The sequence below is a fragment of the Trichosurus vulpecula genome, chromosome 5 (assembly GCF_011100635.1).
Source record: "Trichosurus vulpecula isolate mTriVul1 chromosome 5, mTriVul1.pri, whole genome shotgun sequence".
Lineage (NCBI taxonomy): Eukaryota > Metazoa > Chordata > Mammalia > Diprotodontia > Phalangeridae > Trichosurus > Trichosurus vulpecula.
Window position 1 is genome coordinate 43722050 of NC_050577.1, and position 144179 is coordinate 43866228.

Genomic DNA, 144179 nt, shown 5'->3' on the forward strand with positions numbered 1-144179 from the left:
CTTTGGAAACTGTGGCATTTCCTGACTCACTGCTCTGCAACATCAATAGAAGACTATTGGTATTAAAAAGATGGGCCACTGTTTCAGGGAAAAGCATGGGGTTATTGCTATAATAGCACAATTCCCCAACTTTCCTCCTGTTCAGTTTTGATCCCAGATCAGTCCATTTGCAGCATCTGTCCAAGATAAATGTATTGCATCTATAGATATTTGAAAATCAATAATACTTTATATGTATGGGACAAACTATTCAGTTTCCATTAAAATGTGTTTGCTTATTTGTGGTTTTGTAGACTACTTGAAATAACATAAATTACACAATGGAATGTAAGCTCCTTGAAGGAAAGCATTGTTTCATTTTTATCTTTGTATTCCCAAGTCCTAGCATAGTGTCTAATGAATAGTAGATGCTTAATAAGTAAGGAAGGAAGGAAGGAGGGAGGGAAGAAAGGAAAGAAAGAAGAGAGGAAGGAAGGAAAGAAGGAAGGAAGGGAGGAAGGAAGGAAGAAAGGAAAGAGGGAGGGAGGGAGGAAGGAAGGAAGGAAAGAAGACCACAACTGCCTGGAATTTGCTGAGCACAGAGTGGGAATCACTGCTCTAGTTCAACTGTGACTCAAAGAGATTAATTAACTCACCCAAGGACATGCAGGTAACAGGTAATAGCTTGGCATATAAAACCAGGTGCAGTGATTTCAAACCCTCACCTCTTTCCTGGGTGCCACCCAGGAAATGCTCAAGATGATGGTGGTGACATTAACACTGTAATCAAATGGTACCAGAGGGTGACACAGTAGAAATTTCATTTTCATATAAAGTCCCAATGCCACTTTCTTCCAACTATAGTAAACATTAACAAGAATGTTTGGTTTCTCAGTGCAATTTGCTGACCTCATAATGGGAAGCATCACGACAAGCCATTATTATTAAGCTACAGGGAGCACTGTTAAAATAATAACCTCAGGAAACCAAACTCTCAAAAATGTGCTTTTGAAAGAAGTACCTTAAAACTCAACAAAATCTGTCTTGCTCAGAAATGCAAGGTACTGAGTCAAGTTCCAATCTCACTGTTGAATATCTGGTGTGAATAAATTGATTGAAAAATACCTTATAAAAATACCTTATGGAGCTGAACACTCAGCTACAGCCATTTAGTCATCATGGTGGGGAAGTGATCATGGGTTCGCCAAGGTTATGCCCATGGACCATAAGCTTTGGCAACTTTGAGAAATCTGGAAGAGCTTCTAGGACAGCCCCAGTGCCAGACTGTCATCTGAGGATCTTCCTAGTGGAGTTCAAGAGATGTGTCCCCAGGACTGGCTGCAATGTGATGAATTTTTTCAGCCACAGCAGCTCTTAAAGACAGTTTCCTGAGAATGTCCAAAGGGAAAAGAAAGAGAGTGAGAGATCGAGAGAGAGAGAGAGAGAGAGAGAGAGAGAGAGAGGGAGAGAGAGAGGAAGGAAGGAAGGAAGGAAGGAAGGAAGGAAGGAAGGAAGGAAGGAAGGAAGGAATATAAAAGAAAAGAAGCTAAGAAAAGATAATATCCAGAGTAAAGCAGCCATGTTAGTGAAGGACCTTGAATCCTTGTCATAATGGCCTCTGAAGTGGCTGTCTCCTGTGCCTGGAATGCCCTCCTTCCTCCTCATCCCCTCAGAGAACCTCTCACTTCAAGATGTAGCCAAGCACTACAATCTATAAGAAAGATTTCCCAATCCACCCTCCACAGCAACTGCTCTCCTCCTTCCTAAATACCTTATATTCAACCACCTTTTGTTCACACACACACACACACACACACACACACACACACACTTACAAGGCCAATTCTAGCCTTAGCCAACACTCCTGGAAGATGTCTTTTTGACCATATAGAAGTCTAAGATGAGATATAACAGAATAGCATCGTAGAACATACATAAAATCTAGCCAGGTGTAATCCAGGATAGTTTCTTAAAACTGGAGGAGACAGGGGCAGCTAGGTGGCACAGTGAGTAGAGAACTGGCCCTGGAGTCAGGAGGACCTGAGTTCAAATCTGGCCTCAGACACTTGACACACTTACTAGCTGTGTGACCTTGGGCAAGTCACTTAACCCCAATTGCCCTGCCTTCCCCCTGGAGTCAGGAGGACCTGAGTTCAAATCTGGCCTCAGACACTTGACACACTTACTAGCTGTGTGACCTTGGGCAAGTCACTTAACCCCAATTGCCCTGCCTTCCCCCCTCCAATAAACAAAAAAACAAGAACAAAAAAAATTAGATAATTACTCTTAAAAAAAACTGGAGGAGACATCCATAATTTTAGAATAGGAATTATAGAGTTGTCCCTAAGATTTTTGGATTAAAACTTAATTGTTATTTCTATTTCTGCAGTGTTTTCTTTCCAAGCTAAGGCATTGTCAGCAATTGGCTATATTATTTCTTTCTCAGTTCTACTCATCAAATGTTTCTTGAGTGCTTTCTACATGCTCAGTACTGAAGAGAAAAGGGAAACACACACAATATTGTTCAGAAGTTACCCACATTCCCTTTATCATTTTGCCAGGAGAATGCAATCTCTTATGGGCTCTACCAACCTATAAGGTTTGAGTATTGGTCCAGGAATGGAGAGTATGTTGTCCCAGGTTTTGAGAAGCTTATCCATAGTTTGCCTGTAGGTCATAGCAACTCTCTAAGACCACACTACGTCACTGAGGGATTCTGTTCTGTGGTAGAAGAGGTAAAATGCTAGATTTGGGACCAAAGGACCTTAGCCCAAGTCCTGGTTCTCCATATGGACCAAAATATTCATGGAAGCACTCATTGTGGTGTCAAAGAACTAGAAATAAAGTAGATGATCCACCAATGAAGAAGGGCTAGACAAAATTGTGGGGCACTAATGTAATGGAATATTAAGAAATAACACATGATGAATTCAGAAAAAACATGAGAAGATTTGTGTGAACTGATACAGAATGAAATAAGCAGAACCAGAAAAATAATATACACAATGACTACAATAATGACAAACATTAATCAAATGACAATATAAAGAACAACAGGTACAATATAAACATAGTAAAATTTAATGCATGTGATTATAATGACCAAGTATGGACCTGGAAAAGAGTTAGAAAAATGTATCTCCACCTCATCAGAAAAGATGGGGAGCTTTGGGTGAGTAATACTGTCAGAAATTACTAACAAGGTGGTTTGCTTTGATTTACTTTATCTTTTTTTAATCTGTATTATGTGGGATGGCTTGTTAGGTAGAAAAGGGGGAAAGTAGATATTCTTTTGGGAATAATGGTGATGGAAAAATAAATTCCCAAATCAACTATAAAGGACATATGAAGAAAGATGCTATCTGCATCCAGAGAAAGAACCAATAAATAGAAGTATGTATAGAATAATTTTATATGTATATATATATATATATACATATTTGTGTCTAATGGTAGTCATCTCTAGGGTAGGATGGGAGGAAAGAAAAAAATTTACATAATAATTTTGTTGTATATTTGAAAGGAATAGCAAGTTGTGCATAGTAGATTTGCAGTTTCATTTGCAATCATCGTTTTTATTGTACTATGATATGAAAATGCTTGTTTTATTCCATAAATTTAAAATAAAATTTAAAAAGACAATGTGAGGGGAAAGCAATGTTATCAATAAAAACAAGATCATAAATTTTATTTAAAATCCTAACTTCCCTAAGAGTAGAGACAATGTTGTACCATCTTTGTATCCTATAGTTGTATGTAGCACAGCGCACTATTCATACTTTGATACTTTAATATATGGGTGGTTTCATTGATGCAGGCATTCTCTTTGCCAATGCAAATCACAACCTATCCGTGCCTACCCATCATACAGTGTGATTCTTGTGATGCCCTCCCACTAACTCTTCATGGGGGGTTCACCTCATATGCTGAAGCCTTGCCTCATGTCTCTCGGCATTGTATGTTGGCCAATGTAGTATATGGGAAACTGTTGCTTCAAGAACTCAGGTCATCTTTAGGCCATAAGAAAAACATCAGGGAAGGAGAGTCCCTGCCATTATGGCATGAAGGTGAGCCTGTGTTCTTGAAGGCTTTGCCAGTGGAACTTAACTCTGGCAGGTTTTACCAAACTGGAAAAGCTTCAATTTGGGTCACAGCAACAGACTTTCAGAGGACCAACCGAAGTTGCTGTTGGGTATGGCACCCCATGACCGTCTTCCTGTCTCCAGGTCCAAATATGGCACGGTAGACCTGGAGACAGGAAGACCTTGGTTCAAATACTCTCCCTCCACCCCCCCGCCCAATACACACATGTAATAGTAGTGTGACACTGTGAACCTCGGTTTCCTCATCTGTAGAATGAGGGCATTGAATTAGATGATCGCCATAGACCCCAGCTCTAGATCTATGTTACTGTGGTCCTAGGATGAATTGAACTCACCATGATTGCTCAGGGGAGGAAACAGATTAATTCTGTATGCATTGACACCAGTATTATTTCCTTGATGAATTCAGGCTAAGTGAAAACAGCTTGGTCAATAACAGGCACCCTCTGGGCCTGAATGGAGGCTCTCTGCTGTACTTACAGGGAATTTTGTTGACACTTCCTCAGTCCCTCTTAACAAATAAGAAACATCTAGGCATTACTCTTGTTCATGTTATTAATATTAATAATTATAAGAATTCACACTTATACTGTGCTTTACAGTTTTCAAAGCATAACAGCCAAGAAGCTGTTTCACTTGAGTTGTTCATTATTAATCTTCCCCAACCTGCTCTCCAGCTGTCTCCCTCCTCTCCCTCCTTCTCAATCTTTTTCTTGTATTCTTGCTGGCTAATCAGCACCTGGAGTTAATAACCTGCGCTTCATTGGTTCTTCATTAATCACCTCTTCCAGGCTATTGGGGAGAGAGTTATTTTGTTCTCATTCCAATATTCTAGCTTGTCCTCTGCCAGCAATTCCAACTGGGCTATGGTTTCTAGGTACATTTTTAGAAGCATTTCCTTCAGAACACTGTGACTTTTTTTAAACAAATTTGTCATTCCAGTAAATAGATAAATTCTAGAACTTGTGACTACGATGGTGAGGATTGGCCAGTTGGCCTTGTTACTGGCAAAGACTTACACACAGACATACATGTATCTATATGCGCATATATGTATACACACATATGTATCTATATTTATATATATATATGTGTATATATATATACTATATATGTATAAATATATGTATATGTGTTTATTTTTTTAAGTCTCTCATGCTTAGTTTTCTCCATGGGATGCAAAATGACAACCAAGGGAGTTTTCTGTCCTTCCCCCACCCCCAAATTGTAACATGCTAAGGAGCAGTCCAGGAATTCGCCAGTAGACCTTTCTTACCACCTGGGCTGTCCAACATCAAAGCAAACACAAAAATAAGGAGATGCCCGCAGGATCAGGACCTAGAGGAAATCAGGCCAACCAGGAAAGGAACTGTGTACTGGACAAAAGATAAATCTTCATAAAAATTCAAAGTCAAACTCAGGGTGCTGAGTTCTTCAGATCTGACTTGCTGATATTCTCAGCTACCTTCTTCCCATAATTGCAGAAGTGTGAGAAAGAAGAGAGAAAAATTTTGAAAGCTGTCAACAAATTTTAGTAAGGCATGAGCTAATTTTTCAAAAAGATTCTCTCTAAGTCTGTTTATATTGTTTCCATACCCAAGATACTGATATTCTTGCAAGATTTTCATTAAACTTTGGCTAGACTTAGGGCCAGTCTTAGATATAAATATCTTCCCTCCCCATGCCCATCCCACTTTCTGTCCCTGTTGCATACCACTGACAGAATAATTCTCTTAAATATCCCCTTTATCATCCCCTTGATCAGAAGTTCCCTAAGTCCTATAAAAGTGGTCCTCCCTGAGATCTTTTCAGGGGGTTTGTGAGATCAAAACTGATACAGATTGATACATAATTTTTATATAATATAAAGATGTTTTAATTTCTGATACAGTAAATACCAACAGACATAACCCATAAAGAAGGTCTCTGGGATCCTCAATAATTTTTAAGAGTGTAAAATAGTCCTGAGAGTATAAAGTTGGAGAAAACCTAAATTCCTTATTCTGGTATACTACCTCCTCTGAACTACTTCCCCTACTTGTATTTGCTCTCTCAGGACATCCTCCCTCAAAGGACAGTTGCTACCTAGTTCAAGGGCTTATCTATCTTAAAACTCAAGCTCATGAGCTCCCAGCAGCAAATTTCCCATGAACAATCAGCCAGTGAACACAGTTACTTCTTAGCAAAAGCATTTACTAAAATGGCATAATTAAGAATAGCAGATATAAAACCTTCCTTCCATAAACCTGGGGCACACTCTTCCACAAATATACACATTGTCCACAGGAAGAGTGGACTCAAACTTAGAGCTTGATAGTAGTGAGGTACACATGTAGGATGTATGTATGACAAGAATTACTCATGACCCCTGGTACTGCAAGAGCTCAAAGTCCTTTTTCTCTTTGTAGAATCCTCACAACCTTCCTCTTTGGTATAGCATCCCTTCTGGGTAGGCTGTCCAGCTCACCTTCTGGGGTCTGTTTCTCCCCACAATTAACTCTTGATTATCAGAGCTAGTTCCTCAAAGCTGCTTCCTACCTCCAGTGACTGTCTTTATCCTTATCTGCCTAGAATGCCTCTATATCCTTGGATGAGTTTCTGCTTCAATAACATGGCCAATCTGTGGGCAAGGTGGAGGTAGAGAGAAAACTCTTGCTGATTTTCAGTTAAGACCCAATGGTCTTCCACAACTATTGCCAGATCTTGAACTCAAACTCCTGAAATCCGTTTAGCTATTTAAAGCCTCCAAAGGCAGGCCTGGCTTGCTCGTTCAGCCATTCACAATGTGCCCTTCTTGACCTAATCAAAGATGATAACACCTCATAAAGGGTTCATAGGGTAGAAATAGATCTTGTGGATACATTAAAACCTCATCACCTGTGATTCTATTCTATGAGTACATCAACTGAGCAGGAGCATGGGACTCATATCCTCTTTCCCTTATATTGGCATTCAGCGTCACTCAAAATGGAACTTATCCTTGCTCTCTAAACCAAATTTCTGGTCATTACCATTTTTCAAGGCACCTAGATTCAAAATCTCAGAATCATAACTGGCTCTTCCCTTTCCTTCATACCTCACTTCCAAATCAGTTGCCATTTCTTTTCAATTCTACCACAAGTTACTGCCTCAAACATTGAAAAGAACCAAAGACAGAGCCCTATGGCCCTTGACTGATGACCATTCCAGTCTGCCAGTTTTGTATTTCCCACCATGTTTGAGGTCAGTTATTCAGCCAGTTCTGAGTTCACTTAACTATACTATCAGTCTCTATATTTTCACCTTAAACCCAAAGATATTGTAAAAGTTGTTTTTTTCAAATGCTTTGCTTAAATCCAAAGGTTTTATGTCTAAGGCATCCATCTAACCAAGAAAAGAAACAATAGATAAGGCCCTGTAGCCTATAGCACTTACTGTCTGTACATTTTGGCATATCAGTGAATTCTACTTAATATCATATTGTACACTGTATCGGTGTCATTCTTTAATTGCTTCAAGGTTTGCCTCAACAGCAATACTTGAAGCTCTTTGAGAGCAAGGACCAATTCTTAAACTTCTTCTGTGTCTAATAAGGTGTCAAAAGCACAATAATCAATAGTGATACATCGATTTGATTCATGTTGCCCTAATTTGATTCCCTAGGTTAATTGCTGGACTTGTGCATCTTTACTGGGTCAGCCAGAAGGTGTGGTGGATGGGACCTGGTGTTTCTTGAGTCTAAGACAGCTTTAGAGGAATGGGGGATAATGGTTGTAAGAAAGTGTTGGAAAGTCTTGTGGATGTGAGCATTTTAGCCTCTGAGTGGGTTGGATGGCATTATGGAATAGGGGGGAAAGCGCTAGATTAGGAGCAGGATTTTTTTTTGGAGGGGGGAAGACAGGGCAATTGGGGTTAAGTGACTTGTCCAAGGTCACACAGCTAGTGTGTCAAGTGTCTGAGGCTGGATTTGAGCTCATGTTCTCCTGACTCCAGCGTCAGTGCTTTACTCACTGAGTCACCTAGCTGCCCCCCAGGAGTAGGAATTTTTTTTTTTAAATGAAGCTTCATAGTTTAAAAAGTAAGCATAACTGAGAACTAGTAGTATAGCAGATAGCTTTAAAATGGACAATCATAAGCATGATCCAGGGGTCCAGGAGTCTCTGAATTATATCTCCCAGGAGCACGTGAGTCAGCAAGTGAAAACATGACCCCAGCACAGACTCTGATACAATGTGGTGTGTTTTCAGTGCCCAGAGTTTAAGAAACTGGATGGAGGTTTCAGAGTAGAATGTTGTGATGAGTTTACCTGCTGATTCCTACACAAACTTCTGGGAGATATAGTAGGGAGAAGTTCAGACCCCTTTATATAAGCAAGGAAGTGATGAATTGAAAGTCAGGTGATTTTAAAGATGACTACTAGTAGGAGCTATTCAAAAACAGAATGGGCTATTTCAGAAGGTAGTGGGTTCTCCCTCACCAGAGTTGTTTAGGAAGATATCGGATGACCACCTCCTGAGCATATCTTAGAAGGGATTTGAAGGGTGTGCTGGAATAGAAAGGCTCTGAGATTCTGAGACATTCTGATTCTAAAGCATGAGTAGCCATTAGTCAACAAGTACTAGCTTCCAAAAAATGTTCAATTTGCCCCTAGAAGTTGTGTCAATAAATATATTAAGGGAAGTATAGAGGGAGGGAGGGAGGAAGGAAGGAAAGGAGGGAAGGAAGGAAGGAGGGAGGGAAGGAAGGAAGGAAGGAGGAAGGAAGGAAGGAAGGAAGGAAAGAAGGAAGAAAGGAAGGAAAGAAGGAAGGAAGGAAGGAAGGAAGGAAGAAAGGAAGGAAAACTTTAGGCAATTAAACATTGTAGGATTCTCTTTTAGAGACTAAGAAAAACTATGGAAGTTTTTTATTGTAATTAGACTGTAAGCTAATGAGGGCAGAGATAGTCTTTTACTTCCTTTCGTAACCCCAGTGCCTGGCACATAGTAGATATTTAAGAAGTATTGGCTGATTGGTTGATTGATGGTACACTTAAAATGCACAGTCTCCCAACGCCTGTTATCTATACAGTCCAGAGGAAATCTATGCCTTAGGTCTATCTATGTCCTTCTATTGGAACAGAAAGTCAAGGACTGGAAGAATGCAACATATTCTTGGGGACTTCTCATGTCCCATGCCAGATGATGGGAATTGTTTCTCTGGGACTCAGACTTCTATAAAAGACTCTCATGAGATCTTGATCTGCCTTCCCATGAGGCCACCACGTGAACACATTTGATATTTGGAAAGGAGCCCTGGAACGGTAAGTACCAGCCTTCTTCCAAGCCTCATTTAGTTTATCTATTTAAATGAGTCCTTCAGCTTTTCTGACAAGACTTTGGAATAATGCTAATGCCAGAGTGAAGACCGCAAGAGAAGCCATTGAAAATTCACCCTGGAAGAGAAGATAATAAGTAGCAAAGTCAATATTTTCCCAATGTCTCTTCCTTATCTGTCAGGATTAATCTTTGGTGACAGAGCAATTAAATTGGACCGAACAAGTGGAGATCATGCATATGAAGCAGACTTCTCTAATTAGAATTGGAAAAAGTGAAAAGGGAAAGAGAAATCCTGACTAGGCAGACTGGTTTCTGGGCTACAAAGGTGAGAGAGAATCTGATCTTCTTGGCCCTAAGTTACTCTCTCTTTCTAAATTAAATATCTGCATCAAATCTCTCAGGCCAATAAAACACTATTAACTTCTCATTCCTTTTTCAAAGCTCTCACTTAAGAGGCTGAGCCATTACTTCTTTCTAGGTCCTATTAGTACAAGTAACAAACACCCCCGTCCCCACCCCCACTCCCACCCCCACCAGTGGTCCCACATCTTGGAATTCACACTATTCAAATTTATAATTAGGTAAAATGAAACCGCCTGATGGAAATATGCATTGTGAATTCACATAATGCAATCACTTCAGGCGATTCATTATTCACACTAATTGTGACCTAGCTGTATTTTCTCTAGAAATAAATCTCTTTGGGGTTAGAGTCTAATAATACTACTATTCATGGGTAACTATGTGATATAATTCAAGGGCCCCTAGAAATATTCCCTCACCCCAAAATATTTTGCCATACTACCTGAAATTCCACCATTAAATCTGAAGTACTTAAAACAAAGGAATTCAGTGCTGAACTTAAAAGATGCAAACAGTCCTAGGAGGCTGTTATCAATCATTTATACATTAGTGTGAATTAGTTTATAAGATGAGACAGAGATCAAGTCATTCGGGTAGTATAAGCTCCTTGAAGGCAGAGGCTATATCATTATTGGTTTTGTATTCATGATGTTGGGAAAAGTTGAAGGCAAAAGGAGAAGAGTACAGCAGAGGATAAGATGTATTGATAGTGTCAATGATAGAGCAAAACAGAGAGGAATAATTTTGACACATGGGATGCTGTGCAAAAAAAAAAAAGGAGTTATGGAGAATGAAGTCACTGTATAAGTAGGAGTGAGAAGAGCTCTGAGAAGCAGGAAAGCAAAAAATAAATTTACCCATTGTTAGCCTGGACTTTGGTCCTCCTGTTGCCATGACCACCATAACTTCCACAAGACCAAATGCAAAGGTCTGGAGGCTCCATGACAGTCCTGCTTGAGGTAAGCTTGCAGAAACAGATCAACAAGCTGGTCCAGAAAGTTTGACCCCATCTTCCATCTTGTCCTTATTCCAGAAAACTCATTGCTTTTAACTCAGCCACTCATCAAATTCCAGAATTGTTGGCTTGGATTCTCTTGGGATCCAAGTTATAAATCAGGCACAGTGTTTTTGCTATCATAGCTTATAAGAATTTCCTTTCAATTTCATTGGTCATGATAAGTGAGAAGTGTGGGAGTATGTCTGAGAGGGACAATTAGTAATGAAATTGTGAAATGTTTGTTTGTTCCTAAATGAGAGTGTCTCAAGTGGATGGACATTCTTTCCAAACAGGGCTGGACAGGAGAGGAACTTTCACATGTATCCTATAGTCTCCCAAGGCTTCCAAACCACTATAAAGCTCTGCTGGTTTTTTGAAAAGCTTGGTGTTATTTTGGGGGGGGGTTCATCAGGGAGCTGGTGGGAGGGGGCTTGGCAGGGCATGAACTGAACAAGGTACTATTGTGTTTAAGCATGATTAAATCATAGTTTTAGAATCACAGTACTGGAGCACAGGGTAGATTATTGTCACTCCCTTAGGGGCCTGATGGGATTGGAGTTAGGAAGGGAGGTCAAAGGGGCCAATAGGAAGAGGGGGGCATCTATCTAACAAAGTGGGGTAGATAAGTTGACCTCCTGTCCCTCTGACCCTTTCTTAGGCATGTCTATTTAAAATCAAAAGGGACATTAGCATCCTTAGAGGTTGGTCTATGTTTTACAGATGAGGAAGTCAAGATCCATTGAGTTGAAATGGCCTGCCCAAAGCTACACATGTACAAAGAAGCAGAGACAGAATTTGAACCCAGATATTCTCACTCCAAGTCCAACACTCTCCCTCTCCCCAGCCTAAACCAAGCATCAGCAAAGTATTTCAGAATTGTTTTATTGATTTTGTTGGAGTCTATTAAAAGCTGCATTGGCTTGGAAATTCATTCAGGGAACTCTTCTATCATTAGAGTGCTAATCATGGCTCTCTCATCATGAATGGTCAATGGCCAGCTCTTTTGGAAGGATTTGCTCCTGAATAACTGAGGGATTGGAGCCTGTGGGCTAAGTATCTCTCCTGCTGGGAGCTTGTTAAAAAGGAGAGAAACCGGCAATGGACTCTCTCATTAATAGCCCAGCAGGTGAAAACACATCCAGGAATTACTTGGCTTGTTTATTTTGGGGTGTTCTGAAGACTGCTGGAGGTGACAATTGCAAAATACTTCTTTCCAAACTTTCTTCCCCCATTAAACATATGGGCTTTTTTCAGCCACTGCTCATTTTCAGCACTTTATATCCTTTTTCTTGGCTGTTTCTAACCTGGAAGGAGGTAGTTTTAAAAAAATAAAATATTCATATCAGAAGGAAAAAAAACCAAGCCAGGAAGATGGAAATGTTAGAACCAGAAAGAGCTACTTATGGCCTGTGTAACCTTGGGCTAACCATGCTACCTCTCTGGGCCTCAGTTTCCTTATCTGTAAAATGACAATAATACCAATAGTACCTCCCTTACAGGGCTGTTTCAAGCCTCAAATGAAATCATATATACAAAGGGTTTTGCAAACATTAAAGGACAATCTAATGTCACTTATTGTTTAATGTTCCTTCCAACTCTCTCTCTAAGCTCTGATAATCCCATGGAAACACAGAAGTTCGTATTGAACCCTTCTAAATGTCGGTGTGTTTTATCTTATGGGATAAATGTGTTCCTGAAAAGCTATGTATTAATTGAAATTTCATAAATCAAATATTATTCTAAATGTATGATAAGAATTTGCTATTTAAGGGAATCCTATTGTGAATTCTTTTTTTTTTAAGCAAGGAATCCTTTTGTAAAACTGATAATCATCTCCCTTAATTTACCTTTTTTTCTTTTACAAATTCCGATTTTCATGTCACATTGGCTTTAAGCTAAGGAACAGCCTTAAATTTGTTCAAGCTGCCCCATGAAACTGATTCTGCAGAAGTCAAAAAGAAAGTAAATCATTGTTCTGGATATTTCCTTGTTCCAATTCAATTTGATAAGCAATTACTAAGGACCTACTACACAAAAGGCATGATGTTCTGTGTTCAGGATATAGTTCTGACCAGAATCAGAAAATCAAAAGTCTATTGCTGAGTTTCTAGCCCAAATTACACTGCAGACTACATACTTAAATTACTTACCCTGAACTATGCTTCCCCATTCAACCTAAGTTCTGTAGCCCTGAGTGGCTCAAGGGGAAGGGACCAGTACCACTGAGAAAAAACAAGATGCGTGCTGAAAGAAAAGTTGATTTTCTGAGTTTATAGGTATTAGGAAAGGAGGGCTTTGGGTAGAAAAAACTTTGCAAGCCAGTAAAAATGAGTCAGAAGTAGGACTGTCAATCTGCCAGTAACAATCTACAGGGTAAAATAAAATAGACTACACTCATTTCTGACAATTAAAAGAAAGGGATTTGCCCACTTTCTGGAAATGTGATACTATCAGAACATTAGCCATCTTTTTAAAATTAAATTTTAATTAACATCTTTTTCTATCATTTTCATTTCTGAATATATCCCTCCAATATCCTTTACACAGTGAGCCATCACTTGTAAATACTTCTTTAAAAAAATAAAAAAGAAGAAAAGAGTTCAGCAAAGCTAAGCAATTCATCTAACAAGTCTGACCTAGAACTCATTGAAGATATTGAGGCAAAGGAGCCAGGACCCAAAATTCAGGCAGCAGAGGAGCAGACTAACCACTGTGAGAGTGGGAAACCATAGCTTGGATATGTATAGGAGAATATGACAGGAGAAAAAAAGCCAGGGTTGTGAGGAAGGAAGCAACATCTTGAGGACGAGGAGGAGGAGAAGGAGGAGGAGGAGGAGGAGGAGGGGGAGGAGAGGGAGGAGAGGAGGAGTAGGAGCAGGAGGAGGAGCAGGAGGAGGAGGAGGAGGAGGAACTGATTTCACTTGACACAATATTTATTGAATGCCATTAGGGAGATGGTTAGTGTGGTGAGAGGCAGTGTGGCAGAGGGGACAGGGAGGCAGCCTCAGAGCCAGGAATCCCTGCATCGGTCCTACCTTTGACATGTCCTGGCTGTGGGACCCTAGTGAGATGTTTAACCTACAAGTGCTTTAGCCAACTCTCTAAGACCATAATTTGCAGAGAAGATGCCAACCCATTTTGATAGAGGGAGTTTCCTCACCTGGGAGTTCCTCATAACAATGAAATCATAGATCCAGTCGCTATCCATAAGGGAAGAAAAACAAAATTCAAAAGAGTAAGGCATGACTTTGGACCAGCAAAATTAGAGAAGGCTTTCTTGAGGAAGTGACAATGAAGCTGGGCCCCGAAGGATGGATAGATTTTCGATAGATGGTGATAGAAGCTAGAGGTTTCCAGGCTGGGTGAATGTGAATGTCAGGAGCGAAGACAAAGGCAAGAAACTTCAGAGTGTATTTGGGAATGGAAAATAACAACAACCACAATAATAATAAAATAACAATGACAGAAATAGTACTTACCCTTTGTTAAGTACTTTACAAAAATTATCTTAGTTCATTATCACGACAACCCTGCGAGGTAGGTGTATTATTATCCCCATTTTACAGATAAAGAAACTGAGGTAGACCAAAATGACTTCTCCAGGGTCTCACAGCTATTAAGTGTCTAAGGTTGGGCTGGAACTCAAGTCTTCCTGACTACAGGGTCCAGTGCTCTAGCCATTGTATCACCTAGATGGAAGGAACCTTAGGGGTCACCCCGCTATGCGTATATGTTATCCCTTGCAGTGGAATATAGTAAGCTCACTGAGGGCAAGGTCTTTTTCATCTTTGTCTTTGTACTTCTAGCTCCTAACATGGTGCTGGAAAAGGGGAATGGGGGAGTGGAAAGAGTGAGGTCCGAATGAGGGTAAAGAGCAGGTTCAGTAGTGGGGTGGGCGTGAAGGCTTAAGAAGGTCCTAGAGAGTGAGGAACTTGGAGTTTCAGATTTGAAGGGCGGGAAATGATTCTGAAGAAAGATAAAGACCAAGACGCAGCCATGGCGGTAGATGGCTATGATGTAGAAAGAAGATAAAAGCGGAGAACATTCAGGCCTAGGAGACCAGGCTGCTTGACTCAGGTTGCCATCCCTCTTGTTGCTGATCAGTTTGACTCTTCGTGACCCATTGGGGGTTTTCTTGGCAAAGATACTGGAGTGGTTTCTCATTTCCTTCTTCAGCCCGTTTCACAGACGAGGAAACTGAGGCAAACAGGGTGAAGTGACTTGCCCAGGGTCTCACAGCTAGTGTATTAGGCTGGATTTGAACTCAGGAAGACAAGTCTTCCTGACTCCAAGCCTGGCTTCAACCTACTGTGCTATCTAGCTGCCTGACTTAGGAGAACTGCTCATCTCATTCCCAAGACAACTCCAAACAAGAAGCACACCTGACAGGTAGGGAAGGTACTGGACTGGGAACAAAGAGACCTATATTTTTATCTGCTTCTACATGGATTTAGATGCTTTCTCATCTATAAAATGAAGGGATTCTAAGAATACGGAATTAGAGCCTGAAAGGACCTTAGAAGATGATGTTTTCTAGCTCCAAAATTCTAGGCCATTATTAACAGGGCACTCACGTTGAGATTCCCTTCCTACAAAAGGGAGATCTAACACCTGGAATTTCTCTAAAAGAAATGAAAGGTCAGCCCCTTGAGGGTAGAGACTGTGTCTTTATATCTCAACCCCTTAACGCAGTTCCTGGTATGTAGTAAGTGCTTAATAAATGTTTTTTTGACTGATTGACACGGGACACATTCCTTTTCATAAATAGTGTGCTATTGTGGCAAGACCACTGAATGAAGAGTTAGGAGACCTTGTTTCTCATATTGGTTCTTTTGTGTGACCTTGGGGAAATCATTTGCCTCTTCTGCATTGGTCTCATCTATCTAATCCTTTTTAATAAACTAAGTGCTGCCATGGATAGAGCACTGGGCCTGAGTCGGAAAGACTCATGTCCCTAAGTTCAAATTTGGCCTCAGACACTTGCTAGCTGGGTGACCCTGGGCAATTCATTTAACCCTGTTTGCCTCGGTTTCCTCATCTGTAAAATGAGCTGGAGAAGGAAACATCAAACCACTCCAGTATCTTTGCCAAGAAAATCCCAAATGGGGTCATGGAGAGTCAGACATGACCGAAATGACCGAACGACAACAAATAAAGGAGCTAGGCTAAGGAATGTTCCTCGCTTCACTTTCAGGCCTGTTCTAGGGGGGATTCATTTGAGGAGTGTGGACTGGACATATGGCTGCTGGAGCCCCTTCCATTTTCAAAACTGTACTTCTGTGAGTGCTTGGATTCCTTCTACCTCTGAGTCTGAACCCCATCAGGGAGGAGAGCAGGGTAGCCTCCTCTTTTGGTTACTTTCAGCCCAGCTCCCATCCTCTTTAATAAAAACAAAGGGTTAGGACTTTAATGGTCTGTGGTTCTAAGATTCTTTCCATCTATCTGGGGAAGCAAATACTTGGTAGCTTGGTGATAGCTGCATTGCTTACCTAGGCCCTAAAGGAACTGGGTAAAATTGAAGGATCGTCTTTGAGTCCAGCAAGCACCAACTTGAAATGCCTATGGATCATATCCGAGGACTACACAGTCATCGGTGATGTATAGGCTCTCACTCGGCATTTGCCCTGCAGATAAGTGACTGAAATAGAGACTATTGTGCAAGTCTGAAAAAGAAAAAAAGGAAACTTCCCCTTATCTTCATTTCTTCTGTGTTTGTATTGCATTTTTAAAAATGAGCCTTGGAAATTAATCCTTACAGAACTGACATTATATGAGGCACAATGTAGAGATGGGAGGGAGTACAGTTTGGGTTCCCAGACTTTTCTGTGGCCTCAGAGAAGAGACTGTTTCTCTCTATCACTTCTCTGAATCACACTGGACCAAAGTAAACCCAGTGATCCTGCCATTTATAGGAAGGTGATTTATTTGGCAGGGGGATGGGGGATTACTCATCTCAAGACTGAAATGTATGCCAGGGTGGTTAACTGCTCAGGCAAAACTTAGTGGAAATCAGCCACTGAACTAAGTCATTCCTGAAGAGGAGACCAAGACATCTCAACCAGAGGAGAGCAGCTTTGATTGTCTACCAAAAAAAAAATTTTAAATCATAAAGAATTATGGATGAAGTCATCTGCTCCAAACAAAAACATTATTAAGTATTTCCACCATTCCTGTCCCCTCCACACACACACCTTCTGCCTTCCTACAGACAATGATATATATTTGAAATGACACAGGATAATTCATATCCTTGAAGAAACTCCAAGAGAATAACTTGCTTAATCACCTGGAAAACAATTCAGTAGAGGGACTGTCTACCAATATATGAGGGCCCGAAGTGATTTGGATGAATGCTTTATCCTGATCCTGCTCAAATGAGATAAAGGACAGATGTACCAGACTAGCAGCTCCCCCAAGAACAGAGGATTTGGGGACATTGATGGTGTGTCAAAGTGTATTGGTTTGGTAAGTTCACTGTGCACCACTCTTGGTGGAAGCTGGGTATATGTAGCTGGAATATAAACTTCTTGAGGGCGGAGACCATTTTAGCTCTGTCTTTATATCCCCAGCATCTAAAACAATTCCTGGCACATAGTAGGTGCTTAATAAATGCTTGGTGGTCAATTAGTTGATTGATGTACTCTCTGAGTCAAGCCACCAGCTGTTCCCCTCTGAGCTCAGTCAGAGGCTCAATGGTAGTTTGCTTTTACTGCTTCTTCAACCTTTTTGTCCCGTTACCTTCCCAACTTTCAGAATCTCTGTCCCCTGAAGCACCCAAGGGTCCTCACATGCCCTATGACTGCTCCACCTATAGCGCTGCATATTGTCAGCATCTTCTTTCCAACCTGAGGTCTTTTTCAAGCTGCCTCTTGTAACATCAATTAAGTTGAGTGTCTTTGATTGAGTCTTACTAGGTGCTAAACCCCAGGCCCAAACTCCTATCTACTAGGTGCTAAGCCTATGTGGGCGTAAAGCCCTCAGGGTCCTAAGGGGAGTTGGTAAGACCAGAGCCAATAGTAGGAGCCTGAGCTCTGGTCGCTCAGATGATGTTTGGTGATGGCTAAAGAGTGTATAAAAAAAGAGAACAGAGCTATTTCCTGGGAGCTCTCACTCTTGGAGGTATGTTAATGTGGAGACTCTGGGCAGCTGTAGTTAAGAGCCCTCCAGCTTGTAAACCCAGATGTTGGGACTTTGTTAAACCCTGGTAACTATGCATTGAGATTTGAATCAGACAAGGTCTGTCTGTTGATGTTTGTAATATGTTTGTATTTTGCTCTGAAGTTCAGGGTGCTGGCTTTTCCCCCTGAACTAAGTGAATGGTATTTGTATCCTGGATTGAAATAAGATTGTTAACCCCTTAACGTTACTTTCCTTAGTAAAGCAGATCAAAGAATCCACGTTGGCAGCTTTCTGTGTGCTGGTTGTTGGTGGGTCTTACACCCCTACAGCAGCTGTTCCCCTCTGAGCTCAGTCAGAGGCTCAGTGGTGGTTTGCTTTACTGCTTCATCAGCCTTCTTGTCCTGTCACCTGCCCCACTTTCAGAATCTGTCCCCCGAAGCACCCAAGGGTCCTCACGTGCCCTATGATTGCTCTCCCTAAAGGGTTGCATATTGTCAGTGTCTTCCTTCCAACCTGAGGTCTTTTTCTAGCTGCCTCTGTCTCCCTTTCACATCCTGCCTCATGCACCGAAATTGCCTTGTTTTATAAAAATATATCTTGTATGTACATATCTGTGTATGCATTGTGACGATGCCTTCTTGAGGGCAAGGTTGGCTTTATTTTTGTCTTTGTGTGCCCAGTGGCTGGCACAGGGCCTGGCATATAATAGGTACTGAAATGCTTATTTGACATGTTCTTCCCACACCCATCCAACTTCCCCTCCCACTCGCCATCCTTCAGAGCCCTGCTTTCTACTAATGCAACAATGTGTGGAAATGTGTCACCCTGCCCCGCAACACCATTTCTGTGTCCTGATGGTAGATCATATCTCAACCTAGAGGAGTGTCCCAAATGACTGATGTTTCAGGCATAGTGGCTAGGCCAGTGAGGCAGAGTAGCTTAGTAAAAACCACACTGGACTTGGAGTAGTTGCAAAACTTGGGTTCGAGATTTAGCTTTTCTATTTGTTGGTTTTGCGACCATGAGAAAGTTATTTTTCCCCTCTGGGCCTTGGCTTTCTCATCTTTGAAATGAGAATGTTGAACTAAATGGTCTATAAGGCCCTTTCTGGTCCTATAGTGTAGTGTTGTTTCTAGGCAACTAGACTTTTGGGGGTCCCTCAAATCACAACATTTAGGTCTTGGGTAGTGGCAGGCATGCTTGGGGCAACAGGGTTTAGTGGGAAGCTTATTGGTTTTGGAACTGAGTACCTGGGTTCATGTAACAGCTCTTTCATTTATTATCTATATGACCTTGAAAAAGTTGTTTAACTCTCTGGGCCTCTGTTCTCTATTTAGAATATATTTATGGACAACCCTCTCCGTTTAGATTCTCATGGAGATTGCCCAAGAGCCTGATCAGGCCCAAGAATAGAAATTCAGGAATAGCAGTATGCCCCAAATCACCAGACTCGCTTCCAGCCCAGCTCCCACATCCATCTTGGAGAGGAGAAATCATCATGGAGAAGGGGCCAGCCTTTTTCATCACCACCATTAACAACTGTTGACCAACTATCACCAATGGGCAGATGAATGCAGGACCCCTGGGAGCAGAAGCACTACCCAGCTACAGATCTTGTTTCCATTTCAGGCCTTAGAGCCATCATTTTGGAGAAGCAGCTCTTGTGGAGATGGCACCAGCCATGCCAATTAACTGCCAACTAACTGCCATTCACAGGGAAGTATGCCAGCCTAGCTGAAGCAACAGGGGATCCTGAAGGACACACAGGAGACAAAATGAGCAAGGCAAGTTGAACCACCACCACCACCTTGATCATCATCTCCCCTCAGACCCTGATAGAGGCAGTCCAGGGCCCTGAACTCAAGGGCCTTGGGAATACCAGGCCTTCCATTCTAGTGGCCTCAGACATCATCATGGATGCAATCTCACTGGAGATGCAACCTGGCAGCTGCTCCTGCAGGTGATACAGCCACTTCTATTGGAGACCCAGAAGAAAAAGTTCTTATCATCAAAGTCCTTGGCACTGTCAAATGGTTCAACATCAGAAACAGATCAGATTTTATCAGCAGAAGTGACATTAATTGATAGGCATTACCATCTGCTTTGCCTCTATACCCCGAGGACCATGGGACCTTTCTATCTGACTTGTAGCTGAAAATCTCCAAACGTGTTTGTCTTCCTCATTTGAATGCGAGCTACTTGAAGGCAGGGACTGTCTGACTTTTCTGTCTGTATCTCCAGAGCTCTTCACATAAAAAGTGCATAATAAATCTTTATTAATTTATTCATAAATAAAGGTGTTGGACTAGACTGGTCCAGGGATCTCTTCTACTTCTTTCTTGTGTTTCACAGACACTCCAAGGCTTATAGGAGGCTCAGAAAGGGGGAGAAAATATTATTAAAATTTTAAAACACTACCTTAGATGCAATTGTGCTATGAGAGTAGGCTGGGAAAACTATCCTATAAGAGCAAATAAAACATAAGATGATAGTAAGTAGGTTTCATGGCCTTTGGGAATGAATAGGAACGGGTCTATTGAATCACCACATATACTGTCCCTGACCTTCTGTTCTGAACTTTAGTTTGGGAAAAATGTGAGCGAACTTACTGGACTTTGATTGTCTCTTCTATTTATTCATACAGCAAAAGTCATCTAGTCCAACTCCCTTTTCTACTGGAAAGATAATTGAGGCCCACAAGACTGAAGTTACCTGCCCATGGCTCCAGAGAGAAAAGTGGTCAAATCGAGATCCAAAGCCGAGTTGTCTAATGGCAGACCCGGGATTTTTCCCATTGTTCCACTCGTAAGGCTTTGGAGAAATTAAATGTAATTGTTCATTAGGAAAAGGCTGGGATCCCTGCTCTGAAGCACTAGAAATGGGGACTATTCCTTGCCCAGGCTAGCCATATCGCACACTAACAGATGCGGAGATGGCTACTCCCTATGCTAACGATTAAGGCTACAAGAGCACACAATTCTGCTCATCTATCAGAGAGTTAGAGCTGGAAGGGAGAACATCTAATCCAACCCTTTTATTTTATGTGAATGAATAAGCATTTATCAAGTGCTTACTATATACTATTTGGAGGCAACTAGATGGCTCGGTACACAGAGCACTGGGCCTGGAGTCAGGAAGACCTGAATTCAAATCCAGTTGCAGACACTTACTAGCTGTGGGACCCTGGGCACATCCATTAAACCGGTTTGTCTCAGTTTCCTCATCTGTAAAATGAGCTGGAGAAGGAAATGGCAAACCCCTCCAGTATCTTTGCCAAGAAAACCCCACAGACAGCATTGGTGTGCTATAATCCATGAGGTTATTAAGAATCAGACATGACTCCAACAACCACACACACTAAGCCCTTAGGATAGAAATACAAGCAAACAAGATAAGGACCTTACCTTCTAATGCGGAAAGATGACACATAAAAGAGAGCTCAGAAGCGAGGGTGATGGGGAGGGAGGAGAGAAGGAAGGCCCGAATGCCAGTGGCATGGTGGGGAATGCCTGGGAAATAGTACGGTGGCCTCATTCCAGGAAAGATGACAAAGACAGAGGGCTCAGGGAGCAATGACTCACTCAGGGTCACACAGGGAGTCAGCAGCTGTTCCTGTCATTTCAAATCCATCTTCCTCTCCACTGTACTTTTCTACCTTCAAAATACAGGGTGTCCCAGATGTCTTAGTACAGTTTTAGGTTATGATAGCTTAACACTATTATAAAAAAGAGAAAACTAAAAACAAACTTTCTCCATAGAATATATATTATCTACCTACATATCTATCTCTGTTATATACAGAGAGAGGGAGGGAGGGGGAAAGAGATAGAGAAAGAGAGAGAGAGAGAGAGAGAGAGAGAGAGAGAGAGAGAGAGAGAGAGAGAATAAAGATTGATTTTAGATAGATAATATAGAGAGAAATACAGGGTGTCCCAGATGTCTTAGTGCAGCTTTAGGTTATGATAGCTTAAAACTATTATAAAAAAGAGAAAACTAAAAACAAACTTTCTCCACAGAATATATATTATCTACCTACCTATCTATCTCTGTTATATACAGAGAGAGGGAGGGAGGGGGAAAGAGATTGAGAGAGAGAGAGAGAGAGAGAATAAAGATTGATTTTAGATAGATAATATAGAGAGAAATACAGGGTGTCCCAAAAGCTTTTATATATACATATATGTATACATACGTACATACATGTATATACATATGCGTGTATACACATACATGTATGTATGTGTACATAAAACAAAAGGTTTTGGGACAGAGGTTGACAGAGAAGAGGACTATTTTGGTATTTATTTATAAAACCTCTTTGAAACATAAGACCCTTGGAGCTTTTGATCAGGCTCCCTGGTACAGGTATGTCTCATATGTTATTGTCTCCAACCAACATCATCAGATCATAGATCAGAAGCTGGAAGGGATCTTAGAGGTCATCCAGTCCCACCCCCTATTTTGTAGATAATAATAATAATAGCTAATAGTTATATAACATTTACTATGTACTAAGTGCTTTCCAAAAATTATCTTTTTTCATTATTACAACATCCCTGAGAGGTAAGTGCTTTTATCATCCCCATTTTATAGATAAGGAAACTGAGGCAGACAGAAGTTAAGTGACTTGCCCAGGGTCACACAGCTAATAAGTTTCTGAGGCCAGATTTGAACTCAAGTCTTCCAGACTCTAAGCCTGGGGCCTGGAGCAGCAGTGGGGGTGGAAGTAATCTGGCAGAAATTGGGCATAGACCAACATCTCATACCTGTACTAATACAAGCTCAAAATGGATATGTGATTTAGTCATAAAAGGTGATCTCGTAAGCAAATTAGGGGAGCGTGGAAGAAATTGCCTGTCAGATCTATGGATATGGGAAGAATTCATAGTCAAACAAGAGATGGAAAGGCTTATAGGAGGCAAAATGAGTAATTTTGCCACAGTAAATTAAAAAGGTTTTGCAGAAACAAAAGCAATGCAGCCAAAATTAGAAGAAAAACAGGAAATGGAGGGAGGCCCATTTTACAGTAAGTTTGTCTAATAAAGATTTCATTTCTAAGATATACATGGAACTGAGCAAAATTCATAAGAATAAGGGCCATTCTCTAATTGATAAATGGTCAAAGGATATGAACAGACAGTTTTCAGAGGAAGAAATCAAAGCTATCCATAGTCATATAAAAATGCTCTCAATCGCTAATAATTAGAGAAATACAAATTAAAACAACTCTGAGGTACCACCTCATACTCATCAGATTGTCTAAGATGAAAAAAAGGAACAAGATTGTGTTGGTAAGCAAAATGGGCTTTTAGCACTCAGTTCAACCAAGTGCCCTTGAAGAGTTTGGCTTTTGTTTCCTTTGATTAATTCAGTGTATTTCATTGAGTCTTACTAGGTGCTAAGCCCCAGGCCCAAACCCCTATTAGGTGCTAAGCATATGTGGGTGTGAAGCTCCCAGGTTACTAAGGGGAGGTGCTAACTCAAGAGCCAATCATAGCGGCCTAAGTTCTGGTCATTCAGATGATTTGATGATGTCTGAAACGGTATAAGAAGAGAAGAAAGAGCTATTTGCTCAGGGCTCTCACTCTTGGTGGCTCGATAATGTGGAGACTCTGGGCAGCTGTAAACCTGGATGCTGGGACTTTGTTAAACTCTGGTAACTATGTATTGGGATTTGAATCAGACAAGGTCTGTCTGTCGATGTTTGTATTTTGTTTGTATTTTGCTCTGCAGTTCAGGGTGCTGGCTTTTTCCCCTGAACTAAGTGAATGGTATTTGTATGCCAGATTAAAGTAAGCTTGTCAACCCCTTAACGTTGCTTTCCTTAGCAAAGCAGATCAAAAGAACCTGGGCTTTTGCAGCATGCTGGTAGCATTCTTGTTGTTGGGCTCGTGTTGGTTTTTTACCCCCGCAACAGCTGCTAGCCAGATTGTTGAAACAAGGATGGATGGTGGAGGGATATGGGAAATGGGTACATTGGTGCCCTTTTGATGGAGCTATGAACTAATCCAACTATTCTGGAGAACAATTTGCAACTATGCCCAAAGGGTTATAAAACTGTTGGTAACCTTTGACCCAGCAATACTGCTTTGATGTCTATATCCTAGGAGATAAAAGAAAAAGGAAAAGGACCCATATGCACAAAAATATTTATAGCGGCTCTTTTTGGGGTGTCAAAGAATTGGAAACTGGGGGAATGCCTATCAGTTGGGAAATGGCTGAACAAATTATAAATGAATATTATTGTGCTATAAGAAATGATAAAGGAGTTAGTTTTAGAAAAACCTAGGAAGACGTAAACGAACTGATTCAAAGTGAAGTGAACAGAACTAGAGAACAATGTATAAGATAATAACAATATTGTAAACATAAAAGAGTGTGAAAGACTCGGTAACTCTGATCATTACAAACTCTAAAGGACTCATAATAAAAAACAAATACTGTTGTCCTCCAAATAGAGAACTAATAGAATGCAGATTGGGGTATTTTTTCCTTTTTTTTCTCAGAACATGGCTAATGTACGTATATGTTTTGTATGACTTTATATGTATAATGACTATCATATTTCTTACCATATCAATGGGGAGGAGAGGGATGCAGGGAGGGAAGGAGAGAATTTGTCGCTGAAAACAAAAATAAAATTTTCAAAAAAAGAAAAACTTTTTGGGACAAGTACTTTGTAGAAACCACTTTAATTTTGAGCCTACTCTCCCCGGGGAACCAAAGTAGTGTAGGGGAGACTATGCTCTTAGGTGAGGAGGAATCTCTCTGGCTTTAAAGCATCCTATACGTGTTGCCTTCTTCCACTAGAATATAAGTTCCTTGACAGTAGGGAGTGCCATGTTTACTTATATTTGTATCCTGGTGTGTCCCTGTGCCTGGGACACAGTAAGTACTTAATAGATGTTATCTATCTTTCTCTATCCATCATTTATCCGTCATCTATCTCTGTCTCTCTATCACCTACCTACCTACCTCTGTTCTTGCTATCTTCACAGCAAATATTCCTTTCTAAAAGCTAATTGGTATCAATTTGGTTAAGTGGAATTCTGATGCTAATTATCAGTGGCTAATAGTATGGGGGTACACTAGAATGGGGTTCGATTTAATGACATTAAAGAAAGTCAATCCATTGCCCATAAGGATGCCCCCTAGAACCCTGAGGGGGTGATGTGGCTAGCCTCATTTTGGAAGAGTGAGTCCAGAGCCTTGCTATATCATTAACTCTATTGGATCTCTGTGTAACATAAAGCACCCCACATCAGCAGTCAACCCATGTTCAGCTCCCAGACGATTCTGGGAACCAAAAACTGGGAAGGGGTGGGGGAGTAGAAGAGAGGAAGGTGCTCAGTTCTAACTCATGGGTCAAGAACATAGTGAACTCAATTTGCCTGTCCTCTGACTGGAACCATCTGCTCAGGTGACAGGGAGAAGAATACTGGACCTCTTCTGTACCTGCTCTGGGCTCAGTGCCAGCTCCACCAGGACCATAGAGCTAATTCTTCTGTGGAACTAAGCCAACCACAAATGAAAATACCCATTTATTCCTCAGCTTCATACTCGTGCCAGTGGCCTGCCACTGTGTCTACATGTCTGTATATGTGTATATAGTTTTAGCAGGGCAACTAAATTGTCTCGAGATCCATTCCTGTATCTTCTTGATTACAAGAAAGGCTCTAACCCCAAAGCAAGCATTATACATAAGCTGACTAGATTTCCTTCTGGTTCAAAGCCAGTTTTTGAACAATCCAACTCCTCCCAGTCCAGCCATGTTTATAAGTACAAAATAATGTTATGCCTCAATGCTCTTTGTGCTGATTTTAAATTCCATAAACCAAAATGCTCTTTCAAAGACACCTGAAGGCTCATTACAGCTGGGCTGTCATCTTTTCCCTGCTTCACTCCATGATTTTGGACTGTAGTCTGTTTCTTCATACCCTCAAACAATTAACCTTTGGTGAATTGACACTTGAGGAGTTTAGTATCAAATCACCTGAGACATAGAGTTTAGCTAACTTCAGGGACGTGTAACACGATATTTGAACAATAATGCAATTCCCTACAACAAACATATATTAAGAAAATGGAGGAGCAACATGTCCTAGTGGACAGGGTAGTGGACTTGGAGTCAGGAAGATCTCAATTCAAATACCACCTCGGTACTTATACACCACTGAGTCGTACACCTCTATGGACTTCAATTTCCACATCTGTAAAATCGGGATAGTAATAGTAACTGCTTCACCATAGCTACTCAGAAGCAATAGCATGGTCTAATTTCAGTTTCTTCTCTTTGTCTTATCTGTCTTCTGGTGGATGTGCTAAGGGCCACTGACAAACCTCCAAAGTCAACTAACTGGAAGATGGGAGAGAAGTAAGGGACTTGGATAGTCTACAAATGTGATCTCACTCCCCAAACTCAGGTTAAATAGACGTAAATCTATGGAATGGGGTGGGAAGAGAAAATAGATACATATTATTTCATTTCTAGATGTATGAATTTTAGCCTGGTTTCTACCCAAGGTACCCTACAAAGGGTCAAGCTATGGTTTCCTTTCTTCCTTCTGTTTGGGGCCCAAGGTAGCAGTAAGGTTGTTTTCTGAAAAGATAATGGAGGTTACTTCCTTACAGATCAGTTGTGGGCAGGGAAGACCAAGGAGCAGAGTCCCCCAACAAGCATAGTTTCTACCCACAAAGTGTGCTAATTGACTTAAGCGCCTATTGCCATCAATAGGCAGGCAAGCCCAAGAGTCTTGGGAGGTGCAGTGTTCTCCCACCAAAACCACAAGGCCTGCTTCCTGCCCAGCCCTGCCAAGCCATCATCCAGGAGAGCAACCTTTATGGAGAGGTGGCCTGGCAGCTGCTTCTCCAAGTGCTGCAACCTCTGCCTCTTCAACAGCCACAGTTACTGAAGACCCAGAAAAGACAGTTCTCAATGCCAAAGTCCTTGGCACCATCAAATGGCTCAGGATAGAAATGGGTATGGCTTTAGAGATGGAAATGATGCTAAAGAAGACACAATGTCATCTGCTTTGTCACTGCATCATGGACCTTCCTACTCACTTAGGGTTGAACCCTCCTGTATATATTGTCTCCCCCAATGGAATATAGGCTTCTTAGAAACTGAGTGTTTTACACACAGCAAGTGCTTAATAAATGTTTTCGAATCCAGTCATTCATTCTTTCATTCATTCATTCATTCATTCATTCATTCATTCATTCAGTGTTCAAGAGCACCGGGAAAGGCTTGAAGAAAACACTAAGTTTAGGGATGATCTGGTCCTGGCCCTAATGCAGTTTACGGTGGGGAAGATAAGACAGTCAGGCAAGGATGATAAATCCATAGAGGGCTTAAGGATATAAAGATGAAAGGGACTCTGGGCCACACCCCTCATTTGGGAGCTGGAAGGAACCTCAAAAGTCATCTCTTTTTACAGCCAACTCTCTCTTTTTACAGATAAGGCCCCAGAGCCAGAGCACATTCCAATGTACAAGATTCATTTTACAGAGGAGGAAACTGAGGCTCACTGATGGCTGTGAAGGTAGAACCAAGATTCGAAGCAGGCTCTCACTCTAGCGCCCTTTCCAGCACACTCAATGAAGCATGTATGTAGTACGTGATCGAGGTGGAGAGCAAAGTGCCACATTAGGCCTAAGGGAAGAGGCTGTTACCGACCCAGGTGATCCGGAAAGACTCCCGGGAGAGGTAGCAACTGGGTTAGACCCTAACGAATGAGAGAGAATTCATTAGGGGGAAGGGCACCTCGACGGATGGGGAATAAAGAAGGAGAGGCAGGAATAAACAGCCCCGCAGAATGGGCGGGCGGGACGAGACAAAGAAGAGGGAGGCGGGACAGGCACGCAGCTGGGCACTGCTGCGCGGGGCGGGGCCGGGCGAGCCGGGAGCGCTCCAGCCCGCAGGTGAGGTTGGGCGGAGCGTAGCGCAGCCGCCCAGTGGAGGCGCCACCGCCAGCCTTGGGCTCCGGGGGCAGCTGCTGGAGACCGCGGGAACGGTGGGCAGAGATCCCCCTGCCCCGCGGATGAGGAGGAGGGCTAGCAAGAGCCATGGGCGGCTGTAGCCGCAGCGGGGCGGCGGCGGCGCTGCTGCGGCTGCTGGTGGGGCTGCTGCAACTGGGCGCGGTGGCGCAGGTTGGGCGCTGGGCAGGTAAGTGCGCTCCGGAGTGGCTCCCGAGCCGGAGATGGAGGAACCTTGGGTTGGGAAGAGGCTGGGGTGGGGGAGGAGAAGGCTGCGCCTTGAAGAACCCGGGCAGGGCCGGAGAGAGGTGGCGCCCGGGGCTCCCTGCACACCTGAAGCCCCAATCTCCAGGTGGAGACTGTTCCATCCGCTCTGGTCTCTCTGTTGGAGGTGGCCGGTTCCATTACCTTCCCTTCTCTCCTTCACCAAGGCTAAGGGATTACCAACTCCTGCCCAACTAGGGCAGGTGTTAAACCCGCCCCGTCCCACTGTGGGAGCGGCTGAAAGTAAGTTTCTATCGTAACACAGGGAAGAGGGAAAAAGAATGTGAGTTGTAAACGCCGTTGGTAGGGTTGGAGAGGCCCGTATGGCAGAAGAGCATTAACTAAGAGTCTGAGGTCAGATTTGAACTCGAGAAGATGAGTCTTCCTGACTCTAGGACCCGTACTCTTTTCACTGTGCCACCCAGCTGCCTAGGGCATTAACTAGTGAGTTGGGAGAGAGCGGCGGTGGGAGGCTGGGTCCCCTAGTTCCTAATTTGTCCCAGAGTTCTTTTTATCTCTTACTCCGAGAACTAGAAGAATATCGTAGAGAAAACAATAGGATAGATTTCGAGCTGGAACAGCTCACTAGTCCAATTTCCTCCTTTCCAGTAGAGGAAATTGTGTTCCAGAGAAGGTAGGTGACTTACCCAAAGTCACACAAATCAATGACAAAGCAGGGCCTGAACCCAGCTTCCCTGAATCCGAATCCAGGGCAACTTGTACTTAATCCTTGACAGTTTGAAGGTTTGCCACGGGTTGCACCCCAGCTTCTCACTCTTGTCTCACCCCGCCCTCCTCCTTACTTTCAGGTGTCTGGAAACATGCCTTAGGCAAATCGAATGAGAAAATGAAAGCAACTTCCCCAACTGGTAGGTTGTAATTTCCCAGTCTTTACTGATAATTGCTCTTGGAATCTGCCTGCTAAGGCTGGACTTTCCACAAGCCCCTTGCTCTTTGTGTTGATTTCATTTTACTCTTCATAAAAGAGGCTAGGACGTGGGGCACTCCAATTAGGACTTAAAAACAAATTCAGGACACTCCATGTGCATGCCCTCACCCTAGCAGCTTTAGGAACGACTACCGTCTCTAGTTGGTAATCGCGGGAAATGATTTCTGAAGGACCATGATTTCTAGGACAGAGACAGAGAGACAGTGAGCGTTTGTTTTAAGCAAGCAAAAGTAGTTTTGCTTCTGATTCTGCCTTCATGAAGTAAGCAGCTTTAGATGGTGACTACTGTTTCCTGCCCCATTAGACAGGTTGCTATGATTTCATGGGTTATCATGGAGGATGCGTAATCTTTCAGTAAACTGAAGAGAAACTAGGCCAGGTGTGCACAATTAGGGTAAACACTTCCAGTCAACTGGTGATTAAACATAACTGATTAATTATATAACTTTTCTCATTGTTTTCTGCAGTGTTACTGAACGTTACACCAGTATAGAACATTTAGAATAGTAGTGGAAAGAACAGACTTTGTGACACCATACCTGGGCTTGACATCTGGCTCCCCCATTTATTAATTATATGTCCTGACAAGTCACAACCTCTGTGAGCCTTGGTTGGTGATACCTTTACAAGCCACCTCATAGGATTGTTGTGAAAACTGAATTAAATGATGGGTGTAAAGCATTTGGTAATTTCTGAAGGCTATGTAATCCAATTACAAATCGCCCACTGTTGACAAAGCTTCATATGCCTTATCAACGATATCAAAACTCAGATAGCCATACTAAACCATACACAAAGATCCCTGCTAGTACATATTTGACTTAGAAAACCACATACTAACATTATCTATGTTTTGTTGTATTTTTATTTTGTTAGATATTTCCCAATTACATTTTAATCTGGTTCCTATTACACTAAGGAATGCCATGTATTTGACACATTTGCTTTAAACTGCTATATTAAATAGGAATTACTATCATTCGTAATGCTTTGTACATCACAATTACTAATAATAAACAAATAAAGGCTCATTAGTTTGAATAGATAATCTTGGTAATCCAGGAGGCGGAGGCCAAAGTTATTGTAAAAAAGCTAAAGGGATGGGGTTTGTGGGGTGCATTTCTTAGTTATTTCCTGTGATTTTCCCCATTTCCCCCAACATCCCAATCAGGATTTTTTGGGTATCAGTATCTATTCCAAACCAACAAGAATTTATTAAGGGCCTGCTATATAGAGTAGAGAGTCATCGTGTCTTAGTGATAGAGAAAGTTGGCCCCAGAGTCAGGAAAACATGAATTCGAGTCCCATCTCTAACTATATGACCTGGGCAACCCATTGATAACCTCTCAGGGTCCCAATAGAGAATGTGCCAATCTGCATTGGTTGAGGAAATTCCTCACTAGAAGCTTCCTGTGCCAATGAAATAACATTTGCTGTGCTACTAATGATAATAATAATGTATGAGGTGCTAGAGGCACAAATGCAAAATGTGGGGGAAATGGTCTATGGGGGTGGTGGAGATACATATAAATAGATTGGAATGTATTGGTCATTTTTGGACAGTAATTTAGTTTAATTCAATAAATATTAAGCATGCACTGTGTTAAAGGCTCTGTGCTAGATACTGAAAATAAAAAGACCAGAAAAAAAAAGTCCTCAGCTATCTGGGAGCTTACATTCTTCTGAGGGCACAACATGTAAAACAAGGAAAGACAAAGAAGGGACAAGTAAGAACAGGGGGGAAAATTCCTTAGAGGAAGTAACTTGAGCTGAGGATGTGAGAAAGGAGTGTATTCTGGGAGTTGGCACTGGCCAGTGCAAATATAAAGATAGGAAATGGAGATCATATAGTCCAGTCTTTTGACAGTTAAGGAAACAAGCCCAGAGAACTGAAGTGACTCACCCAAAGTCATACAGCTGACAAAGGAGCCTAGCGGGATCCATGTCTATTCCCGAGAGGGATGTGCTGGTCAATATCTAACAACGACTGTGGAAAGGGTTTATTCAGAACACTTGATTTTATTCTGCACTATTAACACTTTCTTAGGACTAGACAGTTAGCAAAACCATAAATCAAACCCTAATTTGTGGTGCTTCAGAATTTTGAAGCATAAATGCTCACACTGAAAATTTAACAGAAGAGTCTCCTGAGTGGTTTGAGCTAGCTCCAGCACATCCCTGATTGTGGGGAGCCACATGCATAAGGAAATGGTATCAATCGAGTGTTGTGTTAGGTGGGTATTCATTACCCTTTGATTCAGCGTGATCAGCATGAACACCTTAGATTAGATAATCAGTCCATCTCCAGTTTTAAGAGGTCACTCTGGCCTTTCTTCTGTGACCATTTCCCATCACTGGCCAGGTTGCATTACTTTAGGAAGTAGATGCTACATTTCTTTTTCTCTCTGGAGGTTCACAAGAAAAGGTGACTAATACTAAGACAGAGAATAGGGCAATGATCTGGTCGCCTGACTCAGCAGGGTGCATGGTTTAAAATTAAAGTAAAAAAGAAGAGAATTCCAGAGATCCTTCAGGCATCCTCCCCTCGCTTAACACAAGCCCTGTCTTTGTTTTCACATGCCTGTACTCAAGTTGGATGGGATGGGACATGGGGCTTGTGGGCAGGAGTTTGTGCTGGATTTATTGCACATATCCGCTTGGTGTTGGCTGTGCCGGAAAGTATTAAGTACAGATAGATGCAGAAGAACAGAGAGGATCTGAGGATACCAGAGTGGTGCTTGTGATTGAGGTCAGTGGTAATTATCAAGAAACCAAGGCATAGGTGGTGGTACTTGAGAGTTCCCAACCTCTAACAGTAGATCAGAGTAGCTGAGCACTCTGCCATAATGACGAAGAGCTATCTCTACCCTTCAATTATAATTCTGGATTATAAAAATTATACTTGCAATCAAATTATTTTAAATCATTTTGCACAGCTTTGTCATTAGCCCTTCACCTACTTTCCCAAGATGGAAAACAGCTTATTCTAGTAAATAGGAGAAAGGTGATTAATTCTCTCTGGTTGCTTCCCCACTGGACCCGGCCTGTGCTTCCTAAATATTGCTATATTTGCCTTCTTTGGATCATGGATAAGAGCTGGGAGAGGTCTTGAAGGTCATCTGGTCCAACTTCTCCTTTCTACAGATGAGGAATTGAGGCTCGGAAAGGTAAAGCAAGGTCACACAGTAAATGTCAGAGCTGAGATTTGAACCCAGATCATCTGTCCCCAAATCCAGCCCTCTAACTGGCATTCTTCCTGCATGAGGAGGAGTAGTCTGATTAATGAGGAAAACAATTTCAGGCCAGTAAAATATTTTGACTTTGCTTTCCAGAGAGATTCATTCAAATGTTAGTTAAATGGCCAAAAGCATTAAGCGCTGTCCAAAATACAGGGCTTGACAAGAGAACACTATTTATGGTTCAGGATTCAGCTCTGGCAATACGGCACACACAGAGCCTTCATTAAGTAGATTGATTCCACGATGAAGAATTTATCAAGGAGAGAACTTATTCTTTTGGATTATTGGAGAGACAGACTGGCATAGAAATAGCCTGCCTTGGAGTCAGTCCTGGGTTTGAGGTGTGGTTCAGCCACTTACTGATTGTGTAGCCATAATCAAATCATTTCTGTTCCCTGGGGCTCAATTTCAATTTCTTTATTTGTAAAATGAAGGAATTGATCAGACTAAATGATTTCTTAGGTCCCTTCTATCCTAATAGTCTGTAATTCTACTGTGTTGTGAGTTCAATTTCTAGTTAATATTCATTAAGCACCTACTATGTGGGAGGCATTGTGTGCTAAGCACGTCAGTCTCTTCCTCTTAGAATCAATCCCTAACGTCCTTCAAAGTTCAGCTCACGTACACCTCCTGCATGGGGCTTTTCCTCAATTCCACCCCTGGTTGCTTCCCCCAAGATGGCCTAGTATAGATTTGTACACATATCTATATGGAGACACATAGAGAGACATATTGTCTCTCTCCTAGAATGTAAGGTCCCCGAGGACAGGGATTTTTTCCTGTGTGTCTTCTCCCGAATGCCTACCAAACTGCCTGACAGATTGTAGGTGTTTAATAAATGCTTGTTGAATAATCGATGAATGAAAGGTAAATCCCTAAATGCAGGAACTGTACTTCTCAGCATGTACGTAGCTGCTGGTGCGATCAGAGATCAATGGAGGATCACAACTTATAATAGTAATAGCTAGCATTTATTCTCAGCAATACAATGATCTAAGACAACTCTGAAGGACTTAGGATGAAAAATGCTATCTGTCCCCAGAGAAAGAGCTGATGGTACCTGAATACAGATCAAAGCAAACTTTTTTAAACTTTTTTTTTTGAGATTTTTTGGTCCGTGTTTTCTGTTACAGCATGACTAATATGGAAATTAGTTGTGCATGACTACGCAGGTATGACCTATATCAGATTGCTTACCTTCTCAAGAGAGGGGGTGGGGAAGGAGATAGAGAGAGAATCTGTTACTCAAAATTTTAAAAAGGAATGTTAAAAATTGGTTTCTTTACATGTAATTGGGGAAAAACAAAATACTAGATAAAAGATTAAAAAACCGAAAATAACGGCTAGCATTTATGTCGCAGTTTAAGGTTTGCAAAGCACTTTACCTGTGTCATCTCATTTGATCCTCACAATAACCCTTGAGAAGTAGGAACTATTAATATTATTCCTATTTTGGAGATGGCAAACTGAGGCAGATGGTAGTGAAGTGACTTGCCCAGGGTCATGCAGCTAATAAGTGTCTGAGGCAGGATTCAAACTTAAGTCGGTCCAGATCTCAAATCTAGCGCTCTATCTACCGTGCCACCTAGCTGCCTCTGTACATTCCTTGAGGGCCAAGTTTTGTTCATGTTTTTGCCTGTGTCCTCAGCACCTAGCACAGGACCTTGCATACAGTAGTTGCTCAATAAGGCCATGCTCAGGTGGCCTATTAGTTTAATTGGTTATTACGGAGAATGAACAAGAGCCAGACTGAGGATTCATTTACTATCAATGCCAGTTGACTTGGCCATGCCTGTTCAGTGGCCATACAGGATACCCTCACTGTAGCCAGCTTTCTTAAAGACAGGTGCTAGTTATTAGAAGGGACCAAGTGAGAGAGTGTAGATGGATGAGTACAAATTCATCCGCTGTGCTGGGACAACCCAAGCCTGTGCTTAATGATAAGGGGTCAGCTGCATCATCTTCACTCATGAAGGACAGCAAGTGATTACTAACAATGACGGCCACAACTGTAAGGCCCTGCATGGCCCAACATGGTTTATTAGATAATCATCCTTCAGGAGACTGAGGCCCAGAGAGGTTATGTCACTTGCCCAAGGTCACATGGGAATTGAACCCTACTTCTCTGACTTAACATCCAGAGTTCATTCCACTGACCCATGGATGTCCCCAATATGCCAAGGAACTGAGTCCTAACCTCATTCCTTTCTCTCCAAATATTTTCAACTCAGTTCCCTGATTGTTTTCTCCAGAAAACGTGACTGATTTTATAATGGAAATCAATGGCAAAACAGAGTTGGCATTTCAGAAATTCATGTGGTGACCAGACTTTTCAGGACATTGATTACTTACTCATCTTCAGTATTATATTAAAAAAATGTACCCTTCTTTTCTAAAGAGAACTTCATTCCAAGTAAAATGCCATGGCTAGGACATAGTAGAAATGGACTATATTGTTGGAAATTGCCATGCTTTCTTATGGGGCAGCTAGGTGTCATAGGGGATAGAGCGCTGGGCCTGTAGTCAGGGAGACTCATCTTCCTGAATTCAAATCAGGCCTCAGACATTTACTAGCTGTGTGACCCTGGGCAAGTCACTTCACCCTGTTTGCCTCACTTTCTCCATCTGTAAAATGAGCTGCAGAAGGACACACCAAAACCATTCTAGTATCTTTACTGGGAAAACCCCAAATGGCATCACAAAGAGTCAGACATGACTAAAACCAACTAAAGCATAAGAGCTGTGCTTTCTGCTTAATAAAAATCCAGCTGAGGAACTTGACTGTGAAAGCATGGGTTGGTCTATGAAGGATCTCACTTTAGAGGATTCAATCCCTCAAATATTCAAATGAAACAAAATTGGACATCTCTTGGACACGTTCTATAGCTAGGTAGTCAGAACAGGCACTGTGACTTTTAAATTTGAAATAAAATGCAAAGCCAGGCAATTTTGATATTCTGCTTTCCACTCCTACTGAAGCACTAACAAAGAGACCCCTTTTAGGATGTAAAAGTTTGTAAACCACCCTGGAAGGGAAAATTCCATTGCATCGAGGCTTAGCAGGCCCTTCCTGTCATTCTCTGTGTTGTCACAGAGCCTTTGGAGCCAATGAGGAGGTTTGCACAATAGACACCACATATCTGCTCCCTCCAAACTAAGCACATATGGTGAATATCCATGCTGAGGGACACTGGGATCTTCTTAACCTCATGTTCTGGAGATGGAACATCAGGCTGTAGTCTCAGCGAAGCCTGTTTTTAACAAGATTCTCAACAAAAAGTAGCAGATTTATGGAAGGAGCCTAAATCCTTTGGAAAACTCTTCATACCTTAGCGGTCTAGCTATGACAATGATAATTAATACCTACACCACTGTGAACACACAATTGGAAATGGTATCTTGTTTAGGAAAATAGGCTGGGAGCTATGTTCCTGTTTGTTATACTCTCCTGACCATCTCACTGAAAATTCTTAATGGAGTTGGTTTCTTGGCTGTTCTGGCTTATACACTTATGTAGATCTTTGGCTAGTCTTTTATCTTTATATGTTGCTAACTTTCCTGTTCCTTTTATGTCCTCTCACATCTCTCAGACTTTGATGTCCTCCAAAGCTCTATCCTAGGTCCTCTGCTCTATATACCTTCTCTCGGTGAGCTCATGACCTTCCACATTTTCATTGGTCATCTTGGTGTAGATGACTGCAAGACCTATATTTCCAACCCTGGCCGATCTTCTGAGCTATAGCTTCAAATCACCAACTATCTGTTGGACATCTCTATCTGGATGTCCTGTAGGTATCTCCAATATGTCTATGTTGGAACTCATCAGGTCTTACTGGCACTCAATTCACTAATCGATGCTATCTTAGAATGAACATAAATGCTTGGAATAAGACAGCTTTGAAAGTAACATGTTGACTTTATTATACATAGTTTTAAATCAAACTGTACATAATTGGGACTTATGTAATTATCTTTTTCTTGTCTACTTTGTTTACGGAAATGTTCTCCTTTGGGGAGTATTTATTACATTTAAAATTTTTTAAATGTTTGTTGGGTTGGATGGGATCATATCTCAAAGCCCTTAGAAACTTGGTTGAGACTTGGGGAGAATGGTGAAATAACTAAGAAGCATACTCTAGGTCTGTCCTTTAGCTTTTCTGTACCCACTGTGAACTTTTCCTCCTAGGTTGCCAAAGTTTTTCATTCATTAACCTAATATTTTCCAAGTAATTATTATGCTCAGGGTATTACGAATAATTCCCATTTTTGTAATGGTTTCTGATATACAAAGCACTTTCTTCATTAATGCCCAGTGAGCTAGATCATTCAGATATTAATGACACCATTTTTCAAATGGGTAACCTGAGTCTCAGAGAAGCTGTATGGCTTGCCCTCTTTGGCACAGTTCATAAATGTTAGGGCCAAGGTCTTTTGGCTCCAAGCTCAGTGTACTTTTTTTTAAAGTTGACAAAACATTTATTAAAGATGGAATAGAATCACTTTCTATAAGAGGGACAAAAGCTATTAAAATACCTTTTTAAATGAAAAAACAATATGAAAATTATTTATAAAACTGGTCTGCTAAGAGCTGAAAAGTGTTCACAGAAGAAAGACTTTGGAGAAAGAACCTGGCTTGGCTAGTCCCAAGCCAATACCAGGTCCAATGGTGGATGTGATTCAAAAGTACCTTTTTCTTCTCAGAAGTGAGATGGTCACCATACACAGAGAGTCCATGAGGTGAGCTGCCGGGATGGCAGTAGGTGTGGGCAGCCTGCTGGGCTTGACAGCTGGGGCCTGTGTCTGAGGTGGGCACCAAAAGATATTTGGGAGAGGTTGTAAGGCAAGGGATGGTCTCTTGGTGCAGTTCCTAACTGCCAGGAGCTTACAATGCAGTAGAAAGGATATACCAATAACTAAGTATAGCATGGGGGTTGATCAGAAGAGCCCCAATCAGTTGAAGCTGTAGTCTATTTCATGATATTAGACTTTGAGTGACCCATTTTCAGTTTGTAAAGGCTGTCAGACTTTGAGTGGCAGAGTTTGCACATCAAAGGACTAGGAAACTTGGCTGAGGACTGTCAGAGACGATGAGCTTGCTTTGAACATGGGTTGCTTTTGTGCCTTTTCTCCATCCACTCTTTGAGGTAGGCTAAGGTAAAAGACTTGAGAGTTTAAAAAACAGGTACTGATTCTGGTTAAGTCAATCCAGAAGCCACTAAGCTTGAGGAGTGGGCTTAGGAATCCACTCTGGAGGAAGACATCTGTTCTTGAGGACTAGCTTTCAGAGTTCAGTGAGGTGAAGAGGGAATTCCTCTCTCTCCATCAGTAATGGCATCCTATGGCAGAACCACATGGCATAAGAGATGTGTGCTTACAAACAGAATGACAGGGGACATCAAGGATATTGCTTCCTGAACATTGAAACTTCCATGTGGAGAGAGCTGAGAAGAGAGAATGCTTTGTGCCTGAACTGGGATGCTGCTGCTCAGGAGACAAGCCTCAGAGCTCAGACTCTGAGGGAACAGACCTAGGGAGGCTTCCCACTGGTCCTAGGGTAAGGGCTCCTGTTCTTTCTGAAAAAGTGTACCAATGGCAGGTCTGGGACTTCAACTGAGCCTGAATCTAAAGGTGGTGGAGATGACCGACAACCACAGAGCATCATGGTCAATGAGCCCAGCCAAACAGTGCCCTCAGCATAGAGCAGGCCCATGGGCCCATCAGATCAACAAACCTAACTCACACATCATAATAAAACATGAGGAGCTCTACACTGTGAGAGGTGTAAGTTACCCTTCTACAAATACTCCCCACATGTGGGCCCCTTCATCTTTGTACCTGACCACTTTTCCCATTGTATGTTTACAAGAGAGCACTTCCTAAGTTTATGGGAGAATGTTCTAATGTAGACTGTCTTACTATACTATTCCAGTAAATAAGTGCCTTTGCTTTAGAGTAATTGTTTTCTATACCTGACCATTAAAAAATAAACCCATTGGTGGGGGCTCACAAGCTATTGTTTTAGAAGTGCAGTTCCACAGACTCCCTTGATCTGATAGTAGTCATCCTCCAGGGGACCATGTGAAAATTGAGGAGTGGTGTCCACGGGTCCTACATATGATACTAGGGAGCATGTAAGTATCAGATAAGTAATGCCAATAAGGATTGAAGGAATAAAGAGAAAGACAAGATCACCTCTGTTGGAGTGGTTAGGAAGAATTCATGATTGCATGTGATGTCTGGGCCAGATCTTGAAGGATGACTAGATTTTCAATTATATGAAGAAAGGGATTTCCAGAAAGCGATAATAGACTCTGAAATCTGACAAATGGTTCCAGCAAGGTCAGACAAAAACTGACCTATCAGGGATAAGGGACTAAGGGGTGAAGACCAGGTTATTGGTGGTGACAAGGTGGAGGTGATGGTCCAAGTAGAGGCAGCATGAAGTGGTTTGTGAAGTCAGGGATATTTTTGTTGTTGTTGTCCAGTCAACTCTTCATGATCCCATTTGGGGTTTTCTTGGCAGAGCTACTGGAGTAGTTTGCCATTTCCTTCTCCAGCTAATTTTGCAGATGAGGAAACTGAGGCAAGCAGGGTTAAGTGACTTGCCCAGGGTCACACAGCTAGTGTCTGAGGCTGGATTTGAAGTCAGGAAGATGAGTTTTCCCGACTCCGGGACCAGAGCTCTATCCACTAGGGTGCCAAATAGCTGGTCTGTTAGGGATATTAGAAATCCTCTAATGCCAACTAAATCATTTTATACATGACAGAACTGAGGTCCAGAAAAGAGAAGGTGCCTAGCCAAGATCCCACCAGTAATTAGCACTGCCTCCAAATCTAAGCCTCTTTATGCTATGCCAGTCTTATGCCACAGGAGATAAAGGACAATCCTTGGAGCCAGGAGGATTACATTCAGGTCCTTCCTCTGATACCTCCAATCTTCTAAATGCTGGACAAACAGCTTCACTTCTCAGGGCTCACAAACGTCTGTGTCAAACTATAAATTAACAATAAGTTCTGATCTGCAGTGGCAGGAGTTTCTACACCAGAGAATTTCTGGCACGGATGCAATCAAAGGTCAACCCCTTTGCCCCAGAATAAAGAGAAAGGGTTTCTTTAAGAAATTAGCACTTAAGGAAGGAGCGAGGTACAGAGATGCATGCCTCAGATGTCTGATTTCCTAGCTGAAACCCAGACTGTATTTCCCCTTAGAAGTAATAGGAAGGCTGTAATATAAGAGCAAGTTTGGGCCCAAAGAAAAGATATGAGAAGATATCTGTCACTCCTTATTTTCACTCTGTAATATCAGACTTTTTCCATATTGGTTTTGCTGAATTGTTTTTCCCTCTCTTTATATATATGTATGTATACATATGTATATGTATATATGTGTATATATATATACATATATGCATATATACATATACAAATATATATGTATATGTATATGTGTATGTATGTGTGTGTATATAAATATATACATATATGGAGTGGTTAGGAAGAATTCATGATTGAACATGGTGTCTGGGCCAGGTCTTGAAGGATGACACACACACACACACACACACACACACACACACATATACGCATATATATATAATTATTTTTATTATAAAATATGGCTTTCTGGGTGGGAAAGGAGGCATATGCTGAGAGACAGGTGATAAAACAAAAGATATCAATACAGATTTATTTTAAAAAGAAATAGCTATGCTGCTATACTATTAACATTACTGTATAATTCAGTGGCATTATAGGTTAACTGGGCTGGAGGAAAACTAAACACCAGTAATTATGTCTCCTTGAGAGAGCACATGCCTTTTGAGGACTACCAGTTAATAGATTTAGTCCAAGTGGGTCAATTATCTAAGAAAGGCAACAGCCCCTCTTCTTGAGTGAGTCCTTCTGGAGCAGCCTCATATCTATTAGTTGAGACTCCACATTCTGGACAATTCCTCAGTAAGTCTTAGGTTTACTACGTCTGTTGACAGTCTGGTAAGTGGCTCTGTCCTAAGCGCTATGGGATATCCTTCATTTCCTGTCCCTGATGGGGCTTGCGAATGAAGTTGGATAAAACCAGCCCTGCTGTTCGAGTGCAGAAAATGAGATATGGGTAAAGGGTAAAATCTGTAATGGATAAAATGAGATACTTCTCGTAAAGTGCTCTGCAAACTTTAAAGTGCTCTCTTGCTATTATTCTGTCATCAGGAAACAGAAGGGGTTCAGTGACTTGTTCAGGTTCACACAGCTAGGAAATCATCTGAGACCAGATTTGAACCTCGTTCTTCCTGACTCCAAGGCCAGTTCCTATCTGCTGCCATCTTGCCTCTACTTCTTCTGTGTGAGCTTGGATGACCTTTTCAGGGTCACGTGTTAAGCTTGGTCTTGGAACCATACAATCAAAGACAGGGAGCCGAAAGGGACCTTAGAGATTCTGGTACAGTATTCAAAGAACCCAAGTTCAAATCCCACCTCTGAAACTACCTATGTGGCCCTGGGGGCAAATCACTTAACCTTCCTGGGCCTTGGTTTCCTCTATAAAATGAGGGGTTGACGCAGATGGCCCTGAGGCACCTTCCAGATCTAGATTTATGGTCCTGTGATCTGGTCCTGATTCTTAGAGAGGGGAAATGATTTTTAATAGTAACTACCAGAGCTGGGATTTGAACTCAAGTCCTCTGATGCCAGATCCAGCGCTCAACCACCTGTCTTGTGTTCCAGATAATTTCTGCACACAAACATAATATGTGAGACAGATGGAAAGATGCATTGTGCCTGGCTATGGGGGGAGGGGGAGATGTGAGTGGAAAGGTTTAGGGAAAAAAGAATTAATGGCCAGAGAAGCCTCTTTTATCAGCCTGGGAAGACGATGACTTACAAGAACAAGGTATTCTGGCTATTTTTATCCTCTGTGAATTTTAAATGAAAATCTTCTGTTCCACTTAAGTGTCAAAGCTCCTTTTTCTGATATAAAACACAAGTTCTGTGGCTTTCCGTGATGACCAAGAAATCATGCTTCAGCTGAGAAGGAAGAATGCAATATGGGGTGCCCCTCCATCTTAACTTAGGAATGATAGTTCTTTTTGGACTGGGCTGATTTCATTGGTGTCTGGAATGTATCTGCTTGGCCTTGGGCTTGTAAGATTGAAAACCTGGACCTGGAAGAGACATCGGAGATTGAGGAAATTCCTTCTGCCCATGCCCATCAGTGTCTGCATTGCAGTTTCTAATCTTAGAGGGTTGCCTAGGTCCCTCAGAGGTTAGGTGACTTGCCCAGGGTCATACCACCTGTATGTGTCAGAAGCAGGATTTAACTCGCACCTATATGGCACTTTAAAGTTTATAAAACACTATCCCCTATAGAACTTTGAGCTAAGTTGTGTATGGATTATTAGCCACACTTTACAGATGAGGGAGAAGTCATAGGGTTATAGCCCTAAGGTCCTTAACCTGAGATCTGTTGATAGGGGATCTATGAACCTGAATGGGGTGGGGGTGGAGGGGAATGAACACACACACACACACACACACACAATATTTTTTAAAAGTTGAAGGAAATGCTCAATTTCATTTCCTTCAACTTTTAAAAACTATTGCTCTGAGAAAAGATCCATAGGCTTCTCCAGACTGCCAAAGGGCTCCATGACGCAAATAAGAACCTCTGATGTAGGAGGATTCTCAGAAATTGTCTAGTGCAGCCCCCTGCTTTTACAGCTGAAGCCCAGGGAGGTTAATGATCAGGCTAAGGTAATGTGGGCTGTGTCAGGCAGGATTCCTTGGACGAAGGAGCCAATACTGTTTCCACGGAGCCTCCCACAAACTAGCTTGCTCATGGCCATAGAGCTAGTAAGCAACAGGTCTCCAAGTCCAACATTCTTTCCGCTAAGCCAAGCTGACCTTTCAGAAGCTGACCCAGGCCCAACCCAACTTCAGATTGACTGATTTCTTGCAGGTGACTGTGGGACAAAGTGTATTTCATAAACCACCAATAGACTGAGGATTCCTGCCTCTCCAACAGTGGTCTGCTTTCTTTCTCCCTTTCCCTTTCACTCATTTGTCCTCCTCCCTTAATATCTCTAAGGCAGGCCCAGTGCCCGAAAATAGTGACTCCAGAGTGTGCTTTTAAAAGAGGAAGCTCGAAAATCTCAGCCTCAGCAGTCTGTCACTGATTTAGCTTTGAATCTCTCTGAGCTCTCTGGCTAATTGTCCTGAGATCACTGCTTAAGTCCTATCTGGGTAGTTTGTAGATAATGACAGTAATGACTGCCCTTGTTGGCATAACACCTTTCTCCAGAGCTGCCTGGTGAGTATACAAACATCTCATTAATTCTCACCACAGCCCTGCAGGGGAGGTAGGAGGCAGGTGTCATTATCCCAACTTTACAGATGGATTGCAAGCCCTGAAAGCTGGTTCCTCCTGCTGCCAGAAGTGAGACCTTCACCTATAACTTGGGGAACAGAGCTGTTGTTGGCCTCCTGTCTCTTGCTGCCTTCAGAAAAGGAATGTTTAAGGCTGTTGTCCAGGGTTTCATTTATTGGATCTCAGATTTAGAGTTGGAAAGGACCTTAGAGTTCATCTACTATTTTTACAGATGAGGAAACTGAGGCCGAGAGAGAGGAGGGTTCACACAGTCAATAAGTGAAAGACTCAAGATTTAAACCTGCATCCTCTGATGGCAAATAGGCAGTTCTTGTCATTGAATGGTGCAGTCTTTCTTTCTCTAAATGTAAAGAAACAATCACTTCAGTTTTCCTTTATAATACGAATCAATCAACAAAATGTATTAAGGTCCAACTATGTGCCAGGGAAGAGGCAGCCTCGAAGACAGGAAGCCCTATGTTCAAATCCCACTTTGACACCCACTAGCTGCATGACTGGGACAAATCACTCCCTTCTCCATGCCCTAGGCAACTCTGTAAAGGTGCCAGGCAGGTACTGATTTGAGTCCCAGCTTAAATTTCACTTTCGACATGAAGCCTTTCCTGATTCCCCCATCCATTCCTAGTGCCTAATTGAGTAAGATAAATGTTGTTAGAGATTAGTAAAGTCTAACACTCAGGTTCAAAAAAATCAATTTGACCAGTACATAATGGAGGAGGCATTTATCTGAAAAAAGATCAGACTCTCTGCTCAACAGAATGTAGGAGTCAACAGTGTGCTATGTCAGCCAAGAAAGCTAATGCTGCTTGAGGCCATTAGTAAAAGACTAGATGACCACATGTTGTGTCTGTTGTGCTGGGGATGCTCTTTCAGGTAAAAGATTGGGCCAGTTGGACTCCTTCTACTTCTGAGACTCTGTCATAGGTTGGAATTAGAATTTGATATTCATTGAAAGTTATCCCTATCCCATGCTGCCATCCCAGTTTCAATGTTGGTGATCTTACCAGCACAGCATATTAGGGCAGAATTTGAAAATGGAAATTTTCTTTGAATTCAGTGTAATAATTTTAGTGGACTAGAAGAGTTAATCATGTCCAAATAATAATATCTGGCACTTTTTCCAGAGCATATGGAGGTCTGAAGAGTATTTGACATAGATTATCTCATTTAAGCCTCACAAACCTGTGAAATGAGTGCTATCAGTCTTATTATACTCAGTTTACAAATGAATAAACAAAGGCTCAGACTGGTTATATAGCTTGCCTGAGGTCACAGCACCAGTATCAGAGATAGGACTGGAATCCTTGTCTTGCCTGACTTCCTGACCACCACCCACCCTTTCACTGAGAGAACAGTACTTCTCATGTGCAAAGTTGTATAACTGTTGGAAGGAAGATTCGAATACCATTTAAAATAGTTCTTATTGCCAGTGAATGTTGCCCTTCCCTTCCTACCTCCCTCACTGATGGATTTTCCCAGCCAGAAACCAAACTGAATGAATCAAACTTGGATTTCTAGTAACATAATATTTCCTGCCCTGCCATTAGACTTGGAAGGACAATGGAAATGAACTTGAAATAAGCCATTTTCAAATGAAGGTTGAAGTAATCTGGAAGAACAGTTCATTCCATTCTTCATTTATTTTTAGTTAGCCAACTCATGGTTTATGTTTAGTCAAATAAATAGGCAACAGTTTTAATAATTTGTCTGTCTCAACTAATCCCTAAAGAATGTACATCCTGTAGTCACATCTGTCTTGTGATAGATAACGTCTTGTCAAACTCTTGTCCATAGGCCAGGTTCTGCCCTTATATTTGTTTTGTCATAAAATGAAAGAACACAGGATACTTTGACAATGTCATTGACAGGTATTTCAAAAATGATTTCAGCCATTTTTTCGGTCATCAAGGTAAGGCTCTATTTTCTTTCCTGTAATTTTTCAGGGCCTGGAAACTTTGCTGTTTTCCAGTTCCTAACATGATTTGTACCTCTGAATTGATTTGGCAGAATGACAATTACAAATGACATTGAATTTTGGTTTCATGCATCATAATTTTTTAACACATTAATAAGAATCATAAAATTCGCTTTATAGCTCAGAGCCTGAGATTCCCCATCTACAATAAGAGGGTATGGAACATACTCTAAGGAGTTTCTCCTAGTTCTATATCCTATTCTATGATCAATCGATCAACCAGCATTTAATTAAGCTCTTTGTTTATGACTGTGAGAGGGGAGTGGGGAGAGCAGAAGAGGAAGAGGAAGAAGGAAGGAGAGAGGGAGGGAGGGAGACAGAGAGAAAGAGAGGGAGGGAGAAAGGGAGGAAGGGGAGGGGGAGGATACATGCAGTAGCCTGGAGTAAAGAACAACGAATTAAGAATCAGAAGACCTAGGTTCTATTCCTGATTCTGCTTCTAATTCACGGTATGATCTTGGTTCATGATGATTTTACCTATCTGGTCCCTGGTTTCCTCATCTGTAAAATGTGGGAATTAAACTAAATGATCTTTCTAAAGTACCTCCCAGCTCTGACACTCTCTGATTCTAGTTAGAATCCAAAGTACCTTATGAATCACCAAAGACATTTAATTATAGTTTTACTGTTCAATTTATTTTATTGTATTCTGATTCTGTGAAAAAATGCTAATGTAGGTATGGAATAAGTCAATGGTTCCTAACATTCCTAAGTAGGACGATCCCTGTTTAATACCGCCAAATTCCAGGGCCCTCCAATGATAATTGGTAGTATTTGTTACTGGTTAGTATCAGTATGTTAGTATTCGTTGATTGAGGGAAATACGTGGTAGCCATGATTTTAAAAGATGAAGGATAAAATAAACCTTTTACCTCTTGGCTGAGAGACTTGAGCTCTTTTTTTCTTTAAAATCTCAATAGCTCTATTTCAATATAATCGATTACCTTTGTAATCCCATGTATTTTATTTTATGCATTTAAAAACATTCTTCTGAGAAGGGCTCCATAAGCTTCACCAGACATTGGCAGAGAGGTCCATGACACAAAAAAATGTTAAGAACCCCTGGGACTAGACATACAGAACCAAATATGCGTCCTCTCATGTGGCCAACGGGTTTGTTTCTCTGACTATCTATATTTGTTACAAGGTAAGCTAGGTGGCGCAGTGGATAGATCACTGGGCCTGGAGTCAGGAAGGTCTGAGTTCAAATCCTACCTCAGACCTTTCTTAGCTGTGTGACCTCAGGCAAGTCACTTATGTTTTACTTGCCTTAAAATGAGATAATATTTGTAAAGCCCATCACAAACCTTAAAGTACTACATAAAACCATAGAAATGTGAGCTATCATCATCATCATTAACAGTATTCCTCTTAGGTAGTAATTGGGGCAGGTGAGAACAGGAAGGAAATTGAATTGGTAGGTGGTGCTAGCCATGGAGCAAGTTATCATATCTTACTCACTGAAGCTAATTTAATTATAATGTAACTAAACAAGCTTAAGTAATTGTCTTGATGTCCAGCATCAAAGTTTTAGGGTTTTGTAGGCAATCTGGGTTAAATGACTTCCCCAAAGTCATACAGCTAGTATGTGTCTGAAGTCAGACTTGAACTCAGGTTCTCCTGACTCCAGGGCCAGTTCTCTATCCACTAAGCCACCTAGCTGTCCCAAAAGTTTTTTGAAATTCATCTTTTTAAAAAGAAAATACATGAAAGCAAAAAGCTACAAAGAATTTAGTTGCACCTTTAAATGAATGAATGCAAAGGTGTTTTAGCACTCATTTTCTCAACCATCTGAGTTACTCTGAGGTTGTATATTTGGGGGAACTAAATAAAGATAAAACTTACAGTGCTTCATTAACACGTCTATTCAAGGGCACTTTCACTAATTCTGGGCCCACAAGTTGGGATTCACTAGTTTAAGTAATACACCAATCCTCTAAAGATCTGATTCCATGGGAGGAGGGAGGGTGGGAACATTCCTTTCATTAATATAGATTGTGACCCCCTCCCATGCCATAGTAAATGTTTCACATTTCCAACAAAATATGAATACTTAATAGTGTTTCATAAGCTGCTGTATCAAAAAAAAAATCCAACAGCCTCATCGCCTCCTAGTGACTAACCTAGCAACAAGCCTCTTTCCAGCTGAGTAGGTCCTGCTGGAGTTTGTGTTCTCTCGGCGTAGCCTTTGACAGTCTAGGACAGTCTTCATGATGGGAAGGAGCACTGGAGGAGGCCTTCAGTGGATGGTTATAAATAGCAAGCTGAGTTTTGAAAGAAGCCAGGAGGCAGAGGTGAGGAAGGAGAGAAGTCTAGTCATAGGGGACAACCAGGGCAAAAGCACAAAGATGAAATGGAATGGATATGGAACACTGAGTAGGCCAGTATAGTGTCAGTGGATCATAGAGTACATGCCTTATAAGAAAAACATAAGAAGATTGAACTGGTAGGAAAGGGTCACATTATAAAGGACTTTAAAAGTCAGAGAGCATTTTATGTTTGATCCTGAAAGTAAGAGGGACTGAGTATGGGACAAATGATTTAGGAAGATCATGCTGGTAAGTGAGTGGAGGATGAAGTAGAGTGGGGAGAGGCCTGAGCCAGGGCAACCAGACAATTTGTTGTCATTCAGTTGTTTTCAGTCACGTCTGACCTTTTTCTTCTCTAGCTCATTTTACAGATAAGGAAAGTGAGGCAAACAGGGTGAAGTGACTTGCCCAGGGCCACGCAGCTAGGAGGTATCTGAGGCCAAATTCAAACTCAGAAAGATGGGTCTTCCTGACTCCAGGCCCGGTGTTCATTGCACCACCTACCTGCCCCTAACAACCAATAGGCTGTTGCAATATTCTAGGTATAATCTGATGAGAGGCCTGCACTGCGGTGGTACTTGTGTGAGTGAAGAGAAGGAGACATAAGTGGTAGATTTTGTAAAGGAAGAAATGACAAAAAACTCCAACAACAACAAAAAAGAAATGAGAAGACCAGCTCTGTGGGTGGGTAGGTGTGAGTGAGGAGACAAGGTTGAGAGCCTAGGTGACTGGGAGGGTGCAAGTGGCAAGTGACAGGAGAGCTGGGAAGAGAGGACTAAGATGCACAGTTTTTACACCATCATCACCATGTAAGTATTAACGATCTAAATCTTTGCTGAAGACAGTCAGTGGTCTCCAGGAAGAAATGAACTCTAGCTGTACTGACAATCTATAAATTAAACTAAGGCAGTCACAGCCACAAGGAAGGCCGTCTCCTAGATTTTCCTCAGGGGAGGTAAATGAAGGAGCTGCCAGAGGTGGTTTCATTATGAACTCAAAGGCAACAAGAAACATCACTGTTTGGAACCCTTAGTCATCATACTTTGTGGTACTCATAATGAACATAAGCAAAAGGGGAGAAGGGTGCTTGCCAAAAGTAATAATAGAGATAGCATTTATATAATTATTGGAGGTTTACAAAGCACTTTGCAAATATTATTTCATTTAATCCACACAGTGACCCTGGGAGGTAGGTGCTGTTTTTATCCTCATTTTTTACAGATGAGGAAAATGAGTCAGATGGAGGTAAGTGACTTGCCCTCGGTCACACATCTAGTAAGTGTCTGAGCCTGGATTTGAACACAGGTCTTTTTGACTCCAATACCAGCCCTCTATCCACTGCACCATCCAGAGCATTTGTCATTGTCACAGGGCTTGTTCTGGACATTAACCAAATACAAGGGGGATTCTCTAAAGATGGTGAGGTCCTCCAGATGATCCTGTTTGCAGATGATATCAAACTTTTCAGGATATTCAGAACCCTCCTAAAAGGAATCCACAATGATTCAGAAGAGTTTAGCCTAAGGATTTATACAGGAAGAATGCACACATGGACCATTACTAATTGGAAGAATCAGTCCATTGAACTAGTCCATTGGGAAATTGGTCTTAGATTGACACTGCAGATGGAACATAAACTGGACCCAGAATGCAATGGCGGGGGGGGGGGAAGTATAGGCTGGATTGTATGTCAGAAACTGTGCTATGCTTCCAAAAACCCCAAATTGTTCTCTAGACAAAAACCCTTCTAGAGTCACTAGAGGTGCAGGGGATGGAGTGCAGGCTTTAGAGTTAGACCCAAGTTCGAATCCTGCCTAAGACTCATGCTAGCTGTGTTATTCTAGGCAAGTTATTTAACCTCTCCATCTCAATTAGATAATCCATGAAATGGGGGTGATAAAAGTACCTACTTCCCAAAGTTGTTGTAAGGATCAAATGAGTTAACATATGTAAAGAAATTGATATATGCAAAATATGTATTAACATATGTAAATATGTATTAGCATATATATGTAAATGCTGTTAACATTATTGTTGTTATTAATATGTGTAATTTTCTAGCAATGCTGTAAGACTACAGCTCATGAAAGAACCAAAATCTAGGGTGGCCCATGGGCAGTCTGTGGAGTGATTTATGGTGGTCCTAAACAGACTACAGCATATCACCAACAACGATTTGCACTGCAGACACGGGGTAAACCATGATATCCATGAGATGTATAATACAAAAGGGGGTGGGTTGGTCATATAGCTAGAGTGAAGTCTGTCCAAGTACATGGGTGCCAGTGTGGCAATATGAAAAGACCCAGAGGAAGACTCTCAGCCCATTAGGTAGAGCTGGTATGGAAAATTCAAGGGAGAAGATGGACAAGAGTCACATAGGATGAGAAAGCATGGAGGCATTTTGGTCTGTATCATTGGCATGAATATCCACATTAAGGAAAACCCAGATTTATTGAAGTGTTGTGGAATTAAACTATTCCTCAAATATTCTGAATAATTAATCATCTATCATAAAAAATGATTGGCAGAATATATTACGTTTCTCTTGGGCCTGTTATTTTCCTTTAGGAATGAGCTGTTTTGAGTCACTGTGACTTGCAAGATTAGTCCAGTCTTAGCTTAATGGTTTCAGACTAGTACAACTTGAGAATGATGGAAATCCACTCAGTTCTGTGCCATTACCCATGTCCTGCCTGTGGGAAAAAAGAAGAGATATGGGAGTAGGGGTCTATTTGACATCCCTAGGAGTATGAATAGGTTAATGTTTTCATCTTCTGAAGTTTCTTCTCCATCCATCTTCATAACCCTCATTGACTTTCAAGTTCATGTTGATTTCACACGTCAAGGTTTTGGAAAATAAAATATGAATGCGATATAAAATGGCCCTAAGGCACTTTGCTGTGTAATCATGAATTATTTACAGTGGTCATAAACTGAATTATGTTTGTTGTTTAATTCAAATCAAAGTTCCCAACTTAATATCCTCAGTGTTCAAAGCCAGGATGTTTTATTGGCTTCTCCTGTTTTCCGTATTTATTCCTCTAGTCACTTTCTGCTGCTCTGAACCAATGAAGTTCAATTTAACCCTAAATTAAACTTAGCATTGGGCTGGGGGGGTCACCCAATTGGTTATTAATAGCTGTAATAATAATAACTCACATTTATGTAGCACTTGGCAGTTCACAAAGACCTTTCTTCATAATTACTGTAAGGTGAGCAATGCAAATTTTTATAATGGAGGAAACCTAGGCTCGGAGGTTGTGACTCACCCAGTGCCGCACAGCTATTAAGCATCGGAGTGGGCCCTCAAACCCAGCATGGCTGACTCTTAGTCTTGTGATTTTCCCATTATACCACACCATTACAGAGTTAGATAATACAACCAAAAGTCCAGTCACCTGGCCCCTTTTTAGTTAGGCTCTGTAGGAAGTAATTTCCATAATGGGAGCTCTGACCTATTGTTAAACCCTGGCTGACAGAAGTGTTGCCATGTTTGATGCCTGATTGACTTTCTTGTGTATTGGGAAGTTTCTATGCACCCAATGTTTGTTTAGTCTCAGCTACATTTGGGCAAGGAATGCAAGGCTCTACTGAACACAGTCACTAATCACAAACACTAATCCAGGTAACTGATGAGAGATGGAAGGGTGGGGTCACAGTCCAGTCACCTGCTGATTGACTTGGCCCCTTCTCACTAGTCCCTGTGAATCTGCCCAATGATGATCAGATATTAGGGCAGAGATCTATCGATCGGGCTATCCATCCCTCTGGACACCTGAGACACCTCAAGTGCTTCCCTTTGGGATTGTAGGGCTGGGGAGCCACATGCTTACATGCCTGTGAGTAATACATTCCCTGGCCTGTGATCCTTCGATTGTTCTGATCCTGCCGAGTGCCTCACCTGTGATCTCCTAACACAGACTTCTTTACCAGTTTAATATTTTCCTTGGAATTTCACAGACTTGTAAAGAGATGAACCCAGGGAGGAAATGTTTCAGGATGCATATTGCAGTAACAGGTATTTCAATGTTCAGTTTTGGGGGATTAGTACAGGGTAAGTTCCAGGACTTTTCTTAAGAACCCTTGGTTGAAAGAAATGATTAAAAAGCAGGGGGTGGGGAGAAACTATTTGTACCAAATATGACTGGGCTATTTATATTATTGAAAAACCTGAAACAACCTAAATGGCCATTGTTTGGGGAATGGCTGAACGGGTATGATAGATCAACTGGGAGAGGGAGGGGGGCCTTCGCCACCAAGAAGACTGACAAATGGGTACAATGGGAACAAATAGACAAAAGTCTACCCAAAAAAAACAGAAAGTGAGAGGCCCTATAGAGGAGTGAGGAACTGAAAAGTCATCATGCTACAGTTGGAGTCAGAGGGCTTGGGTTCAAATCCTCTGACTCTTGTGCTCAAAATCCAGATCAAAACAATTTCAATGTGAAATTCAAATGAATTTAAATATTTCAAGCTCTTCAACTCAGTGATTCAAATACTCTTACTATAAAGTACAGAGACATTTATTTCCACACAGCAAATACATTTGTCCATTTTAAGCTACCTTTTTCTTTGTAAAGATCTGATAGAAGCTAGAGTGCAGAGTCCACTACCTTGAAGAGCTGCGGTCAGGGGGTGTGCTGGTAAATGTTTAACAACTGTTTCTTTAACTTTTTTCCCCTCCCTCATTGGCAGGATATATTTTAAGTTTAATCTGAATTATTAGCATTTTCTCTATTACTTTCTTAAGTCTAGAAAGTAAAAAAAACCAACAATAAATCATGCCCTATTTTGTGGTATTGGCCAATTTCCGAGGTATACATGCTCACACTGAAAATTTAACTATCAGCTTCCATGAGACAGTTCAAATCAACTCCAGCACCCCCTGATTGTACCCCATCCTAGTAGATTTTTGTGATTAAAGTAACTTTGTTGTTTGTATTGCCATTTAATTGCTTATGTTGAATCGCTAAAAATGTTGGGCAGAACTATTAAGCAAACTTGGTGTCTAGGTTTTGAGGGGCTTGAAGTCTGAGAGATATTTTTTATCCTGTCAAGTCGAGTTTTGAGCGTGCAATCGTGCCCTCTCCTTTTTCCTATGAAGATTAAGAATAAGAACGTAACTCTAAATTTCTCCTGGTCATTTCTTCCATGAATAAGAAACAGTACAGAAAGAAGACTGAGCACCCCCCTCTCTCCCTCCCCCCCTTCCCTTCTCGCTCCGCCTCCTCCTTCCCGCTCCCCCCCTGTCCTCCTCCTTCTCTCATCTGTAAAATGGTGTTAACTATAGTACTTACATCCTGAGGTTGTTGCGAGGATCAAATAAGAAAATGTTTACGACAGAATTTTTGCAGGCCTCAAAGTGCTGTGTAAATGCTAACTCTGTTAGCTATTATCTGCTTTCTTGTTTCCCTACCATCCTCTCCTCATTAGAATGGAAGCTCCTTGAGGTCTTCCTGAGTCCAGACCCATGGCTCTGTCCACTGCTGGATTAAGTAGGAAGCACGTGGAGTAAGGAAAGGGAAGCCGGGGATTCTAAAAGGTACAGGAGAGGAGGGGGAGTGCTTGTGGCCTGGAGGGATGGAATGCCAAGTTTGTGGAACAGCAAGGTGAGCTGGGCCAAACAGAGCTCAAGAGGATTCAAATAAACCTGAAAAGATACTCTGGAACCACACAGTGAAGGGCTTTGAACGCCAGACTAAGAAGTTTGTACGTGATCCTAGAGACCACAGACAGATGGATTTCACAGGGTTCTACTGGTAACTCCAGGGGGGAAATTAACTTTCCGAGTGTTCACCTGATCAAATTAGCCTCCTTTTAGGTGCCCTTAATTCCTGTTATGCGGTTTGGGTTTGCAAAGAAATGGGCTGACAAGGAGAGCTTGCCAGGATCTTTTGTATAATATCCGGTGTGTCATGTTGAGCTGTGAGTAAAATGGTTGGAAATTCCCACCCCAGAAACCACTTACAAGGAATCCTAATAAGGGAAAATGAGAGTGAGGGAGTGTGGGGAGGGGAAGGCGATGAGTGCCTTCTTAGGTAAAGCTGTGACTCATTATAAAATATCAGGGCTTTGTCAGCCATCTAGAATGTGCTCTAAGACCCTTAAGCCCCTCTACTACCAGGATGGGTGGAAGTCTTGTTTTGAATGCCGGTAGACAACAGAATGATTGATTTATCCTAGGCATGTTCTAAGATACTATGAACAGTGATACTAGATCTTATGAAACCTAATAACATTAAAAACAGAGGCTGTTGGCAGAAGGCAAAAATAAAATCATCTGCAGTTATTGGGAGATGTACTCATCCATCGCCCTCCAATATTACAATACTTATATTGTAAACATCCAAGGACGCCATGTGTAATTGAGGTACTGGCAGAAGTATTTTTCCTCTGTGTTGGGCTTTCCAGTTTGAGGGATAAAAGGGAAAGGTAAAGAAGGATTATTAAAGGAAAGGATAGCCTCTAAATCGTAAATTTAGGATAATGTTCACAAGTAGTTTTCTTAACATGGGGAAGTTACTTCCCTGTTCTCCTTTATTACGTTGCTTTATCTTAGGAGTATGGATACTGGGGGCTGGGGGGAGGGTGGGAGGAAGGAGAACAAAAAGAAATAGGGAGAGGCCAGGTTTCAAACAGCGTGTGAGTGTTGCTGGTAATCCCTGGATGCAGCTGGGGCCTGGAGCCTCCTACTTTTTAAGGCTTGGCTGGAGCTCGATCTGTAGGAAGCCAATACTGTGCCTTGGATCAGTCTCCAAAGCCAGTCATTAGGTGGGAAGTGTAATGAGGAAAGCATTTTTGGGTGAGCTGGTTTGGTCCTCAGGATGCCAGGTAGGGCAAGGGTGAAAAGTCTTCCCCAGCTCCAAGACTGGAAGCACTGCCTGAGAGGTCAACATGTGGAGAGAGGCTAGACAAAGAGGAAGGCTTTGAAAGCTATAGGTTAATCTTACTATACACTTTAAAGAAAAGCAAGCTGTAGATAAGAGTTTCACACAATCTGCTTTTTCTGTACTATTATGTATATTCAAATGTCCATTATATTTGGTGTTTAAATTCAAAATAAAAATTAATCTTGGAAAAAGAAGTCACTATGCCAGTATTGGGGACTGGTATTAAAGGGTTAATAAAACTAAACTCTCTAGAATATGGACCTAGGGATCCATGAACTTGTTTTTTAAAAATATTTGAAATAGAAGCATGGAGAAGATTCTGGAAAGATGGTGGAGTAGCTCAGAAAATTTTCAGCTCTCCCAATTTCTTCCACAAAAAAAAAGACAGAACATAGCCTCATACCACAGGAATAAAAATGGGGTAAAGCAGTTATCCTCCTAAGACAATTTGAGAAGACCCCAAGAAAGACCCAACCTCCAGGACCTGAGGCTTGGCCTGAGTGAAGTATAAATACCTCCAGGCCAATTCTGCAAAATCAACAAGCAACAAGCTCTGGGGACATCTGGGTTGGGAGGCAGCCTCAGCCTTAGAGACTTTCATGTGGGGAGGGAGGGGGGAGATTGAAGGACCTTCCATTGTTCAGTGGCCAAGCACAGCTGTGCTGACCAGATGCATTCCAGGCTGTGGCTGTGGGGAGAAGTAGCTAGCACACACCTGGTGAATGCAGTACCAAGGGGCAGGGACTCTGTTGGCTATGGGCACTTGCAGGAGAGCAGAGTCCCTGGTTTCAGTTCTGGGGCAAAGAGGACAGCTGTAGTTTACAGCCACCGGAGGGACTGCAGAGAGCAAGATCATTTGCAGGAAAGTGTGACTGGGGGCTTTAGCGGTAGCGTAGTAGTGGAGAGGAAAGCCCAAAGTTGGGCCCCAAGAGAGACCTCAGATAATAACAGTAAAAAGGACTTGAGGCTTGGGGCATCATTCCCCATACCTCAAGACTGGAACTTGATTACTCTAATAGTTGCTAAAAATAAAATAAAACAATAAATAAATAAAAATGAGTAAGCAAAGGAGAAAGAACCCAACCATAGATAGTTACTGTGACGTTAGAGAAGATCTGAGTTCATGTTCAGGGGAAGATAATGGAACTAAAAAAGCCACTCCTTTTTCAATGAGAAATGTCAAGTGATCCCAAGCACAAAAATAGTTCTTAGAAGAACTTAAAAAGGACTTTAAAAATCAAATAAGAGGTTGAGGAAAAATTATAAAAAAAAATAAGAGCAATCCAAGAAAATTATGAAAAGAAAATCAACCAAGTGGAAATAGAGAATTAAAAACATAAGGAAGAAAATAATGTCTTGAAAACTAGAATTGATTGGGCAAGGGGAAGCTTGTGACATTCTAAGACACCAAGAAATCATTAAACAAAATCAAAAGAATGAAAAAATGGGTGAGAAAGTGAAACATCTCATCAGAAAAACATGATTTGGAGAACAGATCAAGGAGAAAAAAAATAAGAATTTACCTGGAAATTATGGTTAAAAAAAGAATCTTGATACGGTGTTACAAGAAATTATCAAGGAAGATTTCCCTGGAGTTCTAGAACAAGAAGGAAAAGTAGAAATAGAAAAAAATCCACTGATTACCACCTGAAAGAGATCCCAGGAGGAAAACTTACAGGAATATCATAGCCAAGTTTCAAAGCTCCCAGGAGGAAATATTGGAAGCAACAAGGGAAAAAAAAATTTAAATATATGGAGCTACAATAAGGATTACACAAGACCAAGCAGCTACTACGTTAAAGTACTATCAGTCTTGGAATACTGTATTCTATAGAGCAAAAGAGCTGGGGTTACAATCAAAGGTAACTTACCCAGCAAAGTTACATACAATCTTGAATGGAAAAAAAATGGACATTTAACAAACTCAAAGACTTTCAGATTTTTGTGACAAAAACCCCAAAACTTAAGGGAAAATTTCACATATAAAATCCAGGAGAAATATAAGGTAAATATTAAAAAGCAATTATAAGGGATTCAATAAGGTCACATTGTTTACTTTGTATATATGGAATTTATTAGCAGTACTCTTAAGATTGTCATCATTATTTGGATAGTTTTGAAAGAAAGGCCTGAGCTGAGTATGATGGAGTGGTTCTTAAAAAAATAAAACTGTAGGGAGAGAGAAAAAGGACTAATTATCTCATACAAATGAGGCATAAAAAATTGATACAGAAGAAGCTAGTAGGAGAGAGGGCAGGTAGTTCTGGAACCTTACTCTCATAGGGAATGGGTTAAAGAAGGAATAACATATATCTAGAAGGGCATAAAAGTCTTCTAAATTAAGAAAGAAATAAGAAGGTAAGTGGATAGGGTGGGGGAGAAGATAAGGGAGGAACTCTTAGAGAGGTGGGTAAGTCAAGGAATAGGAAGGCAAGATAGGGGGTAGAAGTAAACTAGAGGAGCAAGGAGGGATAGATTAAATAGGGTGAGGATAGTGAGGGAAAAATAGGAAAGAGAGAAATGCACAACGAGTAATCATAGCTTAGATTGTGAATGGGATGAATTTACCCATAAAATGGAAATGGATAGCAGATTAAAAATTTGAATTCAACAATATGTTGCTTTCAGGAAACATTATAAAAATGAGAGATACACACAAAGATAAAATAAAGGGCAGGAATAAAATTTAATATGTAAAAAAATAGGAATAGTAATCAAGATCTCAGACAAAGTTAAAGATAAAGTAGATTTAATCAAAAGTGAAAAAAAAACTACATGATGTATCAGCAATATTATTCAGTATTGTTTTAGACCATTTAAAATACCTAGGCAGTATGAAATACCTGAGTATGTACCTACTAAAACAGATGCAGGAACTATATGAACATAAACATAAAACACTATACAAATAAACTCAGATCTAAATAACTGAAGTGATATTTATCGTTCATGGGTAGGTAAAGCTAATATAATTTTTAAAATCATAGTTTTGCCTAACTGATCTATTTATGTCAATGTCATCCCAATTAAATTACTAAAAAATTATTTTACTGAGTTAGAAAAAATAATAAAGTTCATCTGGAAGAACAAAAGGTCAGAAACTTAAAAAAAAAACAGGGAAAAAAGATGTAAAGAAAGTAGATTCAGCAGTTATCAGACCTTAAACTATATTATAAGGTGAGAGCATTGTTGAAGTGTAAAAAAGGATAATTTCAATTATTTCAAATTAAGATTTTCTTGTATAAATAAAACATACAGAGCCAAGAAGAGGAAGAATGCAGAAAATTGGGGGAAAATTTTCCTATACAGTCTCTCAGATAGGATGTGATTGGATGGGAATATTGCTGTGGTGTAGGAAGTTATAAGCTGGTTGATTTAGAAAAATATGGAAAGAATTGGACTTATGAAGGAAGATGCTATCCACCTTCAGAGAAACTACTAAGAGAAGGAAATAATCATAGTACAGTCTTACATATATGTGTATGAATATATATGTGTCTATTTATAGCTATCTATGTATACACACACACACACACACACACACACACACACATATCCACACTTAATTGTAGCCTTCTTGAGGGTGGTGTGGGGAGGGAGGGGAAAAAATAAAGTAAAAAGTGCACAGCAGAGAACAAAAGAAAACCAACAAGGAAGCAAAGGAATGCTAGGCAGCTTTGAAAATAATATGTAGTATTTATTACATAGGTTTTTTTGAATTAGAAATTTATTGTTTTATATTGAATCCTCTCTTGTGGTCTGCTGTGTACACAACAATTTTTTTTTCTTTTCTCATTTTGTATTTAAGTTTAAAATAAAATTTACACAAAAAGAAATATGTATAGAACAATTTTCCATGTATATACCGATTTGTGTCTAATGTTAGCCATCTGGGGGGCGGGGGAGGAAGGGGAAAAAAGATAATTTTGTTGTATATTTGAAAGGAATAGCAAGTAGTAAATTTATAGTTTTGTGCAATCATCTTTTTTTATTGTACTGTGTTATGGAAATACTTGCTTTATTCCATAAATTAGAAATAAAATTTTTAAAAATTGGATAATTGCATTTCAATATAATCAGTTTCCTTTGTAATCCTATGTGTTTTATTTGATGTATTTAAAAGCATTATTCTGAGAAGGGGCCCATAGGCTTCACCAGACACTCCCCAAAGACACACCTAGTCTAGTCTAGAGGCTGTGGTCAGAGTCTTCAGAGAGGTGGGGAGTGGCATTAGTTGCTCCAAAAGGTGCCAGGTGGCTTTTGCTGTCTTTTAAGCTGAAGCAGCAAAGGCTTCCTTGCCCAGAACCACCAAGGCTGTATCAACAAAGAGCTTCATTTATGGACCAGTGCATTCACAGGGTTAGATGGAGAATCTTTTTTAATGGTTATTTATTGGCAAGTCACCTTTGCTTCTTTGCAGAGGTGGCATGTCATGGGTGTGGAATACCGCATGTGACATCAATTTGTTTCATTATGTTGAAACAAAACTAATATTTTGCTGAACTTTTTTTCCATTATCATAAAGGATGACTTAGGGGGCATAGAGTAGAGAATGTAAGTGATATAAAAACAAGAGACTTTTTTAAAAAATATTTTATGAGGTCATCCCTAGACAAGCTAAAAGGAAATATGCAGAGTTTATAAACAATGGTTCTATTTTATTTTTCTTTTAAAGCCATTTCATTAAGCCTCCAAAGTTCTTTAGATTTTTTTCATGGTATCCAAACTGCAAATTTTCGAGCAAGGTCAAATTTAGCAGAGCTCAATGACACAATCTTCAAGTACCCAGAGTTGTGTCTGTGCCCTGATGAGGCTTTGGAGTAAAGCCTTCTTTTAGCTCAGGAATTCTAACCTGTCCCTGATTCTGCTGCTTGGGTGTCCTCGCCAAGTTCATCATTCATTGATCTCCCCCCAGAAGTGGGAGACCACCAGGTTGCCTATGCCCCAAATTAATGGAAGAAAAGATTTGTCTTTGCTTTCCTCCTATTTTTCATGGTTCCCAAATGCTGTGCCCTAATTCGGCAAGAATGATAGATGGCCCTGTCAAGAAAAGCTAGGAAAGCTGGGTGCTTAATGAGTATCTTTGGATGTATGAGAGGTGAGAATGTTGTTCATCATGACCAACTGTTTCTATGTTTCCATTAGGCCAAACAAGAAAAAACAGAATTTTATTACTGTTCATTAAGTTTGAGTAGGCTATCAGCTGGCCAGCTTTGGATGTCATAAAATCCTGGAATGGCTTTCTGAGAGAGGCTGTAGGTTCTCTTGTCGCCAAAGGTCCTCTTCAATAGCAGAACAGATTTTTATGGATCTAGCTAGCACACTTCAGACTCCACAATGGGAGAATCAGCCTGGTTTAAAAAGCAAACAAACAAACAAAAATGCTAGACTTGAAGGCAAGACTGCCTGTGTGTGGCTTTCTGGGGAAAGTATAAATATGTTCAGTGGTCAGACCCACCCTGCCTAGCTATCCCCAGAAAGGTTAATTGAAAGACCAGAGAATTTCACAATATTTAGACTTTTTTGTAGAGATGAAGACCGGGGCTCACCTTTCAGTGGCTCAGGGGTTAATCACAGCTGAAAAGGGGCCTTCCTAGAGATCATCTAAGTCAGGAGTTATTGACCTCAGACTCATGGACCTCTAGGGAGACCATGGATAGGTTTCAGGGATTCTGGGTACTTGTGGGGTGGAGGGAGGGGAATCACATCTTTATTTTCACTAAGCTTGACTTTCCTTATGTGTAATCCTTAATAATTTTATTTTTTTTAATCTTGAAAGGATTATTCTGAGAAGTCCATAGGTTTGTTGCATCAGATTATCAAAGCAGTCTATGAATTAAGTCAAATCAACATGCATTTATTAAAAACTAGCATTTGTATAGCACTTTTGGGCAGCTAGGTGGCTTCAAAGCACGGGGCCTGGAGTCAGAAAGACCTTAGTTCAAATCCAGCCTCAGACACTTACTAGCTGTGTGATCCTGGGCAAGTCACTTAACCCTGTTTGCCTCAGTTTCCTCATCTGTAAAATGAGCTGGAGAAGGAAATGGCAAACCATCTGGTATCTTTGCCAAGAAAACCCCAAATGGGGTCATGAAGAGTCAGACATGACTGAAATGACTGGACAACAACAGCATATGGAATAGGGAATAAACTGAGCTTGTTGCTCCAAAGAGCATGATTAGGACCAATGTGGGTGGAAAGTACAGGAAAAAGGATTTTGGCTCATTATTTTCAAGTACTGGAACACAAAGTTGCTGCTGCCTTCATTGAGGGTAAAGAGCAAAGTCTTTGTTCTCTATACGTGATTAAGCTCTATTCAGTATGCAGATTGTCACCTCTATCTGCTACTCGGGCTACAGCATGTTCAGTGGCACAAAAATAAATGGTAAAATGGCCTCCTTCATCAACGTTGGATGGTGGTCAGTGGCCATCCAGGCGTGTTTTGAGGCTTTACTGAAGTGTGGCTATGTAGAGAGAAGAGGCCGCTCTTATTCCTTTCTGTGATGCTGATGTTACAGAGAGTGAGGGTAAGGTGGCCCTCAACCTATCCCAGGCTTTTGAGTCATGCTGCATGGGCTAGATCTGCCAAAGATGGAGGCAGTGGTCAGCACTGGGGGAGGAGGACAGGGTTACAGTCAGGACCCAAGCAAGCATACACCCAAAAGCAAAACCAAGTTGATATTGATAATGCTTTTCAGAACTTACAATCAGGCAGCTAGTTGTAAAGACAATGAGGTTCAGGCTGGGGTGGGAGCTGACTGATGTACCTTCAACCTCTATCCCCCACATCTGGCTTCTTACACAGCTATGCGTAGACCTTCCCTCCACCACTTCCTGTCCTTGATGTGTCAGCACGGTCCCAGGCTGGCTCTACCCCACTCCCACCTGACTCAGTCATGGTGATGAAGACATGCCCTTGAACGCATCCTAGTTAGTGGTGGTTACGATTCCATACCCATATTCATGGCCAGTCCTTTCAGTCACCAAAAGTGCTTAGATGGAGGGTTTTCAACTCCTCTCAACCAGCTCCTACTGTGATCTCTTACTGGAGACCAACTCCTTTTAGAATTTCATCCCAATGTGGTATCTTCCTTGAGTCTCTTTTTCTCTCCTGCCTTCTTCTGTGCTATCTACTCTGGTATGCAGCTATTTGTAATCATGAATTCAAATTGGAGAAACTAGCATTTATGTGGTTGGGGCAAACAAGATTTTCTTTGGCTCTTAGTTGGTACCTCACCTTCTTCAAACTCAGATCTTCTGTCTCCAAGTCCAGCATGCTATCTGCTGTGCCACCTAACTGCCTCATGCTCTCATGCAGAGGAAGTTGGGAGGGAATATATTTCAACATTTTGGTGATGTTAAAAGAAACGATACCAACGTTTACAAATTTAAGTGAACAATCACCACTTTCTTCTGTTAGGGGTCCTAGCATTTTTGTTTCCTGCTACTTATTACTTTGACTAATAATTGAGTGAGATGGGCAACTTTTGGACACTGGAAAACGAGCCTTCAGCTGTTTCTCGCCACTGTCTTAACTGGATGAATTTGGGTTTTGTTGTTGTTTTTGCCTTAGCCCTAACCAGAAGCATTGGTGTTTGCTTTGCTACAAACTCTCTTAAAGAGTGTTAATAGTAGTTCATAATAATAGTAATAGCAGATGCCACACCAGAAGGTTTATATGGATCATTTTGTTTGAGCCTCTTACCAACCCTGTCAGGGAGTGGGGTACACTGTAGGTCTGATCATCCCCATTTTACAAATGTTTCAGGTTCAGAGGAGTCTGGTCACAGTAGAGGTCAGAAGTAGCCCTATGCTGGCAAAGCCATCAGGAAAGGCTTCCTTATGATTAGAGCTGTCCAAAAAATGGAATGGCCTCCTTCCCAGCTCTCCATTTCTGTGATTCTGGGTTTGAATGGGTCTGCTCGGTTCTTGGCTATTGGGTAGAATGTCTGGGTAGCTTCTTATAGATGTCTAGCAAGAGGCAGCCTTCTAGTGGGCCCTTGGAATCAGGAAGACCTACACTTATTGTGTGGCCACAGGCAAGTCACGTCAGTGACACTTAATGCCCTAGGCAACTCTGTAGGATGACATGAGAACATGAGGCAATTAGGTGGCACAGCAGATAGGGTGTTGGACCTGGAGACAGAAGATCTGAGTTTGAGTCCTGCCTTTGGCACTTACTAGCTGTGTGATAATTAGTAAGTCACTCCACCTCTCTCTGCCTTGGTTTCCTCTGCTGTAAAATGGGGATAATAACAGAAAGATTAAGTTCCTCAACAAGGGTCAGTGGCAAGACATGACCCTAGGTCTTTTCTGACTTTCCAGTACCAGTTCTCTATCCATGATACTTCTCAAGGTTAATTTAATTGTAATAAATAAAAAGTGATTTTACATAGTGTTTTAAAGTTGATAGAGCACTCTGTTCATGGCAACCCTGTGAGCTGGTAGTCCAAGGATTATTATCCCTGTTTCATACATGATGAAGCTGAGGCTCAGAGAGAAGCTATGGCTTTACCAGGTTCCTGCAATGAGCAATCATCAGAAGCGGGATATGAACTCAGGTCTCTGGTTTCCAAGGGCAGCACTCTCTCCACTCTCCCACACTGAATTTCATTTAACCATCTTGTTAAAGTAGTGTGTTTTAAGAATATGAACATGAATGATGCTACCAGCTTAATTCTGAAAAAGTTGAGAGCTATATATTTAAAGTCACTAATGAGAGTATATTGTAGTGTGATATTTTAGGCAAATATTGTCCCTGGAAATGAAAATTCCTTTTTGCTCTCCGGAATTGTGATGGTAGAGAGACTGCTTCCTCATCGACAGTTTAATTGTGCAAAAATTGGGGGACTGATGGAGAAGTATTACCCAAGACATTCAGTTTTCAGTGGTTTTATTTGGGAGCACATCTTAGTGTTTGGAGTTTTGTTTTGTTTTGTTTTTAAAGCTAAAGGAAGACAGTTCCTAGAAAGCCAAGTAGTTTAATGACTGACTAAAGGTTCTTCCTCATTTGTGTGATCATCACTGGTCATTTGATCTATCCCTTGCCTTGGATAAGGAAAAAAAGTTACACATGTGACAAACGATTGGAGCTCTCCCATGCAACGTAAGATGGGACATGTCTGGTTTTCATCTATTAAATTATTTAATTCATTAAGATTTTTTTTTCCTTTCCTTATTTTTCAGAATATGATCTTTTTCTCCCACATGGAGATAACATCACAGTTTTTATAAAGCGCGGGAACGTAACTTTGCCAACAAATCTCTGCAACGTTATTGTCCAGAGAAGACGCTCCTCCACATTGACCATCAAACCTGGTGAAAGAGCCATCTTTAGCTTTGACTGCCCTGATCCAGCAAAGCATTATGTCCTGGAAGTCCAGAAGAATATTGGTAAAAAAAAAAAACCTATTTATAAATGTATTTTAAAGTTTCTGCATCTCCCTGCTGATTCCCTCTTTCATACCGTGGTCCTAAATCAGAGTTGTTAATAACTTAGTGTCCACAGACTATAGGTTTCAGGGGTCTATGAACTTAGTAGAGAAAAAAATGATAGCTTTATCTTTACTGTCTTTGGTTTCCTTTATAATCCTGTGGATTTTACTTTATGCCTTTAAAAAGTAACAAGAGAAGGGGCCCATACTCTTCACCAGACTTCTACAAAGGTTGGCAGTGCAAAAATAGATTGAGGAGCCCTGCTCTAAGCCTTAGATAAAGAGGAATTCCCATGGACCTTGCTGAGGAGGGTCAATAGTGGTCTTGGTGACACGTCATCTGAATCATATGACAGGACCATGCTACATGTATGGTTTATATGAGGAATTCAGGGTGGGCAGGAGAAAAGAGTCAGGAGAATTATAGAAAAAAAAAATTTTATTGATTCAGCAGACATTTAAAACCCCTCCTCCCTCTTAACTTCCCAATTACTGTCAAGGCTAACAGCATCCTCCCAGTCCCCTAGGCTTGCAGCCTAGAGTCACCTGGATTCCTCCCCATTTCTCATCTGCCACATCCATGCTGTTGTCAAGGCCCATTGATCTCCCCTTTGAAGCATCTTTTGAGTATGTTCCCTTCTCTCCTCTGACACCAACCCCACCTCGGTGCAGACCTTCATCACCTCACACCTTGACTACAGCAATAGCTGTGGGGGGTGGGGGGGAGGGTCTGCCTTCCTTAGGTCTCCCCCTACTCCAGTCCATCTTCCACTCAGCCACCGAAGAGATTTGCCTAAAACACAAGTCTGACGATGTCACTCCTCTACTCAATAAACTCTACGTGCTCCCAGTTACCTCCAGGATCACATACAAAATCCTCTGCTTGGTGTTCAAAGCCCTTTGTAAACCAACTCCCTCCTGCCTTTCCAATCTTCTTATACTTTACTCCCCACCCCACATTCTTCAATCCAGTGACACTGGCCTCTCTGAACAAGACACTCCATCTCTTAGCTCCAGGCATTATCTCTTGGCTGTCCCCCAGGTCTGGAAAGCTCTCCTTTTCTCTGCATACTGCCGTCCCTACCTTTAGGTTCCGACTAAAATCTCATCTACTACAGGAAACCTTTCCTCTTATTCTGGTGCCTTTCCTCTCTGAATTATTTCCTATTTATCTTGTATATAGTTCTTAATGATAGGGCCAGACATCTTTGTATCCCAAGCACTTAGTACAATACCTTACTAAAAATACCTATTAATTTTTTGAGCTAAATGTTAAAATCATCGGATGAGACTCAAAAGATGGCCAGCTGTCACTCATCTGGAAGTATGAATTGGTCTGCCATCATGGCGGCATGAGCCTGGGCGGGGCTTCTTTTTGTGGCTGGACCGATTGGACCAAATCCTCCTCAGATGTAGAGTTCTTGGAAGTGACTTAAGGGTATCATACAAAAGAAAGAGTTGGTTTGAGTTTCCCTGAGCTCATGGATCATGAGAACCTCTGAGACTATTTCCCACATAGTCTGTATATAGCTTTATGTACGTTGTTACATACATGTTGTGTCTCCCATTGGAATGTACTCCTTGAAGTCAGGGACTATTTTTTGCCTTTCTTCGTGTCCCCTGTGCTTATCACAATGATTAGCCCATAATGAGCACTTAATTCATTTTTGTCGATTAAGTTACTGATGCCATCTTTGAACAATAACATGGGTTATTTCAACCATATTAGGCACTTATAAGTCTATTGGTTGGATAGTAGGCAGCTTTGAAGTTTGTGACACTTTGGCCTAGGACTGATGAGGAATTGCTGAATATGACATAGAATCAGACAAATATTCTTGTTTTCCATTTTTGCTGTATCAGAACCTTCAATGTTGCTTTAAGTGATGATGGATTTTTCTCTTTTCTTAATTTAGTGCCTCTCCTGTCTAACACTTTGGTCCTTATTTAAAAAAGGCTCAAGGTAGAAAGCACAATAAAACATGTCATTAATTGTTAACTTTTATAACATCTAACTGCAGTGGTAATGAAATGCAGGACTGAGCATGCAGAGCATGGAGACAGCTGGCTCTTCTTTTCGTCCATAATGGAGACCCCACATGCAGCCAGATGACTCTTAGGAATTCTTTGTCAATCGCAAATGGTCTTGGCCCTGTCTTCTAAAAGTTACAAAATTTAACTCTGGGCATGGTACAATGGAAAGCATGTTGGATTTGAAGTCAGAGGACCTGAATTAGAATACCAGTTCTGCCACTTATTATCTACAGTAATTGACCCATATTATTGACCCCTATATGGGTGTGGTTAAAGTGATCTCAGGCAAGAATCTCTCTGGGCCTCAGTTCCTCATCTGTGAAATGAAGACTAGGTGACCATTAAGACCCCTTCTAGCTCTACATCTAGGATACCATGCTATTCCAAAAATATGTCTGCCTCATGGAAGATAAAGGCATATTAACCAAGCTCCAGTAATTCCATGTGGGGAGCTCTGTGTTGGGAGTGGGAGGGGAGGAAGAGATAAGCAGATAGATAAGAAATCAGATGTGTTTACTTTCTATTTTTAGACTGCATGTCAGGTCCATGTCCTTTTGGAGAAGTGCAGCTCCAGCCTTTGAGATTACCTGCCCTAAACAGGACGTTCACCTGGAATGTGAAAGCTAGCCCAAAAGTTGGCCTCGAGCTGCAGTTCTTCAGCCCTCGGCTAAGACAAATTCATCCAGGAGACACTTGCCCGGACTTGGTTACCTATAGCATCAGTGGCTCTGTTGAGGAGACGGCTGCCAACATCGGAACCTTCTGTAGCAATGGCACAGTCTCACGAATCAAGATGCAAGGAGGAGTAAAGTTGGCCTTATACTTACCGTGGAATGAAAATAGAAACTTTTCTGGTTTTAATATTACAAACGGGTCTTCTATAAAACGTAAGCATGCTATTAAATTTAGATTGGGTGCTATCGTGATATTGCTTATTATAAGAACATGTTACGTCAATGCCAGTTTTTCTTAAGTGTTGGTTACCATTTTTGTCTTTTTAAATTTGTTTGTTTGTTTTAATGAAATGAGGGCCTGCAACCTCATATATTTCCAGTCATTTTTCAGTTGTGTCTGACTGTGACCCCATTTGGGGTTTTCTTGGCAGAGAGACTGGAGTGGTTTCCCATTTCTTTCTCCAGCTCATTTTACAGATGAGGAAAGCAAGGCAAAGAGACTTAAGTGACTTGCTTAGAGTCGCACAGCTAACAAGCGTCTGAGGCCGGATTTGAACTCACGAATCTTCCTGACTCCAGGCCTAGTGCTCTATGCACTATAGCACCACCTAGCTGCCCCTAAACTCATATATACCATGCAATTAACAAGAAGAACTAGGGATCTGAGAAGGTGAATGGACCTTGTAGAAATCACTGAGGTTTGATGGGATGAGACCCATAAGTGAATCATTGAGGATGAGTCCAGTGTAGTAAAGGGACAGCTTAGAGGAGCTATAATTCTTGTCTTCCAAGTATTTCAAAGGCTGCCGTGTGAAAAAAAGGTTCTAGTTTTGTTCCACTTGGCTGGAGAAGGCAGAACCAGGAGCAGCGGAATGGAAAGTAAAAGGAAGCAAATAGGTGGCTCAGTGGAGAGAGCTCTGGGCCTGGAGTTAGGAAGACCTGAATTCAAATCCAGCCTCAGACACTTACTAGCTGTGTGACCCTGGGCAAGTCACTTAGCCTCTGTTTGCCTTAATCCACTGGAGAAGGAAATGGCAAACGACTCCAGTATATTTGCCAAGAAAAACCCATATGGGGTCACAGAGAGTCAGACATGACTTCAGCAACAACAACAGATGAAGGTTTGGGATTAGGGAAAAACTTCCTGACAATAGATGCTGTCCAGAAGCAGAAGGTGCAAAAGTCTAGAGAGGCTCCTTTTCAATGGAATTCTTCAAGGAAAGGCTAGATGATCACTTGTTGCTTATGCTTGGCATATGATCATTTCTCAGGTGTATTCTAAGGCGATTTTTGTTTGAGTATGGGTTGGTCTGGGTCAGTGGTGTCAAATTCAAATAGAAACAGGGGCTATCACTCAGAACATGAACATCCCTGGGGGCTGCATGTTGACTTAGTTTTCAAATGTAATATTTTCCGTGTTTTATTGTATTTTTTTTATTTTGTTAAATATTTCCCAATTACATGTTAATCTGGTTTGGGCCACACTCAGGAGCATTGTGGGCAGCATGCAGCCCATAGACTGCATGTTGGATGCCTCTGGGCTCGATCGTCCCTTCCCAGCTCTAAAATTCTGGGATGTGGTCTGCTTTCTTTACTCTTTATTCTTTATTTTTATCCTATCCATTCCTTCATATTTCCTTTCTCTGAATTCCCATTATTGTAATCGATATGAACATGCCATAGTCAAATATGCTATTTATGACAACCAGGATATTGGTTTCCCATTACCAGGTCTTCATCTCCATGACTATGAGTAATAGGGATGGGGGCGGTATGTTCTTATGACCTCCTGACTCATTTTGATTGGCTCTACCTACCCAATAGGACTCTGCATCATTGAATCTGTGTTTGAAAGAGAGGGCTCAGCAACCCTGATGTCTGCCAACTACCCCAACGGCTTCCCAGAAGATGAGCTCATGTCATGGCGATTTGTCATCCCCCCTCACCTCCGAGCCAGTGTATCCTTCCTCAACTATACCCTCTCCAACTGTGAGAAGAAGGAGGAAAGGGTCGAGTACTATATCCCAGGATCACTCACTAATCCGGAAGTGTTTCGACTTGGAGATAAGCAGCCGGGTAACATGGCTGGAAATTTCAACCTGTCCTTGCAAGGCTGTGATCAGGATTCCCAAAGCCCTGGTGCCCTCCGACTGCTCTTTCAAGTGTTGGTTCAGCACCCTCAGAATGAAGGCAGTAAGTAAAACTCAATTCACCTATTTCTTTCTCATCCTTCTCTAAGTCTCTTGCTCAATGAGAGATGATGTATAAAAAGAGTAGTTGGAAGCTCTCTTTTCCTGATTTGTATATTGTATTTGAGACTGAAATGGTGCAGAAGCATGGGTGTGTTTCCTCTTTCTCAACAGTGGCCATTCAAAACAATCTTGGACTCTGGACCCTTCAAGGGTTTCAGGAAGTAGGTTGCTAGAGATACGCACAGTCCCTTGCTGCAATAACACAGGTAACCCAGTTGGCATTGGAGGGAGAACTCCAGGATTGGGTAATGGAAACTGCTTTGGGTGGTTCTGAATGCATCATCATCTTCCTCCTCTCTGAAATGACAGGATCAGGAAGATGATTTTTAGGGCCTCTTCCAATTCTCATCATCTCCAAGTTCTGGCAGAGACTTGCTTCAAGATTCCAGGGAAATTAGCTTATAGATTTAGTTTCTTTAGCGCTTAGAAGGGAATTGGGTCGGCCCTTTATGCCCAGTGACATGGAAGGTACTAAATCAATTCAAGGAACGAGTCACGGCACTGACAAAGTGAGTATCTGAGAGGTCAGTTATGTTGAGCGGCCTTGTAAATAACCGCTTGCCCAGGGTGGAGAATTCTTTGTCCTGAATGCTGGATCGGTGAAGAATGATGGAACTATTTATTTTCCTTCTGGTATATTTCCTTAGAGGCAAGAGAGCAAGTTTTAAAATATACAGATGGGATGGTGGGGTGGCATGTTTCCAAAGAGAATGTGAAAACCACATGGCTATTTGCACAGCGAGTGTCAACCAGGGAACATAATTTCCGTGGATCTTTGGATCCCAAGGGAGAAGTGTTTGTTCAACACTTTGGGCCTTAATAATTTGATGGGTCTTCAAACTCTAAGAAATTGACACGGCTACAAGGGAACTTGTGAATGTTTCAGCAGACATAAGAAATGGAACTTTGGCTTTTCTGGTGCCTTGACCTGAATTGGTGCCAATAATAGGTTAGCAGAAGACATCTCCTCCTCTAAGTATTCCTTTTCAGGCTTGGATTGTTTTAGTTGGTCACACACAGATTTTCACATGATCTTTTCTATTTTGTGTTGACAGTTCTGTAAGCAAAATGCTAAATTGAAAACAGATGTGAAAGGGTTTGGGGGAGGATATGAATTTAGATTTTTGATTTATCATAGTTTTGCTGAAACTCTCCTGGAAAGGTCTTCCAAGTTTCTCTACACCCTTCAAAATCTTTAAGCCTATGCTTTATGTCTAAAATGGATCCAATTGCTAAATAGGATATTTATCTTTTTCTGGGTCTGGACCAAGAACTCTCAGTTCGGGGGAATTCCCTCCACTAATGTAAGTGGGCACCTCTTCTTTCAACTTAAGAGTCTTAGAGAGAAGCCTGGGAGCATTGAAAGGTTAGGTTACTTGCCCAAGGTCACACAGCCAATATGTGTCAAATTTGAACTTGGGTCTTCCTACCTCCAAGGCTGCCTCTCAATCTCCTGGGCTGTGCAGCTTCTCTGTGCTGTAGTGGACATCAAATGTAGGTTTCACTTTGATCCAAATAAAGAATGGTTAAATGAACTTTAGGGGTCATTTAATTAACAAAGAATTCTGGTTGGTGCAAGGTGGATGGAGTCCTGGGCTTGGAGTCAGGAACACCTGAGCACAAATCCAGCTTCAGACTATCTGGATGACCCTGGGCCAATTATTAACTTGTTTGCCTCAGTTTTCTCACTTGTCAAATGGAGATAATAGCACCTACCTCACAGAATTGTGGTGAGTGTCAGAGGAGATAATACTTGTGAAGTACTTAGCACCATGCTGGGCACATAGTAGGTGCTTAATAAGTGCTTGCTCACCTCTCCCCTTCCCCCATCAAGGGGTATTTTGGGGGGTCATGTATAAAATGCATAAGATTGCCAAAGAAACCAGTCATATTATAATGTTGTTCGGTTTTTTCCAGTCGTGTCTGATTCTTTGGGGTTTTCTTGGCAAAGATACTGGAGTGGTTTGCCATTTCCTTCTCCAGCTCATTTTACAGATGAGGAAACTGAAGCAAACAAGGCTAAGGACTTGCCCAGGGTTACACAGCTAGTAAGTGCCAGAGGCAGGATTTGAACTCAGACCTTCCTGACTCCAGGTCTGGCGCCCTATCCACTGTGCTACCCAGCTGTCAGTATTGAAATGTATAATGAAATGCAACTATCCAATGTTTTTTTAAGATCCTAACTCCTGAGACAGACAAACTGATCTCTCTGTTTCGCAAGGATTCTCATTTCAATCCTTCTATCCCAGGCTATCATGTATCCCAAGAACTGCCCCCTCTCCCATTCCGGACTGGAAGATCAGCCAAAATAAAATGCAATCCTGTGTGAATCAGCAAGCATTTCTTAAGCCTGTGCTGGGTGCTGGGAAGGACACAGAATTTGAACAAGACATAGTCCCTATGTTGAAGGAGCTTACAGTCTGGTAGGGACAGGGGATTCTCACAGGTGGCTGTATTACTCAGAATTTATGTAATAAGAAAGAAGAAGAGTTGTGAGGGGGAGTCCTTGCCAGCCCAGCTGAGCAGGGAAGGTTTCTGGCAGGAGTGCATTTTAATGTGATCTTTAACAGAGCAACAAACAGATCGGTGTTCAACAGGTAAAGATGGGGAGGCGAGAGAGGAAGGCGAAGCGGTATGTTTGGGAGACAGCGAATAAAGTATGTGCCTAAAAGGGAGAGTCTTGAATGAGATAATCTCTGCAAAGCACGTTGTAAACTTTAAAGTGCTATATTAATGTTAGCTCCTGCTACTGCCACTATTGTTGTTACTACCACCACCACCACCACCATTTCTACTACTAAGTGGGATAGAGCAGTGGCGTCAAACTCAAATAGAAACAAGAATCCCTAAAGGTATATAAAGATCCCTGCAGGCTACATACTGACTTAGAAAATCACATGTTAACATTTTCTGTGTTCCATCTTATTTTTATTTATTTTGCTAAATATTTCTCAATTACATTTTATTCTGGAAAGTATTATAGCCCATGGCTGAATGTTCGACACTTTGAGCATAGAGGATCGAGCACTTGGCTTGGAGTCAAGGACACCTGAGTTCAACTCCCAATAAATTGTGACAGAAACTAATGCACAGGTGATACGAGTCATTACAGTGTGACTGCCTTCTGTTAGCACAGGTGGATCAGGTTCTCTTTAGGGTACGCCAAAATGTGCAAAGGCCAGCAGGCCATCCTACCCCCTGGAACATATTTATGCTGGAAAGATGGCATGGCACCTAGATGGAGGGCTTTGAACACCATCCAAATGACTCATCTTCCATGTTTCTCCCCTTCTCTCATCACTGAGACTAAGGAATAAAAGTGGTGCGGTGCTTTGTGCTGGTATAGCTCCTTAGAACTCACAGTGTTCTTCCATGTTATCTCATTTGTTCCTCACAAGGACCCCATGAGACAGGATGAGTGGTGGTGTCCTCATTTTATAGACGAAGAAAGTGAGGCCCAGAGAGACCAAGTGAAGAGTCTTGGCCTGGGGTGTGCTGACTCTTCCCACTGAACACACCACATCTAGGGCAATCCAAATACCAATTCGGGGGAGCTGGCTCTATTGGCTCCTCGTATCTGATGTCTCGTTTGTGGACCTGGCAGCTTTTGAGTGCCCATTCTGTGTGACAGGGGCCGACCATCAGCTGCACTAGCTAACGTGCATCTTTGAGTTTGGCTTTTTAAAGGGACAAAAGTCATTTCTACTCAAATTTATTCAAAACTAATACGAAAACATATCTCTAGTTTGTGGCCAGTGAAAGATGAAATGACTGAGGAAACAAAGTTTCAAAATTCTGAGCATATCAATTAATTAAGCAATACATGCCAATTGCCTAACAAATTGGGACCAGTCGCCTTATTTACCTTTGGCACTGGACCCTGAATATAGGGGGAGACAGATTTTTATACATTAAAAACAACTAGTCAAATTAGGCCAATTACAGCAAAACAATTACCCAGAATACAACATTAGGTAATCTGATTTCTAATTAGAGGAAATTTTAGGGACTTTCCAAGTCAGGAGGAAGAGTGAACAGGTATAATTCCCAAAAATCAGAAAAAGACATGTCCCACTCCCCCCAAGTGTCTGCGAACAATCACGGAACATGGAAACAATAACTGATTGATCGGTACAGGGCAAGTTTTCAGGGAATATATGTGGGTTGCTCGAGATGTACAATTGTGAGAAAACTGCATCGATCTCAGAATCAGCCTAGGTCCTTAGTTAAGGTAAGTACCAGGTAGAGGAGTTCCAGTGTCCCAGCCACACAAGGCTAGGCTCAAACAACACAAGAAGGTTTTTTCCCAATTCCTACAGTTGAATAAAGTTTTCTCACAAAACAGAATTTGGACTAGACCCGTAATTGAATGGAAAGGGAATCGAACTAGCTCCAGAACTGAGTCACAAGATAGAGTCAGTGTGCTTTGCTCAATTCTCACAACTAACTGCTCGCTGCCCTAATCCCCTCAATTCCCTCAAGCCTTCCTGGCAAATATGTGAGAGCTCTGAACCAAGTGAGCGTGAACCCTGTTGAGAAACTCCCATTCTGTGTTTTGGGATGAGTAATGTATAATCTGCCTGGGGTGCTTAGAAACAGAGAGTAGGTCAGCTATGAGCCTGGGGTGGGTGTTGTATGCCTGAAGCTGTCTAAAGCAGGCTTGGGTAATGTTAAGGGCTCCATCTTATGTTTGTCACCCCACCTTTCAAAACAAGTCATGCTGTTGTTAAATGCCCCATAATGCACTCTGCTCCACTGAAAGCAACCTCAGATAGCCTGGCTTCACATCTGGGCCCTTTGAGGCAATCACAGAACAGTCACTGTGCTCGGTGCTGAGCTTTACGCCTCTCTCATTGCATCTTAGAAGCATTCCAGCTCCACACAACCTAGTTTTCTCCCTGTACAATGCAATTTCAAAACTGTTCAGAGGGTCTTGCCTTATTATGTGATGTAATTAGCTCCGAGAGCTCAGAGGTAGTTTTTATATTCTCTGCTTTAATATTTTATTCTTTAGAAGATGAGTGTTCTAAAACATGCTGCACTGAGGCAGCATGCCATCATAGACAGAGAAAGCTAGATTTGGGAACCAGAACAACTGGGTTCAAGCCCTGCCTCTGACACAAAGTGATTATGTGACCATGAGCAAATCATTTAATTTCTTAGTGTCCCAGGCAACCTAAGACTGTAAGTCACAGAGGAGTTGCTGATCTGTATTGGTGGAGAGAGTTCCCATACCAGAAATCCTCCATATTGATGAAATAACAGGCCCAGCCCTCCTTTACCTATTCTTTAGAAAAAACTGAGTGCCTACTTGATATCTTATCATGCAGCTTTTTAATAAAATAGCTTCGAGGGCTCTATTTATATTTATAGAGGACTTTACATATATTTTCTCATTTGAGCCCTGCAATAACTTAGTATAGTGTTAGTGATGTAGTGTAGTATTATTAACCCCGTTTTAGAGATGAGGACACTGAGTCTGAGAGAAGTTAAGTGTCTTGCCAAGGATCACATGGCTAGAAAGTGTCTGAAGCTAGATTTGAACCCAGATCTTCCTGACTCCAGGTCCAGTTCATCTGGACATTCTAAAAAATTTTCAACTTGTAAGGAAGGCTGGGCTACTTTAATACTGCTGTGGATCCATAGTGCCATTGACATGGATCTTCATCCTCTCAGTGCACATCACTGCCTATCCATGCCTTCCCACGCCCTTCTACTCCTTCCTTGTTCTCCCATGACCTCACCCCTAGAGGATCTAGCCAAGGTGCTGAAAGGCTAGGGCACCAGCATGGTACTCAAGCTATCCATCTTTGTTCTCACTCCTCACGTAGTGAGGCACACCTCCTTCTCTGATCACATATTTCCTCAAAAACATCCCTTACTCTGCCTTTTGCATATAGGGCATCCTTGGATATATTTTATATGCCCACCATGTGTCTCTCTATTGCTCACTGAGTCACTTGTAACTTTAGCTCTGGTAGCACAGTGGATAGGTTACTGGAGCTGAAGTCAAAAACACCTTTTCAGAGACCTATTCAAATCCCACTTCAACCACATGCTGGATGACTGTGGACAAACCAATTTTAACATCTTTCAGCCTCAACTTCATCATGTGGAAGATAGGATAATAATTGTACCTACCTGGCTAAGTCATTAGGAGGATAAAATGAGAGAATATTTGCAAATTGATCTTACAAACTGCCAGGTGCTATATGAATATTATTATTATTTCAAGGTTCTCCTGATTCTGCTCACTTCACTATACATCAGTTCATGTAAGTCTTTCCAGGATTTTCTAAAATCCTCTTGCTTGTCATTTCTCATAGCACAATAATATTCCACCATAATCACATACCACAGCTTATTCAGCCATTCCCTGATTGATGGGCATCCCTTCAATTTCCAATTCTTTGCTACCACAAAAAGAGCTGCTATAAATATTTTTGTACAAATAGGTCCCCTTCCCTTTTTTAAAAAAATATTTTTGGGATACAGCCCTAGCAGTAGTATTTAGCTCTTCTCAGCAATACAATGATCTGAGAAAATCCCAAAGGACTCATGATGAAACATGGCATCCGCCTTCAGAGAAAGAACTGATATTGTCTGAATACAGACAAAAGCATAGCATTTTCACTTTCTTTTTTTGTTCTAGTTGTCTTGTACAAAATCAAAAATATGGAAATGCTTTATATGGTTCTGCAGGTATAACCTATATTGGATTGCTTACTGTCTTAGGGAGGAGGGAAGGAATTTGGAACTCAGAAACTTTTTTAAAAAATGTTAAAAATCTTTTTAACATGTAATTGGGGGGGGATAAAATATTATTTTTAAAAAAGATTTTCAGTGGGGAAAATATTTTAGAAATGTAGATCCAGAGTTAGAAGACAATTTTAGAGACCATCTAATCCAACACCCTTATTTTATAGATAGGAAACTGAGGTCCTGAGAGGTTGTTAAGTGACTCACCCTAGGTCAAATAGGAAGAATCCTGACAAAACTAGGAGTCACACTGGGGTCCCATGACTTTATGTTCAGCTGGAAAGTTCAGTGCTATTTCTACTGTACCACTGAGGATTTTTTATGGAAGGGAGGTGTAAAAAAATATTTAGGGGATTTCACAAGTGTTCTATTATTTAGCAGAGTTCCTGGCACTTAATAAATGCTTTATCTTGATTTAAAAAGTATAGAACAAGGGTGAGGAATCTGTGGCCTCAAGGCCACATGTGGCCCTCTGGGTCCTCAAGTGTAGCCTTTTGACTGAGTCCTTAAGTGAGGCCTTTTGATAAATCCTTTTATTAAGGGGATTTTTTCCATAAAAGTTGGACTCGATCAAAAGGCTGCACCCAAGGTCCTAGAGGGCCACATGTGGCTTCAAGGCTGCAGATTCCCCACCCCTGGTATAGAACTTTTGGATATCCCCAGTATGGGAATCTGTCCAAGGACAGTATATTATTTTTATTCATTTTTAAAGTCAACCTAAGATTAAATCTAGGGTTCTTAAACTGGAGTCTATGAACTTAGTTTTTCTTTTTTTCTCTTTTGATAACTATTTTAATATAATTTATTTACTTTTTAATCTGATGCATTTTATTTTGTACATTTAAAAACATTATTCTGAGAAAGGATCTGTAGACGTCACCAGACTACCAAAGGGGTCCGTGATGCAAAAATAAACCTATCTTATATATGGTATCATGGGCTTGACATGTTTAATTAAGACAAGTATAAAATGGCATAATCCAAAAAACTTCTATACATTCATTGAATCCTTTCACTGGGTTGAAAGTTATAGAACCATAGGTTTGCAGATGGAAGGGCCCTTCAAAGTCATCTAGTCCAACCACCTCATTTCATAGTTGAGGAAACTGAGGCCCAAGAAGTTAACTGCCCAAGATCACACAGAGAATAAATAGAAGAGTCATTATTTGAACTCAGGTCCTCCAAATCCTACTTTCTTTCCACTGAACCATGCTGTACTTAGGACAACGCCTGGTACATAATAATCACTTAATAAATAAATGCTTATTCAGTGACTGAAAGAGCTGAAATCCCGTTGGCATTCCCCAGTGTCTGAAGAAGTAGAATGATCCCAGTGTCCATGCTGGTTGGCTCAACGAAATGACATCTCCATTTCACCTCAACCACTTGATATGAATGCAAAGGATGACTTTGAAAGGACTTGATTAATTTTAACCAATTTTTGGTTTCCTGGTGTTGTAACAAAGCATATTACAATATGCTTTAAATTTGATCTGTGCTTATATGTCATCTTGAAACAAAATGGCACCTAGTAAGTTTTTCAATTATTGTGCAGTCCTAGAGTCTGCAAAAGAACACATGCAATGCTGTGGGAGAGGTGAGGGAGGAATGCCCCCCATCACTAGATTTCAGTCCCAATCTGGTTGCTCTGCTATTGCCAGGTCTCCACCTCTTGGATCTTGGTGTAATTGGAAAGATACTGATGATATAACCTCATATTTCAAAAGGGATACTTTTTACTCAGCTAATAGCTGACTGGAGATAAAGTCAGAAGGCATTTCCCCCTGATTAATCCCTTTTGGAATGATAGGCAAGTAAGCAACCGAACAGATGGACTGTATCTCAACATCTCTGAGAGAGCCCTGGGTCACCTTGAATTTATAGCCCTACTTTTGGCTGTTTTTGTCCTAGCACTCTCCCTATCGCAATCACTGTTTGAGAGTTTCAGGTTAACCTTGCACAGAATAGTTATGGGATAGAGTATGGGAGGGTGACTTTCGCGGGGGGGGGGGGGGGGGGGGGAGGGGTGCGGCACTCAGGGAGCCTTTTTATTTCTTTTCCCCAAAACTTTCTTTCCTATTGCAAACAGCCAAAGCACATCTTTTATATTAATTCAATTCAGTAAATATTTATTAAGGGCTATTATGTTCCAGGCACTGTGCTAAGTGCTGGGGATACAAAAAGAGACAAAAGACAATTCCTGCCCTCAAGGAGCTTACACTCTAAAGGATGACAACCTAATATTACTTTTCAGTAGTTTTTCTTTTAATAATGCTGAGTTGTGGAAGTTTTCATATCCTGCTTAAGTAAATCACAAGTTTAAGAATTAAACTTTCTCTACGTATATAAACAATAGGAATCTATGTAAAGGGAACAGTATAGTTAGGGCCAGTTGCCTCTAATGCTCAATGTCTTTGACTTTCTTAAATATGTTTGAGGGCAATAGAAACACAAGATTTAAAGATAAAGAAGACCATTTTCCCTTTCTTTTTTACAGATAGGGAAACTGAGCCCCAGAGAGTTCAAGTAATTTGCCCAAGGTCACATAGATAGTAAGGTTTCAAAACCCAGGTCATTTAATTCCAAGTCCATATAGGCAACCCTAAATTTTGAAAGGAACCTATATGTTCTAAAATGTATATAGCAGCTCTCTTTGTGGTAGCAAAGAACTGGAAATTGCAGGGATGCCCATCAACTGGCAAATGGCTGAACGAGTTGTGTTATATGAATGTCATGAAGTACTACTGTGCCATAAGAAATAATGACCTCACTGATTTTAGAAAAACATGCAAAGACTTGCACAAAGTAATGAAGGGTGAAATGAGCAGAACCAAGAGAACATTGTATACAGTAATAGCAACAGTGTTTTAAGAATGACTTCAAGTGAATAAGTTATTTTATCTATTATAAATATCCAAATTAACCATAAAGGACACATGAGGAAAAAGAAAAAGAATTGATAAATAGAAGTATGTATAGAATAATTATATATGTGTGTATATATACATAAACATATGTATATGTACATATATACACACACCTATATATGGAGAGAGAGATACACCGACTTGTATCTAATGGTAGTCATCTCTAGAGAGGAAAGGAATAAAAAAAGAAATTTACATGATAATTTTGTCGTATATTTGAAAAGAATGGCAAGTTATGCATAGTAGATTTACAGTTTCTTGTATAATCGTCTTTTTATAGTACTATGTTATGGAAATGTTTGTTTTATTCCATAAATTAAAAATGAAATGAAATAGAATATTTGAATTCTTTTATCCCTCTGCAGTGAGGCATAAAGTGCTGGGCCTAGAGTCAGTAAGACTGAGTCCAAATTCCATCCCTGCCACCTAAAGGATCATAGATCTAGAACCCAAAGGGATCTCAGAGGAAATCTGGCTCAGCTCCCTTATTTTAATGAAATTTTAATTTTTAATTCACTAGATGCTCATTAAGCACCTACTATGTGCCAGGCACTGTGCTAAGCACTGAAAACACAAAAGGGGCACAAGACAGTCCCTGCCTTCAAGAAACTTACAATCGAATGGATCTTACAGTTAAATCTGTAATTTAATTTTGCGGTGTGATATCAATTAAGTTGGGACTTTCTTACTGTTTTAAAATGATTAATTAAGTGTCTTTGAGTAGGTGCTAAGCCCCAGGCCCAAATCTCAATTAGGTGCTAAACCTATGTGGGTGTGAATTGGTAACCAAGGTGGGGCTAACTAAGGGAGGCTTGATTAGATCTTTGCTCCTAAGTTTGCCCCAAACCCCTAATTACTAGGTGCTAAGCCTATGTGGGTGTGAAGCTCCCAGGGTCCTAAGGGGAGGTGCTAACTCCAGAGCCAATCATAGCAGCCTAAGTTCTGGTCGTTCAGATGACGTTTGATAATGTCTGAAACTGTATAAAAAAGGGAGGACAGAGCCATTTGCTTAGGGCTCTCACTCTTGGTGGCATGCTCATGCAGAGACTCCTGGCAGCTGTAGCTAAGAGCCCTCCAGCTCGTAAACCCAGATGCTGAGACTTTGTTAAACTCTGGTAACTATGTATTGGGATTTGAAACAGGCAAGGTCTGTCTGTTGATGTTTGTAATTTGTTTGTATTTTGCTCTGAAGTTTAGGGTGCTGGCTTTTTCCCCTGAACTAAGTGAATGATGTCTGTATGCTGGATTAAAGTAAAATCATTAACCCCTTAATGTTGCTTTCCTTAGTAAAGCAGATCAAAAGAACCTATGCTGGCAGCATTCTTGTTGTTGGGCTTGTGTTGGTCTTTCACCCCCACAGCAGCTGCTAGTCAGATTGTTGAAACATACTGATGAGCAAACATGGACCCAAAGTCATGGAGTGTGTTGTCCAAGGTAGCACAGATAACATATGTCTCAGGTAGGATTTGAATTCAAATCTTCCTGACTCTAAGTCCTCTGTAGCGTGCCATCTCTAGGCTTGCATAGTACAAAGGATCATTTGATGCTCCCAATAACCCTGTTATTCTCCCCAGTTTATAGGTACGGAAAGTAAGTCTCAGAGAAATTAAGTAACTTGTCCAGGGTCACACAGGTAGTTAGTACCCACAGCAGAATTCAAGGCCAGGTCTCCCCACCTCCAAATCCAGCACATTCTCCACTATACCATGCAGCTACTGATGGTTTTTTCCCCATCTTTGTTTTTTTTTTTCAGACAAGGTCTACACAATTGACCTGAGAAGTGAAAAATTCATGTGGCTGACCATTGAGCCAAAACCAGTCAAGACAAGCCGGCACTTTGTTCCTGCCTGTTTGATCTGCGAGGGGCCCACGAGATGCAGCCCCAACCTGACCCTGACATCTGGCAACAAATATGAGATTTCTTTCCTTTGTGATGATATGACACGCCTATGGATCCATGCAGAAAAAACAATCAGTAAGACTTGTTTCCTGGTTCTTGGCATGCTTTGGCCTTCTCTTTACCCCTGTCAACTCCAGGTCTCTTGTGTTTTGTTCCTTTGCATTTTTTTCTACTCTACCTGCCCCACCCCGCCCCCCTTTTTGTTGTCTGGCAAGGGGGGAAGAAGGAAAAGGGAGTATCTATCTATTTATCCAAAAATTATGACCCAACAGGCTCTAAATGTAATAATTTAATTCAGTAAGCATACTCACGAAGCACCTACCGTGTACCAGGCACAGTGCTAGGGACTGGGATACAAAGAAGGAGTTGAAAGGCATTTATTAAGCACCAGGCATTAGGCTACCAAGGATGGAAATCAAATAGTGCCTGCCCTCAAGGAACTTATGTTTGACTGTCATTTATATTGGAAAATAGCATGTGCACAAACAAATCGATGCAAATATATATATCAAAAAATAGCAAGTAATGTGTGAGAGTACTAAAACTAGGGGAATAAGGAGCAACCTCTTGTAAGCATTGACGTTCCAGGGAGCTGGCAATGCAGAGGAAGAACATTCCAGGCAGGGAAGACACCAAGTACATTTATTAAGTACTTGCTATGTGCCGGGCACCAACCGAAGCATCAGGCATACAAAGAAGGGCAAAAAGCATAGCAAGGATCATCACGTATAGTGCTGGCAGGAACGATACAGGTCATCGAGCCTGTTTTACCTTGAGTCCCCATTTTACAAATGAGGAAAATGAAGCCCCAGAGGTCACACAGTCAATAGCAAAGCTGGAATTTGGAGCCAGGGCCTCTTACTCCGAATCTATCAATCTTTCTGTGGCACCACACTGCAGATAAGTCAACAAATCAACAGGCATTTATAAATCACCAGACAACGATTACCCTTCTCATTGAGGTTTGTGAAAAAGATGAAATGTTATGGATAAAAGCAGAGCCATGACCATTTGGAACTATTCCTGAGTCAGATCTAGTAAGGGTTTGGATGTGGGGGTGGGGAGGGGCGCACTGGCACTAAGGGAAGTAGGGGGCAGTCCACCATGAACAACCTATCCCCTAGGGAACTTTCAGGAACCTAGGGAGGAGTTGTGGCTAGATGAGGTAGTGGATAGGTGCTGGACCTCAATTCAGGAAGACCCGAGTTCAAATCCTGCCTCAGAAACTTCCTAATTGTATGGCCCTGGGCATGTCACTTACTCTCAATCTCAGTTTCTCATCTGCAAAATAGGGTAATAATAGTACCTACTACACAGGGTTGTTATGAGGATCAAATGAGAAAGGTACATAATGCAAACCTTAAAGCACTGTAAAAGTTGAGGTTAGTATTATTGTGGTCCGTGGGAAAGAAAGCTACCCCATCCCTCCACAGACACCCTCCCCCCCCACACACACACACCTGGAGGTAAGACCCCATTCTTCCCATACTGGTGACAACTTTGAAGAGGAGGTTAAGAAGAGAGAAACTGAAGCAGATACTAAAAAATGAGCAAAAGGATGAAAAGAGAACATGTAGACAGAGGGAAAGGGTTACAATCCTTGCCTGTAGTCACTTAAGGCTTGCTTGGAAACTCTCGTCAAGTTCCCTTGCATTATTATCCAGTCACCATTTCAAGTAATTGCCCTGTTACTGGAGACTGGCATCCTATGTAACCCCAAATGATACATGCAGCAACCTGCATCTGGTTGTGTGCGGTGGGGACACGGCTTAGTAATGGCCAACTCAGATGAGCCATAATCTTCACCCATTGCTTGCTCAACCAGCATTTGTCATCAGGACTTGAGTTATGGCCGTTTAGCCTTGTGGGGTGTATTGTTTTCATCTTTAAAAGAAGGGAGCTGTTACATCTGTCATGAATAGGAATAGCACTATCAGAAGCTACTGTTCCTGAGCGCTAACTGGTGGGTCAGATATGGCCCTGCTGGGCAGCTCTGGGGTGAAGTCAACTGCGATTCCTCCAACATGACGGTGTTCAAAAAGTGGTCAGCCATCAAGTGACCTGAATTTCTGTTCAGGCTGTGCCTGGGTAGCTAGCTGTGTGACCTCGCCTCTCGAGTGGTCAGATGCCTCATGTACAGAGTGAGGGAAGAGATGTTAGAATGGATGATCTCTAATATTAGGAGGATCCCTCTCATTACCCATCTTCTTGCCCAGGTCACATGCAATGAATCAGATGGTATAGCCATCACCCTGTTTGACTCTTAAGAGATAATCACTCTGGATGAGCCATGAATATATGACATGTTTAGGGGGAGGGAAATAAATCTCGTGTTTTAGATGGCCCCCATAGTAATGGAATAGTCTCAAAGCCACAGACCCCAATTATCATACACTTTGAGCTTGAGACACCTCAGAGCTAGGCTGATAGATTTCTAGAGGTCCATAAACTTGGATGGGAAAAAATGACATCTTTATTTTCACCAACATCTAACTGAAATTTAATTATTTCCTTCAGTTACTTAAAAAGAAAACTCAGTTACTTAAAAACTGAGAAGAGGTCTATGCATAGGCTTCACCAGTCTGCCAGAGGGGTCCCACAATATAAAAAAGTTAAGAACCTTTGCCTTAGGGAGTGAAATTGATGAATTTACAAAAACAGTTTTTAGAAAATAGAATCTCAGAATTTTAGAGATGGGACCTCCCACCATTTCCCACTGCCTCTTGGACACCTCTGCTTGGGTGTCCCACTCAAAGTCAGTATGTCCCAAACTGAACTCATCTTCTTCCCTTGAAACCTGCACCTCCATCTAACTTTCCTATTTTGATGATGGAACTACCATCCCTTTCAATTACTCAGACTTTTTTATAACTTAAGTTAATCAACTGGCATTTATTAAGTGCCTCCTGTATTTCATCTTTGACAATGCCCTCTCCCTCTCTACTCAATCAACTGCCAAGTCCTGTGGCTGTTGAGTCTCCCTAGGCCATAAGACTCACCCACCGAGCCCTTCATTTCCACTTACATGGCCCCTGCCCTTAGATGAAAATGTCTTGACCTCCTAACTGGGCTCCTTTTCTCTATTCTATCCCTCCTCCATTCCCTTCATTCCACTGCCATCATGATCTTTCTAAAGGACAGGTCTAACCATGACACTCCTCTGCTTCAGAACTGGAGTTTGACATTGAAGGCCTTCCATACCATACTATTGATCTCATACCCTTTGACCTTTGTACTTTCACACAGGTTGAACTCCATGCTTGTAAGCCACGCCTTCTATATCAACATCTGTTGAATCTTAAAGGACAGCTCAGATACTACCTTCCCTCACCTCCTACCCCTAGATGAAAGCAATCTCTCCCTTGTCACATTTCTTGTTGTTTTTTGTCCTTCATTCTCGAAGATGACCATGACATCAGGGAGGTGATGCCATGATGTGCAAGTGAATTGGATTTAAGTGAGGGAGGGCTGTGCAGTCACCAGCCTCACTATCTCCTCTGGAGCCATCTGGGTCCAGTGGCCAAATATCAATCAGGATGACTGGAGATGGCCCAGGAGGCAGTGGGGCACATTTTATTGTATTTTGTTGAGCTCTCCCCTATACCCTGAACACTTTCTTACAGGCATCTGTACATTTCTGGGCTTCTCACATTCCTCCTCTTAGATTGTAAGTTATCTTGATTGAAGCAGCTGTCATTTTTTATTTTTCTCTTCCTTGCATATAGTAAGTAATTAATGAATGTGTCAAATCATTTGCTTGAATTAGACAAAGCCTTAATCCACACTCCTCATTTAAAGATGGGGAAACTGGAACCCACAGAAGTTAACTGACTTGGCCAAGGTCACAGTCAGCTAGTAAATGACTGAACCATTCCTCAAATCCAAATTTCTCACAAAGGCTGAAAAAAAGCACAAATGTTACTGTACTGAGTCCTGGAATTTAATTAACTTGTGATTTTTTTCTCTCTATCCTATGGTTTTGATATCATAAGAAAGGGAACCATCCCCTAAAATATCTTTGAATAATTTTAGTATATTTAATATATTAACATATTAACAATTTGATAGTTAATATGAGTTCCATGAGAGAAGAGATTACTCCTTTTAAAAAAAATCTGCATCCCCAGTGCCTAACACAGTGCCTAGTCCATAGTGGGTTCTTAATTCATGCTTCTCTGATTGCTTGGTCTTCTCCCCTTATTGATGTAGGTTGTATGGACACTGGATACTGTAGCAGGAGGAGCTACCCTCTTCTCGTCCCCAATGACGTCATCCAGCTGCCTGTTCAGCTACATAACTATACGTGGAAGTTGCTAGTTCCAAAGGACAAAATCAGCCTCCAGTTGACTCCTGCCCAGAAGCTTCAGCAGCACACTCATGAGAAGAACTGTGAAACCACATTCAGTTATATACTAGCCAGTGCTGTTCATGGCCAGAACCTCCATTTTGGCTCCTTTTGCCCTGGGGGGTCAATTGAGAAAATTCGGGTGAAAACAAACATGTCTGTGGTCCTCAGAACATTTTTACCAGGGTTCTCTAAAGAATCTTCCAGACAGGGGATGACAGTGACATTTACACACTCTCTCAAAGGTGAGGTGCTTTTCTGGGCTCCCCTTAGATGCAACAACCATTTACTCTTTCCCTAAAGAAAGAAAAAAGGATGCTGATAATCAAAATGGGGAGATGGGATGGTTCAGTGGGCTAGGCTAAAATTTGAGAAATAGTGGCTTCTAATCCAGGCTTCTTCATTGATTTCCCATGCAAAACTATAGACCTTAAGACATAAGGCATGACTAACGTGAAAAAAAAATGTGTTTAATAGGAATGTGTGTGTAGAGCCCATATCGGATTGCATGCCATCTTGGGGAGGGTGGGGAGAAAATTTAAAACTTATGTAAGTGAATGTTGAAAACTGAAAATAAATAAATTAAATTTAAAAAAAGAAACAAAAACATAAGGAAGGACTTCCTGACAATGAGGATCCATTGTTGTTGTGGATAACATCACCCAAGACAACTATGGAAAATCTTTCCATGCTAATTTTGCTCAAGGTCTCTTCCCACCCTCTGAGTGCTGAATTCTTTCAGCACCTGGAATTTTCCTGATGAGTAAAATAAGTGAGTTATTTTCCTAATTAAAATTTGAAAGATGGCCATGCTGTAGTGATCTAGAGCTGGCTGTGGAGCCAGGAAGGAAGTCCTGGGTTCAAGTACCATCTCTAACACATAACAGCTATGTGACCCAGGGTCAGTTGCTTTATTTTTGTGCCCCAAGCCAGTAAGACTATAAGTTGCAGAGTAGGTACTGACCTGTATTGGTAGAGGGAGTTTCTTCATCAAGGTACAATGAAATCATAGTTACTGGGAGAGAGAGAGAGAGAGAGAGAGACAGAGAGAGAGAGAGAGAGAGAGAGAGAGAGAGAGACAGAGAGACAGACAGAGAGAGAGACAGACAGACAGAGAGAGATGAAAAAAAATCTTTACTTCTGAAGAAGGCTGTAGTGATCATGAATGAGTGGTCTGTCAATAAAGCAGGGAAGGGCTTTGTGCTTAGGAGATCTGTTGTGTGCTAGACACCATGCTAGACACTGGAGATACAAGTACAAAAAATGAAACAATCTCTGAGATATTCTAATGGGAGAGACAGCAAGTTCAAGTATAAGTACATATAACATAAACATAGTGAATAGATACAAATATATGCAAAATATAGTTAGAGAGGGAGGGCACTAGCAATTGGTGGGATTGGGAAAGGCTTCACTGGAGTGGCAAAGGGATACATTCCAAGCATAATGGCATGGAGATGAAGTGTTGTCTCTGAGAAATAAAAAGGCCAGTTTGGCTGGATCAAAGGACATGGGAAGGGAAATGATGTCCAGTGATCCTGCAAAGCTAGATTGGCTCTAGGCCTCACAAACAACTGTCCTTTCAAAAAATCCAAGAGTAATTTTGGACCCAGGTTCTGCTTAGATTTTTCCATACCTTCAGCACTGCTTGTCACCAGTGTACGTCTAAAGGAAAAAAATAAACCACCCAGCTAGATCTCCTCTCTTTTCTACAGATGAAGGCGTTTTCACTGTGACACCAGACTCCAAAGCCAAAGTTTACCTGCGGACCCCCAACTGGGATCGAGGCCTGCCCCCTTTAACCTCGGTGTCCTGGAACATCTCAGTCCCCGACAATCAGGTGGCCCACCTGACATTCTCCAAGGAGAGAATGGGCGTGTCCTGTGAGACAGGCAGGGCCTTCATGATCATCCAGGAGCAAAAGGCAAAGGCCGAAGAGATTGTCAGCCGAGATGATGAGCCTCTACCCAAGCCTAGAGAGTTACATCACAACTTCTGGGTCAACATTTCCAACTGCAGTCCAATGAATGGCAGACAGCTAGATCTTCAATTTTGTGTGTCTCTCACCCCAAAGAAGATGGGTAAGTCAGCCATTGTTTTCTTTAGATTGTGGGTGTAGTGCCAGGAAGAGGGGGACAGTGACCTACAGTGGGGCTGAAAGCATTTGGTGAAGCATACCCATTTATAAATAGCCCCCTAATACAAGGATTATGTCAATGAAACATAGAGCTCCAATGACCTCCTTGACTGACTTCTCATTAAGAGGGAGAAGACAGGCAGCTGGATGGCTCAATGGATAGAGCACTGGACCAAGAATCAGGACCACTTAAATCCAGATTCTCCCTCAGATACTTATTAGCTATGTGGGCAATCACTTAACCTCTCAGTCTCAGTTTCTTCATCTATAAATTGGGGGTGATAATAGCACCTATCTCCTAGAGTTGCTGTGAGGGTCAACTGAAATAATACATGTAAAGCACTTTGTGGACCTTAAAATGCTTCCCTAGATAAATGTGAACATTTATCATTGATTGTTGATAAACCCTTAAATATGAAATGTGCCATTGCTGTTACCTAATGGAAACAGTGCCTCTTTTTATCTGAAAAAATAGCAATAACTACTGACATTTATAGAGTGCTTCAGAGTTGACAAAGCACTTTATGTACATTTTAAGCTTCATAACAATGCTGTGAGGCAAGTACTACAAGATTCATTGGGGAAAAGGAGGGATGGGGAGCCAGTACTTTGAAATGAAATCTGGAGTTTTAGTGGACCGCAAGCTCAGTACAAGGCAGCAGGGTGGTATGTTAGCTACAAAAAAGTCTCCTGTGTTTTGGAGCTTCCTGGAGAGAAGCATGGCTTCCAGGAATCAGGGGACGATCGTCCTTCAGTACTCTGCCAAGTCTGACCACTGCCAGTTAAAGAAGGACATTGAGAAGCTGCAGAGTGTCCAGAGGAGGACAACTGGGCTTTCAGGCAATGTCACATGAAGACTGATTGGTTAGGGAGGGGGGCAGAATTAGCCTGGAGAGGAGAAGACTCAAGAGAACAGGCCATAGCTGTTACCAAGTATTTGAAGAGATGTCATGCAGAGGAGTGGGTTTTATTGGTTCTGTTGGGCTGCAGAGCAGAACCAGGGGCAGTGGGTCATGTAAGAGGCCAAATTTGATTTGCTGTCAGGAAAAGCTTCCTAATTATCAGTTATTCTCAGAGTGGGAGGCAGGGTTCCCTGCTTCTTGTAGGTCTTCAAGTAGAGGCCAGTTGGGTGATTGGCCTCTCAGATCTCTTCTAGCTTTAAAATTGCGGTGTTATATCCATTTTCTCAATGAGGAAAATGAGTCTTGGAGAGGTTAAATGACTTTGCAATGGTCATACATTTGAACCCAGGTCTTCCTGATGCTAAGTCCAGAAATTGAACCCTTTATAGCACAGTATCAGGAGGCTGCTTTCCAAAGTGAGCATACTAAGAAAGGTCTTCAAATCATGATGTTGTTACAGAAGTAACGGTATTCTACTTTGGTTTAAACCCTTTTGATTCATACTTTGCTAATTTAACATTCTTGGTACCTTTGTTCTACTCAAGAGTGAGGAAGCAAGAAAGATAAATAAATGTGTGAATGAGACTACAGGGACACTCCTTAGTCTATTTAACAAACTAGGCTTTCTAAATCTATTTAGGAGAGACATCTGTTGTACTAATATTATTAATTTTTTTAAAAAAGAGTCAAGAGACCTGGGTTCAAATTCTACCTGTGACACTTGCTGTGTGAACACAGACGAGTCACTGACATCCCTGAACCTATTCCCTCCCTTGCCAACGTTATTGGGTTATTATGAAGATCAAATGAAATTATACATAAATATGTATATGAACATATTGTGTAAATATATGTATACATATACATGGAATTGCTTTACAAGCTACCAAACACTAAACAAATAGAAATTGCTTTGGGTGGGGGGAATTGTGTGAAACTGAAATTCTTAATCATTTTTTAAAGATTTTTAAGTGTATAATAAATTTGAAAAGGTACACAGTAACAAAACTGTCCTGTTGGTCTATGTTTCCTCTGAACTTCCTTCTGCTCTCCTCTGTTGTTTTTTTTTTAATCAAACATTAATTACTATTAAATAGTAAGTGTTAGGACCCTAATTGAGCACTTACAGATCCTTAACTGTTCATTAAAGTAGGTCCTCAAACAGCTTGCATTCCAATGTTTCTCTTAGTTAGAGGTTTCCAAAATAGGTTATAATTCAGATTTTCCAGGCTTGGACTGGAATTCCTCTCAACCAGTCAAAATCAGTGAAGTTTTTTACTGGTGTTTCTTTTCTTCGAAGCCCGTAAAATCTCAGGGGAAGATCACCCATCTCGTATTCATAATTGCTTATTGGTATGGCACAGGCTTTTTGGGAAATGGGTGAAGTTTGAATATTCACTCCATTCTAAACCGCAGATGTCTACCTTCCTAGGCCCCAACCTGCGCCACCTTGGAAAATGGTCACGCTCTGAGTGTGTGTGTGGTCAATAAATCATGGCTTCATAGCATGAGTTCCATGTGTTTACTTTTACTGATGTGCATCCAGCAGAGACGCCTTCACATTGCCATTCAGAGCTCCAGCTCTCCTGTGGCTTGTAGAAGGCACGACTAGATCATTAAACTTTACAACAGGCATCTCCACATCCTTCCCCTCCTTGCCCCCGCAACCCCCTCCAGGGCTCTATCACCACTCCTGCTGATGGGCCTCACTGGCTCAGGAGTGTGGCTCCCTATGCTATTAAGGATGAGGCCAGCTCTCCTGGCAGTGACTGGTCATGCTGGGAGGGGAGTAAGGAAATGAGTAGAAGCTGTTACTTCACTTCTCCTGACCAAAGTTGGAAGGGGTAGCTTGAGTGAGCTTGGTGCCCTAAGAAATATCTTCTATTTTCTCTTTGGGCAATATCTCAAAGAGCTCTCTACCTGTAGGCTTGCCAAAGAGAAACTTTGGTTTCAGCAAATATTTTATAAAATGGAAATTCATAGCAATGGATTTGCTTGATGTAGTCTCTGAAATTTTTAAACTTTATTAATGTTTTTTTAGACTAAGAGGAGTTAACCTTTTTTTGTATAACGAACTCCTTTAGCAGTCTGGTAAGGCCTATGGATACTTTCTCAGAATAAGTATCTTTAAATGCATAAAATAAAATACAGAAGATTACAAAGGAAATCAGTTTATTGAAATATAGTTATCAAAATATGTTTTCAAAAAGTTCAGGGTTAGGAATGCCTGGACTAAAGGAATGTGTTTTTAGAATAAACCATATAGATATTTGAGAGACTCCTCTCACATTATCAACACAGATGCATATACAGGGTATGCCAGATATGCCCAGGCATATTCTCATGTCTCAAAAAAATTGGTATTTTGTCTGATTTTAAGTATGTATTTTTTGAGTTAAAGTTTAGTTATTTTTTTGAAAGTATGCTTAAGTTTTAAGGTTAGTTATTAAGTTTTGCCTTAGTTTCCTCATCTGTAAAATGAGCTGGAGAAGGAAATAGCAAACCACTCCAATATCTTTGCCAAGAAAACCCCAAATGGAGTCACAAAGAGTAGGACACAACTGAAAAACAACAAGAACAAAAAAAATTAAGTTTGAACAAAAATATCCTTTATGATTCAGTATTCAATAAATATTTGCCTTAAGACAACAACTACTACTACAGCAAATTTCCTGGATATACATCCTAATGAAAGGTGTTGCAACACTCGTGGCCACTAGTTTTCTCTTTTATTGTTGCTGCTGCTAAAAATGTATGTTTAGCTTTCTGCCCCCCTCAAATGTACACATACGCGCACACACACACACACACACAGCATCTTTGTCAGATTGTTGAGGTTCTCTAGCCATACATCACAGAGATACCTTGCTTTGATGTTAGCCCCATCTGTTGATGTGAAGATTTCTCAAAATAGAGAAGCCCTGGGTTAAATTCATTCTACTTAACCTAGAGTACACAGGTTTTCCTCAAAGTCAGCCACAGCCACCCTCCTGAAAGAGACAGACCAACTCCAGACAATGCCCCAGGCTCTGTTAGTCAAGTCACTCTTGGCAATGGATGTGAGTCAGAATCTTTTCTTTTATGATGTTCTTCTGGCCCTCGCACCATCATGAAAGGCAATTATGTAATGGGAGTAAAAGCCAGTAGTTCAAGCTTGTTCTGTCCAAGTCAAGTTCTCTGATAAAACAGAGAAAATCCATAGGTCTAAGTTAATAGCATTTCCTAGGATAGACTCAGAGATCTGGAACTGAAAGGGCCTGAGGGGTAATCTGATCCAGCCCCCTCATTTGTCCACGGTATTGGTTTTCTCTTCATCTACCAGTTAAGCAATTCTCTCAAAAAAAAGGAGTGGAGATTAGTCCGGCCTGGCCTGTCCTTGAGGAAGCCGCGCAGCATTTTGTAATCAGTTACCGTAACCCTTCCTGGATGGTGACCAACCATCTCTTGAATCATTCTAAAGTGTTTCCAGGGATCAAAATCCAACTCATTGGCCTATAGTTTGGGGGTTGTCCAGACTGTTCTCTTTGAAATTAGCACAATGTTCGTCCTTCTCCAGTCTTCTGAAACCTCTTCCATTTTCCATGATCATTCAAATATCATTGACGGTGGCTAAGTAATCACACCTGCCAGTTCTTTCTGGACCGAAGGATGTGGCACATGTCAGCCAGATAACAATAATTTATCAGGGACCACTAGGTACTCTCTCACTACCTCCTTACTTATTTTGCTTATTACCTCCCTGTTAATCCTTTTTGGGCTACGATTTCCAGTGCAAATTCTTCTTTGCAGAGAAAACAAACAATATAAGAATCAGCAGCTTTGCTTTCTCTGTTGTCAGCTGTCCTGGTCCCATCCACCCGAAGCAAAGGTCCCATCCCTTCTTTGATCCTCCTGCTTCTTCTCCCAACATAGATCTTTAAAGATCATTTCTGTTACCCTCATTAGCTCCTTTGCTAGTCTCGGGTCATTCTGAGTTTTTGCATTCTGGACAGTGTTTTAGCCGTAGCACACCATGCGCTTCTATTAATCCTTTATTACCTGGCCTTGCTTCTATCTTCTCAACGTTGTTGTTTTAATCTGAGTTGGTTGGTGAGTGACCCATACATTCACATTGGTCTCTACGTTAGGGTATGCTAAGAATCACAGTTTTTTAGACCCTCTACAAGCATTAACCATAGTTCTTCTAAATGTAAAATCTTTGTCCAAAGAAGGTATACTAGAATGTAAGCATCTTGAGGGCAGGGACTTTTACCTTTATCTTGGTATTCCCAGTGCCTAGCCCATAATAGGTGCTTAATAAATTCTTGTTTGATTCATACTATTAGAAGATTTGGACCAGATAAATATTATCATTTCCACAGTTAATGCACAAGACTTTTGTAACATAGCAGACTGAGGTTTGGCCATGGAGTCAGGAAGACTGGGTTTAAGACCTGTACCTGACATATACTGGCTGTATGACCTTGGCCAAATCACTTAAACTCTCAGTGTTCTAAGTGACTTTTAAGATTATAAGTTGCAGAGGAGATGCCAACCTACATTAGTAAAGAGAGTTTCATCATCTGGGAATTTCTTATATCAATTCAATCATGGGTACAATCCTTATCCCTATGATAAATGCACAAGAAATACATGTATATATGATATAGACATAGATAACTGAGGATCTATTTAGCTACCATGTGGAAAGTATTATGGCAAATACTGGGGAAACAGACAAAAACTGAAATAGTCCCTGCCCTTAAAGGCTTACATTCTACTGACAGAAATTACACATGCACAGATAGATTAATAAATACATACAAAGTGATGGGCCCTACCTGTCTTCCTCTCCAACAACCGGACAGACAAGGAAAGGCATCTTGCAGGAAGAGGTATTTGAGCTGGACTTTGAGGAACACTAAACATTCTTAGAGGTAAAGGTGAGGAGGAAGAGCATTCCAGCCACTTGGGGACAGCTTTGCAAAGGCCCAGACACAGGAGGTGGAATGTCATGCATGGAGAATGATCAAGTTGGCCATTTTGGCTTAAAGGTATGGTACATGAAGGGACTGATTAGCCTGGATTGTGAAAATAATACTTTATGTGTCAAACTTAAGAGTTTGTAATTTATCTTAAAGAGAACGTGGAGCAGCTGAAGCTTCTTGAGGAGAGGAGTGAAATGATCAGACCTGTGTCTTGGGAATATCAATGTAGCAGCTGTGTGCAGGATGGATTAGTGAAGGGAGAGATTAAAGGCAGAGAAACCTATTAGGAAGCTCTTGTAATGGCCCAGGTGAGAAGTGGGATCTTGAACAAGGATGGTGGCTATGTGTGTGGATATCGAGGAACACTAAATACACATGAGATAATTGTTCCTTTGGAGAATGAAGTTTCATCCCAAGAAACTTCTTCATTTAGAACAAAAATTTTCCAAACAAAATTCTCCCTTAGTACTTTGTCTTTCTACTTCCTGATGCATTCATCTGCTGTTCAATTAACACCTTGACACAAGCCCATTTCTATGTGGAGATGAATGTGTTTGCCAAGTACTTATGAGCCAGCAGAGACAGATAATTGCCAGTGTGTTCTTACTGGCCTAGGAGTTGTGACCATTTGATTAAGGACCAGAATCCTAGGGGATTTTAGCATTTTTCTTTGCCAGAAATCATCTTTCACAAAAAGCAGACCAGCCACAAGGAAATTCAACGTCAAGACCAATATGAACCGAGAAATCAAAGGTTTGAAAATCACATTGTCTGAAGTCCATTCTAGTCCAGTTGGCGCTTGTTTAAAAAAAAAGCAACCCTGCAATCCCAGAGTGGTAAGATAAGGGTGGCAGATATATAACATTTCGATATGCTAGAGACCTCATCAACACTATCTACAGCAAGATTCTGCCAATGCACTCAGATGGTTTTTAGCAACAGGCACATCTAGGTTTTGAGACTTTTCCTCCCTGGACGAAGGAAGGAGAAAGTGCTTGAAGTATATTCTCAAGGTCAAGCTGAAGGAATGGAACATTTTTACTAACCCTTGAAGTTGTCTACATGTGCCTCATTTGGAGAGGGGATCTCATTACAATTCAATCGAAGACAATAAAGCATAATTAACAAACGTTTTTGAAAGGCTGACTATTTATGAAATGTCAAACACTGTGCTTGGCACTGGGGATACAGACACAGAAATATGACAGTCTTTCTTTTCAAGGTGATTGCAATTTACTGAAGGTGGAGGTAGGAAAACATCAAGTACAATGGAAAGAGCTCAGCATTTGGCATCAGCAGACCTGGGTTTGACTCCCTGGTTCTGCCCCTTTATTAGCTGTCCGACCCTGGGCAAGTCACTTTACTAGAGGCCTCTGTTTCTCAATCTATAACATGAAAAGATTGGACAAGATGATCTCCCAGGCTCCTTACGACTCACCATCTGTGATCCTCTAAGTTCAGTAACTATTGATTGCCTCCTAGGTGCTTAGAGTCTGCCAGCTATACAGGAATGCATAAGGCACAGTCCCTGCCCTCATGAAGCTTATGGGAAGAGATCTAGGGAAGAGAATAAAACAAGTGTACAAAAACCTATAATAGAAGGCAGGATGTGCTTAATGCCAGAGTGGCACATGGAAGGATTTGGAGAATGTATTAATTGGGGGGTATCAAAAGATACTCCTTGATGGAGGCAGTATTTAAGATGGGACTTGAAGAACAAATAGGATTTCAATCATAAGAGATTATGGGAGAAGGGAGCATTCCACGAAAGAACAAACTCATGTAAGTAGAAAAGTGAATGAAGGTTATATTCAGAGAATGACTGAACATGTCCATTCTGGCTGGGGCATAGGACATCTGTAGGAGAATAGTGAAAGTTGCCTTGAGAAGGTCATTGAAGAGAGTTATCACTGTTATTATTTAGCTTTAGATAACTCTTTAACATTTGCAAAGGTCTTTGCCTATGCCACCCATCTGATCCTCGCAAGTAAAGATGCAGGCTAAGAAGCCAAGCTCATCAGGCACTGAGAAGCTGCTGAAGGTTCTAAAGGCACAGGTGGGACATGATTGAAGGTGGTCATTAGGATGATTAATCTGGCAGGGGGCATACAGAGTGAATTTAAAGGGGTGAGGCTAAATGTGGGAACACCAGTTAGACTGTTGCGCAAGAGGTAATAAGAGTCTGCATTAGTTAGAGTAGAAATGGAAAGGGAAGAATGTCAGCACTTGAATTTTTGCAATTATAACAGAAAATAGGGTTCAACAAGTAGCACAAAGTTATAACATCAACGAAAAAAACCATCAAATACGTAAGAGAGCTTGTCCAGGCTTGGACTGACTTCATGAGCCATCATGGGTTCCATAGATCAAGCAGTCAAGAATATGCCAAAGAAAATCATAGAATCTTAGAAGTGGAAAGAATCTTGGGGCTCATCAAGGAAAGGACTGTCTTGTTTTCTTGTACTTGTACGCTTAGTGCTTAGCACAGTGTCTGGCATGGAGTAAACACTTAATAAATTTTTTTGTTCATTTCAACCCCCTCATTCTATAGAAGAGAAAATTAAAGTTCAAAAAGTTTAAATGATTTAGGTCAAAGGATTTTTAGAGTTAGGAGAGACTTTAGGGAGCATTCATCTACTTCCAGTCCATAGGTTCTGCACCAGAGGTCCATGAACTTGCTTTTTAAAATATTTGAATAACCGCATTTTAATATAATTGGCTTCCTTCGTATTCCTATGTGTTTTATTTTATGCATTTAAAAACATTATCCTGACAAACAATCCATAGACTTCACCAGACTTCCAAAGGGATCCATGGCATAAAAAAAGGTTAAGGAACCTTGATCTAGTCCAACATCTTCATTTTATAGATGAGGCCAGGAAGGAAGGAAACTTTGCTATGATTTCACAGATGGTATGACAAATCACAATGAATAAGACCCCCTTTATACCATCAGATTAGCTCCTGAGTTTTCCATCCTTTGTTATGGTTTTTCTTTCTCTCATTTCTATTTTTTTATCTAATATTCACTTTTTTCTCCAGCGTTTTAACAGTGCCTAGCATATAGTAGATACATGATAAATGCTTGTTGGATTGGTAAATGGAAAAAAAACTCTTAAGTTTTGGTTTAGTGCATGACTCTCCTCTGTGATTTCTTCTCATTTCTCTTTATTCAGTTACACAAAGTGGGCATCACTCTCACAACCCCTTCTTCACTTCTGAGCCTCGCTTCTTGCCCTCCTAATGCTTCTCTGCTGCTTTCATGTTCAAGACATTCCACTGGGGGTGGGGATACAGTACCTAGGATGTCCCAGGCATCTATCTCTTTTTGGAGTGGATGTGGTAGGTATCCAAACCCCAATAGTTCATTCAGTCCAACACTGGCCTAATCCATTGAATATGTGTCTCTGTCTCCCTCTTGTCTCTGGTGACAGACATGACGGTGATCATCCTTGCTGCTGTGGGTGGTGGAGCAACACTGCTCTTTGCTCTGGGGCTCCTCATTTGTTATGCCAAGAAGAGGTAAGTTCAATTTCTCGATCGGTTATTTTGCTTAGCTTGAGATCCATTTGGATCACCCAACCCAACAATTTCCCTTAGAATTCTTTTGTCATCCTTCCCTACCAAAAATCAAACTGGAAACTAGAGAGTAGGAGTGGAGGCTGCTACCAAGTGGAGCCTACCGAGGTAAGTGGGGGAAAGGATGTTAGAAGAAGAGTTTTTGCATTTTCCCCTAAAGCCAGCTGGTAGACTGCCTGGGGATTTGGGCTCCCATGCACCAATATCAGTTATTAACAAGTCAGCCCACATTCTTTGCAGTCTTCACAAACTTGTCTCAAGGTGTACATTCTCTTAGACCTTGACTTTGAAGCTCGCCAATCCCCTTAGTACCAACAAATACTCTGACCCCCGATACAGTATATCTCACTACTCACTTTATTGAGCCCTCAAGCCTAAAATTGGTTTAGGTCACTGGCTGTGGACAGAAAAAGGAAGACACAGTTGACTGAGTCAGTCTTAGCCTCCCACTCTCTCAAAATGATGGCTTTTCCTTTTATGAGAGAAAAAATAGCTTCAACCTAAAAAAATGTTCGATGGAGCCAGATCATGTAAATTCAGATTTGTGTGAGCCCAAAACAGGGAGCAAAGTCTGTTTCTTTAGGATGATTTGTCCTTCCAGGAAGCAAAAAGACAGTTTTTTGAAAACTGGTGTTGTGACCCTGAGTAAACAACTGAAATGACTAATCTGGGGTGAGAACTGTCCAAAAAATTCCCAACTAAAAATGTAAAAATGGACAACGAGAATCCCAATGGAATTTTTTCCTTTAGTGAAATGTGGGTGGGTGTGAAACAAACCATTTAAGGGAACTGTTTTTTTAATTATTATTTTTGTAATGGTTTTCCTCTGTAGACTTCTGTCCCCTGAAATACACAGAATATTCAGGTCTGATATGGAAAATTATATTAAATTTCCATAGAAGAAGCTAAGATTCATGAGATCAAAGATAAAGAGCTGTAATGGACCTCAGTGTCCATCCAGTCCAACCCTGTCATTTTAATTTTATGGATGAGGAAAACAGAGACCCAGAGAGGCAACCTGAAGTAGTGGATAGAATGCTAGACTTGGAATCCAAATTTGGATTCAGTCAAAAGGTTGCACTTAAGGATCTAGAAGGCCGCATGTGGCCTCAAGGCTGTTGCTTCCCCACCCCTGCACTTGTCTCTTTTGCTCTTCCTGGTTCTAAATCTTTGGTCCTGTGCTAAGTGAAGTGGTTTGCCCAGAGTTACACAGGTCACAAGCATCAGTCAGGATTTGAATCCAGGTCCTCTGATCCCAAGACCACTATTTTTGCCACTGTGCCATGCTATTTAACCTGGCATAGCTCCATGTCTGGCCTGGTGGTATGCTTTGATTAGAATTCACAAATAGTCATTGAGTACCTGTTACCTGCAAAATGTTAGAAAGGAGGCATGTGAAGATGAATTAGGACTCAGTCCCTACCCATAAGGACATTCTAATCCAATGGGGAGAGGAGGGAGAAAGAGAAAATAAATTCTTATTAATTGGGGGGGGGGGGAACGGTAGTGAGAAGGATGACACAGAGCTGTAGCTAGAATGGACAGCAGAAGCATAGACCCAAAAGAGGTCCAAACCAAGTGTGATGGGGGGAAGAATACAATAAGTTCTCTTTCCATGACCCAAAAGCTTGTAGAGTCAGCAACTAATTATTTATGAATATAGCTCACTCAGTTTTGTTGTCAATGTCCTATCTGTGGCTGGTATGCATTAAAGCCTTTACCTCTGTCTGGGATGGACTTGTTCTAGAACTGAAAGAAGGAGAAAACAACCGCCCACCATGATACTTAGACTGAGACCTTTGGAGGAGTTCATTCTGGTCTAAAGTACAACGTTAATAGCTAAATGGAATGGATTTATTCTGCCTCTGTAAATGCCAAGGAGACAGCCCAGGGTAAATGAAGAGATAACTCCTACAGCCTATGATCCATTGTGCTCATTGAAGATAATTTCAGCCATTTCAGTTACTGATGGGCTTAAAAGTTAATTTCCTTCTCTGGCTAGCTCTCATAATGTCAAGGGTGCAGCTTTCTTCCAGTGTTGGAATTTTTTTTTTGCATACTTCCACATCCAATTAAAGCAGCAGAGGAAAATTCAGCAATAAAAATTGAGTGTTAATGTTGTCATTAAGAAACTCTGACAAGAACTAGAATTTCTCCTCTTTTTTGCTTCTCTTGGGTTGTCAGAGGTTGCCAACAATGGAATGTAAATCTCTAGTCTTGAGACCTCCACTCCCCATCTCCCTCGACCCCCAAAACAAAGCAAAACTTTCCTTCCTGAGCCTTATGTTTTGTCATTTGAAGTCCAGCATCCAAGGCTCTTGACTGATTCAAAGGAAGTTAGCGTTATAAACATGAAAGTACCAAGCCTTCATGAAAAGATTAATGGAAGTCTTTGCCAACTAAACATAATGTTCTCTAGAAGAGTTACATCATCTCACCTCTCTGTTCTGAGGGAGGCAGAAGTATCCTCAGAAATATTAACCATAGGGCATCAAAGAGTCTACCATGTGTAATTTAAGCACACATTTCATGCCCCAATTGATCTGTGATAGTATCAATTTGGAAGTTTCTTCCAATGGTACCCATGCCCACCCATCCTGTGTGATTCTTGTCCATGACTGCCTATAAGTTCACCACAAGGGGTCTTCCCAACACATTAGGGCTCTTCCTTACTTTCTTCAGGTAGCAGGAGGGTACTGCATGGAGCACTCTGCCTTGTGTACCTATTATCCCTTTCCCTCACCATATAAGCAGCCCAACTTTTCTCCATGTCATACAACTTCTTGATGTCCACCTTCAGTTATATGTTACAGCCTGCTCACACCTCTATATGCCTTTTCATTGCCCTTTGGGTAACATGCATTTTTAAATCTTTGGACGCTATTCTATGTTTCATTGCCATATAGAAACATCAGTAGAATAATGGTATTAAAAAGCCAATCCTTGCTTCCATGGGAAGCTTGTGGTCATTAAGAGATTTGAAATTTCCCAAAGGCAGTCTAGCCCACTTTCTTCCTCTTATTCTGGGCCCAACTTGTCCACCTCAAGCATCTACCTGAGACATATGTAATAATGAGCAAACTCTATAGGCTGTCTATCAAAATTCATGTTGTAATTTATAAGATAGGCATTCTTTACCTACTTTGTCTTTCCTGTGTGGACAATCAGGCAAATCCTTTTAAGTACTTACAGCTCTCTGCCAGGAAGTTTTGAAATGCTCCAGGGTTTGATACAGTAAGTCCAATGTTATCTGAAAACAGGAGCCCCAGTAATGACACCTATGGACCAAACCCCTATTTATCTTCATGTTACTTAAGGCCTTCCCCTCCTTTTGTTTCCCCTTTAAAAGCTGGTCTTGATGGCAAAAAGTGGTTCCAATTGAGTGTTTAGTAGTACCAGACATGGGCAGACCGTCACGTGAATGACTACATAAAAGTGATTGTTATTATCTCATTTTGTTTTTTATCCCTTATCTTCTAGTAAGAAAAAGAAGGTTGGCAAAGGCCCTGCGGTGGGCGTATACAATGGCAACGTTAACACCCAGATGCCTGGGAAGCCTGGGAAGTTTCAGAAAGGGCGCAAAGACAACGACTCCCACGTCTACGCAGTCATCGATGACACCATGGTGTATGGACATTTGCTCAGTGGCTCCAATGGGTCCTCCACTGGTCCTGAAGTGGATGTGTATCGACCCTTCCAGGGCCCCATGGGGGATACACCTCCTTCCCCACCTCCCATCTGCTCCAGGAATTCTACAAGAAAACTACACCCAGAGGATCCTCTTCCGTTCTTCCTTCCCGAGTCTGATGGGGAACCTTATACTTTCTCTCATCCCAAATCGGTAGAGGTCAAAAGGAATGGAGACAATGATATACCCTTATTGGAAAAGAAGGAACTAGATGATGTCTTTCAATAACTTGGAATCACCCCCTCCCCCACAAAAGACTCCCTCAAAAAGCACAGGGTAACTCTGCCAAGAGGCTTGTGAGTCATCCTTGTAGGAAAGCAGAAAGAGGAGGTTTTATGGTAGAAAAAGGAGGGTAAATTTCCTGAAAATATCTCCAGATGAACTCATTTTAGTGGCATCAAATTGATAACCACTTTTTTAAAAAATTTGGATACAACCATCAGAGTTCATGGTTTTATTAAAAACTTGCACGGGAAGTAAAGACTAATTCTCTAGCCTGTGCATATCAGGCAGTGGAACCAGGAAGTATGAGACCCCAGGAATGCAGCAGAGTCATTCTGCTCCAGAGGCTCTGAAGAGTGAAGGAACTTTGCCACATCATGCAGAGGGCTGAGTTCTTGGAACTTGCCCACACTGGCCCATTTCGTGAATTTGGGAGTGTGTGTGTGTCTTCTCTGACAGGGACCTCTTGGTGCAGAGGTGGTTTTTTAAAAAAAACTTATTTGCTTGTGAATTTAAAAGTCAGAATGGGTAAAGAATCCTCAGTAGCTTAGCAAGAAAGATGTGCTGATTATGTGGGATGACTGGGTTTGGGGTTCTGTTAACCTGGAGGCAAAAAAGAAAAATGTGGTCATCTCAGTGTTTTTTGAAGTTAAATTATTTTGGGTTCTGTTTGGCCAGTTAAATTAGATATGTCATTTCACTGCAAATAGGATCCGTAACATCATAGACTTAAGAGGTGGAGAGGCCTTTAGAGGTGTCTAGTACAAGCCTCTCACTTTACAGATGAGGAAACTGAGGCTCAAAGAGAAATAACTATACATATACATATATATATATGTGTGTGTGTGTGTGTGTGTGTGTGTGTATCTATATGTTTCAATACATTGATGGCCGGTTGCCTTTCCCTCTTTTACTACCCCATGGGTTCTCTAGCCTCCACTGGCAATTACAGCGAGCCCAACTCCCTAGACCTGTATTTATTAAAGAAAAAAGAAAAAAAGCAATAAAATCCAACTAGTTTTTTTTAATTCACCAGGCCTCTTGGTGACTTTTTATAATCTTCAAATAAGTTATCATATTATAAGTTTTCATTCAGTTCAACAAGTATTTATTAAGTACCTGTTTTGTTTGAAGAAAGAGACAGCATGGCTTAGTAAGAGTCAGGAATGGCTAGGTTCACAGCCCCACCTCACCCACTGGCTCTGCGACCCTAGACAACTCATGGAACCTCTCTGTGCCCCCAGGCTGCTCCTCAAGGCTGTAACTTGCAGAAGAATGGCTGAAAATCACAGGTGTGCACACACACAAAGTACAAGGTATAGTACTAAGCACCAAAGATACAAAGACAAAAAATGGACCTGCCCTCAAGGAACTTATATTCTTACTGTATATCTATCTGTGCGTGCGTGTCTGTGCGTATGTGGATATAAATATGTATGAGCTTTGACATATGTATGTATATATAAATATGCACATATACATGTAAAATACATATATATAACATTTAAAGCCAAAGGTCATTTCTGGTTATACATTATTTTGAAGTGAGCAGGCAGGAGAAAATGTGGCAAAATACAAGCTTGTTGAAGTAGCTTTATTTTTGTCCCCTTTAAAATTATGATTTTTTGAATTGTCATTAGCATTGGGATCAGCATGTGCTCCATGTGAGCAAAGTTGTCTATGCCTACATCACCAGAAGACCAATGTCTGCTGCGCCCTGAAGTTCAGACCTGTATAAGTGTAGCTCACTTTAATAGGGAAGGATCACGAGAATAGTAGCTTATCCCAATGACTGAGCCCTTTTGCACAGAGCTCTCCCCATAATTCTGCCTGACAGAATCCCTTGTTCCCTTCAGTACCCCCTACTCAGGAGGACTTTTCACACACACACACACACACACACACACACACACACACACACACACACACACTCTCTCTCTCTCTCTCTCTCTCTCTCTCCCTCTCTCCCTCCCCTCCCCACTTCCTTGTGTATATATTGTATCCTCCAGTAGAGTATAAGCTACTTAAGGGGAGAGATTGGTTGAGTTTTTGGTTTTGTTTCGTTTTGTTTGCCTTTGTAACCCATAGTGCCTGGGACATAATATTGATTTGAATGGAACTGAGTTAAGCTTCACTATAAGGGACATTTCATATTTACATTAGGACTTGTCAGCATTACACATTCCCAAGAACAATATTTATGCAGTAGAACTTGCTTTTCAAGAAACAAATTTAAATGTTCCTTTGTAGAATTCAGGGCTGGAGCAACTCCAGAAAATCAGGCCATCTCAGTTAGTCAGATTTACTTTATTATTCATCACTGCAGATAGGCCTTTTGCAATCTCCTGTCTTCTTCCAGCTCAGACTTTGTCCAAGGCGCATATGGCCCTCGGACGCTGTTTTGAGATGGGAGGGCTTACCTACACCTTTAATTCATCCTTAGTCATGGATGAAGTTACCAGCTTTTGCCACCCTACTGCCATTGGTCACTTATTCTCAGCAGCTCAGGGACCTCTTTACCAAGATGATGGCAAACACTAGCTTTCCTAAGCTTTAATTAGATTTTTTAAATTGTCTTATGACCAGGCCGAAGCTGCCAGGTCTGTCCTCTGCATTTAGCAAACCTGAATGATTCTGCTAATCACGATCCCAATGTAGTCTGAATTCTCTCTATAGGCATGGTTTGCTGTCATTTGAACATCATTCAGACTCACCACTATTTTCTAGTTGGCCAAAATGACTTGAAATTCTTTCAAATGCAAAAAGTAAAAGCCAAGAGAAGCTCTGCTGTCTTCTTGAGGGTAATAGCTAAAGCCAAAGTTGGGTTGGTTCTGTTTGTTTCAAAAGTGCCTCAAGGAAGATAGTACCATAAGTAGGGGTAGGGAACCTGCGGCCTCAAGGCCATGTGTGGCCCTCTAAGTCCTCAAGTGCAGCCCTTCAATTGAATCTAAACTTCACAGAACAAATCCCCTTAACAAAAGGATTTGTTCTGTAAAATTTGGACTCAGTCAAAATGCTGCACCCAAGGACCTAGAAGGCCACATGTGGCCTTAAGGCCTCAGGTTCCCCACCCCTGGACCAGAATCCTGACTCTTGCCTTCAAGGTCTAGGTCCTCTGTCTGAGTAAAATAATAATAAGGGATATTTACAGAGAGTTCTGAGGCTTGCAAATCAATTTACATACCTATCTCATCTGAGCCTCATGATAGCCCTATGAGGGCTCCAGGTTTTATTTCCATTTTCTAAAGCTGGAAATTGGGGCTCAGAAAGGTAAGTATGAAAGCTCCTAGAGGACAAACATTATTTTTTGTCTTTGTATTCCCAGTGCCAAGAACCATACCTGGCACATAGTAAGCACTTAATAAATACCTATTAAGTGATATGCCCATGGTCACACAGCTAATAAGGATGAGAGGCAAGATTTGAACCCGGGTCTTCCTGTCTCTAAGTCCTATGCTTTATCCACCAAGCCAGGCTGCCTAATCCCTGGCAGTTCATCCATCACCTATTGAAGGCATATTGTACACTCAGCACTGTAATAAGTGCTTCCTAAATATGGTGATTGGCTGACCAGGCTGTGTTTCTAACTATACAGATCTGGTGCCATTTTCACCTTCCCCACCTTTTTGTTTCTGCCATAAGATGAGCATAGCTTCTGCTCTAAGGTCTCCTTTTATACTTCTCAGGTCAGAGGCAAGTGGAGATTTTCACCTGACACACCCCTTAGTCAAGTGCTCGTGTGCTTTAAGAACCTATTGGAATGCTTTCTGTAACAATTAACTGGAGAATAACTTATTTGTTGTGAATATATGTTGTTTTTAGGCTGCATGTTGTTTATTTCCTGTAATTTTTTAAAATAGTCTACAGAACGCACATGTGTTCCATTGACTGGATGCTTCACCTATTTCCTAACTCAGCTTGTGCCCCATTCTCTCAGCTGTTTGTTTGATGGGGCCAACATGACAGGGGCAAATGTTATCACCCCGGTGTGTGAAACACACTTTCGCTTGATCCCATAATATTAGAGTGTTTTGTTTTTAATTAAAAAAACGTTAAATGACAAAGTCTTGGTGTCTGGCAGACAGTTACTTTTACTTTTCATTTAGATGCAAGGTGAAGGATGGGACACAATCACATCTGGGTCACTGGGAGGCCAGAAACTGGACTCTTCAGCTTTTGTGCTGAGCCAGATTCCCTCTTCTTCCTTCACCACTTCTGGCTTTGAGATGCCCTTCAGAAGCCTAAGAACCTGACCATCTTAGCTCGACAAGTACCTGACTGCATGAGATCCATCAGCAGTGGAGGAAGACTGCAGCATCAGATCAAGATAATTGTGGCCTGGGGCTACCTTGCAGACCCCCATCATCAAAAACTGTTGGAGTTACCTGGCATTCTTCTCTCTCCATTATCCCCACTGTTGAATCAGTTGCCAAGTTTTGTCAATTCTACCTCCACAACATCCCTCAGATCCCTCCCCTTTTCTCTACTCATCATCCACCCCAGTTCAGGTCTTTGTCACCTCTCTTTTGGCCTGTAGCCACAGCATCCCAATAGGTTCCTTGCTTCTTTTCCTAATCTGTCCTCCACCCAGCTGCCAAACTGATATAGATAACACATAAATCATTCCCTTACTCAAAAATCTTCGTTGGCTCTCTGTTACCTTTACAGGTAGAGACTGAGCCTGGGATTTCATTGATAAAGGAAATTCCCAGGTGAGGAAACTCCATCTAACCAAAGCAGTTCAACTCAGAGTCTTAAAGGGCTGCCTAGAGCACTGAGTGGTGAGTGCCTGGCCCAAGGCCACAGAGCTAGGATGTGCCAGAGGCGGGACCTGACCCAAAAGATTGCTGGTTCTGTGAGTGACCTGGTGCTAAACCATGGCCTCTAGGATGATATACAAAACATTCAACCTGTCACTGAAAGCCCCCCAGAGTCCGGCTCCCAGTTACCTTATTTCATATCATTCCTCTTCAAGCACTCTCTTTTTTTATTACACTGGCTGCTGTGAGATGCCATCTACTGACCATCATGCCTTTTCGAAGGTGGTGGCCCATATATGGATTTACTTCCTCTTCATTTCCGCCTCTTCAAAGCCTTAGCTTCCATTAAGATTTCAGGTACTACCTCTTGCAGGTGACCTTTCCTGACCTCCCTCCCCCAAGCCCTACCCCCAATTATTAATACTTCCTTCCTCTTAAAATTGCTTAGCGTTAAATTTATATTGTAAATACTCTTAGTATCTACCTCTCTGGGTACATGTTGTGTCCCCTTCCTTAAGGTAAGGTTCATCCTTCTAGCCCAATGCTTTGCGTAGAGTAGGTGCTTAATAAATGTTTGTTAAATCGAGAATCCCCAACCATATATTCTGAGAAAGAAGAAGAGACTGGAAATAGGAGACCTCTCTGTCAAGTCCCAGATTTGAAATCTAAAAGTCCTGAGGGACCTCCCTATAAATCTGATACTACTGATCCCTCTCTTTCCTTGGTCTGTATAAAGAAGAAAGGAAAGAAGCATTTATTAAGCACTTGCTGTGTCCTGGGCAGGGCAGTTAGGTGGCACGGTGGACAGAGCACTGGGCTTGGAGTCAGGAAGACTCATCTTCTGGAGTAAATCCAGTCTCAGACACTTCCTAGCTGTGTGACCCTAGACAAGTCACTTAATCCTGTTTGCCTCGGTTTCCTCATCTGGAGAAGGAAATGGCAAAGCATTCCAATATCCCTGCCAAGAAAACTCCAAAACGGGGTCAAGAAGAGTCTGACACAACTGAAACAACTCAGTAACAACAAAAACTGTCTCAGGCCCTGTGCTAAGAGCTTTACCAATATTACCTCATTTTGTCCTCAACAACCCTGGGAGGTAGGAGCTGTTATTATCCTCATTTTACAGATAGGGAAACTAAGGCAGACAGAAGTGAAGTGGCTTGCCCAGTATCACACAGATAGTGTCTGAAGTTAAATTTGAACTTGGGTCTTCCTGACTCTGCCTGGTGGTCTATCCACTGTGCCACTTAGCTGCCCCTCTAAGTCCCTCCTATCCTGGTTCCCCTCTGATGGAGTTTACTTAAACTGGACAGAAAGAGAGGCAACTTGTGCTCAGTGAGCTTTGTTGTTATGTCATATTTCAGTCCTGTTCCGACTCTCTGTGACCCTCTTTGATTCTGTATAATTCATTGATATCATAGCAAGGACGTAGTGAAAGGCTATTGAAGGGCTATGTGGACAGCTTCAGCAGTATAACAACCACCAAGTCCCAGTCTGTCCTGATTCTGAGATGCAGGGTAACACACATCAGATCAGGAACTGGTCAGCTCTGTGACAGTTTCTCAGCAAGGTTAGAATGGCTCCTCCCCCATGACTGGATGCACTCCCATGGTAGGTTACTAGATGGAACTCCTTATTCTTGGTTATGGCTGCTGCTCCCCTTCCCAGACAATCCCTGTTTCTGAAGTAGGGTCAGAGGCTGAAATGAGTCAGACAGAAAAGGACCTACAGTATCCAAAGAAAACAGTCTATGTTTTTTTAAGTGAGAAAAATAAACCAGGAAGAGCTTCAATCAATCAGAGCAAAAACTGAAAGCAGCTGTTCGTGGACCTTGACCTAAATTGAAAGAATGAGTGAAATCAAGAGATTCCAGACCACAGAGAACTCAGGATATTATGGGGCAGTATAGGAAAACAGTGTCAACTGGACCTAAAGGTTGTGTCTGAATAAACCATTAAGACAGAAAACAGATCTTGCTTTTCTCAAACACTGTGGGCTCAGAGAGTAAGTATCTAGCTGCCAGAATTGGAAACAAAGTGGATTAGGTGCCCATCGATCATAGAATGGCTGAAGAAATTATGGTATATGAATATGGGTCTGTTGATGTGCAGTAAGAAATAATGGGCATGGAGAATTCAGAGGAATGTAGGAAGAGTTATATGAACTGATGCAGAGTAAAATAAGCAGAAACCAAGAGAACAGCACATACACAAAGGTGACAACAATGTACATGAAAAGTTCACCAAATGAAAGTCAAACTTTGAATAACTGCAAAGCCAGTGGAGACCTCAGAAAACAGGTCATGAAATACACATCCTCCTCAAGGTAGAGAGGCAGGGAACTATTTTTTGTCAGTTGCAATCACTATCAAATATTTTTGTTCAATTTCTTTTCTTTGTCACAAAGGAGGGTTTAGTCTGGAGAGGGAATTAAAATGAGTGATGTAAAAACACATTGTGTCAACAAAATACATACACATTATACACACACACTCATACATACATACGTATTTTTAATAGAGACTGGTTGATTTGGTAAAACTAGGGGAAAAAAGTAAGATTTAGATGTTAGCTTGAAAAGCTAGACTCTGCAACTACTCTGTGTACCCATACTTGCTCACATGTAGTGTCTCCCCCCAGGAGTCTTCACACTATAGTAAAATAATTCTTGTACCCCAAATACCTGGTTGAAATGTGTGATTTGTATGACTAACTCTAGAGAAGGAAAATGGAAAATGGAGGCAGAAATTGGCCATGGCTTGGCAACTCTCCACCCAAGAGGAGAAGCCATCTTTTCGGTGATAACAATAGAAATGACCAGAAATGAACACAGGAAGCCTAGACATTTTGAAATACCTTTCCAAGGATGAAGAAAATGATTTGCTCACATTTGAAGAAAAGATATCCTTCATGTGATCCTAAAAATTATCCTAATATGAAATGTTCTTCATGTTACCCCAAAATGCAAAAATTGATGTGTTTGTTCCTTATTAGCTTCTGTCTTTGTCAGCCCACTGTGCCAGCTACAATGTTCAATTAGGTTAGATAGTTTAGTTTTGAAATTTGAAAGCTTTCCATTTCTTCATCATTTTTACCTTTGATTTGTTTTTTAAAACTTAACCCAAACAGGGTCCTTTTTCTTTCTTCATTTATTTTTTTAAATGCATGCTGCATTTAGAGATTGGGGGGACTGTGGCTTGCCTAAAACATGACAGATTTTATTTCCATTGCAAATTAGGTAATACATTTGATTCTCTCTTCCCTAAACCAGCATTTTTGCGGTAGGATAATTACTTCTTTCATCTTAATGCTTTATCAGTTCAAGAGTCTTTAAGGACTCATTGAGAGTTAGGTTTTTTTTTCCTTCTTCTATCTGATTTCTCAAACTAATTAAATTGCACTTTAAAAAATCATTCCCATATTTAAAGTAGTTTTGTCTGGTCTTTTGTGTTTGATGGGATAATGCCATTAGAAAGTATGGCGTGCTATTTGATTTACTCTTTTGCTAGTCTTTTGAAAGATAAAAATGTTCAAATTTTTGACAACCTCAAGGCAGTCATGCAATTAAAGTACAAAATCTTTTTTTTTATTTGGTTTGGCCCTTTGATTTCATTAGTGTAGAGAATTCCAGGTATAAAAACTTCCTACACCGACACAGATCAGCAACTCATTTGTAACTTACTAATATTAATAATGATAGCTAGCATTACACAGTGCTTTAAGGTTTTCAAAGTTCCTTACATGAATTATTTAATCTAATCATGCTCCCCCTCCCCTAAAGGGTAAGGGCTACTTAATAAAATACATCCCCTTCCCCAGAGAAGGGAGTCACAGTTTCAGAATAGGACATATGGGTCTCTATAGCAATGCCCTGGAACAGAATCTAAAACAAAACCAAAACAACTTTCATCAATGCAGATCAGCAATTTTTCTGTAACTCAATAACAATTGCTAGCATTTGCATGGCACTTTAAGATACTCAAAGCTCTTTACATATGTTATTTCCCTGGGAGGTTGGTGCTATCCTTTTACTCATTTTACAGATGGAGAAACTGAGGTTTGATGAAGTTAAGTGACTTGCCCAGGGTAGCACAGCTAGTAACTGTTTGAGGCTGGATTTGAATTAAGTTCTTTCGGTGGATTCCAAGTCTAGCACTCCATCTACTCTGCCCATAGATGCCCATCTTGTAGTCTTAGAGAGCTGTTCCAGGTCTTAATTCGAAGGCCAGCCCTCTATCCACTACACCATAGGGTCTCTCAAAGCATCATCAAATCCTATTATCTTGGATTTAGCAACAAAAGTCAACTTTGCCATGTTTATCTGGGGTTTTGATATCCATTAGATAATTAAAAGACACATACTGCGACTTGGAGTCCTAGGAGTGACAAATTAGCAGGCGATGAGGGAAATAAATAGTAGCCATCAGTGGACCCCAATTGTAGTATAATTTATGTGGTTTGCATCTTCATTTTGGTTTTGGCCAGAGCCTGACTCTAAGGCTCACCTTTGTTTCCTATGTGCTCCCTTACGGGAGCTGCGACCTCTGGAGAGTAGAGAACATTTCATTCTTTGCATTGGCATCCCCACAGCCTGTGAAAGTACCTTAAAAAATTGATTAGTTGATTGACTGATCAACTCTCTAGACCCAACAGTAAAAGTAAAGAGATCAGATCCTCTTTGATGTCACAGTCCATGTCACCATCTGCAGTCCCTTCTTTTGGTGACCAGCTGTGGAGTTCCCTGCCCTGGGCCTCCTAGACCAGACTTGACTGGAAGAAGCAAGAATCCTTTCCAGGTCTCCCCCTGCCATGTTAGTGCCCTCCTCCTTTGATTATCTGCAGTTCATCCTATATATGTCTTGTCTGTGTGTGGTTGTTTACAGGTTGTCTTCTCCACTGGCCTGTGAGCTCCTTTGGGGCATTTTTTTTTGCTTTTCTTTGTATCTCCAGCCCTTGGCATAGTGCTTTCACACAGTAAGTGCCTAATATATGTTTATGTTCTCCACGGATCCACCACAGTCTAGGTCTGTCTCACAAAGCTCCCTCCTCCACCACAAAAAAATAGGGTGAAGATACATAAAAACGTAGGGTCCCCTAACTGCCATGTGTCTACATAATGCCCTAAATACCGTTAGTCTTCAGTGAGCTTGGCTGCTTTTCCTTATGAGATGATCGTACTCAGTCAGCTGACAAGCATTTGTTATGGGCCAGGAGCTGTGCGAAGTACAGCTAGTCAAAGAAAAGGAAAAAAAAAATACTGTTCATACCCTCAAGTAATGTGTGTATGTTCTAATGGAGCGGAAAATATGCAAATAACTATACAGGCAGGAGATAGAATACAATGTAAATGGAAGAGAACCCCAAAGGGAAGTCACTAGCAATTGGGGGCAGGTGGTAAACACCTCCTGCGAATGATGAGATTTAAGCTGAGTCTTGAAGGAAGGCAGGGAGGCCAGAATTCTAGCTGAATGTGTCAGCTGTGACTGAAGACCTTGACCAAGTCTTTGTCACCTCCAAATTGATTTAGATGCTGCCACAGACAGGCTAGACAAAAATTCTAAAGCTGGGGTTCTTTAACCCTCTTTGGGTCATGAACCACATTGGCATTGTCTGGGGAGGTCTACAGTTCTCTTCACAGAATAACATTTTTAAATACGCAAAACAAAATGTAGAGACATCCGAAAGAAACAATTAGATTGAAATAGAGTTATCGAAAAGAATTTTTTAAACAATTCCATGAGCCCCAGGGTAAGAGCACCTGAAGCTTTATTCAGATGTTGAAAAATTTCTGGGGGAAAGCCCTGCATCTGAGCCAGAGAGAAAATGTGGGCTCCATGCACATGCAAGAGGCCATTGGCATTGAACTGTGAGTCCAAACGATATTCTTTCAACTGTCCCACTGAGACTAGGCACATGGCTATGTCTATCAAGCAGTAGCAAAGGACTGGAAAAATGACAGACAACATAAATCACATGGTGCTTCCCTAGTTATTAAAATGCTCCCCAACATCCCCCTGAGGGAGTGGAAGGAATTCTGGATTTGGAGTCAGAGGTCCTGGGTTTGAATCTCCTTGTTACCACTTTGGGCAGATCAGTTAACCTCAGGGCCTCAGTTTCCTCCTCAGTGAAATGGGTGGTTTGAACATATCCCTTCCAACTGCTAATCCTATGATTCCATGAATCAATCCCTTGGCTCCATTCTGCTACTCTAAGGCACCCAGACCAGTCTGACAAGCTAGAGGTGGGTTTTCAACCCCTTTGGTTTAGGTTTCCTGGCTTGCTGCCTCATTGGCTAATGGCTGGAGGTGATTGACAGGGGTGTGAGCAAAACCCACAGGGCACCTTTGTGGTTCCCCACCCCACCACACACATCTTAGCAGCAAACACTGAGTGTGTGAGCTTACAACTTTCCCAGGGTTCAGAGGAGCTGAAGCCCTGTTTCTGACACATAAAGGAGTCCCCCAACTAAAACCATCCATTTGTCCCTGAATATATAGCCAGAAGCACTGGGCTCAAATCCTGTCTCTGCTACTTTTTATTTGAATGAGCTTCGCCTCCCTAAATCTCAGTTTCTTGGCCTGTAAAATGAGGGATGTTGGACTAGATGAGGTCCCTCCTCCCTGGAAATCCATGATTTTATAATGAATGTGGTTTCCAGACTATCAACTCTCCAGCTCCCCTAGTCTCCAGATACGCACAAGAGCCACCAATCCAGTTTTTGGGTTTTTTTTGTTTGTTTTCCTTTCTTCTCAAAAGAAACTAATTGCTTTGGCCTCCCGCCAAGATGCATGGCCTGGCACAGTCCTGCCTGAACGTGTCAGCTGTCTACCGAATGACTCGACCTTTGGACCTTCCGGGTTCAGGTGCTTTCTTCACCTACAACCCAGGTGCATGAGGTCAGAGCCACAAAGCTAGCAGGGCCTTAAACCAGTCAGGTAACTTGGGGCTCAGTGCGGCCACAAGCTTTAGCAGTCTGGGCAGGCCCCTAGAAAGAAATCAAGTTGTAAGCTTCCCATGGGTCACTGTTCCTTCCCTGTAGCATCTGACTCTACAGTGTCCTGTGTGTAATGGAGGTCTCATCGATTTGGAGCTGGACTTCCAGGAAGAAGCCCTGTAAGCCAGCTTCCTCCTTTTACTGATGAGGAAACCAAAACCTACAGAGGTTAAATTAAATGTCCAAAGTCACATAGCCTGGGAGACATAAGGACATGCGCACACACACACACAGTATCGAGATCAACCCCTGTTTCAACCACTACTAAAGGTGTAAAAAAAAAAGGGGGGGGGGCGGATTTGATCAACATGCCCCTAGTAGAATTATCATGAATTCCGAATTGGTAAATCCCGAGATTTACTATATATTTAAAAACACTAAGGCACTTACTCATGCCAGGCAGTTCTCAGTGCATTTACATGACCTTACTTCCTGGTCATTTTCAGTGATCTGCCTGTGCCAAATGTCTAGTTCCAAACTGACAATACGATGTGTACATATGCACCTGTTGGCTGAAGCCAGGTAAGCTCCTCTCACTCTTGATCAGACTCTATCAATGACTACGTGGAGAACTTGTACAACTCAGCCACCGGTGGAAATACAGCTTCTATGCTAATGGACCCTAATCAAGGCAGAAGCTCTCGGGTAAGTAAATGATAGATATCGAGAGCAGAGATCTGAATAGAAGCATGACACAAAAATTGGGTGTTTGTACCTACTATTTCAGCTGATGAAATTCACAAAATTTTTAAAGTATTTCACAAAGAAAACACCTTAGGACATCATCTAGTCCAACCCCCTAATTTTACAGATGAGGAAATTATACTCTAACATAATGAAGGAAAAAAGTTAGGAAATACATCCTTTGAACAAACTTGTTCCCAAAGAAAAAATACGAAGACACCTCCCTGTGCTCATTTGCTGAGGCTGAGTTCCACCCTATGGAACATTGCACATAACACCAGATTTTCTTTGATGTATTGAAGGGTTTCCCTGATTTTTCCCCCTTTTCTTCTTTTTCTTTTTCAAAATATTTGTTATAGGAGTTGGCTCTCTCTGGGAGGAGATATAAAGGGATAAAGAAAGAAATCTAAGCAAGGTAAAAAATAAAAGGTTTCAATAAAATCTATTTTCATAAAATAAAATGAAAACATACTCTTCAAAAATTATTCTCCCTACCCTAGGATCTGCTTGGAGATAGCTATGACACAGACTTTTCCCTCTCTTGGAAAAACAAGCTAGTTTCTTTTCTGCAAATAATGAGTTTTCTCTGAGGCAAGTTGGAGCAAAAAAAATGGACTTCTATAAACAAGATGAAAACTGCCTTTCATATGAAAAGCTTCCAGCGTTCAGTGACTCTGATACATTCCAACTGAGAGTATATTTTTACTTTTGTTTTTGTTAAAAATAAAATAAAAGCAAGTGTTTAAGTTCCTTTTTCAGATAAGACAGTGGCATCCTTTCTCTGAAGGGGTAAAAAATCAATCTAATTTCTTCTTTCTGGGCCAGTGGCATTGATCTTTAGATGAAAATTTATACATGCTACAGCTGCTCCTGGCACTTGGGTACGTGTACATAGATAGATCAAGATGTTTATCTCCAGGATCATTTCCCAGGGCTGCTCAGTAATTGAACATGGCACCACATCTGCTTTGGTCTACTGGAAAAAGCTTGGCTCTCATATCACTTGACTGCTTAATATTTAATCTTCTGGGGGAGCCACTTCCACCATGAGCTTCCTTGAGGATATTTGATTGGTGAAAAATCCCCTGAACAAAACCAAAATGGCATCCAGGGAGTGTTTAAACGGGCTGGTAAGAAGAGAGCTTTAATGCAGATTCATGGAGTTGTGGAAGGTTAGAGACAGAAAAGGACTTAGAAGATCACCTTGCCCCCAAACTTCCTACATGCAGCCTATGAACAAATGAACAAATGAATGAATGAAAAAGCATTTATTAAGTGCTTATGATATAGAAAGCTCTAGGTGTTATGGATAGAAATGGAAAAGTAAGACATTTCCTGCTCTCAAGGAGCTCATATTCTAAGAGGGAATATGAGAAAATCATGGGAGAGGTACTAAGAAGGAACACAAGTACACAGTTTATAACTCATAGACATGCAAGAATGTGGTTCTCCAGCCCTTCTGTCCTACCAGCAAGGGCAAGCATGGGGCAGGTGTATGATGGGTTGTCTACCTGAGTTGAGAACCCAGAACACTGGATTTTTGTCTTTATGTCTGGTTGCTAAAGCTGGGCAGATTCCCAAGGTCCAAGAAGGGAGGAGACTTTAGGGAGAGTCAGCCAATGATTGGCTAGACTGCGCCCTCCTCCCAGTTGTGGGCCTATGACCAGTAGGCCACTGTGATTAGGAAAGTGTGCTAAATGGTTATGATCAGGAGAGCCTTGCTTACTTTGCATACTTGGATTAGATGAAGTTTGCCAAATTAATTATGATTAGGAGAACCTTGCAAACATTGCCTAAATGAAGCTGACTAAACCAGTTACTGGGTTTATAAGGAACTTCCCAATATATAGTCTGATCAACCAGGGATCAAATATGGTGTCATTTCTGTCAGCTAAGGCCTAGTGACAGGCGGTGCTCCCAGGGAGATAAAACATGTGGAAAGTTTCAGCTGCAAGTCAGACAGAAAGATCCCATGATCTTCAGGGTGCAACAGCAAAGTAGATGGTCATGCCTCCTCTCTATTGTCATTTCTACTGAGGAAATTAAACCAGTTCCTGATGTCAAACCAGTTGATAATGCCAGATTTTTCTCTTCTAGATTTTCAGTGGTCAGGTGGCAACACCTGCAGGAGCAATTGGCCAGGGACATCCCCACAGGAGTTACTTCCGAGATTCATGGCTTCAGGGCTGGTCTGGAGGGTGCTGCCGCTCCCAGGGCTCTTGGCTTACTTGATAGTCGGTGGTAGTTGACCATCAGGCGGTGTTGGTGGTAGCAAGGAAGTGGAACCTTTTTTCCACAGGGTTTGTTCCCTTGAATAATGGTTGTGGGGCCAAGGCTGGCAGCACAGCCTGTGGTCTGGGGGGCATTGCTATTCCCAAGACTCTCAGTTGAGAGTACTGAGCTATTTCCATTAGGGTATGAAAGGAAGTGGCAGTACTAGATTTATGTATCTGGCATATGCCACCTCCTGTCTTTCCCTCAAGGTGCCTTACTGCTTTAGCTAAGTTGGTTTCCCTGTCCTATAGGTGGCAACTGGTCAACAGTTACCCAATGAAACTCACAGAAAACCTGGCTTCAAATCCCTGCTCAGCCACTGGGTGACTCCAGGGAAGTCTCTTAATCTCTCAGGCCTCAGTTTCCTCATCTGCAAATGAATGGGTTGGTTCTCTAAGATTCCTTCCAACTTTAAATCCTAGGATCTTAAACCTATTAAGCCTGCATGAGATTTTTAGCAAAAAAAAATATTTTTACCTAATTAGCTAGCAAAACACATTAATCAACAGGGCCAACAGGGTGTAACCTCCCCAAATTTCTGGCTATGTAGCTAAAATCTCAGTAATGTTTGGCAGAGTTGTAACCAGGGTGGAGCAACTGGATCTTTGTCCCAGGGTGTTAAAATTTAGAGGAAGCCAACAGTAAAGTCCCAGGTGTACTTCCTCCCCCTTTCGGCCAGAGCCCTGGGCCCTGGCCCCCTCGGCTCCCCCAAAAGCAGGCAGTCCTTGAGCAGCAAAAAACCCTGCCAATGTCCTGGGGGCACACAGTTCCCTCACTAAGCAATTATATTTTAAATATAGCAATTATGAAATATAGAATACCTATAGATCTACAATCATTTCAAAGCCACGTCCTGTAATAATTGAATATAGATTCAGGTACTTACTTGACAAAACTACCAAAATCCAGCAAAGGGCCCCTGGTCTTGCTGAGTCTCTCCCCTCAGTTCCCTCTGTAGCAGCTCATTAAGTGCTCAATGGCTACAGCTGCCAAATGTGAGAGATCCTACTTCTCCCTGGGCCAGGATCACCTCAACAAGGGCACCTGAGTTAATCCTTGAAGGAAGCTAAGTTTTCCAAGAGGAAATGGTGGCAGTGGGGAGTACATTCCAAGTCTGGAATTTGTTTACATGCATTTAGTCATTCATTCATTTATTTTTTGTTTGTTTTTTGGACTGGACCTCTGATTTCCCTCATGTAGAAAACTTGCAATAAAAGGACCAGTTGGCCCTATGCTGTGTAACTTACAGTTTCAGAGAGTGGTCTGGGCACCTAGAGGTTCCATGAGCAATTGGTCCCAGCCACACCCTTTAATACCACTGAGGAGTAATCAATCCTGCCTTCTGCCTCATTCTCCCCTCCTCATCCTCTTTCAACTTCTCTTCTTTTTCTCTCCCCAAACCCATTTCTAAAGTGGCAAAAAGCAGGAAAAGAGGGGGAAAGAGGAAATTATCAGAGATGGGTTCTGGAGAGAAATACTTTGTTTCCTCTTCTTTATAACCAGCTCCAGTCCCGCTGATAAGGGAACATCATTTACCAGGTTTCCTTTTCCCAAGGTACAGCAGCTCACAGAGGGTTACTCACCATATCTTGTTCCATCAATAAAAAAAATGTGTTTTGAAAATTATGACAGAGGCAGCAGGAAGTCAAGAAGATCTCTGGGGCTCCCACATATTCTGTCAGTGTGACCCTGAGCTTGTCACTTAACCTCTAAGCTTCCAGGAACTTTCTAAATCTGTAAACTGCAGAGCACATGACAATATGCATTGGTAGGAGGAGTTTCCTTGGTAAGAATTTCTATATGAATGAAATCGTACATCCAGCCCCACCCTCAAATAAACAAGAAAAAGAAGATAAGGCACCTAAGTTATAGGATGGTACCCAACTCCCAGTAAAACAGTAGGCTAGCTAGAGCTGAGAAGTATATAATAAGTGATTGGCATGAAGAAGATCATGGGGTCCAAGGTACTTGAAATTACTCATTCAGAAATATATTTCCAGTAAGTTCTTCCATGGAAACCATTTGGGCACCTAAGGGATGGAAACTCATCTTCAAACTTTTGTTGTCATTTCTCTGGCCAACGCCTGGGATGCCTCCCTACCTACACCCCTCCTCTTAGAATCCTTAGCTTTTTCCAGTATTAGCCAGTGCCAGCTTTTCTCTGAAGCCTCTCTGATCCCCTTCCTTCCCACACACCTTCACCCTCCACCCAGTTTTCACTACACTCTCCATCCTGAAGTTGTTTTATATTTACTCCTCTGGGTAAGGAGAGTCATAGATTTAGAGTTAGGGGGGACCTTAGAGGTCATCTGGCTCATCTCTGGCTAACATTCTATAGATGAAAAAAAGAGTAATAGTTGAGTGTATGGCTTGTAAAGTGATTCATAAGCCCCTGGAAGGTAGGATGCCTCATTTTTTTCTTATTGTATATCCAGCATCTGCCACAAAGCCTGGCACCTACATAAATGGATCTGTAATGTCCTTGATCTGGGAGTTCTTCCAACAATGCCTAGCACAACTCATTCATGTCTGCTCAGTTCCGTAGGACTCTTATCTATGTTCTCCCAAAAGTTCGACACAGGGGGTCAGGTCTGCCCAAAGTGCAAAAGCCCTTCTTCACTTGCTCTCAACTCTGTAAAAGTACCAGGGGAGCAATTGTAGATGCCTACTTGCCATCCCTTGCTGTCACCCCAGCCTATCTTCTCTTCCTGTCATATGATAGCATCTTTTACTCCTTTTCTTTAGAGTTCCTAGTTGGTTATATATTGCAGCCCATTCATTCTCATCATGGACCTTTCTGGCCCTCTGGGATGCTCATCTTTAGTTCTTCCAAGGCAACAAAGTTCCACATTTTGCTGCCCTATAACAATCCTGGTAGAATGTTAATATCAAAAAAGTATGCCTATGTTCTCATCAGAAGTTCAAGGTCAGTAAAAAAAAACTATGCAATTTCGTGAAAGCCATTCAACCTGCTCTCCTTCGCCGGTTCAGCTACAGACCCAGCTCACTGTCCATCTGGTAGCATCTGTCCTATGTTGGATAAGCTCTATAGGAAACCTACCTATTCAATTGAATGTTGAGGTCTGGGCATTTTTGCATCCACTTGGTCTTTCTTGTGTAGATGGACAAGCCAAATTTCCTTTAAATGATGACAGCTCTCTTCCAAGAGACTCTATAATGTCCAGAATCTGGATGCAGTAAGGTCACTATCATCAGACAAAAGAATATGGAAAATGTCACAGCCCACAAGGAATCCCTCAATCTTGCCTTTTATGTGGATCTCCTTCAAGATGGTGGTATATGGACAATTTCACTCTTTTCTGCCTCTCTTGATGTTTGTTATCAGAGGGTCATTAAATACAACATTTTTATGTTGTTCCAAGGAATCCTAATGCTCTTGGTTAGGCATAGTAAATGTATTTATTAAAAATACTTGTTGATGGATGACCCAATGTGTTGGCAACCAAAAATGGGCTCCTTAGCACTTAGTCAACAAGTGCCCTTGACTAGTTTGGCTTTTTCCCCTGAACTGAATGCTGTTTGTATGTTGGACTGGAGTAAGCTTGTTGGCCCCTTCACCTTGCTTCCCTTGTTTAAGCTGATGGAAAGAACCTGTGCTTTCCTGGTCAACCCCTTCACCTTGCTTAAGCAGATTGAAAGAACCTGTGCTTTCCCCGGCGTACCTTACACCCCCGCAGAAGCTGGATGGTTAAAAGCAGCTCCCGTTGGAGCCAGAGGCTGCTATAGCCACAGCCACAGCCACAGCCACAGCCACAGCCACAGCCACAGCCACAGCCAAAGCAGGAGCTGCCAGTGGCAGAGCTGACCTACGGGAGGAAGCTGAACAAGGACTTCAGGCCAGTGGGTAATCTTTTTACCATAGAGGGGGAAGCATGATTTTGCTTTATGCAATCATGCTTCTCTGTAGCCTCCTGGTTACTCTTTCAAGGCGTACTTATTGGGCCTGGAAGCTTTTGATCAATATATCAAAATGGTTCATGGGTTGGCTACTGTGGAGCCTAAATATATGTTTTGATTCTTCTGCCTTCTACTTTGAGAGTTTCTTATATCCGGTGGTTCCGAACCTTTCAGACATGTATATGATCCTCTTTGAGATTATAAACTCTGCCCTCCTAATACATTTGGCGACGAGGACGGGATCGCTAGGTATAAGATCTCTATTTAGAAGCAGAACAATTTCAGAGGAAGAGATGAATATCCCAGGATGGGAGGATCCATTTTATTCCTCCCTAGCAAAAGAATTGGCTAAAAAAGCTGGACCCTGTGAAAACTGAGAACCAAGGCTACAGAGAGGAGATCCTAGGGATTTGGAAAAGTGTTTACAAGAAGTTGGGATTCAGTCAGGGGCATCACTATCTAGGCAAAGCTGGATAGTGTTATCAGCCTACCGGCTAGTATACGAAAGATTGAGATTAAGTGAAAGACATGGGGGCACTCCTACCCCACAGGAAGAAGGGGAATCTCAGATAGCGGGAGACCAAACTGACTCAAATGAGAACTTTTCTATTAATGTGGCTAGGAGCAACAGGAGACCAAATAAGCCAAGAGTGCATTCCAACCCAGCCCAGAAAGAGCCTGACTGCCTGCTTCGTCCTAGCCATGGTGGCAGAGGAAGTGAGTGGGGGGAAAATGAGACAACGTTAAGGGCTGAGGCACAAAACACTACTGGGGTTCAGGATGTCCCTCACACAGAGAATAGGACATGGTTAAATGATCAGACAAGGGCTCGACCCATACAAAGGAGGAAGACAGAAACCCGAGGTGAAGATTCAGTTACAAGGGAAATTCAGGAAGATTTCTCGCCGCAAGAGGTCACAGATATTTTGAGTAGATTCAGCCAAAGAATAGGAGAACCATTAATATCTTGGATGGTAAGACTCAGTGATCAAGGGGCCAGTGGAATATCAGTAGATAGGACAGACTGCATGAGATTCATAGGTATCAGCCATGATCCTCTAGTTCAACAAGCTTTTAGGGAACATCATCAGCAAGGAGATGGTGATAGCAGGACTACTCTGTTGGCATTAGCCGCTGTGGGATGCAATAAGAGATATGCTACTGATTCTATGTGACCCACTGAGCACAGACCCTGGTATTCACTTAGAGATTGTATCATGAGACTAAAGGAGGAGGTAATGAAGACTGCCATTATGATAGGAACTGCAGACAAATATTACAATGATCCAATGGGACTGCCTCATAGGAATTTAATAATTAGGACAGCTACCCCTGCTTATAAACAACTAATTTTGAATTTATTACTTGGAAGTAGGGAGCCGTCTTACAACAGTGATAAATAAGATTTTACAGTTACATGACTTAGGTGACTGGGGAAGGGATAGATCTCCTCGAGAAAGAAGGGTGAATAACCAGCAAACTTGGCGCCAAAGGAGAGTAACAAGGAAAGAAATGTTTACTGCTCTATTGAGAGCAGGGGTAGGTTTTGAAATGATAGATGGCATTCCAACCAATGAATTATACAGATTGTACAGAGATAAAGGACTTGATAACAGGAGAGATAGGGAAATAAGAACTGCTCCTGCAAATGCTACAGATGTTGAACCTTCAAACCCAAGTGAATCACATGAAAGGGAATACTAGGGAACAGGCCGAGCCCCAGTCCAAATTAAGGAAATACACAGGCTGGATTGCAGACCTCACATTAACTTGACCATATATTGGAAAAATGGGTCAAGTACGGTAACTGAGGCATTAATAGATACTGGGGCCGAGGCCACCCTTATTTATGGAAATCCAGACAAGTTCAGCCATGGAACTCCTATTACCATTACAGGACTAGGAGGGACTGAAATATCAGCCAGGCAAGTTAAATTAATGATGAAAATTGGACAGTTGCCCAAGAAAGAATATAGTGTGGTTATTGTGCCTATTCCCAAATACATCATTGGAATAGACATATTGAAGGGTATGACCTTAAATTTACCCGAAGGGAAATACCAATTTGCTGTGAGGAAAATGGGCATTAATGCAGTCTTAGTGGGGAAAGTCAAGATGGATCCAATCACTTTGCCCGAACCTTCTAAAATAATTACTTTGAGGCAATATCGTGTGCCAGGTGGGCAAGATGAAATTGCCAACACACCCAAAGTCACATGTTTTCTCTTTCCAAATCCATCTTTCTTTTCAGACCACCACAGTATTGGGAGACTAACATTTAAGTGCCTACTATGTGCCAGGGACTCTGCTAAGCACTGAGGATGCAAAAAAATGCAAAAACAAAAGTCCCTGCCCTCAAGGAGCTTACAGTTTAGTGTGGATGACAAGTTGCAAACAAGCATGTACAAACAAGTCAGTAATTCTCCTCCCAGACTCCCTCCTGGTAGGAAAGGGGAATGGTGGGAAGGGCCTATTGAAAGGGAAGGTATCAACGACATCCCCTTCCCAGGCCTAGGGAGGCAGGCCTGGCCTGGCCTAGGATGGAGAGCCACACCCCACAGATGGGGAAGCTGAGACCCAGGGAAGGCCTCCAAGTAAAGGCAGGTGTCATGCCATGTGCTTCCAGGGCCCACCATTTCTGGGGCACTTTTAAAACATTTTGCGGAACTGATGCCATTAGTCTGCTCACGGTAATATTTAACATTTATAGAGCACTTTTAATGCCTCAAGTCAGATTGTTGCTTGGTGCTGCGATGAGAGCACCCAACGCTTTACAAAGATGATCTCATTGGATGCAGTAAAGATCATCCTCAGCATTTATAGAGGCTTTTAAGGTCTTAAGGTGGGTGACTACGCAGTGCAATGGATAGAGTGCAGAGCCTGAAGTCAGGAAGACTCATCTTCCTGAGTTAAAAATCTGTCCTTAAACAGTCAGTTAACCGTGTTTGCCTCAGTTTCCTCATCTGTAAAATGAGCTAGAGAAAGAAACACCAACCCCCTCCAGTATCTTTTGCCAGGAAAAACCCCCCATGGGGGGAGGGGTCGAACACAAGGAAGAGTTGGACACAACTGGAACAACGGAACAACAAATAAGTGTGAAGTTGTGCAAAACATTTCCATATTAGCTATGTTGCAAAAGAAAAATAAAGTTTTTTTTAAAAAGTATGCTTCACTCTGCATTCAGAGCTCATCAGTTCTCTCTCTGGATAGCATTTTTCAATTTGCAATTGTCTTAGATCTTGTCTTGATCAGAGTAGCTAAGACTTTTAGAGCTGATCATTCTTACAATATTACTGTCTACAGTGTTCTCCTGGTTCTGCTTACTTCATTTCTCATGAGTTCAAATAAGTCTTCCAAAGTTTTTCTGAAACCATCCTACTCATCATTTCTTTTTTTTTCTTTTTTTTTAAATTTTATTTTATTTCAGACTCAACTCATCATTTTCATAACACGAAAATATTCCATCACAATCATATACCACAACTTGTTGAGCCATTCCCCAGTTAGTGGGCATCCCTTCAACTTCCAATTCTTTGCCACCACAAAAAGAGCTGCTATAAATATTTTTGTACATATAGATTCTTTTTGTTTTCTTTGATCTCTTTGGGGTACAGACCTATTGCTGGGTCAAAGGGTATACACAGGTTTATAACCCTTTGGGCATAGGAGCAATTAAATTTTTCTACAGTATAAGGGAACACCAAGGTACAAACTACACATTTAAGGTAAATCACAACTTCTTGTTTGGTCATTTCAGCTGTGTCCAACCCTTTGTGTCTCCATTTGGGGTCTTTTTGGCAAAGATACTGGAGTGGTTTATTACTTAGCTGCCTGAATCTTATATTAGATTCTAAAATCAGGAAAAGCTCTTATAATCATCTTATAGATGACCAGGGATGTGAAGAAGGCCAACTAAGACTGTCCTCAAAAGTCTATCAGGCTAAGTAGAATAATGAAGAGAAGATTCTAGATTTAGTATGGCAAGGCACTTGCACTTCCGAGGCCCACAGTCTCTCATCCTTGTTTCCTTTCCTGGTGTTTATAAGGAATGTTGTTCTTTGTCCTTCATTCTTGAAGAGGACTGTGGCATCAGTAAGGTCATGCCATGACTAGCAAGTGAATTGGATTTAAGTGAAGGAGGACTGTGCAGGGTCACCAGCCTCACTTTCTCCTCCAGAGCCATCTGGGTCTAGTAGCAAGATATAAATCAGGACAACTGGAGATGGCCCCCGATGCAATGGGAGACCTTGGCCTTTTTATGCTAAGGTCTTTCCCAGATCTCAGTTTGACTGAGGCAATGCCCATTCAGTGATTAAGGCTAGGTAAGAAATGAGACAAAGAATAGCCTCTTTTACCTAGTAGTCAAAAAAAAATCCATCTGGGAGGGGAAGACCCTCAGGGTTTCTGGCCAAAACAGAAACAATTGCTATTTATATTCACTCTGAGCCACTAAGGCCCAAACAGAGACCACTACGTGGGTCTTGGGCTGGGACCTATTGTTGGCCTATCAATGAGAGCCAAAGTGAATTGGGTTTCAGGCATGGTCCTTAAGAAATCTAGCTTGTAAAACCCAAGATATTTTGCCAGGTTTGAGTAATCAAAATTTACATTCCTTTAGGCAGAGCATCCACTGGTAAGGGTATGATGATCAACACAGACAGATGGAGAGGAAGGAGGGAAGGGAAGAGAAGGAGGGAGGGAGAAAGGAAGGAAGGAGCTATGGTTGTCCAACTGGAACTGGCCTTTTGGGTCTGCAGTGGGGCAGCCCATACTACTCACAGATTGTTGCTTGTCCTTTTGTTCTCAAAGAGAACCATGGCATCAGGAATGTGATGCCATGACTTGCAAGTGCATTAGATTTAAGTGAGGCAGGGCTGTGCAGTCACCAGCTTCACTTTATCCTCCAGAGCCATCTGGGTCCAGTGGCCAGAAATGGATCAGGACGACTAGAGCTGGCCCCCTTATAAGGAATGAGTTCATTAGTAGAGGTGGGTCCTCTAAGGTCCGTTTTAAAGTTTCAGGCCTAGTTCTCTGCCTCTTCATTGCTGTTCATATAGCTGACTAAAAAGTATTTTTTGTATCTTTCCCCCTTCTTGTCATTTCTCTCTGCTTCTCCATTCATCTCTTAATTCTCTGTGGCTTTCCATCTTTTTATCACTTATATTTTCATCTTGATCTTTTCCTCGATCTGCCTTTGTATCCCTGTCTCTCTTTTAGCCTCTTATTTTTCCCCCCACAGGAAGGACTGGATCACCAGGTGACTGAAACATAAGCAAGGAACCATGTGGGTGGATGACGCCTGACTGTCCACAGGCACAGAACCCATTGACTGTATAGGGAGGGATGGCAGGAAGCAGGTGTGCCCAGTCTTGCCTACCTTCCCTGGGTCTCATGGTGCATGATGAAAATCCAGGTACTACTTTACCAGCTGGTCTATTCTGTCTGCACCAGTTTCACCATCCAAAGGCATCCCTTACTTACCATCTTTCTGGAAACAAGCATTTTTAGGCAGTCATTAGACATCAGTCTGACCCCAGGACAATTGCTAAGTTAGGACCCTGGCCTCTGGCAGTGATCCCCTATCATTCCCCTTCACCCTCAGAAAAAAAAAAGGGTTTATTCCTTTGGAGTAGTTCTGTGTTCTAACTCTAAATTAAACCTTCTTTCCCTACTCTGCTCCCAGATCCCTGAGGGTTTTTCTGTTCCTCACAGAAGCCAGACTTTGCAAAACAAACAAAAATCATGATTTTCCTACCTTACTACAAATCTCCAGGAAACTGACTGCTTTGAATTCAGTCATCCTGTGGGGCCCAAAAGCCTTGTCAGTTCCTGGCCTATCCAGGCCTTATTCTGGTTTTCCCTACAGCAGGAACAAAATCTATGTGTTGTGACCGAATTCAGTTTGCTGCTGCTCCCTTCAGTACCAATGCCAGGGGTGTGGATAGAGAGATTTTATCCTCCATCTCTAAGGAGGGACATACCACCTCCTCACCTTTCCACCCCACCTCCAACCTTTTTCCTTCCCCTTCCTCCTTGGGGTCCCCTCCCAGCATGCTGTGTACCAGGTGGCAGCTTCAGCAGTAGGTAGGCCATGCTGGTCCTTTAAGTCTCTTGACCTAGCCAAGGGGGAGATGCGTCGGAAAGTTTACCAGAACACCTTACTAGTATGGCCAGTTGCTGTGGCAACTGTGCAGTGAGCGGGCAGTAGTGTTTTATCTGAGTTTGGTATCCTTACCTTAAAAAACTGTATTTTTAGAATATGGAATTGCAGATGTCCCTTATATATAGCTTGCTTTTCTTTTAAACATTTAATAATTTTAACATATAACTTTAAAATTGTATTTTTAAAGATATTTTATTATTAATAAAGTTGTTTTTATTGCATTGAGTCTGAATCATAGGATTGGCCTAGGTTAGTCCTAGCCCAGAATACCTTACCACCACTCCATCTTTATAACTCAAGGAGAAATAAACCTCTCCTCCATTAAACAAAACGTTTAAAGTTAAATTCTTCAAGGTTTTAATGTGTTTGTCTAAAGGGTGCAAAGGCAGGGTGATTTGTAAACTAGGGTATCTCCAGAGTGATATATACTGGCAAAAACCTTGACTAGAATTCTGAAGACTTGGATTGGTCACTTTACTTCCCCAGGCCTCAGTTCTCTTTCTAAAATGGAAAAGTTAGGGTAGATGATACCTGATTCCTTTCAGCTCTGATACACAGTGCTGTATTGATATCCTTGGACAGAATATGAAACATGGCCACCTCCTTTGCAAATGGTTCTTTGGCTTCCTGGTTCCAACCCTAGAAAAACGGCTTCCAATCCATTCCATCTCCTTGTCTATAGTTCAGCGTCTATTCTATCCCTCTAGAGTACTTTATGAGCCTTAATAGAAAAAAAAATATGAGCTATTATGTCTGACACTGAACTCATTACATTCCCTCCTGAGCCCTCCCATCATCTAAGCTTCCTTATTTCTGTCAAAGGTACCACTACCATCCTTCCCATGTCTCCAGTTTCAAATCTCAGTATGACCTGGATTCCTCACACAGTCACCCCACATGCCCAGTCAGTTGTCAGAGCTTGTTGCTTCTGCCTCCATATTTCTTGCGTCTAACCCCTTTTCTCTACTTGCAAGGCTATCCTCTTCATTTGGGCCCCCATTACCAGTACAACAGCTTCCTAAATGGTCTCCATACCTGATCTCCCCAGTCCACCCTACACACTGCTGTCAAAGCAACTCTCCTTAAGTTCAGATCTGACCATGTGACTCTCCATTTCCAGTGGCTCCCTATTGCCCCCAGGATAAAACATAAATTCCTCTCGTTAGCTTTTAAAGCCCTGCACACCAGTGCCCCCAGCCCATCTCTCCAGCCCCACTGCTCCCCCCGCCCTGCCCCACTCTGTGAATCCAGCGTCTCTTTTCTCTTCGTAAAGTACTCCATCTCCTGTCTCTGTGCCTGGAACGTTCTCCCTCCTTACCTGTGCTTTAGAATTAGGAGGCAGCTTGGGTTCCATCTTCCTCTTGAAGCTCTTCCTGATACCCCACCCCAGTTGCCAGGGCACCACCTTGTATTTAACTGTTTCATATGATTTGTATTTATTCATATATTTTTAAAATGTATTTCTCATTTCCCCCTCTAGAATGTAAGCTAATTGTTGGTAGGGATTGTACTTGTGTCCCCAGCACCTAGTGCAGCACCTTGCACACAGAATAATAATATTATTGTACAGATTATATAGGATAATAATATTATTATAGAGCTTAATACATACTTGTTGATCAATTGATTCTATCTTTCTTTCCTGAGGCTTTTAATTGCTCTTCCTCACACACCCCAACCCCAACCCTGCAATTTGACCTCAAAAATAAACCTGTACCCTGCCAAAAATAACCAGAAGGTGAGGCCTGAGCCACTTAGACTCACAGGGAATAACCTATCACCTACCCCACTGGGTCCATCCCAATCCAAACCCCTGTCCCAGGAGCTGTGATAGGGCTGAATTGGGTTCTGAAAGAAGAGGTGGTTGATTATTTTTAACAACCACGGATAAGGGAAAGAGTTCACGACCAAGTAAGAGATAGAAAACATCTTAAAAAATGAACTGGATAATATTGGTTTCATGAAATTAAATAGTTTTTGTACAAACAAAACTAGTGTAGTTAGATGGGAAAGAAAGAATAGAAAAATTTTTGCAGCAAATTTCTCTGATAAATATTTCATCTAAGATATATAAGGAACAAATAAACAAGAGCCATTCCCCAATAGCTAATTGGTCAAAAGATATGAATAAGCAATTTTCGAAGGAAGAAACTGAAGCTATCAATAATCTTATGAAAAAGTGCTCTAAATCGCTAGTAAAGAAATTCAAATTAAAGTAGCTCAGGTGCTCTCACATCCATCAAACTGACAAATATAACAAAAAAAGAAAATCACAATTGTTGGAGACTTTGGGGTCCAGCCATACTGGAAAGCAATTTGGACCAGTGACCAAAGAGTCACTAAACTATGCACATACCATTTGACCCAGCTAAACTACTACTAAGCCTATACCCCAAAGAGATCAAAGAATGGAAAAGACCTATATGTAAAAAATATTCCATCTTTTTTTCTTTTTTTTATGGCAATTACAACTGGGAAATAGCTGGACAAATTATGTCATATAAATGGAATGGCATATCATGCCCTAAGAAATGACAAAAGAGGAGGTTTCAGACAAACCTGAAAAGATACATATAGACAGAGTCAGACTGAAATAAGCAGAACCAGTAAAATGATCTATACAATAACATTATAAAGACAGGAACTCTGATCAATGTAGTGACTAACCCAGTTCCAAAGAACCAGTTATGAAGTGTGTGCTGCCTCACTCCCAGGCAGGGAGGTGATGAACTCAAAATGCAGAATAAGACATACATTTTCAAACAGCCAAGGTGGGGATTTGTTTTGCTTAACTATGCATATTTATCACTAAGGTTTGTTCTGTTTTTTCCATTGGGAAGTAAGGAGGTAGGCTGGAGGGGGCAGAAAAAGGAGAGGAAAAAGGGTCATTGAAGTATTTTTTTAATGCCTAGAAGATGAGGAAGGGCAGTAAGAATCATGGATAAGCAAGAAAGCTTTGAATGTTACACATTTATTTTATTGTATTTTTTTTAAAGCAAGCTACACATGATAGATACAGCTACAGTATGATGCACAGTCCTCTTCTGTTCTAGATGCTCATTTCCTAAGTTTAGAATAAAAATTGGTTGTTTTATTTAAGAAGGAGTGGTAGATTAAGGTTCTAGAATCATGTTTAGAGCTAGAAGGGGGTTTTAAGACCATTAGTCCAACTTGGTGACTTGCTGAAGGTCACACGTGACATAAAGGGCTGAGCCAGGGTTTGAACCTGCTCAGGTTTCACAGCCTTAAGGTTAATGTAAGATGTGGCAACCACAGGCAAGGCTGACCTAGGCACAATTGAAAAATTAAAAGTTTTGTGTTCTGTGCCTGTAGTCTCCGTTTCCATCATGGTACTTCTGCCCCTTGTTAGCAAACAGATCTAACATCAGTCATATCTACCTTAACGTGACCCTTAGGTTACTCATTTCTTTTCGAAGCCTTGTCTTGGATACTCTAATCACGCAGTGTCCTTTCAGTGTTCTCCTACTGATATCATTAAGTTGGGAAAGACAGCTAGTTAGGCAAAGATACCTGACCTGTACCTCTAATAAGTTCTAGGAAATTATGGGCTGTAAAATACTTCCAAGAGGGAAAATGATCTACAGTAAAGGAACCAATCAAAATGCCCTTCACCGTCTCTTCATAATATTATGTGCTAGAAGTGGATCTATTTGGTTCTTTGTGGAATCATAATCCATTGCATTTGAAAAGCACTTGTTTTAAAATGTAATTTCACACACTTTCCATTGATCCTCCCAATGATTCTGTAAAGTCATCAGGATAGATATTCTCATTTTACTGACAAAGAAGCATTCAGAGAGAAGCAGCCAGACTGGAACAAGAATTCAGGGCTTGTTCCATCATGCCAGGCTTGTGTAACTATCCCACAAGTTTTTATTGAAAAATTTTTAAAAATTGTGAACTTAATCACCAACAAACTTTTCAAAAGCAAAGAACAGAGAAGAGGACTGTGTGATGAGCAGTCTGTTGTTTAGTTATTTTTTAAAGACATATATTAAGATTAACAAGGTAGTATCAGTTGTTCTTTGTGTCATACAATGCTCTGCATTTTTCTGTGTGGTCTTAAAAAGGCTTTGTTCTTTTTTTTTTTCATGTATGACTACCTACTAACTGCCCTTCCCTCCTCCCCGATAGAAGCCCTTCCTTGTAACGGATATAAATAGTAAGCAAAACAAATCAACACGTTGGCCGCGTATGAGAACGCACGTCTCCTTCTGTACTTGTAGTCTATCGCCTCTCTGCCAAGGGGTGGGAGGTGTGTTTCATCATTCACTCTTTGAGGCAATAATTACTTGGGTCAGAGTTATATTTTTATTGTGGTCATCATGTACATTGTTCCTTTAGTTCTGCCCATTTTATTCTGCAACAGTTCATATGAATCTTTCTTTATTCCTCTGAATATTCATCATTTCTTATAGTGCAATAAAATTGATTACACTCATAGACCACAAATGGTCAGCCATTCCTCAGGTGATGGGCACCTATTTTGTTTCCACTTCTTTGCTACGGCACAAAGAGCTGCTACAAATGTTCTTGTTTACATGAGTCCTTTCCCTCTGTCTTTGCCCTCCTTGCCAGGCATATCCAGTAGTAACATTATTAGGTAAAAGAGTATGTAGAATTCAGTAATTTGAGGGATGGAGTTCCAGACTGTTTTCCAGAAGCGTCAAATCAGTTCAAATACCAACAGTGAATTCGTGTGCCTTTTCCTCTTTTATTATCTTTGTACCCCCACCCCCACCCAAGCCATTGGCCACTTCTTTGACAAGTTTTTTCATCTGCCGTGAATCTAATGAAAGGTTTTCCTGGTCAGATCAAGTGATGCACTAGAATAACTATTTCCCAACTTATTTTGACCGAGTTACCTGACTTGAATTTCATCATATTCAAGTTTGCACAATCTCTAAATTCATTGACCTTTTGGGTCTTCCCTTTGATCCTTCTCCCTAAGAAGGCTCTTAGTATTAGCCATCTTGTTTCAACAGTAGATTACTGGTTATTGCACTTGAAATACAAGGCCTTCCTGAAGCAGTAGCTGAAGCTGCACAAGATGGCCTGGTGACCTGGAAAGAAGACTTACCCAAGAGGAAGGTGGACCAGAGTTTTAGCCTCAGCTCTGCCTCTGATCCCTGCTCTAAAGTCTGGGCCTTCAGTGCGCTTTGCATGAAGCAACAGCTCATCCTTGTGGTGAAAGTCAGAAGTTGCTTTGGATGGGCCACCACACTGAGACCTGCAGGAAATGTTTGCATCATTGGCTTCCCTTCCAGGTTCATTGTCTAATGTCACTTCCCTGGTGCTTTTCTGTGAAAGGTGCAGCTTGTAACTGATCATTCCTGGAAAGACATAGAAATGCTATCCAATCCTAAGCTGGCACTTGGCTCTTGGCAAAGCTGAGAAGCTGCCAGGCTTGTCGTCAAGGCCCCCACTCCCTGCTCTAACTCCCCAGCTTTCAGTGCCCACCTGCCCACAGGATCTCCACTATTCTCAGCTGCCATGCACTTTCTGTCCTGAGAAAGGACCTGATGTCTTTATTCACACTAAAGAAAGGGCTCTGGCCTCAAAGGATCTGTTTCAAACCCCACCTCTGGTCCTCATTACTTGTGACCTTGGACAAGGCACAGACAGTTCTTGAGTCTCAGATTCCTCTTCTGTCTTGTCCCAAGTGGCTTCTAAGCACCCTTCCCGCTCCAGATCCGTGCTCTTACAGTTTTTATACTTACCTCATTACCTTTCTCCCGAGTATATGCATGGTAAAAACACTAGGTTGGAGAAAGCCTTACAAGATCCAGATTAATTTTTCACTTCATTGAAGATGGAGCTTCAGGCATATAATGATTCATACTAATTAAGAATGAAATAGTGCCTTAACCTTTACGAAGTGGCTTGCCTCACAACCCTGTGGGGCAAATAGTTTCTTTATCTCTGTTTCACAGATCTGTGAAATCTGGACCAGCTCCTGAAATGTTCTGATCCTCTTTCCCCCTGCTTCTTCATTGAAGACCACTCATTGGGGACAAGGAATGCGGTAGAGGTGGTTCTTGTCCAGTTACAGGTTGTATGTACTACTTGGTCTTTGAGGCTCCTGTCACTGTGGAGACTCTCATTCTACAGGAATGAGCATCTTCGGAAGGAAGAGAAGGATAAGAGCACAGGATACATAATGGGAGGAGGGAGAGAAGAGGACAGGAAGAGCTGTGTCTTAAAATCCAACTTGAAAATGGTTCTACCACCAGGAAAACACTGAACAGTAACAGCAGTACTGTATAATGAGCCTCCATGAATGACTTATCAGGAGTAGGGAACCTTCAGCCTTGAGGCCACATGTGGCCCTCTAGGTCCTCAAGTGTGGTCCTTTGACTGAATCCAAACTTCAGAGAACAAATCCCCTTAACAGAAGGATTTGTTCCGTAAAACTTGGATTCAATCAAAAGGCAGCACCCAAGGACCTAGAAGGCCACATGTGACCTTGAGGCTGCAGGTTCCCCACCCATGGCTTAGCTCTTCTCAGCAATATAATGATACAAGACAGTCCTAAAGGACTCATGATGAAAAAGGCCATCCAGAGGATGGAAGGGGGCAGAGCCAAAATGGAAGCTAGAAATCAGGGACTTGCTTAAGCTCTCCCCCAAATCCCTCCAAACACCTGTAAAAAATGGCTCTGAACAAATTCTAGAGCTGCGGAACTCACAAAATAGCAGAGGGAAACAGGTCTCCAGCCCAGGAGAGCCTGGATGGTTGCTGGGAAATGGCTATCACACGGTGCTGGGAGTGGAGCACAGCCCTGCGTGGGCTGCACCAGGACAGACCAGACCTGGAGTCAGCTGGCTGAAACAGGCCTTAGGGCCATGAATCATTGAGCTGTGGCAGTTACCAGACTTCTCAACCCACAAATGCCAAAGAGCAGATTAGTGGAAAACTGTGGAATAGAGTTGAGACCAGTCCAGCCACCAGCCCTGGGGGTGGCAGAGGTGGTGCAGCAGTGGCGGTGGCAGCAGCAGGAAGCTCCTGAGGCTGCTTCCAGAGCTCCAGTGTCAGCTGCTTTCTGAGACCCTGGCTCACACAGTGGGAGGAATCTAGCAGCAGATCAGAGCGGGAGTGCAAGGAGCACTCTGTGGGCACCAAGGCAGGTTCTCTTGCTGTGCCCTGCTTGGATCTGGATTGCAGTCCTGGTTGGCAGTTCTTGGGGGAGGAGGAACACTGCTGTGACAGAGCTTGGGGTGATGGTAGAGTAGAAGTAGCTCTGAAAATAGCAATGCTTGGACCCTAAAGCTTGGGACAAAGTACTCTGTACTCTACAAGCAGTCAAATCCTGACAAAGAGCTCAAGGGTCAAGTAGTTGGCTGGGAACATGAACAGGCAGCGAAAATGAACTCAGGCTCAAACTCAACTCTAGATTCCTTTTTTGGTGACAAAGGAGATCAAAACATACGGCCAGAAGAAGTCAACAAAGTCAAAGAGCCTACATCAAAAGCCTCCAAAAAAATATGAATTGGCCTCAGGCCATGGAAGAGCTCAAAAAGGATTTGGAAAAGCAAGTAAGAAAAGTAGAGGAAAAGTTAGGACAAGAAATGAGAGAGATGCAAGAAAACCATGAAAAACAAGTCAATGACTTGCTGAAGGAGACCCAAAAAAACAATACTGAAGAAAATAACACCTTAAAGAATAGACTAAGCCAAATGGCAAAAGAGCTCCAAAAAGCCAATGAAGAGAAGAATGCTTTGAAAGGCAGAATTAGCCAAATGGAAAAGGAGGTCCAAAAGACCACTGAAGAAAATACTACCTTAAAAATTAGATTGGAGCAAGTAGAAGCTAGTAGCTTTATGATAAATCAAGATATTATAAAACAGAACCAAAGGAATGAAAAAATGGAAGACAATGCAAAATATCTCATTGGAAAAACCACTAACCTGGAGAATAGATCCAGGAGAGATAATTTAAAAATTATTGTACTACCTGAAAGCCACAATCAAAAAAAAAAAAGAGAACCTAGAAAAATGTGATCCATATCTAGAGAAAGAACTGATGGAGTCTGAATGCAGGTAGCAGCATACTGTTTTTCACTTTTTTGTGGGGGGGGTTTGGTCTGTGTCTTCTTTCACAGTATGACTAATACGGAAATATGTTTTACATGACTGGACATGTATAACATATCAAATTACATATCATCTCAGAGTGGGGAGATGAGGATGGAGGGAGAGAATACGGAACGCAAAAAATTTTTAAAAGAATGTTAAAAATTGCTTTTACATGTAATTGAGAAAAATAAAAACAATTTTAATGATTCTACCACTTTGGCCATGAGAAACGGAAACAAAACATTAGCTGCATTCTTGTAACCAGTCAGGAATTCTTGCAAGCAAAGTGGTCGTATGTGGCTATGTGTGTTATATGTTTTATGGGACTGGGGGTGTGGGGAACGTGGTGTTCTTTTTGCTTTTGTTTTAAAAAAAAATCAGGGTTATGATAAGAGAGAGACAGCTTAAAGGTTCCCCAGCTTAAGAACAACTGGAGAAAGACAGAGGAATGGGAACTTGAACGTCAACACTGCCACCTTCTGTTGACAAGACATTCATGCAAGCAACTTCATTTGGTGGTTTGACAGTGGGATGGATTTTATTATTTTTATGAAATTATTCAGAGGTATAATGGAGATGTATCCTGAGTTTTAAGAAGCCATTGGCCACCTTTTAATAGTTTCCGATTTATATATTAAAAGAGGCACCAAGTGAGGTTCTAGTTCCTGTCTTCCTACTCTCCCAAACATTTGAAGGCTGCCTCCTCCCTCAACAGCCATGCATAAAGCCTTCCAATAACAGAGCTGATATTTACGCAGTGACCCTCAGATCAGGCGGCAAACAGGTAAATAGTTATTGGGTACCTACTCTCTTCAGCCCATTATGCTAAGCCTAACTGGGGGCTGTGAAAGGCCTATAATTTAATTAGGATGATAGGGATAGGACTGGAGACTGGACCTGTGATTTCATTGGTATAGGGAACTCCCTAGAGCAGTTTGGATTAGGATTTGGCCTCCCCACACACACAGAGAAGGTTGGCACCTTTACCACAACTTACGGCAAAGCCAGGGCACAGAGATGTTAAGTGACTTATCCAGGGTCACATAGCCAGCACATGTCAGAGGGAGGACTTGAACCCAGGTATTCCTGGCTCTGAGGCTGGTTCTCTATCCAGCGCTCCATAAGCGTCAGAAATACAAAAGGATAACTGTCAAGCGGGAGGGAGGGAGAGATAAAAACAAAGAAAGGAGAGACAGAGAGAAAGAAAGGGGGGGGGAGAGAGAAACAGAAAGAGAAGGGTGGGAGAGGGGAGAGAAAAAAGAAAGGAAAAGAGAAAGAGATGGGGGGAAGGAGGGAAATATGATCAGACTTTCACAAAGGAGGGAGGATTGGTACTGGACTTTTTCACAGGGAAGAATTCGGGGGGAGGAGGAAGAGGGAGGAAAGGAGAGGAAGCAGGATTCAAGTGTCCAAATCCTACCTTGTAGGAACCATCTACTCCAAGTACCTTTAAGGATAGCCTTGATTCTAGGAACAGGAGGTGGAAAAGATCTGCCTTCAGCTGATCAAAGGATGAGATCTAACTGATCTGAGACTAGGGTTTTCAGGAGCAGGGAGAGGGCTTCCCACATTAGATTCTGACCCTAGTGCGTGAATCTTGAGCCCAAGCGGGTAGGGAAAAAATCTGGAAGAGAAAAACTAACAAAAAACCTGTAGTTGCTGCAGATTTATCAGATTCTAAGATAAAAATCACACACACACACACACACACACACACACGCACACACACATGCACACACACACACATGCATGCTTCCCCCTCCCCTCCCTTTCCCTCTTCTCTCCTCCTTCCCCAGGGTTCCCCAGTATAAGGTTTAATCCCCGTACTCTCTAATACCCTTCATAATATCTATAAATAATGTGTAATTCTTAGCATACCTTTAACCCACCCTTCCACTGTCCTCGCTATCCTGCATGTGCTTTGTGTTACAGATTTCTTAGGGCTGACTCCCAACATCAAGAAAGGAAAATCCAATCAACAAGCGTTTATTATGTGCCAGGCACTGCACTAAATGCTGGGAATACAAATACAAGCAGACAGTTCCTGCCCTCAAGAAGGTTATTTTCTAATAGGGGATGACAATACATAGAAGGAAGCTGAAAGGGGGAGAGAAGATACCAAGGCAGGGACGTGGTAGAGAAAGTCCAGAGAGAACTTTTAATCATACTTTGAAAAAGGAATATGTTTTGTCTGACCAGACACCCTGAATTTGGGTGTAGAGAATATGGCCACCATACCTACTTGGTCTGCATAGAGACTTCTGTCACTTAGTGGAATAGGCATCCTCTCCACCCCTTTAGGATTTTGCCTCCCCACTCACCAGACCCAGACATGGACCAAACCATGGGTTTACCAAGCTGCAGTGATTTTATTGGCAAATAGATCATCTACAGAGGCTAGAGAGTCTCCTTGGGGATGAGCATACTACCCAAGGCCTATTTTAGCAGCATTCGTGTTATCATTTCTTTCTTCCCCTCCACTGCATTCTTCCCCTGCCCTCTCTGATGCTCCGGGAAGCTACACAATCATAAACTGGCAAATGAAGGGCAGCCGCTCTTTGCACCGCTTGTCAAACCACTTGCCCACAGCCACCCCCGACATGACAGCACAGTTTTCCACCTTCCCACCATCTGGCTGGGTGGTGATCTCTGTCTCCCAGTTCTTGTAGCTGATCTTGCTGCCCGTCATGTCCACCCAGTTGCCTTCAGCTGCCATGTCATTGAGGCCGAGCCAGATCTCTGCTTCGGTGCCTATGCCTTTGCGTAAGTATTCGTAGAGGGAGTCGTTCTCATCGCCATTCTGTGGAGTGCTGAGGGTGCCCCCTCGAGAGATGCAGTCCTCACTAGCTTCGTGATAGGTCTTGGCCTGAGGGAAGGCCAGAAAGCACTTCAGGTGGATCTTGGTGCCCTTTAGGCAAACTAGGAAAAAAAATAGGATTCTCAGGGACCTCAAATCAACAGGATCTACCCTACCCAGCAGGCAGGCCTATCTTCATTCCTTCACTTAATAATTATTTGTCGAGTGCTTGCTATGTATGTGCAGGGCATCTTTTGGTCACTCAAATACCAGGGCATCTGCTGGGATCACTTGGAGGACTGAAGGGTTGTCATGTGGAAGAGAGATTGGATTTGTTCAGCTTAATCCAAAGGGTTGAACTCAGTGCCCTGAGTAAAAGGTGCAAGGGGGCAGATTTACTATGGTTATTAGGCCAAAATTTCCTGACAAGGAGATCTGCCAAAAAATGGAACAGTTTCTTCTTCACTAGATCTAGAAGGCTGGATCACTACTGGTTGGGGAATATTTTAGTGGGAATTCTTGGTCTAGCATGGATTGGGTTTGATCATCACTGAGACCCCTTCAAATTTGAGATTCTCTAATTCTGTCATCTCCCTGAAGACCTAAATGGATTCTGTACATAGGTAGTAGGTGAGTAAATAGATAGATAGACAGACAGATGGAGATAGATGGTAGATAGATGAAAGATAGATGGTATCACATTCCCTGTATCACACTGTCCCTCAACACACTTAGACATCACCTAGTTCAGTGCTCCCCAACCCAAACTATACCATGGGCTATGATATCTAATTTGTTACAGAATTTTTGCCCTCAGCACTTGTAGGAGAGCTGCTGGTGAGAGGGAAGGGGAGGTCAGGGGAAGGGCCCCTACCAAGGGGGTACAGGGAACCAGCAGTGGAAGGACTCAGACACAGGGAGGAGAAAAAGAAGTATTTTTTCAGTTAGTAGGTTTTTAAAAGTAACAACCTTCGGCATTAAAAGTTTTGTAGAGCAATAGAAATTAATATTGAACAGTCAACACTCCCATTCCTGTTAATCGGTTGCCCTGTGACTCCAATCACCAGCCCTCTGACTTCCCTGTCCAAAACAGTCCTTCCTGACCACCATTTCCCTATATGTATTGTCTTCCCCTATTAAAATGTAAGCTTCTTGATGGCAAGAACTGTCTTGTTTACCTATAGTTGTACCCTAGTGCTTAGCATAGAGCCCGGCACATAGCAAGAGCTTAATAATTTTTTTTAAATTCCTCCCTCCCTCCATCCATCCATTCAAATATTTGTTCATGGATTGGCAATTGGGCAACAATTATTTCTAGTCCAACCCCTTCCTCTTAAAGATGAGGAAAAAGAGGCTGTGAAAATCCAGAAAACTCGCTAGTTTGGGGGCCTCTTTGAGACCTGCTTCCTTGCAGCAGGCTGCCTCTGCTCTGCACACATCGGCCTCTCCCTGGATTTTCTGGAAACTTCAATCCCCCATGCTTGCTTTCCTCATCAGATTCCCCAGCTGTTCTTTAGAGTGTCCTTTCTTGTTTGTGACTTTAACAATGGGAAACCATCTGGAGGAACCTGATAGAGAAAACTTCCTCCTCTCTGTAAAATGATATTACTACTTCCTGGATCTTCCTGGGTCACTGGGTAGTGGAGGTGACAGGTACATCCCCCCACCCACCCCATATACCCCTTACAGAGAACTTGTACAAGGTGGGTGTGGGAACCTTTCCTAGGGATCAGAGATACCCCACTTCCTCCTCCTGCCAAGGCCTGAAGCTCTAGCATCTGACCTTCCCTACCCAGCAGCTGGGACCCAGTGGTATCCATTGGCCGAAGTCCCCTTCCTTGGCTCTCCTTGTCTACCATGCCTCTGCCGCCAGATAATCAAATTTAGATGTTTTGTGCCCTAATGGCATGTCTGAATCTTTTCCCAAAGCCCTTCTGAGACTCTAAACTGTTCATGTAAAATGAGCAAGGCCACATGAGCACAGCAAGTCAGTAACAGAGTCAGGCCTGGAACCCAGGTTCTCTGACCCACAACCATGACTCGTTCCTCTCTCTCTACTCAAACACTGCTGGTTCATCTTCCTTGGACTTCTCTCCCCTCTTAGCCTGTAGGCCTCCTGAGGTGTTGCAGGGACATGTACCGCAGTGTGCTCTGGAGGCCCAGCTCAGCATTATTCCTTCAGAGTTGTTGTTGGCATCACTTTCTCCCCATGCACCTTTTCCACCTCCACCCATGCTAGGGTTGCTAACAATAAAACTTTTTTTAAATAGCTATAGTATGACACATCAGTAAGAAGCAACTAACTCCTGTGCTAAAATCCTGCCAACCAGCTGGCAGCCCTACCTTCTGCCCAGCTCCAACTAGTAAGGGAAAAATGTAGAAGAGTTGTTTAGGCTATAAAATATCAGGAAAAGAAATCAGGCCTGGAAAGAATGACTTCACCTGTGCCCAATTCATTTGCCTACAGAGCCAGCGAAGTGTAGCCACTTGTGTCTGCTTTCTATAGCATGACTCTTTCTGATTGGTTCGTCCTGTTGCTGGCTGGAGGGGAGCTCCCTGGTCAAGCATCTTATCTGTTAGCCTCAATCCTCTTTCCATGGACAGAGTGTGTCCTGACCAGGTGGTCCCGGTCTGTTCCTGGGGGCACTTTCTTACCTGTCTGGAGGGCCTGCTGCTCCTTTAATAAAGCCACATCCTGGGCCAAGCTGTCCAACTGGCTTTTCATGTCTTCTATCATCTTGACTACAGGCTCTGAAAAACAAGTCAAGAAATAACAGTTGTAGAGCTTAGCAGGGATGGGAGAATGTTCTCTTTAGTCAGTCCAGCAACGAGGGCCCTGGGGGAAGATAATAGGCAGCCACCACCCTTCTAATTCCTTTGTCACTCGATGGTCCCTCCAGCTTCCCCCTCTCCTTCTCTTCCTATTTGAGGTTACTGTGGTTTCACAAGTTAGTGTAATGGGAATTGTTTGCATCCTGGCAAGAGACCTTGCTACTCACCTGCGCTAGGAAAACAGAATAACCTATTTGTGAAAGTTTGGTTTCTGTGTGTCGGACTGGGGCTGGAAGTTGCAGGGGCAGAGGGGCCTTCCTCATTCCTGCCATCTCAGATTGAAAGCTAGGGCATGGGAAGCATGGCCCCCAAATGGTCTTGGGCGCTGTGGTTGGACAGTAACCACAATGATGATGGATCTCTCACCAAGGTTTGTCCATGATCTCATTGCCTTCATAAATGACTAATCAGGCTAACCAGGAATTGGCAGTTTGACCCATACTTTGCACAGATGCTTCCACAAATGGATTTTGGAACTTAGCTATTGGCTTATGTTGTAGCTGTTTTGTTCATCTTGTTACAGCGGCTCCCACCTCAAACATGTATTCCTGACTTCCTATAGGTCTCCAATCACTTTATAGATGATTATAGGATTTGGAGCTGGGAGGGGCCTTAGAGAGTCTGTCATTGAAAAAAGACCTGGTAAAATCCATATCTACCTGAAAATTCCACCTATAGCATCTCCCACAGGTGGTCATCCAGCCTTCGATTGAAAACCTCAAGTGAGGACCGATCCCTCTGTTTTCCATTCCACTTTTAGATCGCTCTCCTTGTGAAGGAGCCTTTCCTAGCAATGTTAAATCCAGCAAACCTGCCTCTCATTTTGCAGATGAGCCTCAGAGAAGGAAAATACTTGATCAAAGCCACACAGGCAGCAGATATTAGAACTGGAATTCAGATCTACGTTCGGACTGCTGCCTCCAAACCCGGGGCATTCTTTTTGCGACATGTAGCAATCTTAAGTTTTTTAGAATGCTCTTGAGAACACCTCTGAAACGCTTCTCCTCCTCCTTCTCCTCTCTCTTGGCCCAGACTGGAGAACAGAATTTGGAGAGCCTCCTCTGGAGGCAACCATCTCTCTGGCAGTGCTGTAACCTGGGGCCGTGGGAAGGAAGAGGGGGTGTGACAAGGGCTTTGTCCCAGGGTGCTGAATGGCAGAGGGTGTTGACAGGACTTGGAGTCTTTCAGCTGCTTAGAAACATCTGGAGTTGGCACAGAGTTATCAAAAACAGGGATAGGGACAGGGACCAACCTAGTGAGAATAATTAGTTAAAAGGGCAGCTAGGTGTAACGTGGATAGGATACTGGATTTGGAGTCAGGAAGACTTAAGTTTATATCTTGCCTCAGACGTTTACTAATTGTGGGAGGCTGGACACACAGCCTCCATTTCTTCGTCTGTGAAATGGGAATAGCAACGCCACCTACTCCATAGGATTGTCTTGAGGATCAAATGAGATAACAGGGGGTCTCTGCCTCTACTTCTCTGCCCCCTCCTCCAAATTAAATGAAGGTGTGTTTCATTCTACTTCAGCTAGGTAAAACATTGCTAATTACGTGTCTGCTCTCTGGAAACAATTCGCTGAATCTTCCACTCTCTTGGGGGCTGGTGTCCTTCTCTCCACTTCAGTCTGACATTCTGTGCAAGTCAACATGTGACGGCAGCTTGCGTCCAGAACATCTACACGGACGCCCAACGAGGAAGATGAAGGGCTGTGGGTGATGCACGATACAGGTGCGGGATTCTCCAACAGGGCAGTAGGTGGCTCTCACAGCCCACCTCATTCTTCTCAGAAGCTCTTTATTACTAGTCCATGCCCAGCAGTGAGAATGAAGTTCCCTTGCCCCAGACTCTGTTTCCAGGTATCATTGCCAAAGCTCTAACATTATATTGGCCTCCACTTCCTTCTCGGCTTGGAAGAGCCTCACGGGAGTTCTCAGCAGTAGGTGGGGGCTCTTCTTTCTCAGACTGACATGCTCAGGGCTCCCTCCTATTTCCCTCTGGACAGCAGCCTATAGTGAGCGGAGTACTATACTGGCGATCAGGAGAGACCTTGATTTGAATCCCACCTGGGGCACCTACTAGCTGGGTGATTGTGAACAAGGCTCCCTCCTCTTTGACTCCTGCATGGGATGTGTCAACCTACTCTATGATCCCACTCATCATCTATGTAACTTTCTGAGCCAAGTTCCCCCTCCCTGCCCACCATTCCTTACTTGTGTGGCCTCCCCATTAGGACATCAGTTGGCAGTTAGTCAACAAGCGTTTATGAAGTGCATACTAGGTGCCAGGCACTGTGAGATACGATGTGTAAGCACTGGAGAAACAAAATGAAAAAACAAACCAACAAACAAATCAACCAGTCCCTGCTGTGAAGAAGTATATCTTCTAAAAGGGGAGACAATACATAAATACAAGACCTGTACAGATGGAAACTCAGTTGAAAGCAGGAGCTGTTTTTGCTTTTGTATTTGTATCTCCAGAGTTTAGCACAAGGCTTGGCACATAGTAAACACTTAATAAAAGCTTTTTCATGTATTTACTCATTCATCTAACCTCTCCGAGCTTGAGTTTCCTCATCTATAAAATGGGGATAAAAATAATTCAATTTAGCAAGCACTTATTGAGGACCTCCCCGTAGGCCTTGGGCATATAAAGATTGAAAAAAAGTTCCTGCCCTCAAGTAGCTTATGCTCTCTTGGGAGGGACTAACTTGAATGCAGGAAAAAAAATATATTAAGAGTAAATTCAAAGCGATTTAGGCGAGGGGAGAGCGCTAGCACTTGGGGAAATCAGAAAGGGCCTGTTGGAAGAAGTGGTCTCGGACTTGATAATGCTAGCATTTATATAAAGCTTTGAGATTTGTAAAGCGCTTTAAAAATTTCATTTCATTCCATCCGAAAAACAACCCTGGCTGCTAGGCAGCATTACTATCCCTGTTTTACAGATGAAGAAACTGAGGTAAATAGAGGTTAAGTGATATGCCCAGGATCACACAGCTAGTAAGTGTCTGAGCCTGGATCTAAACTCAGCTTCTCCAGACTCCAGTCCCAGCATGTGTGAACTTTAAAGCACTACAGAAATGCTGGCTATTATTGCCACTCCAATTTGCTGCCAGGGAGGGGATACTGAGGACAGGGACTATCTTATGCCTTTCTTCATATCCCCAGCACTTAGCACAGTGCCTGGCACATAGTAGGTGCTTAATGAATACTAGTTGCCTCTGCATTAAACAGACTTGGGGGGAGGGTGGATAGCCACTTCACCTGACTCAGAAACGGAAAAAATCGTGAAGTATGCACAAGGCAACTTTGTAAACCTTAAAGGGCTATCTGTGTATTATTGGGAGGAGAGCCGACAATATTAAGAATTGGAGGGGACCGAAGTGCCCTTATTTTCTAGTTGGAGAAACTGAGGCCCAGAGAAAGGCAGTGGCCTTCACAAAGAGCCCCTTCCCTTCTCTTTGTACAGGCCTTCCCCACCCCACCAGCTCCCATTGCTCCCTCATGTTTACTTGTCAGGGCAGGCATTTTTCTCGGCAGGAGACCCCACCCTCCCTCTGCTCAGATTCCCTTGGCTCCAGCCCTAGTTGGTAACACTAGTTCATTTCCATGGCATTGAGCTTATGTTGCCACAAACAGAAGATTGTGATGGCCCTTGGCCAGGTAATGCCGGCTGTGGAGCTGGAGGGAGAGGCCTAATTCTCAGCCAAAGCATCCTGAACGACAGCCCAGGGAATAGGGGAGCACTCCAGCCAACTGAAGCCACTCATAGCCATCCCGAGAAGAAAATGACCCTCTCATTTCAAACACCGTCACTGCTATCGGATAAGCCTCACCAAACCTTAAACCAGGAGAGAGAAAAACAACCATCCTCCCCAAATCACAGAATAGGCGATAGAAAAGTAGTGGTTTCTTTTGGGGTTTCAAGGATTATGCCCTTCTTGAGCTATGTTACTTATATTAAACATGTAGTAGGTGAAAATGGGTTTGGGTTGTTTTTTTCTTTTTTAAGAGCTGTCCTAGAGGAGTAACTCACAATCTTGGACAGTTGTCTGGGGCCCTGAGAGGTTAAATGACCATGGTTGCACTGCCAGTATGGGTCAGTCAACAAGCATATTTAAATGCCTACTATGTGCCAGGCACTGTGCTAATAAAGGAAGGCACAAATACAGTCTCTGCCCTCAACGGCTTCCATTCTAACAGAGGAGACAACATACAAAGAACTATGTATATGAAGATATATAGTATAAATGGGAGGTAAGCTGAGAAGGAAGACACTGGGGTGAGAGAGGATGGGAGGGACCAGGGAAGATCTCCTGCAGAACATGGGATTTGAACCCAGATCTAACATAACAATACTAAACTGCTCTCAACCACACTCTATACTGTGCATTTCTCCATTACACATAGTAGAATCCACTTTTTCCAGGAACTTCCCTATTCCATAGCCCAGGAACCTGGTCTTCCCCTTCTTTTCAGCTCAGCCAAGAAGTCTCTTAACTGAGAAAATAAAATCAGCACTAAAGGATAAAGGGTGAGGCATCTGCCCAGTTGCCAACTTGTCTTCCTGGAAGAGAGGGGCTGGCTGGAAGGCCAATCCTTACCTTTCTTGGCATTGGCTGCCTTTTTTACTTTGGAGGTTGGTGACTCCGTGCTGGTCCACGGGAAGAGGATGAAGAAGCACAGCAGTAGAAAGATTCCTTGGAACCCCATGTTGCTGTTCCTCCTCCTAGTGTGTGATGGAATGGAATGGCAGTGAGCTGGAGGGAGCTTGACTTCTTAAGGCAGCTGTAATCAAAACCTCTCCATCCAGGAAACCCTTCCAGACTCTGGCTGCTTGCATTCCATTTAGAAGAAAGGGAAAAAAAGAGGAGTGCAAAATCTGCAAAATAGACTCAAGTCTGGGACTCACAGAGCCCAGCCAGGCCAAAGAAAATGTACAGCAGCAACAGCTCTCTCTCTCTATCAAAACAAGAATTCCTACAAAATACAAATAAATAAGAAATAAAAGCTTTTTGGTGCCCCCAATGAGGTGCTTAGTAATAAAATGAGGAAAAGATGGGACTTCCAGCACTACCATTCTGGTCACTGCTTCTTAATGAGAGTGTGGTTAAGTAGAAAGAATGCCAGAAGTGGAGTCAGAAGACTTGTATTCTAATTCTGGTCTTACTACATATTGTCTATATGACCTTGGACAAGTCATTGAATCTCTCTAGGTCTCTGTTTCCTCATCCCTGAAACAAGGAGGCTAGAAGACCTCTCAGGTCCCTGCCAACTCTAAATCCATGTCTAACATTTAGCGTTTTGTAAGGCCTCCAAGGAGCAAAATCTCTGGGTCCTGGAACAGGTGATGCCTCCATTTAGATTTTTAAAACCATTTCTATATACACATTCAATTGATTGTTGTCTGTCTTCTAATTATACTGATATCTTTAACCTCCTAACTCCAGGATCGAATACTAAATTCTCTGTTTGGCATTCAAAGGCCTTCGAAACCTAGCTTACTCTTACCTTTCCAGTCTTCTTGCACTCTTCAATCCAATGACACTGACCTTGCTGCTCCTGGAATAGGACTCTCTGTTTCCTGGCTCTAGGCATTTTCTCTGGCTGTCCCCCCACCCCCCATACCTGGAATGTTCATCCTCCTCATCTCTGCCTCCTGCCTTCTCTGGTTTCCTTTAAGTCCCAACTAGAATCCCATCTTCTTTCCCAAATCTTCTCAATTCTGGTGCCTTCCCTCTGTTAATTATTTCCTATTTATTCTGTATATGAGTTATTTCTAAATATTTGTTTGCTGGTTGGCTCCCCCATTAGATTGTGAGCTCCTTAAGGGCAGGGACTGTCTTTTGAGGTTATTATTTGTATCTCTAGCACTTAGCCCAGTGATTGGCACATAGTAGGTGCTTTAAAAAAATGTTGATTGATTTCCAATTCACCACAAATTCATTCCCCCCACCCCACCCCCCAGCCCTGAGAAAGTTCAAACCACAGGCTAATACTATGG

General features: G+C 41.9%; 2 protein-coding genes across 2 annotated transcripts; one reads left to right on the plus strand and one right to left on the minus strand.

Moving 5' to 3' along the window:
• Positions 1-27920: 27920 nt before the first annotated feature.
• Positions 27921-101121, plus strand: CDCP1 (CUB domain containing protein 1). Its single transcript, XM_036760496.1, has 9 exons — positions 27921-28020; positions 63024-63230; positions 65836-66192; positions 67804-68172; positions 79671-79892; positions 84027-84407; positions 85878-86243; positions 95603-95690; positions 99228-101121. The coding sequence occupies exons 1-9, from the start codon at positions 27921-27923 to the stop codon at positions 99661-99663; spliced, it is 2526 nt and encodes an 841-aa protein (XP_036616391.1). The 3' UTR covers positions 99664-101121.
• Positions 101122-134894: 33773 nt separating this feature from the next.
• CLEC3B (C-type lectin domain family 3 member B) lies at positions 134895-142993 on the minus strand. The gene is made up of 3 exons (XM_036761205.1): positions 142780-142993; positions 137998-138093; positions 134895-135464 (listed from the first exon to the last, which is right to left on the minus strand). The coding sequence occupies exons 1-3, from the start codon at positions 142886-142888 to the stop codon at positions 135064-135066; spliced, it is 606 nt and encodes a 201-aa protein (XP_036617100.1). The 5' UTR covers positions 142889-142993; the 3' UTR covers positions 134895-135063.
• Between the last annotated feature and the right edge of the window lie 1186 nt (positions 142994-144179).

Bases quoted from the DNA above. Each gene is read 5' to 3' on its own strand.
- CDCP1 (XM_036760496.1), top strand. From the start codon at position 27,921: ATGGGCGGCTGTAGCCGCAGCGGGGCGGCGGCGGCGCTGCTGCGGCTG. The intron at 79,893-84,026 runs GTAAGACTTGTT...TTATTGATGTAG, and splicing joins CCATGCAGAAAAAACAATCA to GTTGTATGGACACTGGATAC. The intron at 86,244-95,602 runs GTAAGTCAGCCA...CTCTGGTGACAG, and splicing joins TCTCACCCCAAAGAAGATGG to ACATGACGGTGATCATCCTT.
- CLEC3B (XM_036761205.1), bottom strand. From the start codon at position 142,888: ATGGGGTTCCAAGGAATCTTTCTACTGCTGTGCTTCTTCATCCTCTTC. The intron at 138,094-142,779 runs GTAAGGATTGGC...CTTGTTTTTCAG, and splicing joins GGCAGCCAATGCCAAGAAAG to AGCCTGTAGTCAAGATGATA. The intron at 135,465-137,997 runs GTAAGAAAGTGC...TTTTTTTCCTAG, and splicing joins GCAGCAGGCCCTCCAGACAG to TTTGCCTAAAGGGCACCAAG.